Source organism: Procambarus clarkii, chromosome 11 (genome assembly GCF_040958095.1).
Source record: "Procambarus clarkii isolate CNS0578487 chromosome 11, FALCON_Pclarkii_2.0, whole genome shotgun sequence".
Lineage (NCBI taxonomy): Eukaryota > Metazoa > Arthropoda > Malacostraca > Decapoda > Cambaridae > Procambarus > Procambarus clarkii.
In genome coordinates, this window is record NC_091160.1 from 41992049 (window position 1) to 42136227 (window position 144179).

The 144179-nt window shown below is 44.0% G+C and overlaps 4 protein-coding genes across 6 annotated transcripts in view; 2 read left to right on the forward strand and 2 right to left on the reverse strand.

The window, feature by feature from the left end:
• LOC123758463 (retinoic acid receptor RXR-alpha-B) overlaps positions 1-37676 on the reverse strand; it is a 298618-nt gene extending 260942 nt beyond the window's left edge. For both annotated transcript variants that reach the window (XM_045742907.2, XM_069322697.1), the window contains exon 1: positions 37514-37676. The gene's annotated coding sequence lies outside the window, so the exon portion shown is untranslated. The remainder of the gene's footprint in view (positions 1-37513) is intronic.
• Positions 37677-43486: 5810 nt separating this feature from the next.
• Positions 43487-53925, forward strand: LOC123758465 (EEF1A lysine methyltransferase 2). The gene is made up of 5 exons (XM_045742918.2): positions 43487-43720; positions 45316-45499; positions 46612-46716; positions 50071-50296; positions 50983-53925. The coding sequence occupies exons 1-5, from the start codon at positions 43668-43670 to the stop codon at positions 51081-51083; spliced, it is 669 nt and encodes a 222-aa protein (XP_045598874.2). The 5' UTR covers positions 43487-43667; the 3' UTR covers positions 51084-53925.
• A 3886-nt stretch (positions 53926-57811) lies between these two features.
• On the reverse strand, positions 57812-81814 carry LOC123758466 (UBX domain-containing protein 7). Its single transcript, XM_069322713.1, is given in 11 exon segments — positions 57812-58217; positions 61136-61330; positions 61332-61532; positions 61534-61614; positions 66775-66825; positions 66827-66988; positions 67923-68069; positions 70582-70757; positions 71823-71970; positions 76976-77130; positions 81660-81814. Coding segments are annotated over 11 exon segments (1539 nt in total). The 5' UTR covers positions 81724-81814; the 3' UTR covers positions 57812-58058.
• A 7036-nt stretch (positions 81815-88850) lies between these two features.
• Positions 88851-104223, forward strand: LOC123758467 (RING finger protein 145). 2 transcript variants are annotated; one of them, XR_011228086.1, is made up of 6 exons: positions 88851-89008; positions 91707-91877; positions 92823-92998; positions 95983-96141; positions 100912-102677; positions 102778-104223. XR_011228086.1 is itself a non-coding variant. In XM_045742920.2 (5 exons), the coding sequence occupies exons 1-5, from the start codon at positions 88978-88980 to the stop codon at positions 102580-102582; spliced, it is 2208 nt and encodes a 735-aa protein (XP_045598876.1). In that variant the 5' UTR covers positions 88851-88977; the 3' UTR covers positions 102583-104223. The 2 variants fall into 2 exon arrangements, 1 of the variants encoding a protein (XP_045598876.1); XM_045742920.2 differs by having other exon boundaries at positions 100912-104223.
• Positions 104224-144179: the final 39956 nt, after the last annotated feature.

The window sequence follows — 144179 nt, forward strand, 5'->3', positions numbered from 1 at the left end:
CTTGAAACAATATGACCTCTGTCGAGAGGTTGAAAGGCTGGACTTGCAAGTCTGCAACATAGACCGAATAAGGGAGAAACCATAAATATGAATAAAGAATAAAACAAAGGAATATCTCATTATTCTGGCTCCAGGAAGGACAAAAGAAGAATTTCAGGAATGTTGTGGAAAAAGTCTTTCGCTCATGACAAGTGATGGTGGGTGTCCCAGGAGCCGCTGCCAGCCAAACACACACCGAAACTACGACGTTGGTACAACGTTCCAACAAGTTTTAACACCTCCTAACCAGTCATAACAACCAATATAGCAAGTTGTAACAACGTTCTAATACGTCATAAACACGTTAAGCCAAGATGTAACAACTTTATTACAAGTTGTAACTAGCGGAAAATAGAGAGAGTTTCGGTTTGTGTTTCCAGGGAGTAGCCGGTACTGCTGTGTCACACTGAGCTGCAACACTGCACACTGAGCTGCAACACTGCACACTGAGCTGCAACACTGCACACTGAGCTGCAACACTGCACACTGAGTTGCAACACTGCACACTGAGCTGCAACACTGCACACTGAGCTGCAACACTGCACAACGACGCCACCACCACACCAATCTTTGAACAATATGACACCAGGAATCCTCCAACACCACACACACTCACTATAATCTGCAGGAATATGTTGGAGCAAGATCACCCCATGTAATGTTGACAGTCAGGCTCTGTCCTGGTGTGTTGACCTGTCCTGGTGTGTTGACCTGTCCTGGTGTGTGTTGACCTGTCCTGGTGTGTGTTGACCTGTCCTGGTGTGTGTTGACCTGTCCTGGTGTGTTGACCTGTCCTGGTGTGTTGATCTGTCCTGTGACCTGTCCTGGTGTGTTGACCTGTCCTGGTGTGTTGACCTGTCCTGGTGTGTTGACCTGTCCTGTGACCTGTCCTGGTGTGTTGACCTGTCCTGGTGTGTTGACCTGTCCTGGTGTGTTGACCTGTCCTGGTGTGTTGACCTGTCCTGGTGTGTGTTGACCTGTCCTGGTGTGTGTTGACCTGTCCTGGTGTGTGTTGACCTGTCCTGGTGTGTGTTGACCTGTCCTGGTGTGTTGACCTGTCCTGGTGTGTTGACCTGTCCTGGTGTGTGTTGACCTGTCCTGGTGTGTGTTGACCTGTCCTGGTGTGTGTTGACCTGTCCTGGTGTGTCAGTGGTGTGGACACAAAGAGAACCACTCACACAGCAAATAATCATGTCTAGTACACAGAGACTGGACAACGGGCCAAGCACGACACACACTCAGCTATTGGGTAGCTATCTAGCCACTGAGTACCTTAAGCTCAATGGTGGTGGAGTGATATTCTGTGACTCTAAAAGTACTCTGCAGTCCTTAAATAACCCATCACCATGCATGTCTCAAGTAGCTTCTAATATTAAATGGAATGGAATTTTTGCCAATGATAGTAACTATTGTATAAAATGTGTGTGTGGATCCACAGGGCGCCTCAGAGCTGAGTGAACAGCGTTTCGGATTCGAAGTCCTGAGGTTCCGGGTTCGATTCCCGGCGGAAGCGGAGACAAATGGGCAAAAACTTCTAAGCTGCCTCACTTATGACCCCATCCCTGCCCTTGTGTGGCAGAGCCCAATAGAAAGTTGTTTTTCACATATACATTAAAACATTGATTGTAACCATGATATACATGTGCTTCAGCCTACAGTTTAGACCTATTGTCTTGTGTATGACCCTCTGTCCTGCGTGACAGTGAATACCACCATTATCCTCACTTTAATAAGACTTAATTGAAATCCTCAGATTAGGCAAAATTGTAATTAATTCTATCAATAAAGATGTTAATAATACTAACTGACGAAGCAGCGTCCACAACACAGTTGAACAAGTAATCCCATAATGCAGGCGACGAGTCACAATAACGTGGCTGAAATATGTTGACCAGACCACACACTAGAAGGTGAAGGGACGACGACGTCCCAATCCGTCCTGGACCATTCTCAAGTCGACTGTGAGAATGGTCCAGGACGGACCGAAACGTCGTCGTCCCTTCACCTTCTAGTGTGTGTTCTGGTCAACATACTTAACCCCATAATACGCCCAAGACCTTAACAACAAAGGTCAAGCAGTATGCTGAGTAATGTTTACATTCTCTGGATCAGCTGTGACATGTTTACATTCTCTGGATCAGCTGTGACATGTTTACATTCTCTGGATCAGCTGTGACATGTTTACATTCTCTGGATCAGCTGTGACATGTTTACATTCTCTGGATCAGCTGTGACATGTTTACATTCTCTGGATCAGCTGTGACATGTTTACATTCTCTGGATCAGCTGTGACATGTTTACATTCTCTGGATCAGCTGTGACATGTTTACATTCTCTGGATCAGCTGTGACATGTTTACATTCTCTGGATCAGCTGTGACATGTTTACATTCTCTGGATCAGCTGTGACATGTTTACATTCTCTGGATCAGCTGTGACATGTTTACATTCTCTGGATCAGCTGTGACATGTTTACATTCTCTGGATCAGCTGTGACATGTTTACATTCTCTGGATCAGCTGTGACAGGCCAACTGATGAGGGTGAGCCACGTTCAGAAGCCAGAGAACACACACTCTTTCCCATCACTGTTCTTCAGTTGATATAACAAAGAACATTCTCCAATTTTATTGCTCCACTATATCCATCACACTGACTGTGGCAGTCATGGAGCTGGGATACGAGGACAAGGAGCTGGGATACGAGGACAAGGAGCTGGGATACGAGGACAAGGAGCTGGGATACGAGGACAAGGAGCTGGGATACGAGGACAAGGAGCTAATCTTGCTCACCAGACCTTAGTTATAAGTTATAAACACGACCTCCTCTCACTTGACCGCCAGAGAGAACCCCAGCAACACTCCCACTCCCCCAGGCTCCCTCTCACTCCCCCAGGCTCCCTCTCACTCCCCCAGGCTCCCTCTCACTCCCCCAGCCTCCCTCTCACTTGACCCAGAGAGCAGGACGTGCCCTACGGTGCACCAAGCAAGCCTCAGAGAGCAAGTAACCACTACAATACTGCTGGCAGAGTACACGGTACCACAAGCCAGGCTGGGCTCAGGGTGGCCACCACACACAAATACCACCACACAACATTCTCCACAACATTCTCAACCATTCAACAACCTCAACCTCAAATGTCACTCAAATCATCAACTGCGATCCCACCAACACACACACACACAAATGGAATGCATTAGGCAGTGATGTGGTGGAGGCTGACTCCATACACAGTTTCAAGTGTAGATATGATAGAGCCCAATAGGCTCAGGAATCTGTACACCTGTTGATTGACAGTTGAGTGGCGGGACCAAAGAGCCAGAGCTCAACCCCCGCAAGCACAACTAGGTGAGTACACACACACACACACACACACACACACACACACACACACACACAAAATCCTCATTACACCAAATTTCCAAACCTTAGGCAATTATTGTATGTATTTCATGTCCACACACACACACACACACAGGGCACTGGTGGCTGAGTGGACAGCACGCTGAATACGTAGTCCTGTGGTCCGGGGTTCGATTCCCGGCGCCGGCGGAAACAAATGGGCAGTTACTTTCACCGTGACGCCCGTGTTCACTTAGCAGTAAATAGGTACTTGGGAGTTAGACAGCTGCTACGGGCTGCTTCCTGTGTGTGTGTGTGTGTGTTTACTAGTTGTGTTTTTTTTACTAGTTGTGTTTTTGCGGGGTTGAGCTTTGCTCTTTCGGCCCGCCTCTCAACTGTCAATCAACTGTTTACTAACTACTATTTTTTTTCCCCCACGCCACACACACACACACACCCCACGAAGCAGCCCGTGACAGCTGACTAACTCCCAGGTACCTATTTACTGCTAGGTAACAGGGGCACTTAGGGTGAAAGAAACTTTGCCCATTTGTTTCTGCCTCGTGCGGGAATCGAACCCGCGCCACAGAATTACGAGTCCTGCGCGCTATCCACCAGGCTACGAGGCCCCATGTGTGTGTGTGTGTGTGTGTAATTACCTAAGTGTAATTACCTAAGTGTAGTTACAGGATGAGAGCTACGCTCGTGGTGTCCCGTCTTCCCAGCACTCTGTCATATAACGCTTTGAAACTACTGACGGTCTTGGCCTCCACCACCTTCTCACTTAACTTGTTCCAACCGTCTACCACTCTATTTGCGAAGGTGAATTTTCTTATATTTCTTCGGCATCTGTGTTTAACTAGTTTAAATCTATGACCTCTTGTTCTTGAAGTTCCAGGTCTCAGGAAATCTTCCCTGTCGATTTTATCAATTCCTGTTACTATTTTGTATGTAGTGATCATATCACCTCTTTTTCTTCTGTCTTCTAGTTTTGGCATGTTTAATGCCTCTAACCTCTCCTCGTAGCTCTTGCTCGTAGCTCGTAGCTCTCCTCTTGTGTGTGTGTGTGTGTGTGTGTGTGTGTGTGTGTGTGTGTGTGTGTGTGTGTGTGTGTGTGTGTGTGTGTGTGTGTGTGTGTCTGTCTGTGTTAGCTAAATGTTTTTTTTTATTTATATATACAAGAGTTGTTACATGGTTGTAGAGCCACTAGTACGCGTAGCGTTTCGGGCAGGTCCCTGGAATACGATCCCCGCCGCGAAGAATCCTTGTTACAACCAAGTACACATTTTACTGTTGCGTTAAATAGAGGCTACAGTTAAGGAATTGCGCCCAGTAAATCCTCCCCGGCCAGGATACGAATCCATGACATAGCGCTCGCGGAACGCCACTTGTCTTACCACTGCGCCACGGAGACTGGTGTAGTAAACACAATAGAGTAAAAATAGATTAGTTAGAAAGGCGGGGTCCAAGAGCTAATAGCTTGATTCTGCAGGCACAAATAGTAAATACAATCACACGTGCAGCTAAAGAAACTGTTCCTGACGTATGTGAGACCAAAATTGGAATATGCAGCAGTTGTATGGTGCCCAAATCTCAAGAAGTACATAAAGAAACTGTAAAAGGCGCAACGGCATGCTACACAATGGCTTCCGGACCTGAGAAACAAGACTTACGAGGAGAGACTAGAGGCGTTAAACATGCCTAAACTAGATGATAAAAGAGAGGAGATATAATCACCACTTACAAAATACTAACAGGAATCGACCAAACTGACAAAGAGTAATTCCTGAAACCAGCAACTTCACCAACAAGACAGAGTCAAGCTAAGGAAACAAAGGTGCCGAAAAGACATTGTATAGAGATGAAAATCATAGGAGCGTCAGAGGCATTAGGTAATACACTGGTAAATATCACTGACACAGACATATAAAGACATATAAAGACACAGACCACTGGTGCTCTGTGGTCACCTAATTGTGCTTGCGGGGGTTGAGCTCTGGCTCTTTGGGTCCCGCCTCTCAACTGTCAAGCAACAGGTGTACAGGTTCCTGAGCCTCTTGGGCTCTGTGTGGTCACTTGCTGTTCATACACGGGCCTCCTGCAGTGTGTCTAATACTGCTAGTTGATGGGCTACAACTAAATACCACATACTCAATGGCCTCCCAAAAAATCCTTCTACAATTTCATTCTTATGTTCTAAATGCGTTTCTTTTAGCCAGAAATAATCTTTGAAAATGGGAAAAAAATATGAAAATGGGATTCAAACATTGGCAATGGGAATATGCCATCACAGAAAACGGACTTATTGGGGAAGATGAAACCTGGAAATCAGGGATGACTGGAGCTAAGCGTTAGGGAGGTAGCCAAACACGGCCGCACTACCAGCACCCACTGAACACTAAGTGATTGTTCCTAGTGCAGAGTTCCAGTAGCACTAAGCAGCTGAGGCCACGGGAGGCCAGACGTCATCCTTACTCTTTACACAAACCTTACCTATCCTAAACTACCCCAACCTAACGACAATACAGTTTTGTTTGACATGTAGCCGCAAGCTGAGTGACGTGAGGGTGACGTGAGGGTTGTAGTGGGTGGGGGAGGTTGTGGGTAGTACTGGGAGGAAGGTGGGGGGGGGGGGGGGGGAGAGGGGGAGTGTGTGGGGAGCAGGAAGTGTGTGCGTAGCGAGGTAATGAGGCTACACAAAGGCCACAACAAGCCCGCCATTAATGGCAACTACAACAACTCCTCAATCAATCCTTCCAACATCTCTTCCAGCCCCAACACCACAGCTGGAACGACTGCACCACCACCAAGGGACACACCACCACCACCACCACCACCACCAAGGGACACACCACTACCACCACCACCACCAAGAGACACACCACTACCACCACTACCAAGGGACACACCACTACCACCACTACCAAGGGACACACCACTACCACCACCACCACCACCACCAAGAGACACACCACTACCACCACTACCAAGGGACACACCACTACCACCACCACCAAGGGACACACCACTACCACCACCACCACCACCACCAAGAGACACACCACTACCACCACTACCAAGGGACACACCACCACCACCACTACCACCACCACCAAGAGACACACCACTACCACCACTACCAAGGGACACACCACTACCACCACCACCAAGGGACACACCACTACCACCACCACCAAGGGACACACCACTACCACCACTACCACCACCACCAAGAGACACACCACTACCACCACTACCAAGGGACACACCACTACCACCACTACCAAGGGACACACCACTACCACCACTACTAAGGGACACACCACTACCACCACCACCAAGAGACACACCACTACCACCACTACCAAGGGACACACCACTACCACCACCACCACCACCACCAAGGGACACACCACTACCACCACTACCAAGAGACACACCACCACCACCACCAACCATGAGACACACCACTACCACCACCACCACCACCACCAAGAGACACACCACTACCACCACTACCAAGGGACACACCACTACCACCACCACCACCACCACCAAGGGACACACCACTACCACCACTACCAAGAGACACACCACCACCACCACCACCATGAGACACACCACTACCACCACCACCACCACCACCAAGAGACACACCACTACCACCACTACCAAGGGACACACCGCTACCACCACCACCACCACGGGACACACCACTACCACCACTACCAAGGGACACACCACTACCACCACTACCAAGGGACACACCACCACCACCACCACCACGGGACACACCACTACCACCACTACCACCACCACCACCACCACCAAGAGACACACCACTACCACCACTACCAAGGGACACACCACCACCACCACCACCACTACCACCACCACCACCACCACCAAGGGACACACCACCACCACCACCACCACCAAGGGACACACCACCACCACCACCACCAAGGGACACACCACCACCACCACCACCACCAAGGGACACACCACCACCACCACCACCACCAAGGGACACACCACCACCACCACCACCACCAAGGGACACACCACCACCACCACCACCAAGGGACACACCACTACCACCACCACCACCACCACCAAGGGACACACCACCACCACCACCACCAAGGGACACACCACTACCACCACCACCACCACCACCAAGGGACACACCACCACCACCACCACCAAGGGACACACCACTACCACCACCACCAAGGGACACACCACCACCACCACCACCAAGGGACACACCACTACCACCACCACCACCACCACCAAGGGACACACCACCACCACCACCACCACCAAGGGACACACCACCACCACCACCACCACCAAGGGACACACCAACCCTCCTCACCACACTAATGACTCAACAACCACACAACAATGGGAGACAGCGTGTAGCCACGTTTCAGCCAGGGGGAACCAGAGAGTTAAAGAGTGTAGACTCTAAGACGATGATTTAACTCTGAAACAAGGAAATTGGCAGCAAATGGCTGCCATAAAATAGGGAAAATGGAGAAAGAAAATGAGAAGGGATGAATGAGAGGTAGTAGAATGGATGGGTAATATAGTAGAAGAGGAGTGGAAGGTGGTGTAAGAACAAATGGAAGGGGAAGAAAGGGAGAGATAAGAACATGTAAGAACATGTCCAGCTTTCTTTTAATTACACCACTGTTGATCCAGTAATATTACTTATACTCACTAGGAGGAGATGGAGCAGCCTTGGACCTGTGAGCTTTACAATGTTCTCTGCCTACTGGACCTCTACCCTTCATTGGCTGTAGTCTGCATTTCCTGCCGTATCATTCGTTTCACTGTGCACATTTATTCTACCAGTCTCCGTGGTGTAGTGGTAAGACACTCGCCTGGCGTTCCGCGAGCGCTATGTCATGGGTTCGTATCCTGGCCGGGGAGGATTTACTGGGCCGCAAATCCTTAACTGTAGCCTCTGTTTAACTCAACAGTAAAATGTGTACTTGGTTGTAACAACGATTCTTCGCGGCGGGGATCGTATTCCAGGGATCTGCCCGAAACCCTACGCGTACTAGTGGCTCTACAACCATGTAACAACCCTTGTATATATCTCAAAAAATGGGCCCTGGCCTTCCAGTAGCTTCCATGTATATATATTATGTGGTGCCTCTCTCGTCTTCTTGCCAGAGAATACACTTTGAGAGAGTTGAGATGGTGCCAATAATGTAGGTGCTTTATCGTGACTTAACACCGAACTGTCGGTGGGATAATTGCCAGTTACACCACCAGTCGTCTCAAGGTGACCTTACCTGTAATGAACACCGGATAAGAGGTACACAGGATAGACGTACTAATATACTGAATTAGTTACTTTTAGTGCAGTGTTTGACTTATTCAGCACACAACCAACTGACCGCATCAATCTTCCATACAGTGTAACAACAGTGGTTTTATGATATATAAATTAGAATTATTATATATTGCTGGTGTATGTTTTGTTAGGTCCAGGAGCTTGGGTTACTTGATTTACGGAGCGTTTATGGGCTGAAGCTATCTTGAGGTTATCTTGAGATGATTTCGGGGCTTTAGTGTCCCCGCGGCCCGGTCCTCGACCAGGCCTCAACCCCCAGGAAGCAGCCCGTGACAGCTGACTAACACCCAGGAACTTTTTCAGTGTCAGAGTAGTTAACAGGTGGAATGCATTAGACAGTGATGTGGTGGAGGCTGACTCCATACACAGTTTATAATGTAGATATGATAGAGCCCAATAGGCTCAGGAATCTGTACACCAGTTGATTGACGGTTGAGAGGCGGGACCAAAGAGCCAGAGCTCAACCCCCGCAAACACAACTAGGTGAGCATGTACAATAGTCGTGATAATGGGAACATTCCACAAAGAACTGCACGACTGTAAGTGGAACAATGCAATTTGGACAATAAGGAGGAGGGCGGCGCTCCATTAAATGTCCGTGTATGGCCGAGATGTAACGTTGCCGGAAGCCGTTTGGGCACTTGTCTATTACAGTAGTAAGAGGAAGGGAAGGAGATGTTACTTTAGAGTGCGCAGTTTGTTACTTGCACTCCTCACACCAGCGACCCCGCCAGCCAGCGGTCGCGGGTCTCCAAATAATGACCGCCTTTTTTGGAGGTAGGCCAAGTGCGGAGAGCCTCCCAGCCACGGTCCTCCACACCTCCATTTACGGCAGTACCAATATGGCGGCCAATTGGTACCAATATGGCGGCCAATTGGTACCAATATGGCGGCCAATTGGTACCAATATGGCGGCCAATTGGTACCAATATGGCAACCAATATGGCGGCCAACCATCCAAAACTCAACTGTCATTAAACCTCCTCCAGATTGAGCCAATGTTACGTTTTGACTACCACAAGATGGCTAAATGACTCCAGGGTCACGAGGGCACTGAGGCAGCCAACCATACTGAACCTTGACGCCCGGGAACCAGTTGACACAAGTGCATACAAGGCTTCACTTGGTCACTTTTGGCAGTAGCACTTTTGATGGATAATGCACAAAGTTGAGGAGTCAAGATGGCAGGAGTCTCTGGAGGCGGGCGGTACACACACAGGTGTGGTGAGGACACACACACAGGTGTGGTGAGGACACACACACACAGGTGTGGTGAGGACACACACAGGTGTGGTGAGGACACACACACACAGGTGTGGTGAGGACACACACACACAGGTGTGGTGAGGACACACACAGGTGTGGTGAGGACACACACACACAGGTGTGGTGAGGACACACACAGGTGTGGTGAGGACACACACAGGTGTGGTGAGGACACACACACACAGGTGTGGTGAAGACACACACAGGTGTGGTGAAGACACACACAGGTGTGGTGAGGACACACACACACAGGTGTGGTGAGGACACACACACACAGGTGTGGTGAGGACACACACACACAGGTGTGGTGAGGACACACACACACAGGTGTGGTGAGGACACACACACACAGGTGTGGTGAGGACACACACACACAGGTGTGGTGAGGACACACACAGGTGTGGTGAGGACACACACACACAGGTGTGGTGAAGACACACACAGGTGTGGTGAGGACACACACACACAGGTGTGGTGAGGACACACACACACAGGTGTGGTGAAGACACACACAGGTGTGGTGAGGACACACACACACAGGTGTGGTGAGGACACACACACACAGGTGTGGTGAAGACACACACAGGTGTGGTGAGGACACACACACACAGGTGTGGTGAGGACACACACACACAGGTGTGGTGAAGACACACACAGGTGTGGTGAGGACACACACACACAGGTGTGGTGAGGACACACACAGGTGTGGTGAGGACACACACAGGTGTGGTGAGGACACACACACACAGGTGTGGTGAGGACACACACACACAGGTGTGGTGAGGACACACACACACAGGTGTGGTGAGGACACACACACACAGGTGTGGTGAGGACACACACACACAGGTGTGGTGAGGACACACACAGGTGTGGTGAGGACACACACAGGTGTGGTGAGTGTTACGTACCCTTATAAGATACGTAAGTGAATATATTAATATGTACATTTATAATTGTATGTAAATTACAAGCATGTATATTATTATACGTATGTTCTATACAAATGCACATTCATGTTACAGTGTTGGCGTTAGGCCCAGCGTATCGTGGGAATGATTGTTTATTTCTTTGTGTGATCAGTTTTCCCACGGGAACTAATGATTTATATGTGATCATAAGTGGGTAACAGTGAAATAATAATTGAGTGAACTGTATCTGGCAAATTGTCGTGGGATCGTCCGTTGCTGGGGTGTGCATGCCATTATGCTATTCTGCATGCATATTTTAATTACTATGTAAAGAATAATTACCTTTTGTTTGTGTATATCAATATGTACTAATTATTCCTTAAGTTAGTTTAAGATTACTCTTGTCACAATGTAGTGCTCCATTGTTGAAATATTAATAATTGTAACTTTGGCAATTTATTCGCGGGGCGAGGCAATCTGTTTTGATTCTCGCGTGATCTTGTTTAGTAGCTGAGCAGAAGCCAGGGAGAGAACAACATTTTGGAGATAAGTCATTCTTTTGTTCTATAATAGCCATACTTATATATTATTAATTTAATGTCTGGAAGTACAGTGATATTTTTTAATGTGATATATATTGTGACCATATAATCATCTGTTTGCCTTTGAGATTTATTTAATATAATATTATATATGTATCTTAGTCTTTATTCTTCAGTCCTATGAAGATTCTATTTTATGCTCAGTACCTGTCAAGGGGTTATACTGGGGATTCGCTATTGAGAACAGCAGTTGTGTCGTATCCCTAGACTTATTAAAGTTGGCTGCTGTAGGATCACGAGCCTTAACGTACGATAGGTAACAAAGAGTTATGGGGGCCTGTCCGGGAGATATTGTCCCACTTTAACTTAACTATGCTAATCTAACCTTGCCTTCCTAGGTACCAGTGTCAAGTGTCTCTGTGTGTTTCTTAAGAACTATTCCATGTGCCAAGCAAGCCTTCCTGTGTGTCAAGTAACAACGTTTCACGATTTTGAGGTAAGTCATCCTATATATTTTGTTTGTGCAGTGAGGCCAAGCGAATTTTCAGTGTGGTGACAATTTTACAGTGAAGTGTAGTGCAGTGCCATTGTGTTTAATTATTGTTGTGAATTAAGTGCCAAGTGTTAGTAACGATGGAGGAGAAAGTTGCAGCGTTGGTGGCTCACCCAGACTTTGAAGGGATTCAGAACCTTAAAAAGACTGAGTTAATACAAATGGCAAATCATTTGGATTTGACCGCCAGCAATAGAATGGTTAAAGCCCAAATATTGAAAGTCATTGTGACGCATTTTGTTGAGAATGGGGATTTAGATGACGAAATTCTAGAGGAGTTAAGAGAGGAGTCGAGTGATCAGATGACGTTAAAGCGTCTTGAGTTAGAAGCTCGCCAATTAGAGCTTGAAGCTCAAAAAGAACAGAAAATATTAGAGGCTGAAGCTCAGGAAAGGGAGCTGGAGACTAGGCGTTTAGAAATTGCGGCACAAAACCAGAGAGGTTTAATTGAGTTGCAACTTGAAGCCACAAAGAAGCAACAAGCCGAGGAACAAACTAGGCAATTAGAGATTCAACAACAAATGGCTGACACTAACTTCAGGCTTGAATCACAGCGTATGGCAGCTGGGCATGGAAATACTAGTAATGTTTCAACAAATAGTGATAATAATCCCATCAGGATGAATAAGTATATAGAGTTGCCCAAGTTAAATGAGGAAGATCCTGAGGTTTTCTTTGCACATTTTAATAAAATTGCCATCAGTATGAACTGGCCAAGGGATCAGTGGGTAGCCATTATGCAGTCTCAATTCAAGGGGCGTAGTCAGGAGGTTTTCACATCCCTCCCTGACGCTCATAGTTTTGATTATGACTTTGTAAAGAAAAGCATCCTCAATGCATATCAGCTAAATCCAGAGGCACACAGGCAAAAGTTCAGGAACCTAAGGAGAATCAAGGATCAGACAATAGCCGATTTTACTCGTCAGAAGACGAATTTTTGCAACAGATGGTTAAAGTCACTTGCAGTCACTGATTTTGATGCTCTAAAGAATCTTCTCATAATGGAAGAAGTATTGTCCTGTCTTCCAGACCAGTTGTCTACTTTTATGGCGGAACAAAAGAATGTAACCGATATTGATGAGCTGTCAAAGCTCGCGGATGAGCATGAGTTGCTGACTAAGGCCCCGTTTATGGCCACTTCACCTAAGTCTAGTCGTAGAGTAAATTTCAATGCTCACCGTACTCCTTATCAGTATAAGTCTCCTCCTGGTGCGACAGTTACTCCCGTGAACTCTTCTCTTACTAACCCTAAGATGGTTACTCCATTGCCAGGATCATCTAAGCCTAGTAATGCTAATTCTAAACCGGCAGTTGGTTATACCAGTGTGTCCACTGTCAAACATTGTACCCATTGTAAGAGAAGGGGGCATGTGATTTCTTCATGTTTTAGTTTGCATCCTGAACTCCGACCAACTGGTCTTATTATGAGTAAAGGAGTGCAACCTATTAATTCTTCATGTATTACAGTCAGTCCCAATTGGATGGCTGAATTCAAACCCTATATGTCCACAGGTACCTTATTATGTACTAATGGTAGACATAAGACTGTTCAATTACTCCGTGATACTGGAGCTTCACAGTCTCTTATTACCCAGAAGGTACTTGATGATGTTGACACCCGAGATCTGGGTGAAGTTGTGCTTCTCCAGGGTATTGCCGGAAGTGTGCAACCAGTGTCCTTATTACAAGTTAACCTTGATTCTAAATATACTTCAGGATGGTGTAATGTTGGTGTAAGTAAACAACTGCCCATTCCTGGGGTAGACATTATTCTAGGTAATGATTTTGGCAACCAAATGGTTGTAGGGCCCAAGTGTCCCATCATGTTAACTAAACCCCATAATGTATTAGCTCAACCGGAAGCAGATGATGATATTATTTACCCTGCTTGTGTTGTTACTAGATCAATGGGAAAAACAGGTGAGAGTAACCCTGTCTTCACTAAGGTTGCTGATCCCAAGACCAGGACCCCTTCAGTAAAGGAGTGGGAGGTGGATCTTGAGGATTCTTTTATGACTCGACTGGATGATGAGAGTGAGGCCGTAGTAGAAGCCCCGCCGAACCTAAATCACAAGGAAAGTGAAGGTGAGGAGGCTGAACTATCTGTACCTTGCCCGCTTGTCTCCAGTGCGCCAGTTGTCGAGAGTGAGGCCGAAGTAGCTATGACTCCATTTTATTCCGATCAATCGGGAAAAGAGATCAAGCTACTAGGTTCTTGCCCGCTCGCTGCTGAGTCTGAGTCATTGCCCTTAAGTGTTGTACAGACTACTGATCCTAGTTTAAGTAAGTGTATTTCTGAGGCTCCTGATAATATTGATGCATTGGAGGAAGGGACGGGTTTCTTCTTCAAGGATCGACTTCTGATGAGAAGGTGGAGACCCAAGGGAACTCCCTCTTCAGAGGATTGTGAGATTAGAACCCAACTCGTTGTCCCCAATGATTATCGTAGGCAGGTCCTGCAGGCTGCACATGATGACCCCATGGGAGGTCATCAAGGTATCACGAATATGTACCATAAGATAAGTAAATATTTTTTCTGGCCAAAGTTAAAGAAAGACTTGGTCAGATATTGTCATAACTGTATACCCTGTCAAATTGTTGGTAAACCAAATCAATCTGTACCTAGAGCACCATTGCAACCTATTGTAGTTCCTGATGAACCATTTACTCATGTTGTAATTGATTGTGTGGGTCCTTTACCTAAGACTAAATCGGGTAACATGTTTTTGTTCACTCTCATGTGTATGACTACTAGATTTCCTGAAGCTTATGCTCTACGGAATACCAAGGCTCATAATCTCATCAAGTGTCTTGAAAGATTCTTTTCGTTGTTTGGAATGCCTAGAGTTATTCAGAGTGATAATGGGGGAAATTTTGTGTCTAAAGTTTTCAGAACTTTCTGCGAATCCCGAGGGATTCGGCACAAATTGTCCAGTCCATATCATCCACAAAGCCAAGGTGGACTTGAACGTTTCCACCAGACTTTGAAACAAATGCTAAAGACAACCGGAGAAACTCATCCACGTAATTGGGATGAGAATCTCCCCTTTGTGTTGTTTGCTGCTAGAGAAGGGCTACAAGAGTCATTGGGCTGTTCACCCTTTGAACTAGTGTTTGGTCACCAAGTAAGAGGTCCTCTTAAAATGCTACAAGAAAAGTTGTTGGGAGATGTCTCTGTTCATCAGAGCGGATTGTACTTGAGCGAGGTCAAGGCTAAGTTGTGTCGGGCTCGTGAGTTGGCGAAAGAACATCTGGGAAGGACTCAACAAGCCATGAAAGTACGATATGACAAGAAGTTCAAGGCTAAGCTAAGGTCGTTTGATGTCGGAGATTTGGTGTTGGTGTTGAAACCTCGTATGGGGACTTCCATGTCCCATAAGTTCGCAGGACCCTACCAAGTGGTAGACAAGGTGGGAGACCTAACTTATAAACTAATTAACCCTAATCTTTCAGAACCCCAAATGACTGTGCACATTAACAGATTAAAAGCTTATGTTGGACCTGGTGTAGTAGCTTGTTTTAGTCGGGAAGAGTTACCACCTGAGGATAATTGTAGTGAGGGACATGTTGTTAATATCCCACTTCTCAGTTCCAGTTCCAATGGCAGGGAGATGCTATGTCATTTACAGGAGGAACAACGTGATGAGTTCCAGGTTCTGCTGGACAACCATACATCTCTGTTTGGGGAGGTTCCTACCCAGACCCACCTCATCACACACGACATTCAGCTCCTGGACAGCACCCCCATTCGACAACATCCGTACCGAGTGAATCCCGAAAAGAGGAAAATTATGCAAGCAGAAGTGGAATATCTGCTCCAGCATGATTTCATTCGGCCAAGTCAAAGTACTTGGAGCTCTCCGTGTTTGTTAGTGCCAAAACCGGATGGAACCTGGAGATTGTGCGTGGATTACAGGAAACTGAACAAGAACACTACAGTGGACGTTTTTCCTTTACCCTTGTTGGAAGAATGTATAGAGTCCATAGGTCATGCCGAATATGTAAGTAAGCTTGATTTGTCAAAAGGGTATTATCAAATTCCATTAACAGAGTATGCTAGAGAGGTTACTGCTTTTGTTACACCTGATGGTGCGTATGAATTTAATGTCATGCCATTCGGTTTGAGAAATGCACCTGCTACTTTTCAAAGACTTATGAATTTCTTACTCAAGGATGTGCCAGATTGTAGGGCCTACCTTGATGACATTGTTTTGTACAGTAAGAATTGGGCCGATCATCTCTTAGGCCTTAAGAACTTGTTTACAGTGTTGGAAAACGCAAAGTTAACCATAAATATGAATAAGTGTAGTTGGGCAAAAGGTACGATAACTTATCTTGGCCACGAGGTAGGCCAAGGTAAGATTATCCCCTTACAAGATAAGATTCAAGCCATTGTGGACTACCCAGTGTTGACCAATAAGAAAGGAGTCCAACGGTTTATTGGTATGTGTGCATACTATAGGCGTTATTGTAGAAATTTTTCAACAGTAGCTGCTCCTTTGACAAACTTGTTACGCAAGCAAGTAAAGTTTCAGTGGACACAAGATTGTCAGAATGCTTTTCAGAACCTAAAGGGCATATTGTCCACCTCACCTATTCTTGCTAGTCCCCAATTTGATAAACCATTTATATTACACATTGATGCGTCAGATGTTGGGATAGGTGCTGTGCTTATTCAAGTTGGTTTAGACCAGATTGAGCATCCTGTGTATTACTATTCCAGAAAATTTAATGCAGCTCAGAGAAATTATTCCGTGGTAGAAAAGGAGGCGTTGGGTCTTATATTGTCAATCAAGAAGTTTGAGATTTACTTATCAGGAAATAAAGTGTTAGTATTTACAGACCACAACCCCCTTATCTTTATAAATATGATGAAAGTCAAGAACCAACGAATTCTGCGATGGTCATTGTTTTTGCAGGAATTTAATGTAGAAATCAAACATATTCCAGGCAGACAAAATGTTATTGCTGATGCTTTGTCAAGAAGTTTTGATGTACCATAAATGAAATGTTTCTTTTTACTTAACATTTTTACTTCTGAAAAAATGCCATTGATCTTCAATCCATTGCATTTTTTTTTCTTGGAGGTGGAAGTGTTACGTACCCTTATAAGATACGTAAGTGAATATATTAATATGTACATTTATAATTGTATGTAAATTACAAGCATGTATATTATTATACGTATGTTCTATACAAATGCACATTCATGTTACAGTGTTGGCGTTAGGCCCAGCGTATCGTGGGAATGATTGTTTATTTCTTTGTGTGATCAGTTTTCCCACGGGAACTAATGATTTATATGTGATCATAAGTGGGTAACAGTGAAATAATAATTGAGTGAACTGTATCTGGCAAATTGTCGTGGGATCGTCCGTTGCTGGGGTGTGCATGCCATTATGCTATTCTGCATGCATATTTTAATTACTATGTAAAGAATAATTACCTTTTGTTTGTGTATATCAATATGTACTAATTATTCCTTAAGTTAGTTTAAGATTACTCTTGTCACAATGTAGTGCTCCATTGTTGAAATATTAATAATTGTAACTTTGGCAATTTATTCGCGGGGCGAGGCAATCTGTTTTGATTCTCGCGTGATCTTGTTTAGTAGCTGAGCAGAAGCCAGGGAGAGAACAACATTTTGGAGATAAGTCATTCTTTTGTTCTATAATAGCCATACTTATATATTATTAATTTAATGTCTGGAAGTACAGTGATATTTTTTAATGTGATATATATTGTGACCATATAATCATCTGTTTGCCTTTGAGATTTATTTAATATAATATTATATATGTATCTTAGTCTTTATTCTTCAGTCCTATGAAGATTCTATTTTATGCTCAGTACCTGTCAAGGGGTTATACTGGGGATTCGCTATTGAGAACAGCAGTTGTGTCGTATCCCTAGACTTATTAAAGTTGGCTGCTGTAGGATCACGAGCCTTAACGTACGATAGGTAACAGTGAGGACACACACACACAGGTGTGGTGAAGACACACACAGGTGTGGTGAAGACACACACAGGTGTGGTGAGGACACACACACACAGGTGTGGTGAGGACACACACACACAGGTGTGGTGAAGACACACACAGGTGTGGTGAGGACACACACACACAGGTGTGGTGAGGACACACACACACAGGTGTGGTGAAGACACACACAGGTGTGGTGAGGACACACACACACAGGTGTGGTGAGGACACACACAGGTGTGGTGAGGACACACACAGGTGTGGTGAGGACACACACAGGTGTGGTGAGGACACACACACACAGGTGTGGTGAGGACACACACACACAGGTGTGGTGAGGACACACACACACAGGTGTGGTGAGGACACACACACACAGGTGTGGTGAGGACACACACACACAGGTGTGGTGAGGACACACACACACAGGTGTGGTGAGGACACACACACAGGTGTGGTGAGGACACACACACACAGGTGTGGTGAGGACACACACACACAGGTGTGGTGAGGACACACACACACAGGTGTGGTGAGGACACACACACAGGTGTGGTGAGGACACACACACACAGGTGTGGTGAGGACACACACACACAGGTGTGGTGAGGACACACACACACAGGTGTGGTGAGGACACACACACACAGGTGTGGTGAGGACACACACAGGTGTGGTGAGGACACACACAGGTGTGGTGAGGACACACACAGGTGTGGTGAGGACACACACACACAGGTGTGGTGAGGACACACACACACAGGTGTGGTGAGGACACACACACACAGGTGTGGTGAGGACACACACACACAGGTGTGGTGAGGACACACACACACAGGTGTGGTGAGGACACACACAGGTGTGGTGAGGACACACACACACAGGTGTGGTGAGGACACACACACACAGGTGTGGTGAGGACACACACACACAGGTGTGGTGAGGACACACACACACAGGTGTGGTGAGGACACACACACACAGGTGTGGTGAGGACACACACACACAGGTGTGGTGAGGACACACACACACAGGTGTGGTGAGGACACACACACACAGGTGTGGTGAGGACACACACACACAGGTGTGGTGAGGACACACACACACAGGTGTGGTGAGGACACACACACACAGGTGTGGTGAGGACACACACAGGTGTGGTGAGGACACACACACACAGGTGTGGTGAGGACACACACACACACAGGTGTGGTGAGGACACACACACACACAGGTGTGGTGAGGACACACACACACAGGTGTGGTGAGGACACACACACACAGGTGTGGTGAGGACACACACACACAGGTGTGGTGAGGACACACACAGGTGTGGTGAGGACACACACACACAGGTGTGGTGAGGACACACACACACAGGTGTGGTGAGGACACACACAGGTGTGGTGAGGACACACACACACAGGTGTGGTGAGGACACACACACACAGGTGTGGTGAGGACACACACAGGTGTGGTGAGGACACACACACACAGGTGTGGTGAGGACACACACACACAGGTGTGGTGAGGACACACACACACAGGTGTGGTGAGGACACACACACACAGGTGTGGTGAGGACACACACACACAGGTGTGGTGAGGACACACACACACAGGTGTGGTGAGGACACACACACACAGGTGTGGTGAGGACACACACACACAGGTGTGGTGAGGACACACACACACAGGTGTGGTGAGGACACACACACACAGGTGTGGTGAGGACACACACACACAGGTGTGGTGAGGACACACACACACAGGTGTGGTGAGGACACACACACACAGGTGTGGTGAGGACACACACACAGGTGTGGTGAGGACACACACACACAGGTGTGGTGAGGACACACACACACAGGTGTGGTGAGGACACACACACACAGGTGTGGTGAGGACACACACAGGTGTGGTGAGGACACACACAGGTGTGGTGAGGACACACACAGGTGTGGTGAGGACACACACACACAGGTGTGGTGAGGACACACACACACAGGTGTGGTGAGGACACACACACACAGGTGTGGTGAGGACACACACACACAGGTGTGGTGAGGACACACACAGGTGTGGTGAGGACACACACACACAGGTGTGGTGAGGACACACACACACAGGTGTGGTGAGGACACACACACACAGGTGTGGTGAGGACACACACACACAGGTGTGGTGAGCACACAACAGTAGCCGACACACACCCACCCGCCGCTCCCAAATACTCCTCCAATGTTAACCTACTCTTATCTTGAGATGATTTCGGGGCTTAGTGTCCCCGCGGCCCGGTCTTCGACCAGGCCTCCACCCCCAGGAAGCAGCCCGTGACAGCTGGCTAACACCCAGGTACCTTTTTACTGCTAGGTAACAGGGGCATCAGGGTAAAAGCAGTCTCCGTGGTGTAGTGGTAAGACACTCGCCTGGCGTTCCGCGAGCGCTATGTCATGGGTTCGTATCCTGGCCGGGGAGGATTTACTAGGCGCAATTCCTTAACTGTAGCCTCTGTTTAACGCAACAGTAAAATGTGTACTTGGATGAAAAAACGATTCTTCGCGGCGGGGGATCGTATTCCAGGGACCATAGGATTAAGGACTTGCCCGAAACGCTACGCGTACTAGTGGCTCTACAAGAATGTAACAACTCTTGTATATATCTCAAAACAAAACAAAAAAAGAAACTCTGCCCATTGTTTCTCGCCGGCGCCTGGGATTGAAGCCGGGACCACAGGATCACGCGTCCAGTGTTCTGTCCGCTCAGCCACCGGCTCCCCATCCCCCACTGTGCATTCTAAATCTATATTTTCTGAAATTATAATTAAATATTAGAATTAGTTTTATAGTTTTAGTCACATATTACTTGCTTAGCTTACTCTTATATTAGTAATCTTTAGGGGAATACCAGAGGCCTATTGTTGTTCATACACCTATATACTTGAGGTATGTGAATATATGGTACTTGAAGTCGTTAACGATCAATCGACCGGTAATTGCTGGAACACCTCCCATATCCCCCCCCCCTCGGTGAAGTGTCCCCAGCCAGTATTACCAGATGTGCATAGAAATAACTCCCTTATGTGTTGACCACATATTGTTATATATATTCTTATGTAACTTGAGGTTTTGTATATATTGTATTGTGTATATATGTAATTAGGTACAGTATGAAGTGTCTGTCAATATTTATGTTTGGAGGTTGTGTTAGGTTAAGGAGGAAGGTTGGAGTGACTTGTCAAGACAGTCGTCTTGGGCCGGCATGGTGGTTGGTGCCTCACTACTCTCCTCCTGTCCCACACACACGGACGTCACACCTCCACTCCGGCATGGTGGTTGGTGCCTCACTACTCTCCTCCTGTCCCACACACACGGACGTCACACCTCCACTCCGGCATGGTGGTTGGTGCCTCACTACTCTCCTCCTGTCCCACACACACGGACGTCACACCTCCACTTGTACTATATTGGGGTCTTAATTATTACCAAGGTATATATTATAAGGGTAATGCTCTTGTAACTGGCTAAGGCTCAGTTACATATATCAGTAGGTCAGATGGTTGGTAACTTGGGATAACTGAGGCTCATACATTATTATTATTATTGTATTGCAGTATTTTTTATTATTATTGTCTACCACAGACGTGGCCAGACATTTACAATGCTAACCAGGATATATACATTTTCTTCTGTAGTCCATGGACAGGGTTAGAGATGTGTTCAACATATAGTTTAGGGGTTTATTGAACACTGGACCAGAGAAGGTGTTGCAGTATGAGCCAGGTTCCTCACCTACTGTTCACACCTGCAGAGTTACTTGGGTCAGTGTACCACTGGCCACGGCTGCAGCCTCGTGTCAACTAGGCCTAAACATTGGCTGATATTTCATAGCTGTGTTTAACTTATTGAAATTTACTCATGTGACGAGTTGAGCTGCTGTGTGGACGCTCTGTGTTCTGATCAAAGTATCGGGTTGTATACACAGAATGTTTGTTCTCAGTGTTTTACGCTGACTTCTTTATGTCCCATTAAACTGGCGTTGTTTTAACCAGCCTTTTAAACTTGCCATAGATACTTATTGAAAATTGGCCAGGCTTTGGTTGGCCAGCGATGTTGTGAGGCATGACAGGCTCTAATGGGGATTGTTCGTAGTTTCAGTACGTGGGTGATGTATTTACACCAACCCGTCCTCGACTAGTCCATTCCATCCAGTGGACGACCCTACAAACATTCATAAATATTAACATGCTCTTCATTCAAAACAAGAATTGACTCAAATATAAATTAATAATATATTGGCATACTGTGCGTATATAGGCTTTGGTTAGGTGTTTAGGTTCTGTTAACGATTATTTGTAGTACGTGGGTGAAGCATTTACAGCGTTGGGGCTCGAACACAAGTCGTCAGTGAAGCACTTGTTCCGGAAGTGTTCGTACGTCATCAGTTGTGAGTCGCGTGTGAACTGTTTTTCATTCATAAACAGCTGGGGGTTGGTGGGTGGGTGGAATCACTTTTGGGCGTTTGGAGGACGAGCTGACACGCGACTCACAACTGATGACGTCCGAACATTTCCGGAACAAGTGCTTCACTGACGACTGGTGTTCGAACCACAACGCTGTAAATGCTTCACCCACGAACTACAAATAATCAACAGAATCTAAACACTTAACCTAACCAATGCCTAAATATGCACAGTATGCTAATGTATAACTATATTAATTTTATTTGGAAAAATTTCTCTTTGAATGAACAGCATGTTAAAACACGGACACTAAAGATAGTGATCAAGCTAGTCTCCATCTCTCGTACTGCAGACACAACTCGGCTGTCGCTGCTATACCTCTCTCTCATCTCCCACACCTGCACACCTACACACCTCTCCCACACCTGCACACCTACACACCTCTCCCACACCTGCACACCTCTCCCACACCTGCACACCTCTCCCACACCTGCACACCTCTCCCACACCTCTCCCACACCTGCACACCTCTCCCACACCTCTCCCACACCTGCACACCCTCACCTACACCTCTCCCACACCTGCACACCCTCGCCTACACCTCTCCCACACCTGCACACCCTCGCCCACACCTCTCCCACACCTGCACACCCTCGCCCACACCTCTCCCACACCTGCACACCCTCGCCCACACCTCTCCCACACCTGCACACCCTCGCCCACACCTGCACACCCTCGCCCACACCTCTCCCACACCTGCACACCCTCGCCCACACCTCTCCCACACCTGCACACCCTCGCCCACACCTCTCCCACACCTGCACACCCTCGCCCACACCTCTCCCACACCTGCACACCCTCGCCCACACCTCTCCCACGCCTGCACACCCTCGCCCACACCTCTCCCACGCCTGCACACCCTCGCCCACACCTCTCCCACGCCTGCACACCCTCGCCCACACCTCTCCCACGCCTGCACACCCTCGCCCACACCTCTCCCACGCCTGCACACCCTCGCCCACACCTCTCCCACGCCTGCACACCCTCGCCCACACCTCTCCCACGCCTGCACACCCTCGCCCACACCTCTCCCACGCCTGCACACCCTCGCCCACACCTCTCCCACGCCTGCACACCCTCGCCCACACCTCTCCCACGCCTGCACACCCTCGCCCACACCTCTCCCACGCCTGCACACCCTCGCCCACACCTCTCCCACGCCTGCACACCCTCGCCCACACCTCTCCCACGCCTGCACACCCTCGCCCACACCTCTCCCACGCCTGCACACCCTCGCCCACACCTCTCCCACGCCTGCACACCCTCGCCCACACCTCTCCCACGCCTGCACACCCTCGCCCACACCTCTCCCACGCCTGCACACCCTCGCCCACACCTCTCCCACGCCTGCACACCCTCGCCCACACCTCTCCCACGCCTGCACACCCTCGCCCACACCTCTCCCACGCCTGCACACCCTCGCCCACACCTCTCCCACGCCTGCACACCCTCGCCCACACCTCTCCCACGCCTGCACACCCTCGCCCACACCTCTCCCACGCCTGCACACCCTCGCCCACACCTCTCCCACGCCTGCACACCCTCGCCCACACCTCTCCCACGCCTGCACACCCTCGCCCACACCTCTCCCACGCCTGCACACCCTCGCCCACACCTCTCCCACGCCTGCACACCCTCGCCCACACCTCTCCCGCGCCTGCACACCCTCGCCCACACCTCTCCCGCGCCTGCACACCCTCGCCCACACCTCTCCCGCGCCTGCACACCCTCGCCCACACCTCTCCCGCGCCTGCACACCCTCGCCCACACCTCTCCCGCGCCTGCACACCCTCGCCCACACCTCTCCCGCGCCTGCACACCCTCGCCCACACCTCTCCCGCGCCTGCACACCCTCGCCCACACCTCTCCCGCGCCTGCACACCCTCGCCCACACCTCTCCCGCGCCTGCACACCCTCGCCCACACCTCTCCCGCGCCTGCACACCCTCGCCCACACCTCTCCCGCGCCTGCACACCCTCGCCCACACCTCTCCCGCGCCTGCACACCCTCGCCCACACCTCTCCCGCGCCTGCACACCCTCGCCCACACCTCTCCCGCGCCTGCACACCCTCGCCCACACCTCTCCCGCGCCTGCACACCCTCGCCCACACCTCTCCCGCGCCTGCACACCCTCGCCCACACCTCTCCCGCGCCTGCACACCCTCGCCCACACCTCTCCCGCGCCTGCACACCCTCGCCCACACCTCTCCCGCGCCTGCACACCCTCGCCCACACCTCTCCCGCGCCTGCACACCCTCGCCCACACCTCTCCCGCGCCTGCACACCCTCGCCCACACCTCTCCCGCGCCTGCACACCCTCGCCCACACCTCTCCCGCGCCTGCACACCCTCGCCCACACCTCTCCCGCGCCTGCACACCCTCGCCCACACCTCTCCCGCGCCTGCACACCCTCGCCCACACCTCTCCCACGCCTGCACACCCTCGCCCACACCTCTCCCACGCCTGCACACCCTCGCCCACACCTCTCCCACGCCTGCACACCCTCGCCCACACCTCTCCCACGCCTGCACACCCTCGCCCACACCTCTCCCACGCCTGCACACCCTCGCCCACACCTCTCCCACGCCTGCACACCCTCGCCCACACCTCTCCCACGCCTGCACACCCTCGCCCACACCTCTCCCACGCCTGCACACCCTCGCCCACACCTCTCCCACGCCTGCACACCCTCGCCCACACCTCTCCCACGCCTGCACACCCTCGCCCACACCTCTCCCACGCCTGCACACCCTCGCCCACACCTCTCCCACGCCTGCACACCCTCGCCCACACCTCTCCCACGCCTGCACACCCTCGCCCACACCTCTCCCACGCCTGCACACCCTCGCCCACACCTCTCCCACGCCTGCACACCCTCGCCCACACCTCTCCCACGCCTGCACACCCTCGCCCACACCTCTCCCACGCCTGCACACCCTCGCCCACACCTCTCCCACGCCTGCACACCCTCGCCCACACCTCTCCCACGCCTGCACACCCTCGCCCACACCTCTCCCACGCCTGCACACCCTCGCCCACACCTCTCCCACGCCTGCACACCCTCGCCCACACCTCTCCCACGCCTGCACACCCTCGCCCACACCTCTCCCACGCCTGCACACCCTCGCCCACACCTCTCCCACGCCTGCACACCCTCGCCCACACCTCTCCCACGCCTGCACACCCTCGCCCACACCTCTCCCACGCCTGCACACCACCTCCAGCCACTGACCAAGCCACCTGTCACCCTCAGTGGGCATTCACTGCGAGAAACAACCTGGCCTATATTATAAGGTCATATTACTAAACATGCACCATGTTATGAGATCCTGCGACCTTTACTGCCGAGGACAACTAGGGCGTGTCCCACACACCCCACCAGTGTCCCACACCACCCACCGGTGTCCCACACACACCACCACCCACCAGTGTCCCACACCACCCACCAGTGTCCCACACCACCCACCAGTGTCCCACACACCTCACCAGTGTCCCACACCACCCACCGGTGTCCCACACACACCACCACCCACCAGTGTCCCCCAATGTATCCCACACCACCCACCAGTGTCCCCCAATGTGTCCCCACACCACCCCAGCTCACAATACCCACAGTATTTAGACTACACCCCTCAAGATAAGATAAGGTAAGTTAACCAACCCGGTGAGGGAAACCTGGCGACGGACCAACATTCACTGCACTTACTATCCTTGTACACCTTTGTTAACAGTGTAAAGGTCCCACGTGGTTTACCATAGGAATCGTTCACAAATATAATGACTTCAGAAATATTATATTATGATCATGCCCATTACTATGAGAGGGTAGGTGGGTGGTGGTGTACCTGGGGGCAGGTGGGTGGCGGGGTGGTGGTGTACCTGGGGGCAGGTGGGTGGTGTACCTGGGGGCAGGTGGGTGGCGGGGTGGTGGTGTACCTGGGGGCAGGTGGGTGGCGGGGTGGTGGTGTACCTGGGGGCAGGTGGGTGGTGTACCTGGGGGCAGGTGGGTGGCGGGGTGGTGGTGTACCTGGGGGCAGGCTTCACGGCTGGCCGACCATGCCAACATAAATGAGAAGGTGGAGGAAGGGGCGGGTGACCGCTCCTTCCCGAGGTCGGGGAAACCTTGGACAATTACACCCATCCCGCCTTACACCTCACTTCTCCACTCTGCCTCCATACACCGCCCGCACGGCGTCTAGCGGCGCCCGCACGGCGTCTAGCGGCGCCCGCACGGCGTCTAGCGGCGCCCGCACGGCGTCTCGCAGGTGTTTCCCAGCGGCGTGTTGGAGTCCACACGTTGCGTGGCATAGCGCCCACCTTAGCGTGACGGAGACATACAGGACGTCAGTCAACCTGGGGTGTTTGCTTGTAGTGGTCCTAACCCATGTGACCCAAGCCTGCCTGCCTTCCTGCAGCTTGGGGGAAGGGGGGGGGGTGTGGCTGCTTGCCTCTCCCACCCTCCTCCAGAGGCATCTTGTGAATGTAGGTGGGTGTGGCTGTTTGCCTCTCCCAGCCACCAGAGGCACCTTGAACAAGTGGGTGGATGGGTGTGGCTGTTTGCCTCTCCCAGCAACCAGAGGCACCTTGTACAAGTAGGCCAGATAACTTCCCGACCGCTCCACTCTCCTAATTGGGTGCGTCATGTCTAACTTGACCTTCATTTCCTTTATTTAACACCTCTCTATTCACTCGTCAACACCCTCAGAGACAAGCAAAAGGCTACCACAACACTGATAATACGAGTACAGCCGAGATTTACTCTCATCACAGCACTCTTGAAGTCTGCCCTCATAACACGTCTCGTTTTCTCCATATGCCTCTATCTCACGGGATACTCGTATATTTCTTCCACAAACCATTAATAATAAAACAGTTGCAAGTTGCGAGGTAAATATCGTTGTTTAAGAATATTACCTTGGCGCATAAACAAAAGTTTTAGTCCTAGGCACTGTTATATAAAACTATCTCACGTTCACATTTTTATAATGTTTACTTCTTGGACAAAAGAATAACATCAGTAAAATCCACAACAGGATTAGGATAACTTGCAGCACCACCATGACCTCTCTTGCCTTACATTCTCTCTCTCTCTCCCACACACCACACTTCCTTGTCACGAGTTGATTGTGGTACAGTTGACTTCGTTCTTCACTCACAATTGGCGATCCTGGGTTCGACTCCCGAGCGAGACAGAAATGGTTGGGCATGTTTCCTTTCACCCAATGACTTTTTCACCTAGTAGTAAATAGGCACCCAGGAGTTAGGCAACTGTTGTAGAGTTGCATCCTGGTCAATAGTTCACCCTTAGGTGGGGGACCTCGATACAAGCCTATATATACAGGCATCCTGTCCCCTACAAAACAAATTAATAATTATAAGGTACCATAACAATGACGTTTGTATAGCACAAATATTCCTCTTACATTTGGGTCGAGAACAAAAATGTAACTTTACTGTGACCACTGAGCTCATCCTTCAGTACTGAGAGTATGCACTGTTTAAAACTGCTATTTGGTCAAGTGTGCACAAATGGGTTGTGGACCCATAAAATGTTCCTCTTCTGTATTATTAAATTAGCCAAAATGTCATTCAAAAAAAAATTGAAGATAACTAAAAACCTAAGCTAACCTGTCCAAGCAATCCAAGGCCGAATATTACACGCAAATCACAATAGCGTGATGCATCAAATGAACAAATCCACAAGGGCCATGACGAGGGTTCGAACCTACGTCCGAGAGGATCCCAGACACTGCCTTAATCGACTGAGCTACAACAGGGTCAAAATAATTGCTACCGGGAAATCATCCTGATTTAGCAACGGATCCTGTAGTCTCTCCGAGACACAAACCAGGGGTTTACACAATTGTGTAAAACCCTGTTTGTGCCTACATGGTGGCACCTTGTTAATGTGGAGGCAAGAAGCCGAGCTTCTCAAGAGATATGTGCTTGAATGCTAATTGCCATTTCAAAAATCTACATGTGATTCTGCATTAACCCTTACACTGCTACAGCATGGGCTGTAAATGGGTTATCTTGAGATGATTTCGGGGCTTTAGTGTTCCCACGGCCCGGTCCTCGACCAGGCCTCTACCCCCAAGAAGCAGCCCGTGACAGCTGACTAACACCCAGGTACCTATTTTACTGCTAGGTAACAGGGGGGTATAAGCTGGGGCTGGGTGAAAAAATATTTGAATAATGTGAAAATTAATATTAAATGTGAAACCAATCTCCAACTTAATGGCTTCAGTGTCGTGAAAGTTTCACCCAAGTATTTTCAGAAATGGATTTTAGACAAATTAAAAAGAAAAAAAAATTGTTGATAAGGAGAACAGCTCCTATTAACGGGAATTTAGGGATAATGCAGTAATAAGGAGATGCAAGTAATAATGCAGTAATAAGATGTCCGACGCACAAAGAAGAAGAATAGTACCGTAGTCAGACATGTCCACAAAGTGGATATGCAGCTGGTGCTTTTATAGCATTGCTGAGTAATACATAATAACACCAATAATAATGAGTATGTTATTAAGCCCTATTTTGTTATATATCATACAAATACATTGTCCACTTGTAATATCTTACTTTCACCAATGTCCACAATTTTTCTTTTTTTTAGGGGGAGATTTTTTTTGTTTTTTCTACTTTGTTTATTATCTGATTTTGTTGTACCCGCTACATCCTGGAGAATGCATACCCGTCCCTAACTATGTGAAAATAGATTTAAATTGGTAAAAAAATATATCGGTCATAACTGGCAGAACTTGGGACTTTGAATTTTTTTGGCTGATATTTTCACAAATTTCAAACTATTTTCATCATCTCTTTAGGTTGTTTTGATGATTAGGGACCAGATTAGGTCTTTTTCACTTATATAAAGTACAGTATACATCTTTATCCACTAAATAATTATAATTATCCCTATACTTTTTTATTTTTTTTTTTTTTGGGGGGGGGGGATTTTTTCCTTGACTTCATTCCAACACACATTGACCTACAACTTTCACATATTCGAGTACGAATGCCAAACAATGTTTATTAAAACATACAAGTAAATAAATTAATTAGAACTACATTGTCGATAACTTCAACATCAATTATCTCTAAAACTAGAGTTTCAACTTTGAGTCAGCTTAAAAAAATCCAGTTTCTCGCCGATTCTCACCATTTTTACATATAGTGTGCACAGCTGTCTGTTCTACAATTCTAATAGAATGGATTTTTCATAAACCCTAAACATTTGGAGTTATAAATTTTGCTGTCTGAATTTGGTGCATATTTCAAATGTCATATTGACGAATTTTTTTACAGTAAACTAAACTGAAAATCTATATTCTAAATCTATTAAAATGAAGATCATATACTATTCTGAGAGCATAACAACACTTAATGAACAACTGGTGATATTTAATGTTTTTGCAGCTGATCTGAAAATCTTAAATTTTCAATATTAAATTATATAATTATTTTTCATTTTCTTGTTTTTTAAGATATGTTGGTGATAATTTAGACGAAGTTGGAGTGTTTGCCTAGCAAATTATGCACAAAAAATTGGAAAGCGTTAGAAAAAGTTTAGGAAATTTAACTTATGGTACCATCGGGTCCTGTCGTGTATATATATATATGCCATGCGCAGCTTAATTAAGGGTTAATATCAGAGACCAATCCAGGTAGTCCTTCAAGTTTGCATGTTAAAGGAAGGTTTTAATGATGGAGTCTTATGGTTGAACAATCCTTCTAACTTTGAGAGTCCCAATCACTGTTCCTTATTGGTTTGCAACTATATAGTCATTCTAGTTTAGACTTCTACCTTATCTTACCTGGTTGGCAAGATTTTGCACTACTGTAAGGTTTCCATTTCAGGGCTTTCACAAAACACAGGATCAGTTGCCAGTTTCAACCATTCAATGCTCTTTTTAGGCTTATGTATATAAGTCTAAGTTTATCTATTTACATATTTACAGCACTTAAGTTCACAGGACTTTATCCCAGCAGCTTACAAGGAGCTTGGTTGGCTCTACAGCCTCTCATCACTTTGAAGGTTACTCCTCCAATAATGTACTCATTATTGCCCATTCCCAAATTCACAGAGTTCTTCAATTGGTTATTTCAAGTTTGGGAACATAATACCAAACACTACTTTGTTTTACTGTACAGCTTTGTTGGAGCATGTTATGCTCCGATGGGGCCAGACTTAGTGGACTTGATTTTGGAGCCATATCATTTCACTGGGAGATGGAGCACATCATCCCAATTCTACCCATGTTCACACCTAAACATACAGACCAACCATTTTAGGACAAAGAACAGTAAAGAAACAAATCAATATATGCTGCAAAACAACAGTCTGTCCAATTCTGGGCAGAGTTTAGTCCAGAGTGCGGTCATCATGACCCCCCTCTACTGACTATACAGGGGTAAAATACATCAATAGTTTCTTCCCCAAGCTACTACAGGAGTAATAAAAAGTTTGGGATCTGAGACATTTGTAAGTCTTTCATAAATACAGTATGTTAATTTGTGGACTAATCTTGCTCGATGATCCTTGTTTATTCTTAACATCAACATATTTCTGTCAAATGAAAACCTAGAGCATCTACCTTGAGGTTACCTTGAGGTGCTTCCGGGGCTTAGCATCCCCGTGGCCCAGTCGTCGACCAGGCCTCCTGGTTGCTGGACTGGTCAACCAGGCTGTTGGACGTGGCTGCTTTCAGCTTGACGCCAGATGAAATGAAAATCCCATTTTTGGGCATCACTTCCATAGCTCCTCTTAGTTTATGCACTGTCCATTACTAGACCACCAAGCGACGCCTTAATAGAAAATGGGGCCCCTTTGCCTCCTTTACAGGGCAAGAAGCACCAAAAAATGGTACACAAAACAATCGACCTCATTTACAAAAAGTTTTAACAAATGTAACACTATCAAAACAAAATGGCCAAAGGGGCATGGGGGCAAATAGACACTTGATGAGCCCATCTGCCCACCAAATTACTGAATTAATAAATGCACCAAACAAACAGCTCTCAACTAAGCCACCACTGGAGATGCTCCTTGATGACACCATAATTAACCTCAGGGAGCTACCAAGAGAAATCCCAGAAAAGTATTCAAAAAACTTAAATTTTGTTTATTAATCATAATTTCACAATAATTCTGTATACATACTGTACTACAGTACATATGCAAAAAGACTGAGTATATAAATTACGGGGAAAAAATACAAGTTTTAGATTGGAAGCTTAAACAAATGTGTGTAGGTGACAGCGAGGTGGCCCACATACCCCTATTCCCATCACATGATTAAAACATCACTAACATCATTGAATAATTCATTAATATCTTTGTCAAGTAGGCGCCGGGGTGGAGTCGTGACAACGCAGCAGGTGACATGTTCTCTCTCTAGTCTTGTGAGTACTGAGGGTTTAAATTATTTTTTTAACATTTCTATTATCCCAGAGACTTGCAAAGGTCGGAAGGAGTACCTTTCATCTAATGACATGTTTCTGTTTTCCACATCGTCTAACAGCCAGGGATGGCAGCTACTCACTACCCAGACTCCACAAAATAGCCAGGGATGGCAGCTATACATTACCCCAGACTCCAAAAAATAGCCAGGGATGGCAGCTATACACTACCCACACTCCACAAAACAGCCAGGATGGCAGCTATACACTACCCAGACTCCACAAAACAGCCAGGATGGCAGCTATACACTACCCAGACTCCACAAAACAGCCAGGATGGCAGATATACACTACCCAGACTCCACAAAACAGCCAGGATGGCAGCTATACACTACCCAGACTCCACAAAACAGCCAGGGATGGCAGTTACAGCAGAAGGCTAACAGTAATAAAAGTGGATGAGGTATATATTGGGAATTTGTAGGGATTTAAAAGTTACAGGGGGAACAATCCTAACAAATGACTAAAACTAATGACCAAAGTACATACTGCAAACTTGCAGTAATTTAGAAGTTAACAGAATTAATCAACACTAAATCACGTAATTAAAACATGTGGACATATTACAGTTACTATGTAGGCATGTATTTGCTTTTGAAATTAAGGTAATGGCTACTGTACATTAGTGCTAAGGCAAATGTAGTGAAGAGCAATTAAAATGATACAAGATTTATATTTTTATATAGCACAGTAGTAGGCAAAATAGTATCTTATCTTGAGGTTATCTTGAGATGATTTCGGGGCTTAACGTCCCTGCGGCCCGGTCCTCGACCAGGCCTCCTTTTTGTTACACACCCCCAGGAAGCAGCCCGCAGCAGCTGTCTGACTCCCAGTTACCTATTTACTGCTAGGTAACAGGGGCATCAGGGTGAAAGAAACTTTTTGCCCATTTGTCTCCGCCTTCACCGGAGATCGGACCCAAAACCTCAGGTCTATGAATCCGAAGTGTTGTCCACTCAGCTGTCAGGCGCCCGACATCATCTCAAACCGTAGTACAAGTTTCATGCATAAATCTGATTTAATAATGCAATTTGCATTTTTAAATTATATAAAATGGGGTACTAAGTCAATCTATGCATGACATAGCTTGAGGAAGAGTAGAGAGTGTATGAGTGGTCTATGTCAGGCGAGAGTGTAAGTGTGTTTCCTGCATCAGGCACCAACGTTTACATTAGATCATGACACGAAGTGTAGCCTGTGTTGCCTCCTTCCACCCTCCTCAGAGAGGTTGTACGCATGAGGTGAAATTGTTTCCGTCCCTGTTGTAGAGACGAGCAGCGAGCTGGTTTGATACTTGAACTTAAGACTGTAGCTTGGTGCATTGGTTGTTTTGACTTTCAATTCTGGGCAGGTGAAAAATGTTTCCATATTCTATATTTTGATTTCTTACATGCACTGAAAATATATGAAAATTCACACACACACACACACACACACACACACACATTTGTTTGTTTAAAAATGTCTTCAAAATAATTGTGTTGACTGCTCATTAATTTCAAGAAGTGTTAGATACTGAGTATCTATTTTAATTTACACATTTAGCATTTTTTTGCTGCATTACACTGCCTTACGATCAGAATTTCTTTGTAAAATTCAACTCGGTTGGCGACCTTCACCTCGCTTGGCAATAAGTTTGTTGATACACGTATGGGTTGACCAAGCGTGTGGTTCCTGGCAAAGGAAGTGTGCTTCTGTTTACCAGTGCCCCCCCCCCCACCTAGTGATGATCGTGCTTGAATTCTTTGTAAAGAATTTAATTGTTTTACTGCTTTTTTGGTTTTGAACATAAAAGTACTGTAAAGTAGTTATTATATACATCATGCCATGGGTCTCTGAAAGCATTTCCGAGGCCATCTTTTGTAAAAAGTAAGGCTAGTGCATAAAGATCTTGTAAAGAAAACCCCAGGAACGAGTGATGCAGATATGAAAGCATTTAAGGTGAGCAAGGGATGGTCTGAGAAATTCAGAAAAAGAATTGATATTCATAGTGTTGTGAGGCATGGGGGAAAAACAAATATCTTTAAGACAGATTCTTAGTAAGACAAGCAAGCAGTGAGCCAAAACCAGGTCCTAGTGGTATGCCTGCAAAACATAGGGAGGAGAGAGAGAGAGAGAGAGAGAGAGAGAGAGAGAGAGAGAGAGAGAGAGAGAGAGAGAGAGAGAGAGAGAGAGAGAGAGAGAGAGAGAGAGAGAGAGAGAGAGAGAGAGAGAGAGAGAGAGAGAGTGAGAGTGTGTGTGTGTGTGTGTGTGTGTGTGTGTGTGTGTGTGTGTGTGTGTGTGTGTGTGTGTGTGTGTGTGTGTGTGTGTGTGTGTGTGTGTGTGAGTGAGTGAGTGAGTGAGTGTGTACCCCAGAGAAGTCATCACTGCCTCATATTATAATGGAAGGGGACTCCCCTTCCAAACACTAACACCTCTTGTCCTCCACCTCTCCTCACCATCTTTCATACGCCAACAAGAGTCATCAATAAAGGTAAGATATAACTTGTACATACTGTAGTACAACATATTTGTAGTATTATGTATGAAATGTATTTTGTATTTTCCACACTCCCATTTTTGGGAGTGTGGAACGGATTAATTCAATTTACCTTATTACTTATGGGAAAATTAATTTCGGTTTGCAAATTTTTGGTTTACGACCCGTCTCCTGGAATGGATTAAATTTGTAAAAGAAGGTACCACTGTATATATACATATACACACACACATTTTGTTTTCCTTACAATACAATACATTGCAAAAACTACTCTTCCATTGCACTATTGAATACCTTGCATTTTACTTAAAGTTAACGCAAAGGCAAATATAGCCCACTGAAAGTACATAACCTTAGACACAAAAACACTGTAATATGCCGTGTTTGGGAACATCTCATGTCTCCTAATCCATGTGTTCACCTAGTATTAAAGAGGTACTGTATCCGGAATAGGGCAACTATTGTGTGTTGCATCCTAGGGATGGTCACAAATTGACCTAAGCAGTGTTCTCAACCTTTTAGGGAACAGTCCTACTTTTTGTAATATTCAAAAGTCCTCTAAGGGGGGTCACAACCCACCAGTTGGGAACTAGGGAAGAATTTATAGGCCTAAAAAGATTCATCTTCCCAACAACTTGGAACCAAATGTTCTATAAAGTGTAAAGTTTTTACAGTAGAATAAATTATGTAAATTCCTTTGCTTTTCCTAAATAAATAACAATATTATGGCATGTAAATCCTTTACAGAAGAAGTAATTACTGTATAAAAATTCCTTTGTTTCCCTAAATACAACAATATTTATCAAAATCAGAACAACCTTTAATAGAACATTAATAATATTTCACCCTCACTATACAGGTAAAGTATCTTGCACCATCCTGCAAAATAGCACACACACACACACACACACTGTGTTAATCTGATGTAAGATCAGCAAAGGTAATGTCAATTTAAATGTCAGATCAACTTCAATAACAAAGTCAGTTTACTTGCAATTCAACTTCGTAAACCTACTGTAGATTTAATCAGGTTTTGTGCTATCAACATAGTGTTATCTGCAGCAGAAATGTATTTATTCCATATAAATATGCTTATTTTTGTTCTTTTCTATAAGTGATGTTATCATTCATTGTAAGCAGTTCCCACATTGTAGACTCCATTATCAAATGTATATTAAACTAGAATTATTAATTTACTAACTGTATATCATACCTTTTATTAACAGAGTTAGATACTGCAAATAATAATACAGTAATAATAATTCATTTTGCTGAAGGACAGGAAGACTGTGTGAAATAAATATATATATTATACACCCGACCTCCGAAGAGCTGGACGAGGTCTTCGAACACTGATCGTTATATTGTTATATATATGTGTGTGTTCTCTGTAAACTGTAGCAATGCAATGCAATAAAATAAAACAAAATACAAAAAGAATAGGGGTGGTAGAAGAAAAGATTAAAGTGTTCAGTGAGAATCCACAAGGTCTTCTCTGAATACTCTTTATTTTCTTCTTCGAAACTGTGAGTCCCTACACTTGCACCCGAGGTGGTACTCCTATTATATATATTATATATATATAGCGCTTTGTCCTCGGTTCGTATCGTTGCCGGGGAAGATTTACTGGGTGAAAATCCTTAACTGTAGCCTCTGTTTAACTCAACAGTAAAATGGGTACCTGGTTGTTAAACGATTTATCAGGTCGTCTTCCGGGGAACATTAGGATTAAGGACTTGCCCAAAACGCTATGCGTGCTAGTGGCTGTACAAGAATGTAACAACTCTTGTATATATAAATATTATAGTATTATAATATAGTATTACATTATAAATAAATATAAATAAAACATAAATAATGAGCTATTTTCTACCATGTTCCCCTCTTTTTTATCTTTATTTCCTTTTAACACAATTTATACTTTAAGCTCAATTACTATTAAGGTTAGTCTAAGTGGTTTTTTTCCCCACCTCACCTTGCCCGAAATGCTATGCGTATTAGTGGCTTTAGGTATTGTATGTACTAACTCTATATATAAATCCAACATTATGTTTGTAACTAATTTTCTATGTACTTTTACCTGAATAAATATTTGCTTTGATTTGATTTGAGGTAAATAAAATAAAAATAAAAAAATATATTTTAGTTGTCTGGATCATCATCCTCCAAATTGTCAAGTATTTTAAGCGTTTGGAGGAGACGAGCCCCGCCATGTCTGGTGTGCAGCGTTGTCAGCCCCGGAGGCCCTCAACCGATGACCAGACCACACACTAGAAGGTGAAGGGACGACAACATTTCGGTCCGTCCTGGACCATTCTCAAGTCGATTCACACAATCGACTTGAGAATGGTCCAGGACGGACCGAAACGTCGTCGTCCCTTCACCTTCTAGTGTGTGGTCTGGTCAACATACTTCAGCCACGTTATTGTGACTCGTCGCCCTCAACCGTTCCTGGTAGTCGAGGCAGTTTAGTTCTGGAATGATTTTTGTCACTTAAGTGTTGTACTTTCTCCAAAGCAAGACCTGTCTTTCTGAAGACAAAGCCTCCATGCTTGGCTACAGTAGTCCAGATAACACAAGACTTACTACATAATACTGCACAGCTTCCAACTTACTCCTAAGTTAAAGTAACCTTACCTAACACATCCAGGGAATCTAAGACAAGTGGACAAAGACTATAGAAAGTAGGGCAAGCCTCGTGACATCAAGCCATCTGGCCAAGACGAGCACAATGTCTCCAAGAGTGTCACGAGAGGTGGCACCGTGTCAGGCAGTGCCACATGACACACAAATGACACCAATACAATTAATGACAATTTGTGGAGTTTAGTGTCAGGGTAACAAGGGTGTCCAGTCGTCCCTAATCTAAACATTAAATCTAACAACCCAAACACGTCAAATTGCTCCTATAACGAGGTGATGAGTTGTGTGTGGGGTCATGGTTGGGTTGTCAGGGGTCGTGGTGACCCCACACAGCTGACCCCGGGCCCGCCGCCCCCCTGCCCCACACTGTCACCACTCGCCCACCCATACCCACACCCACCTACCTTATTTTACTGCTGAGGAAGCGTTAGTGCCGGCTACCACGCCTTCGGGACCTCAGCTTGGACCAATATAACGTGAAGAAAGCCGCCAATACCGAAAAAGATTATTGACAAACACAGAATAAAAACATGGCCGACGGGCCTAAACGTTCGAGTCTCAACTAAATAATGACTGACCAACCACAACTAGCCATTACCATCCTGCTATTAATATCATTAATGAATTAATACATTTATATAAAATTATTAGTAACTGGAAAATACAGTTATTCTTCAAAATGATAATTCTCACGTCAGAAATCTATAATTAGCGGAGCGGGTCAGGGAGGCCGGGGAGGCCCTATATAGCCGCTCATAACTCATTGTAGTTTTATTATTGTATTATTGGCAAGCTTACGTGTACACTCGGCCTCCTTCTCTACTCTTACTCGGGGGATCCCGGGTTCCATCTCTGGCCGGGACAGATATGGTTGGGCCAGTTTCCTTTCACCTCATGCTTCTGTTTACCTGTTACTGCGAGTCAGCCAACTGTTGTTGTGGGCTGCAGCCTGGCCGAGGTCACGAGGTCGACCTTGTGGGGACCATCAATACAGGTCTAAAGCATAAACACACACACATACACACCAAAACTAGAAGACAGAAGAAAAAGAGGTGATATGATCACTACATACAAAATAGTAACAGGAATTGATAAAATCGATAGGGAAGATTCCCTGAGACCTGGAACTTTAAGAACAAGAAGTCATAGATTTAAACTAGCTAAACACAGATGCCGAAGATATATAAGAAAATTCCCTTTGGCAAACAGAGTGGTAGACGGTTGGAACAAGTTAGGTGAGAAGGTGGTGGAGGCCAAGACCGTCAGTAGTTTCAAAGCGTTATATGACAGAGTGCTGGGAAGACGGGACACTGCGAGCGTAGCTCTCATCCTGTAACTACACTTAGGTAATTACACACACACACACACACACATCACCTAAATAAATAAATAAATTTTTATTCACGTAAGGTACATACATACAAGGTAAGATACAAAGTGGATGGATTAATAGATAGAGCTAGTACATACAATGCCTAAAGCCACTATTACGCAAAGTGTTTCGGGCAGGAAAAACCTTAAAGACTAAAGCTTAATACTAATTAAGTTTAAAGTTTAAAATGTGTTGATAACAAATAAAAATAAGAAAGGGTGGAACATGGCTGAAAAAGCAGCACAAATACAATTAGGTCGACAAACAGCGTTGTTTAAGAAAACAGACATGGGTTGACAATAGAGGGGTAAGGTAGGTTACAGGGAATTTATTAGGTAGTGCTTCGTTTTTATCTTAAACTGGTTGAGAGAGGTACAGTCTTTAACATGGTTGGGAAGGTCATTCCACATTCTGGGTCCCTTAATTTGTAGAGCATTTCTAGTTTGATTAAGTCGTACTCTTGGAATATCAAAACTGTATTTATTTCTGGTGTGGTGCTCATGGGTTCTGTTACAACCTTCAATGAAGCTTTTGAGGTCAGGATTGGCATTACAGTTCAGCATTTTATATATGTATAATACACATGAGAGAATGTACAGTGACTTAATACCTAACATATTCAGAGATTTGAGCAGGGGTACCGAGTGATGTCTGGGGCCAGAGTTGGATATTGTCCTAATAGCAGCTTTGTGTTGAGTAATTAGACCTCTCAACCTGTTGATTGACGGTTGAGAGGCGGGACCAAAGAGCCAGAGCTCAACCCCCGCAAGTACAATTAGATGAGTACACATGCCCTATGCATGTGGATGTGCCCACATCACACATGCCCATCGTTTCTCGCCGGGCGCCGGCGTGAAACGATGGGCAGAGTTTCTTTCACCCTATGCCCCGGTTACCTAGCAGTAAATAGGTACCTGGGAGTCAGTCAGCTGTCACGGGCTGCTTCCTGGGGTGTGTGTGGTGTGGAAAAAAATAGTAATTAGTAACAGTTGAGAGGCGGGCCGAAAGAGCAGAGCTCAACCCCCGCAAGCACAACTAGGTGAATACAACTAAGTGAATACACACACACACACACATTTATTCTAGAAAGGAAGAGTCCGAAGGAGGAGAGAGCCAGGGCGACAGAGGCAAGAAGGAAGTGCAGGAAATGCAGGGAGAGAGGAGCAAACCAGGAGATCACAGCCCCCAACACAACAGTCCCAGAGACAAGAGGGGAACCCACAACCAGCATCCCAGCAACACCAGAAGGGAGGGCAACACTGCCACCCTCCTCTGCATAGAAACCCTCCCTTCCCCTCACCTTACCTGCCCCCACTCAAATGCTCACTCAACCCTCTCTCCTCCCCCCACCCCATTCCGACCCTGTCACCCCTCCCCCATTCCCACCATGTCCCCCCTCCCCCTTTCCCTCCCTGTCCCCCCTATCTCCTTACCCCATACCCTACCTGCCCCCCTTCCCGTGAACCCCCACCCTCCATCCCAGAATCCACTGTGACTCTGTTAACCACCTCACAGACCTTCACAGCCAGGGAACAGCTTCCTCCACCAGCAGAACGCTCACCAAAGAAGGTGACAAGAGAATGAACAGAAGAAAGTGAGCTTCAAGGCAATGGGTCATTCCATCTCAACTCACCAAAAAGTCACCTATGACTCCCACTCGACCCTCTCTAAATGCCATGACATTTTGTAGTAAGATAGCCCTAGACACCAAATGACACTTTGCAAAATATTAGAGCTCAATCTGCTTTGGTTCTTAAATAACAGGTCCATATTGAATGGGCTCTTGTCCCGTTAATGCGTAAATCCCACAAAAATTACCAACTTTGACCCTTTGTTAAATCACGACTAGTGCCCAGAGAGCTGTGTGAAATTTGGCACACTAGGGCATCTTTTGGTGCGGAATACAGCAGTGTAATAAAAAAAGTAGTTTGGGTAGCCATTCAGCTACTAATCCATGCTAATATCACTGCCAATATATCTCAATATGCGTCATTCCCAATTTGGTTTTGAATGACACCATTGGACAAAGCAGATTTTTCTGTACAAGAGTAACTTTTATTTACACTGAGCTGGCCAGTGTCCTTAACTTGTATACCATGCAAGGTGATGGAGAAGATCGTGAGAAAAAACCTAGTAACACATCTGGAGAGACGAGACTTCGTGACAACTCATCAACATGGGTTCAGGGAGGGTAAATCTTGCCTTACAGGCTTAATATTCCAAGAGTACGACTTAATCAAACTAGAAATGCTCTACAAATCAAGGGACCCAGAATGTGGAAGGACCTTCCCAATCATGTTAAAGACTGTACCTCTCTTAACCAGTTTAAGATAAAAACGAAGCACTACCTAATTAACTCCCTGTAACCTACCTTACCCCTATAATGTCAACCCATGTCTGCTATTTATTTAAACAATGCTGTTTGTCGACCAAATTGTATTTTTTGTTGTTTTTCTGCCATGCTCCCCCTTTTTTTATTTTTTTATTTTCTCAGCACATTTTATACTTTAATCTCAATTAGTATTAAGTTTTAGTCTTTAGTGTTTTTCCTGCCCGAAACGCTTAACCACGCCCTGCCCTGGTGACTCTCTATTACTCCCTTATCTATCCATATCTCAACTATGGTATTTGTGCTTGGGGCTCTACTACCCAAAATCACTTACGTCCTCTAATTACTCAACACAAAGCTGCTATTAGGACAATATCCAATTCTGGCCCCAGACATCACTCGGTACCCCTACTTAAATCTCTGAATATGTTAGACATTAAGTCACTGCACATTCTCTCATGTGTATTATACATATATAAAACGCTAAACTATAATGCCAATCCTGATCTCAAAAGCTTCATAGAAGGTTGTATCAGAACCCATGAGCATCACACCAGAAATAAATACAGTTTTGATATTCCTAGAGTACGACTTAATCAAACTAGAAATGCTCTACAAATCAAGGGGCCCAGAATGTGGAATGACCTTCCCAACCATGTTAAAGACTGTACCTCTCTCAACCAGTTTAAGTTAAAAGCGAAGCTATACCTAATAAATTCCCTGTAACCTACCTTACACGCTTTGCGTAATAGTGGATTTAGGCATTGTATGTACATAAATGTACACTTTGTACATTTATAGATAGAGCTAGCTCTATCTATAAATTCATCAATATTTGTATCACATCTTTTATGTATGTATTTTACTTGAATAAACATTTGAATTTGAATAATCGAATTCTACGATCAGGTGACAAAGATTAAGCAAGAAAGCGAAGGATGGGCGGACTGCATTTTTATTTAATTGTCGAAAAGCCTTTGACACAGTACCCCATAAAAGGCTGATGCATAAGCTGGAGAAACAGGCAGGAGTAACTAAAAAAAAAAGTGAATAAGGGAGTACCTAAGCAGTAGGAAGCAGAGAGTTACAGTGAGGGGTGAGACCTCAGATTGGCGTGAAGTCACCAGTGGAGTCCCACAGGGCTCTGTACTTGGACCTATACTGTTTCTGATATACATAAATGATCTCCCAGAGGGTATAGACTCATTCCTCTCAATGTTTGCTGACGACGCCAAAATTATGAGAAGGATTAAGACAGAGGAGGACAGCTTGAGGCAACTTGTCCAGGACAAGAAGACCTGGACAAGTTGCAGGAATGGTCGAACAAATGGTTGTTAGAGTTTAACCCAAGCAAATGTAATGTGATGAAGATAGGTATAGGGAGCAGGAGACCAGATATGGTCACTGCTTCGCAAGCGGGGATGTTTCTGGCGGGGGAGAAAGAAACAATTGCGCAGCGCGTCCCGCGGCGTTGCGCGGGCAGTTTGAGGCCGTATAAATACGGGCGCACAATGGGGCTCTGCCTCACTCCGCCTAAGAGGATAACATCAGCAGCATATGCCAGGTTGGCTAACATAAGAACGGCCTTTAGAAAATTGTGTAAGGAATCTTTCAGAACTTTGTATACCACATATGTCAGACCAATCCTGGAGTATGCGGCTCCAGCATGGAGTCCATATCTAGTCAAGCATAAGACTAAACTGGAAAAGGTTCAAAGGTTTGCCACCAGACTAGTACCAGAACTGAGAGGTATGAGCTACGAGGAGAGACTACGGAAATTAAACCTCATGTCACTGGGAGACAGAAGAGTTAGACTGGACATGATCACCACATACAAAATTCTCAGAGGAATTGATAGGGTAGATAAAGACAGGCTATTTAGCACAAGGGGCACACGCACTAGGGGGACACAGGTGGAAACTGAGTGCCCAAATGAGCCACAGAGATGTTAGAAAGAACTTTTTTAGTGTCAGAGTGGTTGACAAATGGAATGCATTAGGCAGTGATGTGGTGGAGGCTGACTCCATACACAGTTTCAAGTGTAGATATGATAGAGCCCAATAGGCTCAGAAACCTGTACACCAGTAGTCAGTAGTTTCAAAGCGTTATATGACAAAGTGTTGGGAAGACGGGACACCACGAGCGTAGCTCTCATCCTGTAACTACACTTAGGTAATTACCAGTTGATTGACAGTTGAGAGGCGGGACCAAAGAGCCAGAGCTCAACCCCCGCAAGCACAACTAGATGAGTACACACACACAGAGGGATGGGATGGGAGAGTTACGAGGGATGGGGTATGAAGAGCGCCTTTAGGAACTGAACCTTACGACACTAGGAAAACGAAGGAAGAAAGGGGGGGGGGGAGGATATGATAGGAACGTATAATATACTCAGGGCATCTGATAAAGTGGAAATAGATGAAATGTTCACACATAATATTAAGAGAAAGAGGGGACATGGGTGGAAGCTAGAAAGTCAGGACACGTTCCTCGCGCTTATAGTCAATATTGGCTTATTTAATAAGTGCATATGTGACATACTAATTGATTGTGAATATTTTAGTTTACCTTGAAAAGCTTCATAGAAAACACCGACCTCACCTAACCTTCTTAGTATGTTAAGATAAGCATCTTATTGCTTCTTAATTACAATTATTACTTAAGCTATACCATTGTGTGTCAATGGTCGTCAGCACCACAACACTAGTGGACCGTCAGACCTGCCGGACATGATGCACCTGACACTCGTCAGTCCTCTCTAGCCACCACCCTCACCGTGGGTGCTGACAGCTGTGGGTGCTGACAGCTGAGGGTGCTGACAGCTGAGGGTGCTGACGCAGCTGCTGACACCAGCAAGATGAGTGAGCAGGTGGAGGAGCTGCCGTCCTCGCCGCTGGGCACCAAAGAATAGTCAGTTCTCCTTCCCGTTCTCCCACACACTCGCACATTTGTCACAATTAGTCCACTAATGTCAATTATAATTTGTTCACATGTATCTGTTTCCGTTAAGAAAGTTTTAATTGAGTAACCAAATATCTAACTTGACACATATGCACTTTTTGAGTTGGTAGATTGTGGCCTAAGCTGGACGAGTCGCCCCGGTGCTGGCACTGTTGACGGGTTATTGGCCTAGGCTAAGCTAGGTTAGATGACCAGACCACACACTAGAATGTGAAGGGACGAGGACGTTTCGGTCCGTCCTGGACCATTCTCAAGTCGATTGTAAATCGACTTGAGATTGTTTAGTCACAATCGACTTGAGAATGGTCCAGGACAGACCGAAACGTTGTCTTCCATTCACATTCTTATGTGTGGTCTGGTCAACATACTTTAGCCACGTTATTATGACTCATCGCCTGCATAAGCTAGGTTAGGTTAGGCTAGGTTAGGTTAGGCTAGGTTAGGTTAGGCTAGGTTAGGCTAGGTTAGGCTAGGTTAGGTTAGGCTAGGTTAGGCTAGGCTAGGTTAGGTTTAGGTTAGGCTAGGCTAGGCTAGGCTAGGCCAGGCCAGGCCATGCCTAGTTACTCTACATGAGGAAAGGTATGTAATTTACACAAGGGTTGAGTTGAAATAAGGTAATTTGTCATTAAACTTATATTAGGGTTCAGGACAAATGGTGGGACGATAAGGAGAGGAAGCTGCCGGCTTCCTGTCCTCATTGAAGCCACTAGAGTGAGTGGCCTTCAGGTAAATTTAATTAATATATAGTACATATGTATACAGGTCATTTTGTCTATTATTTCACATTTATGCAGTCCCCGTGGTGTAGTGGTAAGACACTCGCCTGGCATTTCACGAGCGCTTTCTCCTGGGTTTGTATCCTGGCCGGGGAGGATTTACTTGGCATTAATCCTTAACTGTAGCCTCTGTTCACCCAACAGTAAAATGGGTACCTGGTTGTTAAACAGTTTGGCGGGCCGTATTCTAGGGAACATAGGATTAAGGACCTGCCTGAAATGCTACACGTGCTTGTGGCTGTACAAGAATGTAAGAACTCTTGTACTATATATATATATACAGTACTGTATATATAAAGAAAAATACAGTTTTACTTTCTTAAGCTTTCACTATGCAGTATGTTCCACAATGTATTTTTCAACTAATAGGATGGAATTGGTTAGGTATAAAAATCTCTTACCTGAATTTACCTTAAGGCCACTATCTCTCTAGTGGCCTTGATGTGGACAAGAAGCTGGCGGTTTGTCAAATGTTCCACCATTGTTCCCTGACGGACAGAAATGGTTCAGCACATTTCCTTTCACCTAATGCCGCTGTTCACATAGCAGTAAATAGGTACCAAGATTTAGGCAACTGTTGTGGGGTTGCATCCTCGGGAAGGTCAGTAGTTTGACCTTGGAAGGAACCTCAATACTTGCCTGACATACTGTATATACATACACAGGCTGCCTGTTCCCCCAACACAATGAATTATTATTATTATAGTATTATATTTGGGCAAATATGGTATTAATGTTACAAGTAATAATCAGTTATTTATATTTCAGTTGGGATTCTACATATGACACTGAATTATCAAACTATAAAAGTGATGGAAACATTGGGGATATCTGGTTTGGAGAAGAGAGCATCGAACGAGTATTAAATTGGATGCTGGAATCCGATATGGTGAATCTACAATCTTCTATCATTGATGTGGGCTGTGGTAATGGTGCTTTTCTTATATGTTTGGTAAGGAAATATTATATAATATATTTTTAAAATGTAAAGAGTATGCAGTTCTTGGTATTGTACAAGTACTGGTATTGTTGTTATTGTATAACAACCTCAGGGACAATAGCAATAGTATATGCAGGTAACCATAAGCCTTACGATAGCATAAGGAACCAATATAGCTACTATACTGACCCTCAAATGCCCATATGATTAATCAGAATTGAACAGCTGATTGATTCACCTAATCGTAATGAATCATCAGTTTAACATTAATCCCTTATCAAAGGATCAGTGTTAAATGTTAAACAATCACTGTGATATATTGCCCCATATCACACCACCTGGGAAGACTCAACTGCTGAAAGAAGGGAAACAGAAAATATGTTGGTCTCTGTGCTCGGCAAACATATGGATGGCATGAACCCATGATGAACAATTTAGTATGTCACCTACCAAAATGTTAGCTTCATAGGCCTTCCCCTCTCCTCTCTCCTTCCCTCCCTCTGGCTCTCTTTCTTGCTTCGCCTGCATTTCATACCCTGCTACGTCTTCCTCTCTCTTGCCCCTATTCTTTATGTATCCTAACCTCACCACCCTCCAGTGTTTCTCCATTGCCACCCCTACCCTCCTCTCATCTGCTTTTTCCCTTTTTCCTTCCTCTATATATCTGCCTTCTCTCTTGCTTATCTTCCCCATCCCCTCTCCTGCCCCACTTATCTTCCTATCTATTTTTCTCCTTCACTCTCTCTTTCTCTCCCCTCTTTCCTCCTATATTTTCTCCCCCAGCTTCCATTTTTGCCCAAACTTCTTTCCCTTCAGGAGGGAGGCTTGATCATCTGAACTGGGTTGGACCTGGATTTTACTCCTTGCATCTAATAAAACTTGGTTGCACAAGCCTAGCATACTAACTCGTGTATAGTGCATGTAAATCTCTATTCACACAATAACAATTTTAGTGCAAAATTCCAAACAATATGGCTGCAAATCTATATAAACCAAATTAGCACATATTGAGGATTGACTGTATTGGAGACATTTTGGGACAGTATTTAAAAACAATATTTACAGTACTGTATTGTTATTATGTCTTTCTGTATTTTGGAATGCTTACAGAACCTCTATTTCAGGCTGCTGAAGGTTTTACTAACCTTTTGGGAATTGACTACTCTCAAAATGCCATCGAGCTTGCACGGGCCATTGCTCTGGAGAAGAAACTTGACATCAAGTATGAGGTTAGTGTTAGTGTACTGATGCTCTTGAATGTACTATACTTGATCTGGAGTAATGATTATGTAAGAACTTTAACTGTATAGACAAAGTGATGTTACTGCACTGAGATACAGTGCTGTAGTTGGTTACTTCTTGATAGTAACTATACTTCTTAGCGCTAAATGCCAAACACTGCTGCTATTCAAGATCAAGCTCGATAAAGTCATCAGGGTAAATGGGGGAAGTTTTGATGAGCCGCTGGTTTCCTGTCCTCATTGATGCCACTAGAAAATAGTGGCCCTCGGGTAAATTCAAGTCAATAATTAACACTCATGTTTTAGTGACACATTAATGCATCGAGAGAAACAATTAGTTTGATGTTTCGAGGTAAAATTATTGCTTTATTGATCCAAAATATTCCCAAGTCACTTCATGAACTATTCATTATGTATGTATTGTGATGATATAACTTGTGCATCTGATAATACTTATCTATTTTATTATTTACTTAAGATCATTTATTGCCAAACATTTTGATACCAGAACTAGGCAAAATAATGTTCCAGTCATGTTAAACATTGCAGATTTGTAAACTGAAAATTTATTTTTTTATTACGGTATTGCACTGCCTAGTCTGGTTTCTTTCAAATATATTGATTAAACATTATTCAAGTAAATTTTTGCTCTTTTTACATTTATCAATCATTTGCATGCCATAAATAATTATGCTATGTAAATATGTTGATAAGGTTCATTAGCTCAGCCAGCCAGCCGGCCAGCCGGCCCATCCTCCTGTTGTGGTAGTGCTTCTGGTGACCATGAGGACCATAGTATATATACTCTACTGACGTTCAATGCAATTAAAAAGTAGAAATCGGACATAATAAATTTGGACAGACCGGAAAAGATTTTCTATTTATGTTGCAAAGATAAACTAAACTAACCAAACCTATCCTTCCTAGGCCTAATATAGTACATACGTGGGCTATACTAGGCTGAGGAATATTTATTCTGGAACATTTGTTTTAGAATATAATATCCTAATCAAAGATCTTGTTTGTTTATAAATAGACCTACAAACTGAAAATTAATTCAGAGATCGACTTGAGAATGGTCCAGGACGGACCTGAAGCGTCGTCGTCCCTTCACCTTCTAGTGTGTGGTCTGGTCAACATACTGTAGCCACGTTATTGTGACTCCTCGCCTGCACATGAATTCAGAGTTCCCGCCTTATGAACATTCATGCATACGAACGTTCTCCCAGGTCCCCATGTACACCCTTCATGCATAAAATTATTGTACTAACTCGCTGGAGCGTTCCTTTGAATTTCGTGGCAGTGCGTCAGAGCGGCAACCACATGGTGGTACAGTATTGTATGGGTGGTGGTGGTGGTGGTGTGTTTGTGTGTGTGTGTGGGGGGGGGGCTGGGTGTGTGTGTGTGATACACTCCCACCAATCGGTGGGGTGGGGGCCCTGGGCTGTTGATAGGAGGGTGGGGAGGTGTTTACTCAGGCCAATTACAAAATGGCGGACCACCAATACAGTGCACATGTATTTTCATTTATTTATTCATGTAACCTAAAACTTTGCTAACTGTTAAAGTACAGCTGGAAAAGATCATCAAGATAAATGAGGTAAACCTTCGACAAGCTGCCGGCTTCCACTAGTGTTAGGGGCTTCCAGGTGAACAGGTAAACTCAGGCAATTGTACCACTTCACTCTTCAAAAACAACTCACTTTGACAAGCACTATAACTCCATCATTCAAGGTAAATAATGTTTTTTTTCTATATCATATGTCCCAAAAACATTGGTTTTGTGGCGAGTTTTGGTGGCCTGGGAATGTACCTCACACTCATAGCATTGAGGCTGTGAAAATTCTCATCTGCGCTCCGAACAAATGCTTTACAAACGCAGTCTCAGAACGTAACTCGTTCATAATTGGGGAACTGTCAGTATATTGTATATAGCTTTTAATGAATTTATCTTATCAAAGCAACAATGTCTTGATGATGTATCACAGTTACATCCCTAAAAACAAATATTTAATGAATTTTAATAAAAATTGCATTGTTTGATAGTGCAAATATCACCAGGCAACACAAAGGTAGATATTTTGTATTTTGGGATCTCCTCCACAAATTTAAATACTGTACTGTACATATTTACAGTAGGTTTATAAGAAAAACTTTGAATTTGAATTTTTTGGGAATATTGTGTACTCAGTCTTGAACAGAATTTATTCCTTTGGAATGCCTGATTGGAACTAAACATTTTTCTTCCATTACAAAATAGGATGACTCTGGATGTATTATATATTTTTGTAAAATTTCCAGCCAAATCTGTACAGTATTAACTTTTGAGGACCGTAACTCGTCAACATTAGCGTCATTGACTGTAAAGTATACCCAAATACGTACATTGAAAATCAAACATTAAACATAATGGAAGGCGCATTTTTGGAGAGGTTGCCATAGCTGTGATACTGCTAAGTCTTGGTTGAACACAACAGACCTCTTGGACCCCTCCATCACCCACATGGGAGCCCCCACCCACTGGGAGCCCCCACCCACTGGGAGCTACCACCCACTGGGAGCCACCACCCACTGGGAGCCACCACCCACTGGGAGCCCCCACCCACTGGGAGCCCCCCCACCCACTGGGAGCCACCACCCACTGGGAGCCACCACCACAACTGGTTCACCTTGTGAGGCGAGGGAAGCCTTGGCATAATAGTGAACCAAGGCCAAGGACAAAACAAGCATAGGTGCAACAAAACAAACAACTGCTCTAAAGAAACTAGGCACAGCCAGGTAAACAAGGAAAACAATTGTTGATGTAGGGTAAAGACACTGTCACGTGCCCGACTGTTACAAGATAACATCCCAGGTCGTTCAGGGTTTTGGCTAGCCCGCGCCCCTCACTCTGGAGCCGCCCATACGAAACCCACACGGAGAACAAGGGAACGGTACAGGAATGGGAACTTATCGGGGACCTGCCAGAATGGCATTTCATTACATGTTCAAAAACTTTTCTTTGAACCACCGGTTACTCTGTCATGCCAGCCTGTTTATGTTTATTAGGAATTCATGTGAACTGGTGAGGAAACCACGAGGACACACACAGCCTCTTGAGTAATTCTATCAGTTTTTCCAAATTAAGTTTTTAGACATTTATGCCAACTGTTTTTCTGTGCATGTGTAATTAGATAATACAAATGGAGGAGGACATTAAATGAGTTGTATTTCTTCTTATTAGTTTGGATGTGAGTAAATGATCACTTTGAGTATAGCTATGAAAGGAATTATGTTTATAGTTATTTAATAATTAAAGACTATGTTGATAAGTTGTAACTAATTTGTTTTTCCTCTCTCAAGCCAGTTGACTTACTGAGTGAAGGTGGAAAGAATCTGATCGCTAATATATATGATATCTGCCATGATAAGGGAACCTATGATGCCATATCCCTTTGCCCTGAAGAGCCTCAGAACAAAAGGTTATCTTACATCAAGGCCATTCACAGCATTACCAAGGAAAATGGGCTCTTTATCATAACATCTTGCAACTGGACAAGTGAGGAACTGATAGGACATTTCAAAGGCTGTAAGTAACTATTCCATATTTTGTAATATATTTGTTATTTATTATGTATTCATTCTCTTAGTTTTTGGGGACTGTTGCATGGACTAAACTATACTTAAAAATGTCTCATACAGGCTTTTTCAAGTTAGATAAGTTATGCTGTAAGAAGTTCAGTTGTCTTATAAATATAAGACAATTTTTAAAAGCTAATAAATTCTCATAGAAAAGAAGTATTTTTCTACAGGAAACAAGAACCCATTGTTGCTAAGGAGGAAGATGTGTATTATAATTTCTTTTGTGTCAGTTGAGTCATTAAATCTGCACAAATGTTTTAAGCAATATAAATAGAAAACTAGAGCACTGAATGTATTCAGACACCACTGTCTGGATAGCCCTTCAGTAGCTAACATATACCTTGGCACCGAACCCTCGCAGAACACTGCCAGTCTGCCAGGCTTTGAACAACTCCGCACCCTAGATACAAATAATAAACCACTACAAGAACATCACAGTCTTGGTTAAGGAGGCAACTGAGTGGTACAGCTTTGAAATATTCATAAAATGGGGGGATCCATTATAAGCTTTTCTGAGTGTATGGTTTACAGGATGGTTGTGTGTGTGTATATCACAACTACATACTGCAGCACTGCTTTTAGCATTTTAATGTTAATATAATTTTAATACAAAAAAATTCTTTTATATTTCAGACTTCAGTGAAGTGCACACTATCCCAACTCCAACCTTCATGTTTGGAGGCAGAGTTGGTTCTCAGATAAGCTGTATTGTTTTCACAAAGGTCTCCAGGTAAATGTGCCAGCCATAATTTAGTAGATACTAGTTACTTTGCCTTAACACAAAGAAATGTTCAGGTAATACACTATAAAATGCTGTACCAGGTGCTGTCAACAATTGGTTACAAGACTACAGTATGCAAGACTGTACAGAGGAGAGTGTTTCATGAAAGCAAGACGAGACACTACAGTGCAACCCTGATTCAGCGAACTGTACGGGACCATCCTTGATTCCTTGGAGTAATGGATACGTTGCAACTAGAGATGTTTTCAGGAGGCATTTGTGAGACGTATTTTTAAGACAAGAAAAATACACTGCTTCACCTGTTTCTTTCTTCTACTGTTGCCTAAAACTATCATTAAAAATGTGATTGGAGCCATAATGAGAGTTGCTGTTAGTGCTTTTAAAATTTCCCATACTTTATGGGCTAATATCACCGAGTGAAATGTTTATTTCCACCATATGCTGGATATCTACCATGAGAACCTGTCTGTAGAGAGCCTTCACCTGCTTCTAGTTCATTTAATGGACTAGTTTACTGAACAAGTTGAAGAATGTTGATCTGGACAATTTCTTCAGGTCAGATGCAACACAAACCTGGAGTAACGGGTTCAAGCTCAACAAGCCACAATGTTGGACTGAGAACAGCAGATGCTTTTTCACCCACAGGGTTATTAATCTATGGAACCGCCTACCCGCCGAAGCCGTAAATGCCAAAACTGCTAAATTTCAAAATATACCTGGAAAAGATCATCAAGGCAAATGGGGGACCTTCGACAAGCTGCCGATTTCCTGTCCTCGTCGAGGCCACTAGGGTTAGTGGCCCTCAGGTAAATCAGGGTAAATTTTCCATTGCCCCAGCCTCAAAACTTCATTTTCAAAGGAAGAAGGGGCCATAATTAAGTGAATGAAATCTGCAGCAACTAGATATGAAAGCGAACCATAACATTTGGTTTTAATTTTTCTCATTGACTTTCTCAAAGCTCCAATTCTTCCTTACAATTTTGCTTCTTTCTACAAAAATGATTAAAAATGTGATTGGTGCCATATTAAGAGTTACAATTCATACCCTAAACAAGGTGGACAAAGACAAACTATTTAGCACGGGTGGAACACGAACAAGGGGACAAAGGTGGAAACTTAGTACCCAGATGAGCCAGAGAACGTTAGAAAGAATTCTTTCAGTGTCAGAGTAGTTAACAAATGGAATGCATTAGGCAGTGATGTGGTGGAGGCTGACTCCATACACAGTTTCAAATGTAGATATGATAGAGCCCAGTAGGCTCAGGAATCTGTACACCAGTTGATTGACGGTTGAGAGGCGGGACCAAAGAGCCAGAGCTCAACCCCCGCAAGCACAACTAGGCGAGTACTTCCTATGCTCTCTGGGCTAATTTCAATGAGCAAAATTTTAATGTCTAGCCTGTCATATAATGGCCAACTTTACCACCATGTGTTTGTTGCAATTGGAGATTCACCAAAACAAGATTAATTGTATCAAGGTTCCACTGTAATTATACCACAACAAATGAGATAAGAAAGTAGGAGAATCCTATTTAAAATAATTGGGTTGTTAAAATCAGTACACAACATAAGAGTTAATGTTTTCCAATTGGCACTTCAATAATGGTTTTATTACAATTGTTATTTATATTAGTTTTAACTACAAGCATTTTAATGTGTTTATGATAGTTGGGAAAACTGTGAACTACTGTACAAGGAAAAATCATTATTGATTGCAAATTTACGAGACATAAAACTGTTCACAAGTGGATACAGTATTTTTAAAGCTGACCTTCAATTAAAATCTTGACCTTTAAGATTTGAAACTGAATTCAAAGTACATTATTATTATTGTGTATTATAGATGAATGTCTATGCAAGGTGTACTAAAGTTGTTGTGTACTCAAATTACATAACATATAATACAAATTCCTAAAATTTGACTTTGGACCCATATCTGTGACCTGAAATCAGTACATTACTAGTCATAGCCAAAATATATGGACACTTGATATTGCATTGACTTGTATAAGTCAATATACAGTAGTGAAAAAGCTACACCAATTAGCACTTTGGAATTTGGTCCAGTCAAATTTTAGGAATTTGTATTATGTTTTGTTATGTAATTTGAGTACATGACAACTTTAGTACACCTTGCATAGATATAGTTGTTGATGTAGATTAATATAAATTGGGCCTTTGGCACAAGACAGTGAGCCTTGATGTTGGGTGCTCAGTATGTAATGCTGTGGACTCAACCACTAGTAACATGTGCTGTATTTTTCACAAATAAGTGTGTGAATACCAGACTGAAGGCAAGTCTGAGGTAAATAAATATAATAACTGAACATTGTTCGATTTGCTACTTATCAATTACATATTAGCTTTTGTATATTATTTTGCATTTTCACTACTATATTAATATTGTTATTAAGTACTGTACAGTAATTATAATTATAAAAATAGTAATATTACAGGTAATTTAGATATTGTGTAGAGATGATGGGTGTGAAGCTGTACAACTTGCCATAAGCCAAATAACTTGTTTATATGAGCAAGTTGGATGTGACTGACACAGGATTTGATAGTTACAAAATAGTGACAGTATTAAAAATTACATAAAGGGCACGAAATTAAACAACAATATTGTACTGTAGTATGAATTGGTGTAGCAAATAAAGTGTATACAATACAGTATGTAGTAAATTAGTAATGTAGATTTAAATGCATAGTACATTCCCAGTACTATATTTTATTTGAAAATAAGACGTGTGTAAATTATATTAGTGTTACCAGGGACTAACAGTGTACGCCGTCATGTGATGACGTAAGTAAATTATAAACCAGTAATAAAATTTGTATGGCACTCTTACCTTTTGAGCTGTCAATTAACATTACGTTCAACCCCAGTACAGTACCATAACTTATGGTCCAACCCATCAACACGTAACCATCCATAAACCTTATAGGCATCTTAAGATCCCACCGAGTGAGGCCTGAAATGTTCATACTTTTTTTTTTTACATTTTCTCAGTTTTGGATCACACATATTCTCTAATGAATTTGCTAGCATATAGATGCAACATATGACAGTATCTTACTGTACTGTAGTAGATGCAACTATTTTCATACACTTGGATGGCTATCCTTTTTTCCTCCTATATTGACATAATTTTGCTTTCATATTTGGCTTGAGATTCTATTGAGGACAGGAACCTCTTTAGGCTTATGAAGTAATTATCAAAAGAAGGCACCAAGCCGGGAAGACTGTGTAGCACCGTCTGTGTTGCAATATATCCAAGAGGCACAATATCACTACAATATTACTCAAGATGCCAAAACAAGAACAAAGGGACATTGAGCGAGTGACATCAAAGGATGTCACTCAAAAGACACAAAGGTACTCTGGACTAATCAGAGATATTACAATCTCAGATACTACATACTCAGACCATAAGCTCATTGAAGTGCAAACTAACCTCAATAATGGTAGTAGGTCCAAGAGAACCAACAAGCGAGAAAGGTCATTCAATCAATTCAATTTCAACAATAAGAGGATCGACTGGAAAAAATAAATATAGACCTTGAAAACATTCAATGGGAGATGGTCTAAGCGACAAAACTCCCACACAGGGAGCTCAACTGACAGCTGAAGCTTACAAGGTCTGCTTGAAGCACGTGCCTGTGAGGAGGGGTAGAAAGGGGACCACTCTAGAAAGAGAACGCAGATGACTACAAGAGAAGGAAAAAAATCACAGAAATGCTTTAGCAGATACGACTATCACAAGACAAGGAAAATAAATCTAAAGAGGGAAATCGACAAAATAGAGCAGATGCTGAAGTGATCATACAAGTCTGAGGAAATTAAATTGGAACAAAAAAGCTATACAAGAGATAAAGAAAAATCCAAAATATTTTTTCACATATGCAAAATCAAAATCCTCCACCAGTATTGGACCTTGAATTACAACCGAAGGTGTGTACACAGAGGACAACAAAGAAATTAATGGAATTCTGAAAGGCCAATATGAGGCCATATTTAACACCCCCAATAAACATGAAAGTTGAAGATCCAGACAGCTTCTTTACGATAGCTGCAGATATTATAACTGATATTAACACGAACTTGGAAGACTGAAAGAGAAATTGACAACATGCCCATGCACTCAGCCCCTGGTCCTGACTCATGGAATTCAATATTCATAAAGAAATGTAAAGTACCAGTAGTCCGAGCACTTAGCGTAATATGGAGAGAGAGCCTGGATACAGGGGAGATACCAGCAGCACTTAAATCAGCAGATATAGCTCCTCTGCACAAGGGAGGTAGTAAAGCTAAATTATAGATCAGTTGCACTATCAAACATAATACAAGTTTTTGAAAGTGATTATGAATCAAATTTCCAGTTTTCTGGGAAATAATAAACTTCACAAGCCAAAACAACATGGATTTAGAGCAGAAAGATCCTGTCCTACTTTGCGATGATTTCTGGACTCAACGTCCCTATGGCCCAGTCCTCGACCAGGCCTCCTGGTTGCTGGACTGGTCAACCAGGCTGTTGAACGTGGCTGCTCGCAGCCTGACATACAACTCACTGCCTGGTTGATCATGTATCCTTTGTAGGTGTTTATCAAGTTCTCTCTTGAACACTGTGAGGGGTCGGCCAGTTATGTCCCTTATGTGTAGTGGAAGCGTGTTGAACAGTCTCGGGCCTCTGATGTTGATAGAGTTCTCTCTCAGGGGTACCTATTGCACCTCTGCTTTTTAACAGGGGTATTCTGCACATCCTGCCATGCCTCCTAGTCTCATGTGGTGTTATTTCTGTGTGCAGGTTTTGGACCAGCCTCTCTACTATTTTCCATGTGTAAATTATTATGTATCACTTCCACCTGTGCTCAGGAGAATGCAGATTTAGGCATTTTATTCATTCCCAATAGTTCAGATGTTTTACCGAGTGGATTCTAGCAGTAAAGGATCTCTGCACGCTCTCCAGGTCAGCAATTTCTCCAGTTTAGAAAGGAGCTTTCACTGTGCAACAGTATTCCAGAGCAATGGAATACTTATTCCAGAGCAATGGAATACTTATTCCAGAGCACTGGAATACCTTTCACTGTTGCACAGTGAAAGGGGCTTTCACTGTGCAACAGCTAGAGAGCACTAGCGTCTTGAAAAGTATCATCATTGGTATAGCATCTCTAGTGCGAAAGGTCCTGATCTTTTAACAATGTCACAGTTACTCAACCACTATGACAAAATCACAGAAGCCTTAGAAGAAAAGCAAAATGCAGATGGTGTATAACACAGACTTTACAAAGGTATTCGATAAATGTGATCACGGATTGATAGCCCATACAATGATATCAAGAGGAATAACTGGTAAATTGGGGCAATTGGATTTTTAACTTTCTCAAACAGAATGCAGAGAGTGATGGTCAATCAAATAAGATCAAACCCAAGTGCAGTGAAAAGCTCTGTACCCCAGAGTAGAGTCCTTGTACCGCTACTATTTCTTATTCTTATCTCGGATATAGATAAATACTAGCCACAGCTTTGTGTCATCCTTTGCTGATGATACAAAAATCAGAATGAAAATTTCCTGTGTAGCAGACACTGAAAAACTGCAGGCAGCTATTAATAAAGTCTTCAATTGGGCAACTGAAAATAACATGATGTTTAATGGTTACAAGTTCCAGGTACTGAGGTATGGTGGAAACGAGGAAGTTAAATGAAACACGGTACAGGACACAATCATAGAAGGAAAGCAACATGTAAAAGATCTGGGAATTATGTGATGTCTGACGACTTGACATTTAATAAACATAACCGAGGAAAATGATAGGATGGATTATGAGAATGTTCAAATCCAGAGATCCCACAACAATGCTAATAACATAGGATAGCACCAGTGATTTTAATAGTACTGTCTTGAGTATTGCTCTGTACTCACTTTCCCCTTAATAGCAGGAGAAATTTTGGAATTAGATGAATACAGAGAACCTATACGGCACGCATAGAAACAATTAAACAGTCTAAATTATTAGGACCGTCTCGAAGCTCCCAAAATGTTACTTGCTGTAAATGAGATGAGAAAGGTATCAAATAATATACTGCATGGAAGATACTGGAAGGCCAGGTCTCAAATTTTCACAGTAGAATAACAACATACTTTAATGAAAGATATGAAAGGAAATGCAGAATAGAACCAGCGAGTAGAGGTGCCATAGGCAGAGATCATTGTCTTAACATTAGAGGTCCACTGCTGTTCAACACCCTCCCAGCAAGCATTAGAAATATTGCCGGAACAAAGGTGGATGTATTCAAGAGGCACTTAGACAAGTTCTTGCAAGATGTGCCGGACTAACCAGGTTGTAGTGGATATGTGAGCCTGTGGGCCGCTCCAAGCAACAGCCTGTTGGATCAAGCTATCACAAGTTGAGCCTGGCCTCAGGCTGAGCTAAGAGAGTAGAACTCCTGAAACCCTTTCCAGGTAAACTGGATTTTTCATAGCTTCTATCAAGAGACAAGTGAACCCTTGAGGGACAATAGGAAAGCAAAATGAACGACCTTGAAAACTGGGACAGTCTACAAGGAGGTGCTAGACTTGTCAAGCTACCCATAGCCAAGATCGAGACTGTCATAACAAGTTACTAGCCAGAACTAATGGTGTTTAACCTAATTCATCTACAAGTGTTTATATGTGCATTACACTACTAATTAAAAATAAGGTTAATGATGTCAATGAGTTTCAATTCTTCTTTTAATTGTTATTAAAATATCTAAGGGATTTATTTTACAAAAATAAAATGAACCCATCTTAGACCTGAGGATATATTCTGAATCAGAATATAAACTTATTTATACTTAAATTTATAAAGGTATCACTGGCATGAGTTTTTCAGAAAGCATTTTATTTTATAATCAATAATGTAAAAGTCAGCAATACCCAACTGTTGTTAAATATTAGTATATAATTTACTATGTATTAAAAGGTTATCTAGCTTGTATAAATATGGTTTCTTGAGGGAATAATCCAGCATCTCTTAAGGTTACATTAAAGTCCATGTAGGAAATTTCTCGCCGGGGAAAATTTGTAACCAATTCATACTGCTCGTTGCTGAAGCCCTTCGTACCTACATATTTCACCAAGGCCTGTAAAGAAGAGAATGTCAATAGTAATCAATTATGACATATACAGCTTTCACTCTTACTACAATGGAAATGATGCTATTAACTTACCAGTAATATTTTAAGTGGAACAAGATATATGTCATAGTACAGTATTAATGATGAAGCTTACTATAATACCGTAATGTTTGAATGAATGCACTGTTTACACCACCTTGATAAAGGGTGCAGGTTCATTTGAAAATTTGGTTTAATAATACACTTAAACAAGTCCTGGGTCTCTCCTTCACCTTTACTGTATTAATTTAATCTTATAAACAGAGAAAATTACAACACAAGCAGCTTGTAACTATCTCTTCTACTGTGATGTTTAAATAATTTTAATGCAAATCGTTCTCAAATTTGCACACAAATGCCTACACCCTTACAACCCACCAGGCACCAAAGCTTGTCAACAAAGACACTGCTCAGTACCATATGCTTCCAGCTACTGATGCCTAAAATTTACACACACACATGTAGAGGTATACACACAGAGGTATGCCACCAAACTAGTCCCAGAACTGAGAGGTATGAGCTATGAAGAAAGGCTAAGGGAGCTGAACCTCACGTCCTTGGAAAACAGAAGAGTAATGGGAGACATGATAACCACCTACAAATTTCTTGGGGAAATTGACGGGGTGGACAAAGACAAACTCTTTAGCACGGGTGGGACAAACAAGGGGACACAGGTGGAAACTTAGTACCCAGATGAGCCACAGAGATGTTAGAAAGAATGTCTTTCAGTGTCAGAGTAGTTAACAAATGGAATGCATTAAGTAGTGATGTGGTGGAGGCTGACTCCATACACAGTTTCAAATGTTGATATGATAGAGCCCAATAGGCTCGGGAATCTGTACACCAGTTGATTGACAGTTGAGACAGGACCAAGGAGCCAGAGCTTCACCCCGCAAGCACAACTAGGTGAGTACACACATTGACCAAAACACAGGTCATATTGCATATATTATATGCAATATGTCAATAACATATATTTTTTGCTTGAACAACCTAGATATTTAAATAAAAAAATCATATCTTCAGTCCAGCTTGACTCAATCTATGATCCTACAACCCTGCATCTTTGTCTTCCAATTCACTAAATTAATGAAGTGTTCTTAATTGTATGAATAACATTCATGTGTGCAGGCCAAAAAATACTTGACAATTAATAAAATTGCCTTCCAATAACCTAAGTAATTATCAAAAGAAGGTGCCATGCCTGGAAGACTAATTTATACCTAAAGTAAGTAATTATCAAAAAGAAGGCACCAAACCGGGAAGGCTATGTAGCACCATCAAATGTGCGGGATAATCAGAGGGCGCTAAATATCACCAAGGATGCCAATATGAGAACAGAAACGCATAAGGCAAACGATATAAAAAGTATCCGAGTCACCAAGAATACTATCAAGAGACAAGCGACCGCGGGGGACGGTCAAAAAACAAGACACACGCTCGTCCTGGAAGTCAGGACATTCAACAAGGATATACACAACCGTAAGAGGGACAATGCAATTAGGACAATAAGGAGCAGGGCAGTGCTCCATCAAGTGACCATAAGTTAAGCGAGTATGGCCAATACGCAACCTCGCCAGAGCCGTTTTCCCATTGCCGGTTATGGTGGTAGGACGGCCACGAGGACACACAACTTTTAAGAGAACGTAGTTTGTTACCAGTAACAGAACAACAAGCCTGCCAGCGGGTAAGGATGGAGGAATGGATAACCGGGTAAAAGTCGGACTAAGGAATACCTTTACGAGAGATGGGACAAGAGCAGGACAGCTTCCCTGGCTGGCAGCATCCGCACGCTCATTTAAAGAGACACCAATATGGCTGGGAACCCAACAAAACTCAACCGACTTAAATTTACTGTGAACAAGAAACAGCCAATACTGGATCTCGACAACCACTGGATGAACTGAATTAAAGGACCCAATTTGTACCTAAAATTTGCTTATTTAACTAGCTATACAGTAGAGTATCTATATATTTGATTTAAATTTCCATTCCACCTGCAATCAGAGTAAAATAGCTGCCACTTTCTTCCATTGAGAAACTGAAACATTAAAACAAAAATGAAAATCCACATGAACTCTGTCACGGTGTGACTGAAAGGGAAGAAAGTCCACGGTAACCATCTACTATACTTTAGCAGCAATACAATCATACAAGTCTAAGGTAGGGAGTACTGAAGAACCATCAACACAAACGAATATTAACTAGATAATTGCTCTGTAAATGGCACAAAGTGAACCGAATATTAGATAACTCTGATAATCTAGTCAGTTAAACGGCAGACTAGAATATGAACGGCAGACTAGACTAGAATATGACTAACCCTTGACATGTGGCAATCAATTTAGATGCATGTCCACTCATTGTGCAAAATATAAAATAAAATAAAATTAGTTTTCCTTATAGAATTGTCACTTATCTTGCCTTTTTTGGTCTTGTATTGGCATCTTGAGGGATAATGTAAGACATCAGATTAACTCCCCAATGCTGCTATGACATGGAAGGGACAGTTAAACATGTACTGCTCTGATGAAGACTTGATCTGCTCTCACTACACACACACACCTACTGATGAAGGTTCTTACCGTAAGCAGCAACCAAGCAAAAATCTCACTGATTTCAGTTTTCATATATAAAAAAGCCGCATTACAATTTAATCCATGAATTAAAATCCCACTCCAGGGCAAGAGGTCAGCTCTTTTTCTAGTTATTAAAAGGGGAGGGGGAGGGGTTAAATTGCATTTTCACCATGCAGGATGTTAAAAATGGGTAATAGTGTACCCCTATACAATATGCACAACTTCTAACAAGTGTATACCATTTGAAATACAGAACAGTATTATTAAGCCATTAATACAACTGCACAAGCTATAATAAGAGCTAACCATTAGTTTAGATGTCGACGGCATGGAGACAATATCTCTGGAACCATCTGGCAGTCTGAGAATTAGTTTAGATTCAGGGTCACCAGACGACCCGAGGTACATCTTCCACTCTTCTTCACTACTCGTGCTGCTCTCTTCAAAGTCTGACGACTTTTCTTCAACATGCAAATTATTACTTTCGGTCTTTTTATCTTCAGTCGGCACTTGTTAATTTTCTTCCGTTTAAAATTTTATCACCATTGAATGTTCTCTTCACAGATTCCTTCCCTGTAATTTTATTATCAAGAGAATAATCTATTTCCTCTGCATCAGAATCAAACGTCTCCAGTGTGTCCGAGTCATCTTTGCCATCGTCGTCGTCGTCATCATCGGCTGTTGTTGGACTCGACTTACTGCTCAGTGTCTTCGGCAAGAGAGGCTTTAATTGCAGCCTCTATCTGGGATTCCTCATCGGCTTCTATGATGCTCTCCTTCAATTCCTGAAACATACAACACTGCTTGTCAATAAATAATCATAAACCTCTAAAAATATAAACTTTTCAATTAAATTTATATCTTATTTCCACATGACTTAACCACGAATGTCCTTTAATGAATTCTAAACCGCATTAAAAACAAACATACAGATATGCAAAGGTTCCAGAAAGGATGTGTCCAATACCATAGTCCACCTACCAGGTTCGAAATACTTGTTCACGCGTTATGACCACTATATCTTTTGGACGCCCACTCTGGGATGAGCCACCAGAGAGACCAGCTTATTACTATACCGTACTGACCAAACAATGATCAACATACTTTACAACCTTCTTTTAAATTAAAATTTAAATGAGGGATCTGGATAAAGATGGTCCCACTGAATTATTCTATGATCCTCTTTTGTATAGGTAATTTTCAATGGCATGGTAGTCATTAGGCATTTCATTCATCACAGCAGCTTAGCATCATCTGCAAACTTAATCATTTAACTGTGTATCCCTGCAGGTGCATCCTTAATCTATACTATGAACACTACAGTACTCGCAAAAATACCTAGCCCAGCAAGACGTCGCTGATGGCATTCATCCACTAATTTACTGGTTCTATCCCAACCCTGATCTTTCAATCAGTTTGATTCTTTTCGAACTGATAGGAGTACATTACTCCTATGTACTCCAACTTCCAGAATGGTCTCTTAAACTGGATTTTATCAAATACCTTTCCTAGGTCCACATCGATGCACTCTGCCCAACTGTATCAGGTCAAATCTCAGTAATTGTCATAAAACTACGATAAATTGGAGATACATGTTCATTAATACACAGTTTGTCAAGATATTCTTCCCATTTAATTGCCGTTATATTTTTAAATCCTTATCCAAATGTCTCCCAGTTTTCCTGTTTACAAATTTCTTGGGAATGGAAGCCATGGTGAACATGAAGCATTGACAACATTTCTGTCTATCTTGGACCATTAATAAGTCATTACATGACTTGATAATTATCTCACACTTGCCATATGGATCCTCCTAGGCCACCACACTCGCCTTCCGAAACAAAAATAAAGGAATCAAGTGGCTGCCGGCGTCGGTGTTTTTCCAGGCTTACAGCGGACAGCCCAAGCATAGCCTGCATTCCACCAGGGAACGTACTTCCGTGTGCCCCGGGAGGTTAAGCGAGGAACACAGCAGAGTGCAGTATTAAATACGGAGTCTTGAAAAATTAGGAGGGCTCGAGCAAGAGCAGATCAGAGACGTTGGAAAGAGTAGTGTGGCGGGTGAAGCAGTTCCAGTCAACCTTGGCAAACTGCCACCTAGGGAAGGAGAGGGAAGAGCAAAAAGAGAACGTGACAAGGATGGGGAAATGGTCACTATAATGGAGGTCATCGAAAACCCACCACGTGAAATCTAAATAAAGCCAAGATGAACAGAGAGAAAGATGAAGACAAGAAAGGGTGTGAGAACAGGAGTCAACATGACTGGGTTCACCTGAATTCACCAAAAGACAGAACAGAGGACAAATGGTTCGAGAAGGAGGCCCCAGGTGTTTGTCAGCACATCACCCCAGAGGGTATGCCCACGGTTAAAATTACCCAAAAGGAGCACAGGCTCTGGAAAGAAGTCTAACAGGTGTTTAAGATCAGAAAGACAAAGCAGGGCATTATGGGGGAGATAAATGGAACAGACTATATACCATTTACTCACAAAGATATGGGCCACGGAACACTGAACGCGAGACTGAAAAAGTAGGGGGACAAAGGGAATATCAGAACGAATCAAGAGAGCAGTAGCGTTATGGGTCCCAGCAAAAGCTGGAGGGGAAAGGAGACAGGAATAACCATGGAAGTGACCAGGATGAGCGCCAAGCATCGGCTCCTGGAGACAGACACAAAGCGGTAAAAACTGCAAGATAAGAAGTTGGGAGTCATAGAAGTTGGCAGAAAAACCACAAATATTCCACTGAAGAACAGACATTATCAAAAATAGATAACAGAAACAGAGATAAGGGAGAAACAAAGGCAAAGAAGAACACAGTAGACTAAGTAAGATCAGGATCAGTGAAATCGGGGTTACGGGATATAGGTAAATCTAGCAAACATGATGGAGTCAAGGGAGCAGGAGGATGGACCAGAGACAGACTGACAGTCTGGAGCGGGAGGAGGCATCGGAGAGGGGCAGTCAGGGGAATCGGGGGGGGGAAGGAAGGAAGGAAGGATAGGAAAAGGGTAGTGCACTGGATCAAGGGCAGTATCTGTGAGAGAATCAAGGACCAAGGGAACCTTCATAGCTAGGATAGGGGACTCCACCACTGAAATGACAGGGAATGCAGGGATAGAGTCGGAGTTGGAAGGCGAAGAATATAGTGATGCCTTCATACCACCCGGGATGGAAGACGGAAAGGAGCCAGGTTTACATTTCTGACATAGTGAGACAGGACATACCAGCAGAAATGTACTGGCAGAGAGCCTCTACAGTCTCGACAGAAGGAGAATGGGAGCGGTCCGCACAAAGATTGCTGGGAGGAGGATGGACAATGGCCTGGACAGAGAGGCGTTGTGGAGGGGCAAAAGAGAGAGGAAGGCTGAGAAGCAGGATTAGGGCGAGAAGGGAAAGAGGGCCACAGGAGACGGGGGGAAAGACTGGGAAGGAAGGAAACACCAAGGCGGAGAACCAGGAGAAAGATCCTCTGGCCCAGAATGTTAAGGATCAGGTGAGGTGGTGGAGGTGTCAGGGTCCAAGGCCTGGAAACGGTTGCGAAATTGAGAAAGTGGTACAGGGCGAAGAAGTGGAACACAACACTTGAAGTATAAGACATGCCAGAGAAAGAGGGAAGATGGCAAACCTGGAATCTCGCCTCTGGAAAACATAAATGATTGCAATTTTAAAATTAATGATGTCTTCCTCAAATTTGTAGTGCACACACATGGAAGAAGACAGGGCCTGACAGCTAAGTGGACAGTGCTTCATAATCGTAGTCCTGAGGTTTCGGGTTCGATCCCCGGTGGAAGCGGAAACAAATGGGCAGAGTTTCTTTCACCCTTATGCCCCTGTTACCTAGCAGTATATAGGTACCTGGGAGTTAGACAGCTGCTACAGGCTGCTTCCTGGGGGTGTGTAATAAAAAAGGAGGCTTGGTTGAGGACCGGGCCACAGGGACGCTAAGCCCCGAAATCATCTCAAGATAACCTCTCTCAAGGGTGGATGTCACTGCAATTGATGCAGTGAGCTTGGGAAGAAGAGCACTCCATGTAAGACTGACCCAAGTCTCCACTCAAGAGGTATACACACACCTCACTTGTGCACTTGAAGGGACCATGCCCAAATCTCCAGCACCTATTGTAGAGGCAAGGAGAGGGAATATACTCCTGAACGAAGCATCTGGCACCTGCAAGAATGATAGATGAAGGGACCTACTATCAAAAATTATCTTCACTATGCCGTAAAGGCTGACGACGATGATGACCACAAGAAGGTCGAGTGAACTTATCAATCTGGAGGATAGAATGGCCTTGGGCCTCAAGTTTATATTTAATATCATCATGGCAGTCTTTAAGTTCCTTATCACCAGTCGCAACATGGTGCTGGAGAATAACTGTGCCAATACTGGCATTTAACCGGACAATTTTGGAGATCCGAATAGGAGTCTATCCTAATGCAGGACAACAAGGCTAAGCGGGCAGCCGCTTCTTGAGAAGGGGCTACAACGACGCGTGTACCAGTACGGGTGGGGTTAAAAGTGACAAAGGTATCCGCTGAAGCAAAATAGGTGTTTATGGATGAATAAATCATCAGGACAGTGTAGGATCAACATGACTGAGATCGAAATACTTGGTCCACTTAGCAGGACGAAACAAATCGTGTAATGTATTAGATCGGAAGAAATCATGCGTGCAAGTGCGGAGATGACGGCGCCGAGCACCCCAAGTAAAAGATGCAGTTGCTACAAGGGACAGAGCCACTCCAGGTGACAAGGTGGTCACCACTGGGGGCTTGAGGCTCAACCCTGTCACAGATGTGGGAGGAGAGCAGAGAGAGAGGCAGTCAGGAGAATCAAAGGCAGCTTAGTCTGGGCCCAATGTAGCGGGGACTACAGAGCCCGGCCTTCCATCACAGTCTGACTTGGGGGCCTGGTCGCCCATTCGAGTCCGAGAAGTTAATGAGGGATCAGATATCAACATAGAAACAAACAGGAATAAAATTTTGTTCATGATTAAGCCCCCCATACCCACCATGGAGCCACAATTAGAGGATAGGACACCCAACAAGATGGGACCTCCCTGAGCTGCATCACGGATATGCACCCTGCAATCGTCACCTTAAGAACAGTCAGTCAGTCCGTCCAGATCTTGCTCGACAATGAGGGCAAAGTTTAACAATAAAAGCGTTCCTCGTTCGACAAAGTCAGGTACCACAGTTCTACGGGCGAGTGTGTGCCTCCCCAAACACAGAAGAAAACTTCTTTAAAACAGAAGAAAACATCGGAAAGAATATTCAATAATGGCAAAAAAGTCAGCTGGAAGGAACAAACACTAAAGAGAAGTAGGAAGGAAAAATTAAAAATGAGGAGAAAAAAGCATCCAGCAAAATTAGTGAAGACAGCAGCAGGAGTATAAGGCTTCATATGACATAGAACAAGTTGTCCCCATGGAGCATCACACTCCGGCAGCCACCCACCAAGCTCCCTCACCATGGCAACGGGGCTCTCTAAGCAGTAGGTTATCTGACACTATCATACCAAGATCGTCTCACCTGGTCACTATGATGCCTCACTTTTTCATTCTCTGTCTTTTATTCCTTTTTAGGTCTTTTTTTTTTCTCATACTGAAGTATAGTACAGTAACTGGAATTTGATACAGTTGAACATTCCATTACATTTTGTTGCTTACTGTAAGACCTTCTTGATATGTGACTGTAATTTGTCTTCCACCGAGGCAATTGCCATACTGATTTTGATATCCGTTGAAACCTAACTGGACTTTACTAGACTGACATCTATACAAGTGCCTTAAAAAATCCAAAAAATAATATAAGTGATAAATACTACAAATAATATTACTTGCAATACAAGCTTTTTCTATTAAGTATTAGTGTCTGAAATAAATGATTAAAGCATACAATAGTTTCACAGAAACAAGTGTCTAGCAGTACAGTAGACACTAACCAATTTTTGTTTCTTTGGCAGTGGTGAACTCTCATCCAAGCCTGGGTGTGCAGGACAAGAACTCTGTGACCAGGTCACAAAATGTCACAGCATCTAGCTTGTGCCAGGTAACTAAGTTCTCCCCAGTTCTGGGGTCCAGAACTGCTACATGTGGCCACTCTCCCACTTGATAGAACATCATGTATCGCTGCCCTTCTTCACTATCATGATAAACCTGCAATATCAAGACTCATTGGTAAAGAAAACCCATTTGGAAAAGTAAATTATAAGTGAATGCCTTAAAATAACAGTAAATATGGTACAGTACTGTATTAAAAAATGGAGAAATATTCCATACTAAATTTCTATTTTAATGCAAATCTATTTAAGAATATTTTGTCATTATTTCCTTTTAACCGCTGTGCTGCACCAACCGAGAAATCTCGTTCCGAGAGTTGTACTATTTTTTTTTAATTAGGCTATATTTTAATGTTTTTTATTGTTTTCATCACTGTGTTTTGAAATGAAAATAGTTGAGTTTGGAAACATTTTGACATCAACTTTACCTGAACATTAAAAAAAAAAAATATGTAATTAACAATTGCACTATGAAGCTTTTGCCAAAAACAGGTGTGCTGTGCAGGGGTTGATAAAAATATTCATTTACAAAGCAGCATCTTTGTGGCTTGTTGACGAGTGAGTCCGGAGCTCATTATTGTCTTACTAGCTCCCCTTACTAAGTCTTCACACAACAGGTTTTTCAGCTGGTCTCAGTTTAAAAGTGTGCGAAAAGCAAATTGGCATTTCAGTCATCGTACTCTTAAATTCTCACTCTGTGCGTGTGGTAAATAGAACAGTGATGATTGTGATGATGACCCAGATCATCACCATAACATTTATACTAATGCTCCCTTTGTAGCCATGTCAAAACAAGAAACTGTGTCCAGTATCACAGTCTAACTAGATCCTGCTGATAGTGGCAAAACTAGTAGCTTTATTCCACATTTCCTATTAAATTTTAAGTGGTTTTTAATTTAGTGTAGCATTTTCTCTCTCCATCCCTCCCTCGCACACAAAAATCAGCCTATTGCTAACCAATGAAAGGGACCCTTAAAAATACAGCAGTATTGCTTGCTGGCAATTATTGATTGAACAAAACACAAATATACCTGCCAAAAAATGAAGTGCTCCTTAATTATGGTTTTCACTGCAGGATTGGACCACACATCTCTATTTAAAACTTGACATTGAAATTCACTGGAGTCTTGAATATTAACCATCAACCAGCGCTTTCTTGATACACCTGCATCTCGAGCCTATAAAGAGACACATTGGATCAGAACAATGGTTTGACATAATACAGCCTAACTACAGTACACGACACATTAAGTATACTGTTTACAACACATACATGAACAAAAATATGCATACATAAATGTTATGTAATACTAAAGCTAAAGACAGCAGAATGAAAAAAAAGATCTAGAATTCTCCTACAATTACTGCTGCTAATAATAAACCATTGTCATACGTTTTCTATACTTAAATCTTTAAGGTTCGTGCAACTTTTAAACTGGCGGTGGATGCTTTTGTGACCCAAGCAGCAGACATGGGGTAAACAACCTTCTGGGTGAAAGCGACGGGGAAAACACTGCAAAACAACCTTCGAGAAGTCAACCAAGAGCAAGAAAGGAGAACCCCAAATGCAAAATACAATTGTTAAACGAGAAAAATGTTGAAGAAAATAAGCCCAAGGCTTATCTTTCCAGCATACACCTGGCTTATTGTTCTATACCAAATTACCCGGGAAACTTAGCAAATCATCCTTAACCCCTGTGTTGCTTGGCTATTAATAGCCTTCAACACCGCCAGGCGCAATAAATAAAAAAATTCAATTTTTTTTTTCGGGTTATAAAAATGTTCATTTGTATTCCCTGATCACGGAAAAAATAACAACAAAATCATAGGCGACACATTTTGGCCACAATAGAGCGGGAATGTCTGGCAAACTTGAAGCGTTGTCAGACTAGGCATCCTATCTTGAGGTTATCTTGAGATGATTTCGAGGCTTAGTGTCCCCGCGGCCCAGTCCTCGACCAGGCCTCCTTTTTGCTACACACCCGCAGGAAGCAGCCCGTAGCAGCTCTCTAACTCCCAGGTACCTATTTACAGCTAGTTGAATAGGGCATCAGGGTGAAAGAAACATTTTGCCGATTTGTCTCCACCTCCACCAGGGATCGAACCCGGAACTTCAGGACTACGAATCCGAAGAGCTGTCCACTCGGCTATCAGGCGCCCTGTGGTGGTCTGCTCCACCCTTGCTGACAGGCGGGAGTTGTCACAAAGATATTATTACTATTTATTTCAATGTTTCCGACTGATTTTTTTTTTTTTGCAGTAATATTATTCAATAGTGTGTAGTGTGACACACATATATAATAAAAAGTGTGAACTAACTGTACAACTAAGCTGGTATGGCGAGTCAATACAATAATTGAAGTCACCACAGTCAGCTGATGCTTCCTCCCTCACTTGTCAACATTTCTCCTACTACTAGCTAGTGCTGTTTTATACACTATATATACACACACACATTATATCTAAGTATCTACATGTTATATTCACCATAACTGTACAACTAAGCTGGTATGGTGTCCAAACAACATAGTGGCCACAAAAAACTGCTCAACAAGTGGCAGCCGCTACCAGACAATGTCACCGCCCTCACAAAAAATGGTTCCTCCCAACATACTCCTTTTACTGTTATTACACACGCTACATACAAACAAGTACTGTATCTACATTTGTGTTCACCATAGCGAACCACTAAGTTGGTATAGTGAGTCCAGACAATAACAGGTGTATCCACAGAGGAAAACTCATTTTTCTCAATTAATATTACCGATATGGTTCTTATAATACAGTACATGAATCTCTGCCCACTTAGCTACAGCATAATTAACATATATTTTCCTTAGATTATTTATGTTTACTTCACTCAAAGTAAGAGCAAACTGGTAAGACCGCTTATGATCAATCCCTTAACTGCTCCAGATATTTCTCTACCATGTCTGTCATGTGCACAACAAAATTTGTTCTGAATTTGTTTTTCTTTTAACATTGTTAATTAGCATACAGGAAGCACAAAAATCCTCATAAAAAGTCTCTACCTATCATGGTTTAGCTACAGTGTCTCGTAAAAGCAGCATTTTTGGTATAAATGAGTCGAGGTGTTGCTTGGGAATAACTTCATTGATTTACTTTCATTGTTCCTCGTTTTGTTTATTTTGTTTTTTCAAGTGAACATGTTGTATTGATACGTCAATAGCGATGTTCATTATGTATAACTTTGAAAATATACATATATACAGACATGCATATAAATATATGCATATAACTGCACATAGTACACATTTTGCTTGTAAATATATACATGGTAATCGCTCATTTTATGTTAAAAGTTGAATGGTTCCTAGCATGGCTGCTCGGTACTCTGAAAAACTAGATGATGTACCAGACATGGTCTGCATAATTGTACTAAGGCCCTCAAAAGGAAATTATGGGGTACATGACTTTTTCCAAACATGGCACATGATCAACAGAGTTCTCTAATGTCAAGTGACATCCCCATAGACTGGGTGGATCTTTATATAAAAAAAAATGAGACACCTTTAATCATCTCCAGGGAATTGAAGCACATAGGCCAATTACCTTGAGATGATTGGAGTGGTTTTAGGGTTAATACCTGCGATGCTCTTACAAGACAAAATGATTAATAATGACATACTTCACACAAACAATATACAAAGCATTTGTATAATCACTAACAGCCTGGAATGTGCCTCGATATATGAGATCAATAGGTGGTCTGAAGAGGTCTTCTAAGGTCTTCATTTTTCGGCGACTTCGATGAGTGGGAAGAGCATTAGTGTTGCTTGTAGATGCTCCTGCTGCCACAGACTCCTCCCTTGCAGCACTTGCTAACAACTCCTCCTCTTGACGCTCTACAGATAATTTCAATATTTTGGAACGTTAACATTAATGGAAGATAACCGAGGAGCAAAATTCCTTAAATACACTTACCGGCACTGTATTTATATTTTAGTACAAGTACAGAGGAGAATTTATGTATATTGTGGTGCGTAATTAATCCTTTCGGGACGGCATTTGAGACACCCCCTTTACCTCCCAAGGACTCAGTTTTACACCCCCTTTACCTCCCAAGGACTCAGTTTTACACCCCTTTTACCTCCCAAGGACTCAGTTTTACAAAGTATATACAAAATAAGGTTAATGGTGTTTAACCACTGCCCTGCTCCAGGTGTCCTGCAGCAATTAGGCACATTGCTCCAACTGCTATCAGTCTTATTTTTTAACACTAAAGTGCAGGCCAGACAGCTATAACAGTAATACTCTAGGGGGCAATTTGTTTCATCAATGAGCCGAGTACTTTAAAAACATTAAATACAGTATAGCAGAGTATCGTCAACCACAATTACCTTAAATTTGTTGCTCATCATAAAGTACAAAGAAGTGAAATATTGGTTACATCTTTCTTCTGCCACTATTTAAAAGTTCATGTCCCCAGAATCCTATGAATTGTGTATTTTGATTTTATATATTGTACTGCCCTTTAATACTTATAAAGCGGTACAATAATTATGTTAATCTCTGAACAGCATAATACTATTATTTTATTAATTTAATTCACATGAATTCAACTCCTACCCTTTCTTAATAACACACTTTTTCTCTCTCTTTTCATCATTAACAGTTTGTATACATACTTTCTGAATAAAAATAAAAGACAATATTCTATATCTTTTAAGCTGGCTCTGTACTTTCTTGAGTGGGAAATTTATTCTGTGAAAATATACAATGATGTGATGTAAAATTGAACCCCATTCATTAGGGATGACAACAATCCGATGGCCACTGCCTTTTCAACCATAAAAACTAACTTACTATCTAGGGTTCCATCACCAGCAAAGACAAATAATGTCCACTACTCCAAATTATAATTTTTCCAAAGTTTTATCCCATTGCATACAAATTACAAAAACACTTACTTGTCTCTGCTTGGAAGTCCCGAAATTTATCAAAAACTGATCGTGCTACTCTGCGTCTGCCACGAAATGAGAAAGAGAGTTCATCTGGACCCTCAACCAGCACTTCCTGCCTTTGTGGGATGGGAGCACGCACTGCCTCATCCTCGCCCTTGAAAAGACCAAAATACAGAACACTTGTCATGATCCAGCTGGACAATGGTACTCTTTAATCTGCTTAAAATACACAAACATACTGAGCTAATGCATTGGTAAAGACTTTACTATGAAGCTTTAAATTATATTAACAAATTTTAAGAGTATTGAAAGGAAGAAAAACAAACACTGTACAGAGAATAGACAAAAAGAATGATGTAAAATACTGATAACAGATTATTTAAAGATAATGATACCATTGCCGGCTGACAGAAGAAACTATTGATTTTTTACTTCTCTGTTGATTTTCAGAGAATCTGGTCATATAAGATATGGAATTTACCTCTATCCCAAGTTCAGTACCATGATTAGGGTCACTTTTTGCAAAATCTAGAATAATCCTGCCAGGTTACTTGCAATAGTGAAAGGATTAAAGCAAGAGAGGACTCGTCAATCCCTCTGGTGAACAACAAGGAAGATGATCCCTGAGGGAGCCGAGGTAAGTTTGGAAGATCTTCGAGTCAGTACTGTATGATTCATAATCTGTCATTTGCAACTATGCTGGTTTGTCTTTCAGTACTCCCTGGCATCTTTCATGACAGCAGAGGACATTTGAGAAGTCCTTGTGGCACATTTATATCATCCCATTTGACAATTTTTCTGCCCAAAGACACAGCGGGATCTTACTTTAGTGAGCTACTGAAAACACAGAAGCTCATATAATGTGCTTATTCAGTATGATTTTTGGTACAAGACTGTGAGAGTACTGTGAAAACGTGCATAAGTATAGTGTGCATTCACAAGGAAATCATAATAGGGTAAGCCACGTGGCCGAGTTTCCCAGGTCACTCGTTCCATCCCCATACTGCTCCAATGACTCTCTACAGTATGCATGTTATCATTTTCACCCCCAGAACCAATTGATCTTGATACCAATATCTTGCACTGCTTAATTATTTATTAATTAATTAGGTTTATCAAAGGCAAGAAGCTATGTATATAAACTTTAAGCTTATACTGTATCAAGGTTCCCTCAAGGTGGAACTACTAACCCTCTCCAGGATGCAACCCAACAACAGCTGCATAACTCTCAAGTATTTTTTTACTGCAAGATGACCAGAGGCCCAACCATTTCTGTCCCACCTGGGAATCGAACCCACGGTACCTAAATATGTCAAGAATGAAGCCAACTGTACTATGAGACCCTCAACCTGTCCTCACCACAAAAAGGCCAAATGCTCGTTAATTCACCCACCAAATGGTGTTTATGAATGATAAATACTACACACATTTGGTATTTGTATTTGGCAGATTTGTAAACCTCATTCTGGAGACATTCTTGTATCAACATGTCACGAAGGCCACAAGAATGATGGAAGGAGATGTTCCATCAGTGCTGGGTCTAATATTCACCAGAAAAGAAAAAGATATATTTGACATCCAGTACCTTCTTCCCTTGGGAAAGTGATCGTGTCCTGTTGGACATTAAATATGCATTGCGATCTAATCTAGAAGAGAATGGGGACATTAAAACAGTATATAAACTATTTCAAGAGAGGACACTATGGGGGAACTTAAAAAAAAATTAACGAGTTTAATTGGACAGACGTGTTGCTAGGAAAGGAAGTAAATGAGATGCATGCCAAATTTTGCGAAATATACGATGAAGGCGCACAAACATTCATACCAAAACAGAGATGCAGAACCAGAAAACAGAACTGGTTCAACAGAAATTGTGCGAGGGCCAGACAGGAAAAAACAAGAAACTGGGTTCAGTGTTACAGTAATCTCTTACTTAGGCAAGGAGATCCTGCCTTTTCCTTTACTGCCTATTCAACAACAACAACATACCTGCATACTAAGTATAAGAAATCAATAACAACAACAATATGTACTTAGAAGCCTGTGTCTAGATAAGACACCACCCCCCCCCCTCCACCCTCAAGTACCCGAGACACCGAGACACCTGTCTGGGGCCAACGCCACTTGCCGGTCTACCAGCTGAACCGCTTGTTTAAGAATGCCGGCGATAGTTACCTGCACATCAGCGCCATCTACACTAAGCCTGACCCGCCTATATAAGCAGCTCACCACCGGCCAGACCTCAGAATACCTTTCATGCTCTCACAGCCGTAACATCTACTGTCGCCTTCCCAGGAACCAGTAGATGCGTACAGCTATGGTATATTGTGCTTTGCACCTCTCTTTGCCCTTAACGTAACTGTCACATGTTTATATTTCTTTTGCATTTTATACTGTGGTAATGCCAAGTAGAATATGGGAATTGTTTTATTTGTTGTTAAAAGTCATTTTTGTTATATTAAATATTTAAAGATTTTTTATTCTTTGGACTTTACCCATAGCTCTCACAGTAAAGAGGTCAGAAGCAGTCTTATTTACTTTATTTTTTTTTTTATTTTATGTGACTGACATATCACCTGCCGGATTAGCCACTGCTCTATTCTTTCACTTTTACGTCACAATAGGAAGAGGCCTAACCCATAAACATACCAGCACTACAAGCAAGCAAGCAAGCAAGCAAGAAACAATTACACAACAGAGAGGCAGAGAGGAACTTTGAAAAATGTATAACAGATAAATGTAAAACTGACCCAGGCCTTTTCTATAAATTCATTAAAAACAAGCTGCATGTAAAGGATAAAATCCAGTGATTGAGAACGGAGAACAGGACTACTGTACTGAGAATGAAAAATAAATGTGTGAAATGCTAAATGAACAGTTCCAAAGTATATTTGTTCAAAATAAGGATTTTATAGAACTGGACCTAATACTAATTCCAGAGCAAGCCATAGAATACATAGTGGATCTCAAGATCCCCTATGTATTAGCCAGGGAGCCGGTCAGCCGAGCGGACAGCACGCTGGACTTGTGATCCTGTGGTCCTGGGTTCGATCCCAGGCGCCGGCGAGAAACAATGGGCAGAGTTTCTTTCACCCTATGCCCCTGTTACCTAGCAGTAAAATAGGTACCTGGGTGTTATCAGCTGTCACGGACTGCTTCCTGGGGGTGGAGGCCTGGTCGAGGACCGGGCCGCGGGGACACTAAAGCCCCGAAATCATCTCAAGACAACCTCAAGATAACCTCAAGACTCAAATGGAAATCTCAAGTAGAATCAAGTAGAATCTCAAGACGAAGTGGAAAAATTACTCAAGAGGTTAGAAAGAAATAAAGCAGTTGGATCTGATGGAGTTTCATCTTGGGTGCTGCAAGAATGTGCAACTTCTGATATGGATGAAAAACTTTCTACATGACAGACAGATGAGGGCAGTAATCAGAGAATGTATCTGAGTGGAAGAGTGTTACTAGCGGAGTACCACAGGGTTTGGTTCTTGCACCAGTAATGTTTATCATCTACATAAACGATCTACCAGAAGGAATACCAGAAAGTGCTTAGAGTGTAAAGTGGCAAATGGAATTCAATGTGGATAAATGCCATGTTATGGCATGTGAAGTCGGAGAAAATAGATCTCACACAACTTACAAATTATGCGGAATGGAATTACAGAACTTTAATAAAGAACGAGACGTAGAGGTGGTTTTGAATAGTAAGCTGTCGCCAGAGGAACACACAAAGAACATTGTGAGAGGAGCGTATGCGTCGCTTTCCAACTTCAGATTTGCTTTTAATTATATGGATGGTGAAATACTAAAGAAATGACTTTCTTTAGTATTGACTAATAGTATTGACTATTTAGTATTGACTACTATTGAAATGACTTTAAAGAGTTCATGACTTTTCTGAGACCAAAACTGGAATATGCAGCAGTTGTATGGTACCCAAATCTCAAGAAGCACATAAATAAACTGGAAAAGGTGCAGCGGAATGCTACAAAATGGCTTCCAGATCTGAAAAAACAAGAGTTACAAAGAGAGACTATAGACATTAAACATGCCTAAACTAGAAGACAAACGAAAGAGAGGTGGTATGATCACCACATACAAAATTCTAACAGGAATCGCCCAAACTGACAAGGAGGAATTCCTGAACCCAGCAACATCATGAACAAGAGGACACTGCTTCAAGCTAAGGAAACAGAGGTGCCGAAAAAACATTAGAAAGTTTTCTTTTGCAAACAGAGTGGCAGATGGTTGAAACAAGCCAAGTGAGAAGGTGGTGGAGGCCAAAACCGTCAGTAGTTTCAAAGCGTTATATGACAAAGAACACTGGGATGACAGGACACCACGAGCTTAGCTGTCATCATGTAACTACACTTAGGTAATTACACAATTCACAATTGATGACGTAATTTTCTCAAACAGTGATTAGTTTGAGTTCTCTGCTTGAATCGTCCCTCTCTGAATGCTTCATCTACATACTGGAAATACCAATAATTGCCAACAGAACTTTACCACCTAGCCTAAATTAAGTTAGTCCTAACTATTCAATACACTCTAGTATGTAATAATATTAACTTATATTTGGGAAAATACAAATTTTGAATATGCAGTACATTAGAAATGATGAATGCATCTTTGGGGTCAACCACCTGTTGGACGAGCCCAGCCTGAGGACAGACTGGAGACCCTATAATATAGCAGCTCCAAGAAATGATGAATGGAGGAACAACAAAGAACACAAAATCTCCTGCTTTTACCGGAGCAGGAAAAACCTAGGAAAGTAAACATAAAACAATGTCTAAAAAGAACAACATGTTGATCACTTTCTACAAGATCAGCAATACAAGATTAACATTTTTGGTAAGAAAACAGAAAAAGGAAGAGATAAAGATGCCTTTTGATTATTTAACTATTACTTAACATTAATATATTGTTTAAATCTATCAATATACAGTATAACTTAAAATGTGCTCGATTGTGAATTAAAATAACTTTTGCATGTAAAGACTGGCCAAATCAGAGCCCATTATAGTATACACAGCATAAGGGCAGACAAAAATTAAGTATGTTGCTCAGAGACAACATTTAAATATAACCATATACAACTTGTTACAATGTGTACAAATTTATTCCCAAGTATGTTAAAAAAGGGGCTCACACACAGTGATGCCAAGTGGCCTCGACGCTGCGTTGCCCGGCCTGCCGGAGCTGGAGGAAGCTGCGGCATCATGCACACCTTCCATGTGCATGTTTATAGCCATCTCCAAGTTGTTTCCACAAGCTTCCAAGAGGTTGCTGGCAAGCCCTTTTTCTGCACCTGAAATGAAAAAGAAGTGTTTACTGTAATTTTGCACGGGCATGTGTTCAGCTTAATTATTAGAATGCTTGGTGGCTCTACCGATGTTGTCAATTAGCCACCATTTCAGTTAAATCTTCAGCTTCATCAGTCTTACTTGTTTGACATTATTAATCATAAGTGATCCAGTTACCAACAATGTCATGCTGATTCAATTACCCAAATAAATATATTTGAAGATTTTACAGTAACAGTGCTCTGCATAACTAAGAAATATCTGTATTCTTACTGAAACATATCTTTACAAGAATAACATGACAGTGCAAGAAATTATATACCTACTGGCCAAAATAAACATGTCATGTTAAAAACTAAACTTGCATGTGAATTGAATAGGAAAGAGGAATGTTAAACCAAATCTTACCCATACCACCACTACAAGCTAGTCAGAACCTTCACCAGTTTTGAGTGTCCTGACACGACAAAACACACAATGGAGTACAGTACAACCTTGAGTCAATGAACTACGTGGGACCAACCCCAATTCGGTGTAGTGAGGGATTCGTTGCAACCAGAGATGCCTCCAGGATGCTTTTCCCACACCCTATAGGCTAATTTCACTTAGCGAATTTTTCATTTCAATCAATAATATAACAACCAAAAATTGAGTGTCTGCAAAAAAAAAAAAAAAAAAAAAAATTAATCACATTTAGCTTCTACGTTTACCTGAGTGAATGAAAACTTAGTCATCTCAAAATGAAGATAGACCAAAGAATTTGGTATAAATATCCTGAAGAGCTTTACCAAGGTTCTATTTCTTGTGAACTTAGTCCATCTACAAAAATCATCAGAAATATGACTGGAGCCATATTAATTAAGTGTGTTACCATTCATACTCTTAATATTTTCCATGCTCCATTCTTTCACTAAGCGAATTTTTTTAGTTCAATCTGTCATATGAAGGGCAACTACCGAGACCCTGTCTTTAGCTTTAACTTACTTTAACTTAACTTTAACTTTAGTTACTTTACTTTAGTTTAGTTTAACTTAACTTTAACTTAACCTAACTTTACCAGATTTAACTGTACCTAGCATATCTCCCAAGTAAAGCCTTGAAATCTCATTTACAAAGAAAAATGGGTCCATATTTTACTGAATGAAAACCTCTGCAACAGGAAATGAAAACGGACCACAGAATTTGGTTTTAAATATTCTCATTGGCTTTCCCCAAGGCCCAAACTATTCCTCGTAATGTTGCCTTCATCTGTGAACTCAGTCCCAACCTCCTAAGCAAATCCACATCCCTGTGGCACAGTGGTAAGACACTCGCTCAGCGCTTCGCAAGGGCTTTGGCCTGGGTTCGTATCCTGGTCGGGGAGGATTGACTGGGCGCCAAGCCATAACTGTAGCCTCTGTTCGCCCAGCAGTGAATGGGTACCTGGGTTGTTAAGCTATTTGGCGGGTCGTATGCCGGGGAAAATTAGTCTATACAAAAATGTAAAAACTCTTGTATAGAATGTTAGTAAATGTAAATGTTTTACATGTTTAAAAAAAGACAGACATAGAAGCTTCATTTAAAGTCCTTAACCATGGACATACTTAAAGGTCAAATGGGAAGCCAACAACCCCCCACAGGAGCCACAACCACCAGCAGGAAGCCAACAACCCCCCACAGGAGCCACAACCACCAGCAGGAAGCCAACAACCCTCCACAGGTGCCACAACCACCAGCAGGAAGCCAACAACCCCCCACAGGTGCCACAACCACCAGCAGGAAGCCAACAACCCCCCACAGGTGCCATAACCACCAGCGGGAAGCCAACAACACCCCACAGGTGCCACAACCACCAGGGGGAAGCCAACAACCCCCCACAGGTGCCACAACCACCAGCAGGAAGCCAACAACACCCCACAGGTGCCACAACCACCAGCAGGAAGCCAACAACACCCCACAGGTGCCACAACCACCAGCAGGAAGCCAACAACACCCCACAGGTGCCACAACCACCAGGGGGAAGCCAACAACCCCCACAGGTGCCACAACCACCAGGGGGAAGCCAACAACCCCCCACAGGTGCCACAACCACCAGCGGGAAGCCAACAACCCCCCACAGGTGCCACAACCACCAGCAGGAAGCCAACAACACCCCACAGGTGCCACAACCACCAGCAGGAAGCCAACAACACCCCACAGGTGCCACAACCACCAGGGGGAAGCCAACAACCCCCCACAGGTGCCACAACCACCAGCAGGAAGCCAACAACACCCCACAGGTGCCACAACCACCAGCAGGAAGCCAACAACCCCCCACAGGAGCCACAACCACCAGTAGGAAGCCAACAACCCCCCACAGGTGCCACAACCACCAGCAGGAAGCCAACAACACCCCACAGGTGCCACAACCACCAGGGGGAAGCCAACAACCCCCCACAGGTGCCACAACCACCAGCAGGAAGCCAACAACACCCCACAGGTGCCACAACCACCAGCAGGAAGCCAACAACCCCCCACAGGAGCCACAACCACCAGTAGGAAGCCAACAACCCCCCACAGGTGCCACAACCACCAGCAGGAAGCCAACAACCCCCCACAGGAGCCACAACCACCAGTAGGAAGCCAACAACCCCCCACAGGTGCCACAACCACCAGCAGGAAGCCAACAATACCCCACAGGTGCCACAACCACCAGCAGGAAGCCAACAACACCCCACAGGTGCCACAACCACCAGGGGGAAGCCAACAACACCCCACAGGTGCCACAACCACCAGGGGGAAGCCAACAATCCCCCACAGGTGCCACAACCACCAGCAGGAAGCCAACAACCCCCCACAGGAGCCACAACCACCAGTAGGAAGCCAACAACCCCCCCCCACAGGTGCCACAACCACCAGTAGGAAGCCAACAACACCGCACAGGTGCCACAACCACCAGCAGGAAGCCAACAACACCCCACAGGTGCCACAACCACCAGGGGGAAGCCAACAACACCCCACAGGTACCACAACCACCAGTAGGAAGCCAACAACACCCCACAGGTGCCACAACCACCAGTAGGAAGCCAACAACACCCCACAGGTGCCACAACCACCAGTAGGAAGCCAACAACACCCCACAGGTGCCACAACCACCAGTAGGAAGCCAACAACCCTCCACAGGTGCCACAACCACCAGTAGGAAGCCAACAACCCTCCACAGGTGCCACAACCACCATGGGGAAGCCAACAACACCCCACAGGTGCCACAACCACCAGCAGGAAGCCAACAACACCCCACAGGTGCCACAACCACCAGTAGGAAGCCAACAACCCTCCACAGGTGCCACAACCACCAGTAGGAAGCCAACAACCCTCCACAGGTGCCACAACCACCATGGGGAAGCCAACAACACCCCACAGGTGCCACAACCACCAGCAGGAAGCCAACAACACCCCACAGGTGCCACAACCACCAGGGGGAAGCCAACAACACCCCACAGGTGCCACAACCACCAGTAGGAAGCCAACAACACCCCACAGGTGCCACAACCACCAGTAGGAAGCCAACAACCCTCCACAGGTGCCACAACCACCAGTAGGAAGCCAACAACCCTCCACAGGTGCCACAACCACCATGGGGAAGCCAACAACACCCCACAGGTGCCACAACCACCAGCAGGAAGCCAACAACACCCCACAGGTGCCACAACCACCAGGGGGAAGCCAACAACACCCCACAGGTGCCACAACCACCAGGGGGAAGCCAACAACACCCCACAGGTGCCACAACCACCAGGGGGAAGCCAACAACACCCCACAGGTGCCACAACCACCAGCAGGAAGCCAACAACACCCCACAGGTGCCACAACCACCAGCAGGAAGCCAACAACACCCCACAGGTGCCACAACCACCAGGGGGAAGCCAACAACACCCCACAGGTGCCACAACCACCAGGGGGAAGCCAACAACACCCCACAGGTGCCACAACCACCAGCAGGAAGCCAACAACACCCCACAGGTGCCACAACCACCAGCAGGAAGCCAACAACCCCCCACAGGTGCCACAACCACCAGCAGGAAGCCAACAACCCCCCACAGGTGCCACAACCACCAGCAGGAAGCCAACAACCACCCCACAGGTGCCACAACCACCAGGGGGAAGCCAACAACACCCCACAGGTGCCACAACCACCAGGGGGAAGCCAACAACCACCCCACAGGTGCCACAACCACCAGGGGGAAGCCAACAACACCCCACAGGTGCCACAACCACCAGCAGGAAGCCAACAACCACCCCACAGGTGCCACAACCACCAGCAGGAAGCCAACAACCCCCCACAGGAGCCACAACCACCAGCAGGAAGCCAACAACCCCCCACAGGTGCCACAACCACCAGCAGGAAGCCAACAACCACCCCACAGGTGCCACAACCACCAGGGGGAAGCCAACAACAAAGGCCGCCCCCAGAGTAGCGGCCGCCCCACACAAGCCCCCCAGAGGGCACCCTCGGGGGGGGGGGCCACGACCCCTGGGAGGGGGCGACGACCCCCAGGGGGGTGCCAGGATTTACCTGTAATGGAGCAGAACTGGTCTATAAGGGAGGTGGCGGCCCTGGAGGCCTTAGTGGGAGCCATCACTACTGCTCCACCCGCCACCCGCCAGCCCTCCACACACACTAAATCAATCCTCCTTCACTAGCCCCATATATCCTCTCCTATATCATCTATATCCTCCTCGTTATCTACTCGTATATGATAGAATATATGCTATGGGTACTCGCTGGGGAGTGGTATATTAAGTGTAGGTAAAGGTATTTCTTGATATTACTCTTGTAGGTGTTGGGTCTTGCCATTTGTTTAAGGGTTTATATTTTGTGTAATGATATATTAGTGTGTGTGGCTTGTGTTATAGTGTCATTAAGAGCGGCATATGTCATAGTCATTAATGATTTTTTTTATATTTCGCTGGAAGACATTGGAAGAAAGATAAGGCAAATAATAAGAATTGTCTTGGATGGCAACTACTCTTCCTGTTGTAGTATACAATACAATACATCTCAAGATGTATATACTGTATATCGCGCCAGTATGCCACTATTAACATTAATATACATTTTATATTAATAAACTTTTATTTATTATGTCCTTCAAAACTATTGGTATGAGATATTAGGTTACATAGGGGTCCTGTAGCGCAGTAGACTACGTCACAGGCTTGCAACTGTGGATCCCGGATTCGATTCCCGGGCAGAGGATGTCATAATTTATGCCCACGCTCATGCCCTTCCCGTGCATTAAACCAAATGAACCAAAACTGTAAATGTACTGTTAAACTACATTATAACATTTGAAACTATAGCTGATCAAAGCTAACTTAATTATAACTGCCATTGAGAATAGGCGCTGCCCAATAAGCTCGCCCCTCGGGGCAAAATTTAAAAAAACAAAAACAAAAAAAACATTATTAGATTTAGTTCCCATCTGAGCCCATATTCTGTGTGTCTGTGACGTTTCCACGCCCCTCACAGCATGGGTATAGGTACCCACAGGATGGGTATGAGTACACTATCATTCACAGGATGGGTATAGGTACCCACAGGATGGGTATGGGTACACTATCATTCACGGGATGGGTATAGGTACCCACAGGATGGGTATGAGTACACTATTATTCACAGGATGGGTATAGGTACCCACAGGATGGGTATGGGTACACTATCATTCACAGCATGGGTATAGGTACCCACAGGATGGGTATGGGTACACTATCATTCACAGGATGGGTATAGGTACCCACAGGATGGGTATGAGTACACTATCATTCACAGGATGGTTATAGGTACCCACAGGATGGGTATGGGTACACTATCATTCACAGGATGGGTATAGGTACCCACAGGATGGGTATGAGTACACTATCATTCACAGCATGGGTATAGGTACCCACAGGATATGTATGGGTACACTATCATTCACAAGATGGGTATAGGTACCCACAGCATGGGTATGAGTACACTATCATTCACAGGATGGGTATAGGTACCCACAGGATGGGTATGGGTACACTATCATTCACAGGATGGGTATAGGTACCCACAGGATGGGTATGAGTACACTATCATTCACAGCATGGGTATGGGTACACTATCACTCACAGGATGGGTATATTATCACTCACAGCATGGGTATGGGTACACTATCACTCACAGAATGGGTATGGGTACACTATCACTCACAGGATGGGTATATTATCATTCACAGGATGGGTATGGGTACACTATCACTCACAGAATGGGTATGGGTACACTATCACTCACAGGATGGGTATATTATCACTCACAGGATGGGTATGGGTATACTATCACTCACAGGATGGGTATATTATCACTCACAGGATGGGTATGGGTACACAATCATTCATAGGATGGGTATGGGTACACTATCACTCACAGGATGGGTATGGGTACATTATCACTCACAGGATGGGTATGGGTACACAATCATTCATAGGATGGGTATGGGTACACTATCACTCACAGGATGGGTATGGGTACATTATCACTCACAGGATGGGTATGGGTACACTATCACTCACAGGATGGGTACGGGTACACTATCACTCACAGGATGGGTATGGGTACACTATCACTCACAGGATGGGTATGGGTACACTATCACTCACAGGATGGGTATAGGTACATCATCACTCACAGGATGGGTATGGGTACACTATCACTCACAGGATGCGTATGGGTACACTATCACTCACAGGATGGGTATGGGTACACTATCACTCACAGGATGGGTATGGGTACACTATCACTCACAGGATGGGTATGGCACTGAACTACAGGCCAGTTTCCCTAACTTGTATACCATGAAAGGTGATGGAGAAGATCGTGAGGAAAAGGCTCGTAGAGCATCTGAAGGGAAACAGCTTTGTAACGCACCACCAACATGGGTTCAGGGATGGTAAAACGTGCGTTACAGGCTTAATAGAATTCTATGACCAAGCAACACAAATTAAGCAAGAAAGAGAAGGGTGGGCAGACTGCATTTTCTTGGACTGTCAGAAAGCCTTTGACACAGTACCCCATAAAAGCCTGTTACAAAAGTTGGAGCAACAGGCGGGAGTGAAAGGAGAGCTGCTCCAGTGGATAAGGGAGTGTCTAGGAAACAGCGAGTAACTGTGAGGAGGGACATCAGGGTGGTGAGATGTCACCAGCGGAGTCTCACAGGGCTCAGTACGTGGACCCATCCTGTTTCTAATGTAACGTACGTTTATGTTACGTTGTTGGGTTGATTAGATACACAGTGTTTAGTGAGTTTCATATTTATTTAGTAGTCCTGGATACAGCAGTGTCGTAGACGTTGAGACGAAGCCTGGAGCAGAGCAGAGAGCTGAGTGTGGCCGGAGTCGCGGAGCTCTATGTGGGAGAGCGTGGCGGAGCTCTATGTGGGAGAGCGTGGCGGCTCAATTGGGAATTGCGAGTGTCTGAACTCGGGGAGCGAGAGCGTTGTAGCTGGATGCGGTCGTAGTCTGCTGTCTGCTCTGTGTCGAAGCTGTAGCGTCTTAGGTCGATTAGAACTGCCCACGCCGAGTACTACATTCTTGACTGGAGATTGTACTGTCCGCTATTGATTAATTGATGAAGATTAAGCCACCCAAAAGGTGGCACGGGCATGAATAGCCCGTAAGTGGTGGCCCTTTTGAGCCATTACCAGTATCAAGAGCTGATACTGGAGATCTGTGGAGGTGCGACTGCACCCTGCGTGACGGGAGATGTCTCCCGAGTGAATGTGTTAAGATGAAGATTAAGCCACCCAAAAGGTGGCACGGGCATGAATAGCCCGTAAGTGGTGGCCCTTTTGAGCCATCACCAGTATCAATAGATGATACTGGAGATCTGTGGAGGTGCGACTGCACCCTGCGTGACGGGAGATGTCTCCCGTGTGTCCGCTATTCATCAAATCGCTCGTTTATATGGTGACTACACCTCAGCTCCCTCCAACAAGATGAGAAGAGTATTACCTGTAATTGGGGAAAGGATTGTAGCTTGGGACCAAAGAGCCAGAGCTCAACCCCCGCAAGCACGACTAGGCGAGCACAACTAGATGAAGATGAGTATGGGTACACTATCACTCACAGGCCGAGACAGGGTAACACACAGATATGACATTAACATGATATACAGTATATCAATGAAAATATCCACTGGGACAATGAAGTGGGTGCCAACCTAAGACTCTGGCATTGGCAAGGTGCATACTCTACCACTAGACCACCGCTGACTAGTGAAAATCATACAACTGGATTTGTACTGAAATCACAGGAAGTTTGGGGAACTCCATGCTAAGGCCAGTCCAAGTTTTTACGTCTGACCCACAAACACTCCTGTGGAAGGGCAGACTGGTCCTACACTACGCCCCAACTTCAGAAGTGGGTACGCTATCACTCACAGAATGGGTATGCTGTCACTCACAGGATGGATATGGGTACACTATTACTCATAGGATGGGTAAGGGTACACTATCACTCCTAGGATGGGTATGGGTACACTATCACTCACAGGATGGGTATGGGTACACTATCACTCCTAGGATGGGTATGGGTACACTATCACTCACAGGATGGGTATGGGTACACTATCACTCCTAGGATGGGTACGGGTACACTATCACTCCTAGGATGGGTACGGGTATACTATCACTCCTAGGATGGGTATGGGTACACTATCACTGACAGGATGGGTATGGGAGCAATATATGCACTCCTATGATAGGTATGGGATCCACCACCGTTTAACATGGGGTATACGGGAGTACTACCACTCAGATAAGTATGGTGTAATGATAAAATAAATAAAGATCTCAAACGTTTACAAGAGCATGATGAAGGGACAAATTTCCTGAGCGGTGGATGGAGGCAGTAACACCAGACACAACACTTGTAGAACAACTCTGCTCTCTCACCACACAACACAATGTTGATCCTTAATCAACAACAACAACACAGTCGAGTAGTTTTTTATTAATCCTGACGGCCACTGTATCCTATATAGTGACCTTGGGGGGGGGGGGGGAGGAGGAGCAGGAAGCTTGTCCCTTGTGTATAAGTGCCGCTATATATAATAATAATAATAATAATAATAATAATAATAATAATAATTTTTATTTAGGTAAGGTACATACATAAAGAGATTTTACAAAGTTTGTTGGCTTTATAGATAGAGCTAGTACATACAATGCCTAAAGCCACTATTACGCAAAGCGTTTCGGGCAGAATATATATATATATATATATATATACATATATATATATATATATATATATATATATATATATATATATATATATATATATATATATATATATATATATATATATATATATATATATATATACAGAATATATATATATATATATACAGAATATATATATATATATACACTATTTTGTTTCATGCTTTTGTCTATTTATTCAAGTGCTATATATGATTACATACAATTCTATATGTGTATATATATATATATTGATATGTATTATAATATCTTGAATGAGTATTTCCTGTTTAGCACTTTGATACCCCCTGCAGCTGTGTGATCCCAGGAAAGTTGCTTTTCGTGGCCAAATTAAACAAATGTAAATGGAGATATTAGATGAACTTACAGCTGGCTCTTGAGCTATGGTCTACTCCCTAATGTAGACACAATCGACTTGAGAATGGTTCAGGACGGACCAAAACGTCGTCGTCCCTTGACCTTGTAGTGTGTGGTCTGGTCAACTCCCTAATGTAGAGTAGGGTAGCAGCTAGCACGCTGCTCTTCCTGTACCCAAGCTTATGTTAATACAAAATAGACCAGTTACTTGGCAATAAGCAGGAGAGAGGAGTCGTCATATATGTACTGTGCTATATAAATGTCATTTAACTTTATCATCTTGATTTATAATTGTTGTTATTGCGTATACTGGCCACAGCTAACATTGAACAACCAACTATAGTATATATATACCGCTCATGTGTTCATATATAGGGAGTATGTGGGTGCAACTGTTAATTACACCCTGTGGAGAGTCAGTATAGTTGACCCTGGGGGGTGGGGGAACTTCCATAAGTGTAAGTGCAGGCTTCCTGTCCCCGCCAATGCCGTTTAGGAAAATTAAAACCAGCACAATATTGACGCATCATAGACCTAATGAGGCTCCGGCAGGTTAGGCAGGAAGCCTAATTTCTGAGGCTTCTGGTTAGGCAAAACCGCTCTAGTTTTGACAGTAGTAATTGTGAGAGCGTACTTGTGTATTGTCCTTACTATATAATAATTCCCGTTGTTAGAGACATTAAGCTTTTATTTGTATACGCTTATCAAGGCCACGTTATAAGACCTATAGGCCAATTATACTGACTTTTCCCAGAAAAGTCACAGGATGCTTCCCAGAAAGCATCCCATTATAGTAGCCACACTGCCAGACTACCCATTGTGCCTAGGTAGTGAATTCCACTCTTCACCCATTGCTAGGTGAACAGAGGCATTAGGTGAAAGGAAACGTGCCCAACCATTTCTATCCCGTCCGGAAATTCATCATGGGATCCCCAGTTGAGAGCGTAGACTATTGCACTACGGGACCATTATTATATTGTCTCTCTATGTGACCTCGTTCACTATAGCATAATTATTACTGTATATCAATGACCGATCCGCCAGGCTCTAGCTCCTGGCCTCCCCCAAAACTGAGTTTTATAGGCTATGATGTCCTAATGTACTAGACCTTTATGTTTATAATATTATATATTGATATATATGTATATAAATGATTCCGTCAGTACCCGAATTTTGTAGATTTAGTTGTATTGTGTTCATCAGTGTTCAAATGTATAAGATAGAGCTACACAGGAGGTATATTTATAAGTATAATTAAGGAGTTACCCTTGATGTGTGGGCAGCTTCCTGGCCTCATTCAGGCACACATTATGAGGTCACTTCCCTCTCTGGCTCACTTCATGCTCAATAATAATATTAATTATGACCTACCATGTATACACTCTAATCACATCCTATGTAATTGTTAGAAATAATTATTATTACTGCTGTCGTTTAACTATATTTTTTCGAAATTTAATATATATTGCTATCATCTAATGCGTTTGTTCACCTAGCAGTCAGTAGGTAGTGAGGAGTGACCTTGTTGTGGGGTCACATCCTGGGCGAGGTCACCAGTTGACCTTGGGGGGGGACCTTAATATAGACCTAATGTGAAAAAACTAGCTATAAGTTGATGTAATGTCTCCATGTGAGAGGATGGTTAGTGACACAGGGAACTAGGGGGGGGGGGGAGAAACACCTCTCTCACTACGAAAAGAAACTAACTGTGAAATTCACATTGAAACAAGTTTATTGAGGTAAAATACACACAAAGGGAATGAGGCAGCCCCCAAGCTGTTCTCATCCCGGTTAGTACAACGTGTTCATACATACATATACACACACATCACAAACAATAAACATATTGCCCAATATGTGAGTGATAAACATATATATATTTCCTTTACACAAGTAATATGTTACGAGACATACACACACACACTTGTATGACTCGGTATACAGACAGTTTGCAATAGTCATTGAGACAATTTGACAAAATGTTACAATGTTGGTGTCAAATTGTGGCATCTGTGGAGAGTATGATCAATGTTGGCCTTGTGGGTGCCGGAGGAGGTGCCGGGGCTCGAACCCGGAAGGCTGTGTGACAAGGCGGCGAGTGTGACGTCACGGCCAGTCTCCCGCTGAGGCTGAGGAAGAAGGAGCAGCGGCGGCGGCGTGTAGTAGTAGTGGTGATGATGAGTGTGGTGACTCAGTGATGAGTTAGTGCTGGTGCTGCTGCTGCTCATCATGGACTACAGTCTCAGGCGACGTATACGGGGTGAGACCTCCTCCTCCACCACACTCTAATGGCCTTGTTAACTCCTCTCAACCTCTTGAGACGCTCCACACTCTCACTCCTCACACTTCTCACACACAGGCAATGGTTTTGTGGCTCAAATGATGATGTATGGAAATGCTTATCCTTATTTGAGGAGCTTTTAGTCCAGGCCGAGGCTCTCATCACCCTTCCATATACTGGCCACACTCACCAGTGGTTAACCTGACTGACCGTGTGTGACCCCCACACCAGGTGCTGACCTGGGCACCCTGGGCGGGGCACAGGGGCTCACTAGGGGGCACAGGGGCACCGTGGTCACTGGTACACCCTGGGGGGGGGGGGGGTGTTAAAAGGTACACACCATCTTGAGGTTATCTTGAGATGATTTCGGGGCTTTAGTGTCCCCGCGGCCCGGTCCTCGACCAGGCTTCCACCCCCAGGAAGCAGCCCGTGACAGCTGACTAACACCCAGGTACCTATTTTACTGCTAGGTAACAGGGGCATAGGGTGAAAGAAACTCTGCCCATTGTCTCTCGCCGGCGCCTGGGATCGAACCCAGGATCACAAGTCCAGCATGCTGTCCGCTCGGCCGACCAGCTCCCCTATATAGTATACACACGGGCTTCCTGTCGTCGTTAACAGGAATTATTAATATAAAAATGTAAGAATTCCAGGTGGGTGGTGGAGGCCGAGCACCGTGACGCCGGCAATGCTGTGCTTGACAAAATGCAACGGTTTAACGAAATATTAAAAAATTAATATTTTTTTAATGATTTTTGGCATCAAGTAATATAGTCATGTAGGCCTAGTGGTCTCTCTTTATCCTTATCTGTTCTGCTGTAATGATGAACTCTGAGAATGTGGAGGGAGGTGTGGTAGAACGTGAGAGTTTTATAAGGTCAACATTCTGAAACTTAGAGTTTTCCGACATCCTAACCCAGAATTTCTCGACTGGGTTTCGTTGAACCCCCAAGGTATCTAGGAGCTTTACATGAAATAATGATAAATAGGCTAATTTTAATAATATGCAAATGTATTTTTGAGTCTTTTTGTTATTTTTTTTTTTCATTTAACCAGTATCAAGAGCAAAGACAAATTGTCTCCTTTCAGTTGACAATGATATCCATGTGTGTTTATGTAAGGTCTAACCAGGAATTATTCAAGCGTACAAAGGTTGAGAAACGCTGTGACCCATGACATTGGTAGGAATGTGCATGGTGTACGATCCACCAAGATTAATCTTAAGTTGGATAACAGCTTCAACATTCGCCAACAACAATGTAATGTTCTTACTACTGCACCAGTCTCCGTGGTGCAGCGGTAAGACACTCCCCTAGCGTTCCGCGAGCGCTTTGTCATGGGTTCATATCCTGGCCGGGGAGGATTTACTGGGCGCAAATCCTTAACTGTAGCCTCTGTTTAACTCAACAGTAAAATGTGTACTTGGTTGTAACAACGATTCTTCGCGGCGGGGATCGTATTCCAGGGACCTGCCCGAAACGCTACGTGTACTAGTGGCTGTATAAGAATGTAACAACTTTTATATGCATCTCAAAAAAAAAAAAGCTACTGTACTTGACTTGCTCAGTTCCTACCCCTCACGTATTGGGGTGCTATCCTTAGATAAAAATTTGGTTGTCGCAAAGGAAATGGGAAGCAGATAGTATAGTATATTATATTTTCACTATACTTTTTTCCAGATTTATCTTAATAATAGTCTAGGATGGACAGAAATGTTATTGCATTTTTACAGTTGTATTGTGTGGATTTAGTGCACTGTTTAGTTTATATATTAACTAATAAGAACTCATTTATAAATACAGTATAGCTTAACAGTTTAATAAATTATGATACCAATATCATATCATTTATTAACTTAAATGATACTTGGGGTATTGTGTATTATTGTAATACTGTACTGTACAGTAATGTGCTCTAGCTGTAAAATAATAATTTATAAAATTCTCAGTGGTAACCACTTGGGCTGGACGGTAGAGCGATGGTCTCGTTTCATGCAGGTCGGCGTTCAGTCCCCGACCGTCCACAGGTGGTTGGGCACCATTCCCCCCCCAGAACCCTCCCCCCCCCCCCCGTCCCATCCCTAAACCTTGTCCTGACCCCATTCCAAGTGCTACATACTGTAGTTGTAATGGCTTAGCACTTTCTCCTGATAGTTCCCTTGCCTTGAGTGGTAACTAACCATTTGGACTTTGCCATGTGAGTTTTGCAGCAGAATTTAGAAATCCATGTCAGTAAGATTTTGAATTTAATGAAGATAGATGCCATCTGTTGTAACTTGTGGTATTAAGGTTTGATAGTACAGTACTGTATGACTCGCTACCAATTTCAGAAATACAGTACTGTACTATTGCCACTTGTTATTCAGATTGGCTAGACCAGGTAATGTGATGCAACATCTATCATCAAGAACAGTAACAATCTTGTTGATTACCAGATATTCTCTTAATATCTACAGTATCATACTTGAACATACTAATCTTGGAGGTTTTGCAAAGATTTTGATACTTTAACTTATAAAATTAAGTAAAAACCAGAAAATGGGTGTAATGCATATTTAGTAAAATGATTTTACATTTTTTTTCCTACACATTTGTATTAGCTTTAAATTGCAAACTGTGTACAGTATTTTAAGTCGAGATGATACGTATTCAAATGATATGACGGTGGATTTTTTCAGGGTTCAGAGGATGGAAGTTGAAAGGTGAACAGTTTGAAGCCATAGCAACTGTAATATTAAGAGTACCAGGGTATTTAATTCTGGATTACTGGTACCAAAATGATGTCCGCAACTGCATTCCTCGGTCCTTAGCATGGGCAGATGTTGTGTCATCGGGCTTTGCAATATTTGGTGAGTATTATTGTTCTGCCGTACATTGGATGCCTGGTCAAATGGAGATTGTTTCCCTTGCAAATGGGATATAATGAAGTTGGAGTACAGGAATCATATAGTGCAAAACACTATGCTTTCTTGGGTACAACACACCATTATTGTATGTTTGACCAATAGTTACTGTAGGTACAATCATGTTTCGATGATGGGCTGTATCACAACTACACCACCACCATATTACTGCCACCACCAAGTACTGTACTACCATCACTGAATGCACAGTTAGCTACATTCTCAGCTTACAATCCTTGTCATTTTCACCACCATTACATCCACTCATATTTTCACCATCAGTGTTCAAAGGAAAAGGTTTGCAACCACCTTCATTTGCAGCTGCAAGGGCAAATATTGAAAAATGAATAATATTAATTTATATGATATAAATATTTCATAGAATCTGATTTTTTATATTCTTTTTACATTTTGTATAAAGCCACTAATGATACTAAGAAGTAGTGTCGAAAGAGCTAGTGCTCACTGGCCATAGACAGTGAGAGGTAAACATTACAGCACCACTACATTACACCACACTGCCATTGCTCCACCATCATGCTGTAAAATTCAGCTCTCTGTAATCATTACAGTTCCCCATGTTCATTGCCTCAACAATACTTATTATGCCACTTTCTTCCAGTCATGACATCTGCCTCCATGGCGATACATCTCTTGATCACCTACAGTCATAGAATATCTAGTCTTAGATTAGATATAATCCTGCCGAAACGCTTTGCGTAATAGTGGCTTTAGGCATTGTATGTACTAGCTTTATCTATAAATCTATCAAATTGTGGAAAATCTCTTGTATGTATGTACCTTACCTGAATAAACTTTTTTTTTTTTTATAATGTTCAATTTAGTTCAAACAAATATTTGTAACTTACAAATGTTTTTGTTGGTTGACAGCTGTGATCCAAGGTGTTCTGGTGCTGCTGCTGCCCCTGGAGCAGCTAGTGAGCCTTTACATGCACTACCTCACTATTGCTGTGCTGGCTGCTGCAGACACTTTCTCCAACTATTATATTGAAGGGGAAAAGCACCTTGTTAATCAGTGGCCAGATTATGGCACTGTCAGCTTCCAGGTATTGTAGTCTTAATTTATATATGACTTTCTCATGCTTCTCTTAATGATACTTTTAAGAGAATGATTGTATAATCTGAGAATATTTTTAAGAGAATGATTGTATAATCAGAGGATATTTTTAAGAGAATGATTGTATAATCTGAGGAGTTTATTCTCTGAGACTAATGAAGTCTTGGAATTAAACACTAATCTCAAGATTTTTTCATTTGCTGTAGATGTTAGAGCATGTAAGTTTTAAACATAGCTCAAGTAATGGTTTATCTGTTAGTTCCTTGCACCTGTGGGATAACTCTATATTTCAGTACACAGCCCGTCTCAAGTTTTCTGCAAGTTCATAGTTATGTCGTTGCTGTATGGCATAGAATTCAAGTAGCAGCAAAAATAAAGCTTTATCACCAGAGAATCACCAAGCAAGTTCTGAAGACTATTTGATTACTCAATACACAGACTACCCTTACTGCTAAGAGGCAAGGTTACCACCCTACCAACTAGAGCAGTGATTTTCAACCTTTTACATCTCGCAGCACAGTGAACCAGGCACTAAAATGGTCAAGGCACTCCATCAGTTGTTTAATAATAAGCCTAATAAACCCTGAAAAAAGAAATGACTGAATATTTAAGAAAAACAAAATAACTAAAACAAGATAAATAAAAAATGCATTATCTTGAGTAACAAATGTTAACCAAATCACACACTAGAAAGTGAAGAGACGACGACGTTTCGCAATTGACTTGATAATGGTCTAGGACGGACTGAAACGTCGTCGTCTGTTCATTTTCTAGTGTGTGGTTTGGTCAACATTTTTCAGCCACGTTATTGTGACTCCTCATCTGCATTGACAAATATTTTATCCATAGTGGGAACACAGTCCCATGGTCATTGTTTAGGGGAGGATCGACCCTCTTCAAAATTCCCACGGCACATCTACAGATGCTTCACAGTGGTTGATAATTGCTAAACTAGAGGGTCAGAGGAGTAGGTCACCTCACTTTTGAGTTTGAGTAACTCTACCTTATACAGGGAACACCTGACTCTAGTTTCAGGCTAGTTCCATTAGTGGTTCTCCTTGCTCACCCTATACTACAGTGAAGGTATAATAGCATAAGAAATATAAATGGAGTAACTTGTCTGTGAGAGGTGAGGCAGAGAGGGGACCTGGACTGGGCAGAACATCCAGAGAGAACATAAAGAAAAATGATGGTAGAGCAGTAAACTACTGCATTGTAAGTCATGTGCATGAAGGATAAAATGAAGCTGACATTATTTATCCCCAGTAAAATGACTGGGAATGGCATCACACAGAGAGAGAGAGAGAAGAATTATGCGAGGATTAAGAACTATGCATGAAAATGTGAAAAAAGCTATTTATTGAAGAATACGATGTCCACTTAGTTACACAGATGATGCCTCCAGCAACAAAGGCCCCGACAGAATGTTGAAGACTTGGAAATAGACAGGATGGCCAAGGAAATGTATGACGGAAGCAATTTCCAAGCCCAAAGCACCCAAAATGAGGAAGGAGAGAATGGTCTAGAGTGAGATAAAGGGAGCAAGGCTTCTCAAGAGGAATACGAGACAAATACATATTAAGAGTGCTAGAGCATGTTTACATTAGAGGTGCACACACTAAACCCAAGGAGAGCAGGCTTGGCTAAAGCTGGCAAAAAAAAAAAAAAAATGCAAAAGATGCAATACAGTTTCAAGATAGCTAAAAACACAAGTCTAACAGAGCAGAAATTACTGGAAAGTTACTGGAAATAAACCACCTGATATTGGTGCCCCAAAAAGGCTAGTAAGAAGATAAATTAAATTAAGAAATCTGCCTACTATTTTCCATACTGGGGACAGCAAATCCATTCAAGAAAAAACACTAATAGAGATCAGCAGAGAGCCAAGATCCATCCGTGTATGCCCCAGAAGGAAAAACAAATTTGGGCAGAAAGGCCATGTACCATATCCACCGAACCATTGGTGAAACCACCTTCCCCAGGCCTCAACACCAAGTAAGGCTTATGGGAGAGGACCAGAACCACAAGGGAAATACACCACCTGGAAGTTGGCCTTCAGAGAGACCCTTGGGGGGTGAGTTAATAAATGAGGAATATGGTCAGCTGGACCCCTAAAAATGCCTGCCATGAGAAAAAGGGAAAACCTCAGTGCCCCCTCCAACCCAAGAAGCAGATCGGGCAAAAGGGTGACTTGTCAAGGGTGGCTTGTCTAACTTGTCAAGAAAGAAAGATCCCAATATGAAGTCAAGTGGTGACTATAAACAACCTTCATATCACACAACCAGCTTGAAACCAAAATGACATTGGAAGGTGAGGAGGACCTACCAAGCCAGGAATGAGATCCCAGTGTGACAGAGTGAACATTGACAAACAAGATACCCCCGAGTGCTAATGCCCACCTCTTGGGTACTGCTGAGCACTGAGCAAGAGAAGCAACAGCCACAGAATCTTGGGGAAAATGAAATGTGTTTTGGAAATCTGTTGTTCCTCGAGTTTATTCATACATGTCCTTCATATACACAAAAGTAATCACACTCTAAAATTACTGTATTCTCAGAAATTCATAATATTTCTCCAAATGCTTAATTGATTTGTACATATTGGAGATTATGGAAAAATAGTTTGCTACTTGAATAAATATATACTAAATGCTACATTGGACTAGGGATGATTATTGATTAAAATATGTACATTAATTCAAATGGTAATAAGTACTTGTTGATTATACTGATGTAGTAATTTTTTAAGTTTAAATCGGCTGTGTAAACAATTTCAGAGGGTACATAGTACTGTATGGTAGTAATTGGAATGAAAAGAAAATTTGAGCATAGCAAGTACTGTAGTAGGTGGTGTTTCACTTCCTTAATATTGGATCAAAAGGCAAGATGATAATTTTTGATATTTACAAAATGTTTTGTAGTAAGTACATAGTGTAGAGTTGTTTCCCTTTACAAAGAATAAATGTTTTTTCAGGGCTTCTCCAATATGCTGATGTTGCAGAAGTCATTGTTTGATCCACATAATGATATGGAAACGTTGTACCTGAGGCAGCAAGTTGCAGCTATTGTGTTTCACACGCTTGTCGCCACATTTGTAACGTTCTTCCTTGACTTAGAGTGCAATAAAGATAAGGTAATGATATTTTTAAAGGTTCCTTTTCTGCTAATAGCTAGCATTTCGAGTTTATTGCAAGATCGTACTTTTCTGTGGGGAGTCCCTTCGGCTCCCTGGAGCTATCGGGCTAATGTATGATATATTAGATCAGGGCATTAGTCTAAGGAGTTCAACCTACCAGGGACCACGAACCAGAACCTGGCCCCATCAGAGAGGTTGCAGGGAGCAGTGGCCGTGGAAAAAATCCTGTGGTTGGGGTTTTCCTTACGTCATCAACGGGGGTTAGGCACCCAAAAAGGTAGGAATAACAAAACAAATCCCACGTGGTAAGAAAAGTACAACAAAAAAGCAAATAGAAAGGTAGAACGCCCTCAATCTCAAACAAACAAGCAAATGTCACTCCCCACTGCCGCGCTGCTGGTCCGCGCAGCCCTTCCCTCCCCGCACCGGCTACCCAGCACTCCAGTTCGTTAGCTAATGTGGTTCGGGGCGGATGTCTTCTCTGGCCTCGATTTCCATAGGTGGGATTTTGCCATCATGGCGACCTCTGCAGTGTTGTTGTGTGTGTGGCGGCCAGGTGTCCTTATCAGTGCCGGGCTGCATGTGCTTAGGGGCACCCTTCCCTAGGTGCCCTGTGAGTACTGCCCTTGCTAGTTAGGGTTCCCTTCCCTGATGCGTTTGGGAAACTATTTCTGTAGGGGTTTTTGCTGCTCGGCATTTATCCCGCACTTGGGGTCAGCTGGGGTTTTGTGGCCCTTGTTTAGCCTTGGGTAGGGAATGATATTGTGCTGGTTGGGACATCGAGGTGTTGTGCAGCCTGCCTACCTATGTGGTAGCCGGTTGGGGACGTTGCACTTTTTTTTTTTTTCTTGCCAGAGTCTGCCTGGTGTGGCTATACAGTAGTTCCAATTTTATTATTTTGGTGGCCCTCTACTAGGCCCCCATGCTTGTAAACATCGCATGGATTTCAGTGTTTTGATATTCCCCCTTATAAGCTTTGGGTATTAACCAGTTAGAAACAACTTGCCCGAGCTTCCCATCGCAATCGGGTTACAGGCCTGGTAAACCCTGTTGGGGCTCAGTGGACCTATGGATGCGTCTTCAGAGTTCCAGCCTGCCTCTTGTGCAAGTTCGAAGGTTGCTGTGTGCCCTTGTCTCAGGGTAACAGTCACTTCTTTTGCCTCGGTCATGCTGCCTGTTGGGTCAACGACACCTTTAACCCAGAGTCTTGCGAGTCATGTTCTCTGCTTGTTCTCCAGTATTATTCTGATGACATTGCTGTTAGGGTACAGGCAGCATCCACGTTGCATGCTAGGTTCAGGTTGTTGCAATGCGCTAGGTTGGTTTCCCACCCGGATGCCCCGCTTTAGTTATAAGGACCCGGACCTGGGGGCGTTAATTGCTTCGACTTTGATTCAGTCTGCGCTCCCTAGTCCTTCCTCTTTTGTTCACCCTGCTTATCGGTCCCCCCCCTCCCCTCCTTCCGGCTTCCAAACATCTGAGGGTTTTGGAGTAGAGACAGGGTTTAGTTGGTAATGAGACTCTGGCAGCTTCTGGGGCTGCCCCATTTGGGTTGGGGACAAAGGCATTAGAGCTGGTTTCCCTTGCCGAGGCTTCTGGGTCCCACCAGTAGGCCCTCTTCTTTTTAGCCTTTTCTTCATGGGTAGAGGGTATGGAGAACTGCTCTGCCCCGGGTCCTGTCTTGGGGGATCCCGGGGCTGGGGAGGAGTCGACCTGGGGGCTTTGGGCCCCCCTTCGACACTGCTTAGGTGTTAGTGCCCTCTTCGTGGGGCTTGTTGTTGGAGGGGGAGGGTTTTTCTTAACCCCCCCCCCTTCCCTGTATGATTTGGGGTCGGCCCCTCCCCAGATTTGGTTCCGGGCTCCCTTGGGTTCCTCGACCCCGTCCTTCCAGAGGTTTTCTGCCTCGTATCTCCCCTCGAAGAGGTTCGGGAGGCTCTTGCTGCATACCTCTGTGAGACCCAGGTTCCACCTCCGTGATGGATCTGTCTTTATTTGTGTTTGGTTCGTCTTCCCCATATTGGGTGCGTTTAGAGGTTCCAGAGTCTTCCTGGCTGGCAGTCTGTCCATTTTTTTGTTGGGGGCGTGGCATAGGTTTTGTTGGTCCCGCACGCTTGAGTGGCGAGAAACTTCTACAGTTCTGCAGGTTTACCTGGGGGCAAGTTGGAGCATCTTAATGCTTGCTTGTTCACCCCTGTGCTTTCTCGGGACATTGGCCTTGTGCAGCTGCACGTGCAGGTTCCTACCCTTTCGGCATCCTTGGTAGCTGAGGATTTGCGCACCCATGGGCATTTGGCTTTGGTCATGCACTTCTTTCCCTTATTGAGCTGTCTTCTCCCTGGCTTGAGGAAGATGTGGAGGCATTGAGAGCCTGGCCTTCATCTGGGGTGCTGTCCTCAGTGGCTCGAGCATCGGCCGCACTGTTGAAGCTGTTTGTGCCTATCCTGAAGGAGGCAGTGTCTCTGTTCTTTGCTTCTCGCCTCATGTGCTGACAGGCTGTGCTCGCTCTCTCTTTTTGGAATCCGCTTGGGCCCTGGCTCTTAGGTTTTCATTACAGTTTTGTCTGTTGCTGTTTGCGGAGTCTGCTGTCACACAGTTTCTGCTGGCGGCTTCGTCCAGTTGTCGTCTTATGTCGGACTTGTTGGTTCTCTGGGGCGACCGGTCTCGGTCTTCTCAGAAGGGTCGTGCCAGGGTTCGTGAGTTCTGCTGGTCAAGGTAGGCTTTGGTGCCAGCTTCTGAGCCAACGATGCCTTCGAAGCCAGCGTCGTCTGGCCGGTACAATTATCGCTCTGTTCATTGGCCAGCTTCTCGTAAGGAGTGTTGACCCTTTCGCAATTTGCCCTGTTAACAGGGCGATGGGGGCGAGGCTCACTCTGTTTGCTCGCACTTGATCCCACGATTTGTGGGTGTTTTCAGTTGTGACATCCGGCCTGTGGTGGCGTTGGGTGGCGGCTCTTCCTTCGGGGGGTTCGGGGCTGACGGGGCAGGCGTCTTCCCGTGTGCTTCATCAGGTTATCTTGGAGTGGGTGCGCTTGAGCGTGGTCGAAATGACCCCATCCCCTCAGGTGGGTTTCTCGCCTGTTCCCAGTGCCGAAACGAGACTGTGTGGATCTGCGGTTCATTTTGGACTTGTCCCGTCTGAACCCCTGGATTCCTTGCCTCTCCTTTTGGATGACCACTCTGTCTCGGGTCCAGCTTCTTTTGGAGCCGGGTGCTTGGATGATGTCTCTGGATCTCAAGGATGCTTATTGGCACATCCCTATTCATTCGGGGTTCAGGGACTGGCTAGGTTTCGTGGTGGGGTATCAGGCTTACTGTTTTCGTTGCCTTCCTTTTAGCTTGCATCTGGCACCTTGCGTATTCACATTTCTTAGCCGGGTCGTGGTGACCCGTTTGCGTCTGCTAGGAATTTGGGTCCTGGCCGACCTCAATGACTGGCTGACGTGGGCTTCCAGCTGGTCCACTTGTCTGCTCACCAGGAGTGTGGTTCTTTCCAAGCTTGTCGGGTTCGGGTTATTGGTGAACTGTGGAAAATCCCATCTGGTTCCGTTCCAGGTTCAGTCCTGGCTGGGTCTTGTTTGGGACACTTCCATGTCTCTCCCTCTAGAGGCATTGCTGAGGCTGTAGTCTTGCCTTCATCTGTTTCTGAGGGGGGTGGCTGCTCAAGCAGTTGTGTGGGAGTTTAAACTTTGCCGTGCTGGTCTACCCACTGGGTCGGATTTGGCTTCGCCGTGTGTTCAGGTTCCTTCGGGGACCTTCCGCTTCTCTCGTGATTGCTAGGTTCGTCCTTCAGGGGCCTTGTGTTGGTTGCTGCGTTGCGAGCTTCCTCTTCAGGGTTTTTGGGGTTCAGTGCCTTGGCGCCTATCCGAGCCCCTCACTCGATGTGTTCAGGGACATGTCGTCCCTCGGCTGGGGCTTTGTGACCAGTGCTCACCAGGCTGGCCAGGGGCGATGGGGTCTGCTTTTCCGTCGGGCTCACAGCACAGTGCTGGAGTTCGTGGTGGTTTGGCTGTTCGGAAGGTTTAGGTCACTTGGGATTCGACCATCCAGTTCCATTCGGACTGTTCTCTGGTGGTTCATTGCCTGAACTGCGGTTCTCTTTGGGGCTGGTCGGCTTGTCTGCTGCCTTCTCGGGATTTGGCTCTGTGGGGTTCATATCTGAAGAGTGTCCAGCATCCTGGCAGATGGCCTGTCTCTGTTCATTTCCCTGTCCACAGAATGGATGGTCGACGATTGTTTGAGGCTTAGCCTCCAAACTTGAGTCTTGGATAGCCGGCAAGGGGAGGGAAGGCCTGCTCGGACAAGCAGCACGGCAGTGGAGTGTGACGTTTGCTTGTTTCCTTGGGATTGGAGGGAGTTCTACCTCTCTTTGGTTTTTTGTTGTACTTTTCTTACCATGTGGGGTTTGTTTTGTTATGCCTACCTTTCTGGGTGCCTAACCCCGGTCGATGGCAGATAAGGAAAACCCCCAACCACTGGGAGGTTTTCCAGGGCTATTGCTCCCTGCAACCTCTGAGGGGGCCAGGTTCTGGTTCATGGTCCCCGGTAGGTCGAACTTGATTGACAAATGCCCCTGTCTAATATATCGCACATTACCCCGATAGCTCCAGGGAGCCTCCGGGGCTCGCCCAGTAAATGGCATTTCATTACATTCAACGTTGGTTTCTTTAACGCTGAAAATATTACGTATTGATAAAACTGGCATTAATGTTATATAGGACTTGAAGAATTTACATAAACTTATAAATTAATATTTTTTCATCATTTCAGATTCTGCTATTAGTGTATCTGGTGCCTGTGTTTGCTCGCCTGGCTGGCTTCCCAGTACTGGAGCTTCACCTCACTCATAATTTTGCTTCCTGTTTTGTTATATTCTTGACTGTTCAGTACATATTTCTGTGTGTTCCTCATGTGTTTAAATTTTTGAAGCACATTTACAGCACTCTTGTAGAAATGGTTGAACTATATGGACCTCTAGGAGTTATAATTACTCTGTGGAGTCGTCTGTTTGTTCCCATACAGTTGCTTATTTTCTGGTTAATTCTTTTCATTACTCAGCTATATAACCATTATTTACCTTCTCATAATACAGCTGTAGCACCTAAGCCAGGTACAGCTTTAACATCACCTGGTGGTGCTCTGGTTGGTGTGACTGCAGCAGTAACGGGTGGGGCAACAGCTGGGTCGGCGAGTACGGCATCTATAGCGAGTTCGGCTCCGAGTGAGATGTGGTATTTGGTAATAGTGCAGAGTGCTGCCGAGGTTTGCTACACGCCTCTCATGTTGGCCGGCACCTGCGTCGCCGTCTCGTACGCTTCTCGGATTATTTTATCCATTACTAGAACTTACACGGCTGGTCCTGGAGCAGCACCGCTGCCAGATGATCTTGTTCACTCGGGCTGGACGGAGGGTGTCACAATGGCTCTTCTGGCAGTGCAGACTTCACTCTTAAATATGGCAATGCCTGAACGCTTGGCAGTTTTGTCCATAATCTTGCTTATCGTTGTCTCGTCACTGGTTCAAAGTATGTATGAAATTGTTGAGCCAGTAGTTTTAGCCCTCAGTGCTCAGGGTGTAGCATCTATATCCAGGCATGCTCGTGCTGTGAGTGCGTGCTTACTGTTGCTGTTGCTTCCACTATACATGGTTTATATGTTCACACTGATATTTGAGCAAGACTTTTGGCTACTGCTTGTTGTATCCACAAGCATCATGACTTCTGTGCAAGTGTTGGGTTTATTGGCAACATATGTGCTTCTCACATGGGATGCAGTTTGTGCACAGCCATGGCCAGGATTAGATGATTTGGTTTATTATACTCGAGCTACTACAAGGGTGTTTGAGTTCATTGTTGCTGTGTTTGTTGTGGGTGCTGGGGTGAAGGAGTCTATAACAGGTCAGTGGTCATGGATCAATGCTGTTGTGTTGCTGATTCACTGTTACTTTAATGTCTGGCAACGTTTACAGCAAGGCTGGAAGAGTTTCTTGCTAAGATTAGAGGCAGCTAAAAAGATATCTGCCTTACCAGAAGCTTCTCAAGAACAGCTGCAAGCCCACAATGATGTCTGTGCCATTTGTTACGCAGAAATGACTTCAGCTCGAACTACACACTGCAATCACTTATTCCATGGCCCATGCTTACGCAAATGGCTGTATGTTCAAGATAAATGTCCCATGTGTCATGCTCCCATCACACTTAAGGATACAGATTATCCTGAAAATGCTGAGCAAGATGCCACTGATGCCCATCCACCACCACCTGAGTCTATTGAGACAGAACTGGGGGCAAATATTCCCTTGCCCGATGGCGAGAATGAAGATTTAAGTCTTTTGAACACTGACGAGGAAGATGGTGAAGAGTTACAAGATGGGTATGCATTGCACGAACCAATGATAGGGATTGAGGCGGGGGAAGCACATGTTAGTCATATTCTAGAGTAAGAAGACAACTCTTGTTATTAGTAAGCTGACAAAGTTTGAGAAGCTGAGCTTAAAGCCGTCATTAAAATTCTATTCCTTACACTTTGTTTTACGAGGTGAGTGCAGGAGCAGACTACTTCTGACTCCTGTTAGCAGGCTGAGAGCTTTTCCCTACCATAGCTCATGGTAAGCCTTACCCACTAGTTTTACACACAGGTGGGTACAGGAGCAGACTACTTCTGACTCCTGTTAGCAGGCTGAGAGCTTTTCCCTACCATAGCTCATGGTGAGCCTTACCCCACTAGTTTTACACTGGAACACAACCTGCCCACTGGTTAACAGCCAGGTACCCAGTTACTGCTCGGTGAACAGAGAAAGAGTTAAGGATTGATGTCCAGACAGTCCTCCCTGGCCAGGACTTGAACCTCGAGAAATCCCTCATCGGGGGGAGTGTGGTAGTACCACTACACCGCTAGGGAAGAGTTGTGTAAAATCTTTTGCCTACTGTATTGCAACTATTTGTCCTTGGATCAGATATCGGCAGAGGTGGGCAGACCCTAGTTCAGCAGGGACTGAATTCCTGGAACTTGATCCATTGTGAGGATTGTGACTGGGAAAGTCAGTTTTTTCTAGGCATGACTGAAGTATGAACTGATGGTCCATTTTACAGGAATTCTGGACAATGTAACTTTTTTTCAATGTTAAAAACTAGAAGAGAAATGTGTGTTATGTACCAATACAAAAATGTCTCTTTCAAATTTGATATATGAATAAATTATACATCAAATATATATTTTAAATCAGGGTCAGTTGTGCACAATCTATGCAGAAAAATGTCATGTAGAATTGTATGGCAAGTGAGCTCAGCATTGAAGGACTTGGTCAAGTTCAATACAACTCTCCCCCTCAAGTGCCATCGTGGAGAGGCTCTTCTCTCTGGGGAAATACATCATCGGGGGGTTTCACTGACACCCATTTTGACATGCTAGTCTTGAAGGAAAACTGGAACATTCAAGCTATTATATTTTGTGCTAGTTATAAGTACTGTACAGTAGTAATTGACCGTAACCTTCAGTTCCTTTTGAGGAATGGGTGACCATCTTTGGATAGCTGTTACTTCCGAATGTACATAGTTACTTGGTGGTCTGTTGACTAAAATGTTTGTTTAAACTGCTTTCTGAAGAACGGCTAAATATCTATATCTATATTTTATCTTAATTACAATTTTCCTTTAAAGTTTCCTCTCGTGTGTGTGATACTTCGGTGATGTTTTACCCCATAAATTGTTTCTCAAGTACCGTATTACTATATTCTTGTGAATTGTGTAATGAAAATGTTCTGATAAGACTACAGAAATTTTCAGCAGACATTCCATTATATCTGACCACCAGTGTGGGTGTTTTTCTTGTGAGAATTACCCAAAATTAAGGGTGACAGCTTTTCTAATGTGATAAATGTCACTTTATGATCAGTGTTTATTAATTCATTGTTAATCATAATGTTCAAATGGTGCAAGTTCCATTTTCATAAAATATTCATTCTTGTTAATTACAAACATACTGTATTTGGCTTCAATCAAAAGTTCCTTGTAAAGCTTGAATGTGAAGCACTTAATAACACTATTGTTGATATTAACATTGAGTAAAGAAAATATTGAAGAAAGTTTGTATGTCGTGACTTAACACTGCTGCAGTAACCCAATATGGCCCCGCATGTTGCACACTCTAGGGACTTATATCATTCTTTGACTGTTTGTTTTGACTCATAAATTGGCCATTGTAGATTCACATGGAGCACACTTTCCACCTTATTGTAGCAAATTGTAGATAATTTATTGAAAATATGATGTATTCATAATGCACACAATTTAAAAAAAAATTGAGAGGTCGTATATGAGGAATCCATAAGAAAGGCACAAGTTCTGTAAGTTTAAACCTTGAGCTGGGGGATATGGCATGTCTGTTATTGCTAGACATTTGTTTTGAAGAAGGTTTAGATGTAGTTAACATATTCAAAAAAGAATTTTGTGAAGACAAACAGCTTCATAGACTAAGCTGTCACCAAGGCTGGTTGAGCCCAGGCCAGACTGTGATAGAACAGCTGTCAAAATCGTTTACAGGTAATGGCATCATTATATGTACAAGCTGGTACAGTATATTGTATGATGTATTTGAGAGTGAATCTTAAAGTAAACTGAAGCCAGGAGGTGATAGATAAAAGCACCATTGTTGTACTGTACGAACCACATGTGAAAATAATGCTACATAGTCTCTCTGGCTTGGCACCTTCATTTGATAATTACAGTGGCACCTCGACTTAAGACTGCCCCTATTTACGGCTTTTTTGGGTTACGACCCCAATTTCGTCTAAAAATGCGACTCGACTTACAAGCTTTGCCTCGACTTGCGGCTTTGTTGATACATGTATGGGTCGACTGAGCCCATGGTTCCTGGTAGCACGGTGACCCCACCTCGATTTACCAGAGCTGCCCGCTTAGTGACGATTGCGCCTGTAAAGAATTTCATTATTTTTGTGCTTATTTCTTTTTTGAACATAAAAGTAATTATTATATATGATGCCATGGGCCCAAGAAAATCAGTGATAAGGATCAACCCAAGAAAACGCTTGTGAGGATGACCATAGAGGAAAAACAAGAGATCATTTGTAAACATGAAGATGGTGTGCGGGTTGTTGATCTAGCTAGGTAGTACAACAAATCTATGTCGACGATATCCACTGTGCTTGCCAAGAAAAATGACATTGAGTGCTAAAGTGGCAAAAGGCATATCAATATTCACGAAACACAGAACACAAGAGCACAATCGACTTGGGAATTGTCCAGGACGGACCGAAACGTCGTTGTCCCTTCACTTTCTAGTGTGTGGTCTGGTCAACACAGAACGCAAACACTTGAGGATGTTGAGAAGTTATTATTAATTTGGATACACAAGAAGGAGTTAGCGGGTGATAGTTTCAGAGGCCATCATTTGTGAAAAAGCAAGACTATTGCATGAAGAACCTCTGGAACGAGTGATGCAGATACAAAAGATTTCAAGACTGGCAGGGGAAAGAAATGGCATTCACAGTGCTGAGAGAGTTGTGTTGTGAGTTGTTGGAGGAACACAGCGAAGAACTGACCACCGAAGAACTCCTAGCCCTTCAAGGAGCAGCAACAAGAGACAGTTGAGGAAATTTCTTCAGGGGAGGAGGAGGCAGTACAGAATGTCCTTTCCTCAACAGTTAAGAAATGGTGTGCAGTATGGAAAGAAATGCAAAGTTTTGTTGAAATGACTTGCCCAGATCAAGTTGCAGTAGGCCATTGCCTTAACCTTTTCAGTGACACTGTGATGCCTCACTACAGACAAGTGTTCAGACGTATGGAAAAATGAGTCTCTGTGGAAAGATTCTTAGCGAGATAAACAAGCAGTGAACCACAACCAGGTCCTAGTGGTATGCAGGCAAAACATAGGAGAGAGAGTACCCCAGAGAAGTCATCACTGCCTGATGTTATAATGGAAGGGGACTCCCCTTCCAAACACTAACACCTCTCCTCTTTCCCCCCCCCCCCCCCCCTCCTCACCATCTTCCATACACCAACAAGAGTCCTTAATAAAGTTAAGATATACATACTGTATTGTAGCTAGTATAAAAAGTGCTATTTGGTATAAAATGTATTTTTAAGTTAATCCGTTCCACACCCCCAAAAATATTAAATCAGTTTACGTTATTACTTATGGGGAAAATCTGTTTTGCTTACAAATTTTTTTACTTAGGACCTGTCTCTATTAACGGATTAAATTCGTAAGTGGAGGTACCACTGTACAGTACTTGCTTAAATCAGAAAATAAAGAGATTGAGGACGTTTTGGGCCATCCTGTACTGTAACTTTGTCACTTTATTTTCAGATGTTTGTGTTTGGTGTCTAAATTTTAGCGACATTATTGTGACTTGTTGTGTTTCACCTTATATGAGAAGGCTCAAATATGGGAATCATATAGTAGTGACAGATGAGAAGTATATTGGGAGGGAAGTGTGGAACATTATATGAAATAAAGGTTGGGGAGGGGGAAACTTGAAAGGGTGAAATGTTTGTGTGGTGATAACTTCCTGTAGAAGCTTGTACTGTGCCGTCCACCTCCTAATGGGAAGCTGCTTGGAAGGAGTAAGGCATCAAGGCTGTTCATGGATATGGCAGTAGAAAAAGGAATAGAATGAAGGAGACAGTAAGTCGAGAGAGAATTGCTTAATGGTAAGAATGCATTTGTATACTAAATGATGCTGCAAACAGGTGAAAATGGAAACAGATTGACATGTTCGCAATGCAATTTTTTGCATTTTTCAATATCACACAATACTGCAAAGATTACAAGTATTTAGATCAATATTATTGAATATAAAGAAACTAGTAATTTCAGAATACTGTATTTGTGTTTGGAAATATTTATATTTTTGGTTGAAACCAAACATTTCTTGACATTTTAGCTTTAAAGAAAACATTTCTGCATATTTATTTTGTATGGGTGGTTGTCAATTGAACAGTTCACAGCAGGTTATTTGGTCGAAAACATTTTTGGTGTCTGATGTTGGATTCAAATAAACAAAAAGATGCAAATAGTATTAACCCCAACTACTACAAGACTGCTTTGGCAGTATGTTTTTTTGGGTTTACTCTAGATACGAAGCCTTGAGCATTTGTATGATGTGTGTGCAGACGGTAAGTCACAATAATGGGGCTGAAAATTAGACACCCAGCTCACAGATCTGAAAACAACGGAGTTGACTAATAAAGTCAACTCCTTTGTTTTCAGATGTGTGGGTTGGTATCTAATAGAGTATATTTTTGTCATGAATAATTGACATAGTTTTGATTGGTTTCTGTGCAGCTATTTGAATAATTTTAGGTTTCTGATTCCACCTTATAAACATAATTATTGTTGTCTACCAACAAGTATTGTTGGTAGAGAGAGAAATCTCACAACAAACATTCAAAATTACTCTTCAGAATTTTGAGTAAAACTTTAAATGTGTTGGGCTGTTTGGAAAATAAAAAAAGTTATGAGAAGTTTTTGAATCGACAGAGCACTTGCATCGTGTGTCTTAAATACTCACCACATCACAAACACTGAAGTCTTCAAATGTTGTGTCACTGGTTTAAACAAATTTTAAAACAGTATATAAATGGTTGTGGAAATCATGTATTACTACATGTTTTCGATATAGTTTTTTCACCAGAATTGTGATTTTGGGACGGTTGTTACTTGTACATTATGCTTCCGTAACAAATTAGACTTGACCTTGTGTTGGTTCCAAGGCTCAGTGTCCTCTGGTTGTTTGGTTTAACCAAGCTGTTAGACGCAGCTGTTCTCGGCCCGACATGTGAATTACAGCCCAATAATCAGGTATCCTTTGAAGATGTTTATTAGCTTCTTATTAGAACACTGTGAGGGGTCAGGGCAAGTGGTCAGCTACTGTGTAGAATAGCCTGCTTTTTGGAAATGCTGAATTTGTTGTTTTATTGCTGGTTTTACAGGAAAATATATTTTGTGCCAAAGTGTAAGTCTTGGATATTGCTTTAACTACTGTATATGATGCAGTGTCGTGTACTGTATATCTATAGCCAAAAATATAATGTGTATATAATTTCATTCCTTGTGGTTTGTCATGTATGGTAAAATCTTACTCGAATGGAATGACTGGTTCTGCATACTTCCGTTGCATCCATTTGTTGATGATTTTATTAATGCTAGAGAACTTTTTTTAAATAGTCAAAATGTTTTGTAATTATTTTTCATGTTTATTGACAATGCAAACCTGCATTAGCAGGATGATCAAATATTAGCTGGGCTGGAACTTTCCAGACGAGCCTAATTTTCCACTGTCTTCTTTCTGAGTGCGAGATGTTCGTTATTTTTTGTATTCTACTCGGAATAACAAGGTACAGTAATGTAAGTTGGGTATTTAAGCAATTTATGCTAAGATCTCTGATTTCCATGTACAGTACAGTATTGTAGTTCATCATATTAAATTAGTCTAATTTGCTTTGTACTGTACCTTCCATTTTGTGCTGCTACTGCAGTTAAGGCATCAGTATGGCCACTACCCTACTGAAGGCAACCTACCTTGTGGTGGTTCCTAGGATCAATGTGCCCATGGCCCAGTCTCTGACCAGGCTTCCTGGGCTTCATATGATGGACAGTTTTTCATAGACTAAAACTTTTCCATTGGTCATAGAATTAATTAAACTTGATGGCTGTGATAAGATGAATGTTATTGATGGCCGTCACTGGGTGGTTGGTAATTGTGTAAATGAGGAGTTCCTTGACTGCTTCGCATTTATCAGTAATACTATACTGTACTAAACAAAATCCCATTTTGATAAAATAGAATAGTTTCAGTGCCCCCTAGTACACTCCAGTTGAAATTTTATATCCTATCATCTTAAATCTGTCTATACTATTTGTAATTAGAATCTTTTAAATGTTCATTTATGTTGTACATTGATACAGGGAGTAATTACTGTGTATCAATGCAGAATACAAACGAGGAAAAAATTGCCTTAATAATTTTGCACTAATTTTAGACTTTTCCCACATACCAAGGTTTTCTATAAGACTGATAGTTTGTTGAGAATGCAGTTTATGAGTCTACATGCAGTATTTTCAGTGTAATTACTAAGGAAGTACTGTAGGATAGCATTGTCATATTACTTGAGAGAAGGAGTATGTTGGCTACAATACCTCACCACACTATCAGAGTACAGTATTAACATGGTTTAGTATTTGGGACCGGGGCATACCAAGATGTTATACAGATTTCTTTGTATAAATGCTCAAAAAATGTTTTAATATATACATTTAGAGTGAGAAATAAAAAAAGTAAGAAAAATAATGTTTTATTGCAAACCAATTTTTGTATTGAAAGGTACAGTATGTATACAAATATATGGACATGAGCTAATTAACAAATCTGTGCTGTTGTTACAAGAGAAGGTCTGGGTCGTATCCCTAAAAATTACCATCCTACCCGGTTTCGAAACCTGGGAATTAGGATCCCTTATTGAGAGTGGAGAATGTAGTCACTGTGCTATAGGACCCTTCCATATTATTTGTTCTGGTATTAGCATCCTTATTAAGTTAAGGATCTTGATTATTGTTCTATGACGGTGCTGAATAGTCTTCCCAGGCTCGGTAATTGAAAGCCGAGAGCTGCGCACTCTAAGGGTTAATGAACAGACCGTGCTCTCTTTAGCTACTAAACGAATTTTCCTATTCTACTTATTATTTAACTACTTATTTCCTATTCCTTCCCTCGATCCTCCGCCTCCCTGTCTGTCTGCTCAACTGCATTATCAACCCACAAATTCAACAGCTTTCAAGTTTTTGTTTATATATAATTATAACTACTGTCACATTCTGTTAAAAAATCATGGCCAGGATTCAACAAGCATTTATGCATCTATTATAAACAGCCTTCGGAGCTCAAACTGTTTAATAAATGTAAACAAAGCTGCCGAAGATTGAGAATTTTTTTTTTTTTTTTTACCTGAGGTCCACTAACCCGAGTGGCCTCGACGAGGACAAGAAACAGGTGGCTTGTTGAAGGTCCCTCATTGCCTTGATCTTTTCCAGGTAGATTCTGAAACAACACAGTTTTGACATTTACAGCTTTGGCGGGTAGGCAGTTCCATGGGTTACTCTCGACTCAACCGTACGGTGGGCCCTCAACCGTTCCAATCGGGAACGGTTGAGGGCCACAAGGTTAACACCACAGCAAACCAGACATGACAGGGCGGATCTCATTGAAAATACTGAACAATTTTGGATGATGCCAATCCGGACTAATTCTTCAAAAGGTCAGATGTAACAAACAAGGCGCAACAGTTTGAGGTCAACAAGCCTTAATGTAGCATCTCCTGTTCTGTCGTACATTAAGGCTTGTTGACCTCAAACTGTTGCTACTTGTTTGTTACATCTGACCTTTTGAAGAATTAGTCCGGATTGGCATCCTCCAAATTGTTCAGTATTATAAAAGTTTCAGTGAGATCAACCCTGTGATGCCTGGTGTGCAGTATCAGCCCTGTGGCCCTCAACCGTTCCTGATACGAGAGTTAACTTAGCTCTGGAATTACTTTTGTTGCCCGGTGTTGCACCTTCTCCAGAGCAGCTGTGTTGTGAGATATTTCTATTTCTATTGACTAGTTACTGAAGTCAGAAAGAACTGCACAAGCCAACACGTTACGTGCCAGATGTGAGATTATACTTTAAAACTGAAAATATAAGGCGAGAGCAGCCGTCGGAGTCCAACTCCTTGAACCTCCTATCCACTAGTAGGTCGTTTAGCTCCTTAATTGCTTAGGGCAATGTTAGGGGTAACTATTGGGATCTCTCGCCAAATTTGTTTTGGTGTGTGTGGCTATGAATCAGGTTCGAATCCAGAAGCAAGTCACTACACTACACACAGAAATCATAATTGCGTGATGCATCAAATGAACAAATCCACAAGGGCCGTGACGAGGATTCGAACCTGCGTCCGAGAGCATTCCAGACAATGCCTTATTTGTTCTAATAAGTTGTTCAGAAGCAAGTCTTCATTAAATGCAAGAAATAGTCTAGTTTATAGCAGCATTAAGTTAGAGCAATAGTATTGCAAGGTGGTAAACAAAGACACTTGGCAACAAATAAACATTAATTAACAAACTTAAATTAAAAGCAAGGCACAACAAATTTAACGTTACGTTAATTATCCTAAGTGACACTATGATAGCTAATCAACTTGAAGTATGTTTATTGAGACAAGAAAGAAATACATCTCAAAGGGATAGAGTGGCTTAGGCTATTTCTACCCCGCTAAATAACTAATCAAAGCCAGTATAGTTGAACTCCTGTCCTTACTGCTCTCGGCTGGTCACACTGGTGCTAACTGAACAACGGCTGCTCACTTGGCCTCAAGATGAAAATCAGAATAATTTAAGTCAAACAATATAACCAAACCAAACGGCACAAGACTAGTCACTGAGAGAGATGTATACGCCGAGATGTATAAACATCTCAGTAATGTTTATACGCGTCTCTATGGACGACAATCATAACAATAACTACCTTTCATCACAAACAAGAACAATTGATTACAAACAATCTAATCAAAATAATAAAATAATTACGCTAATTACTGTCAAGACAGTCAATCAAAGGTAATTTACAATCTGTCACTACAAACAGATTATCAACCAAATGATAATTCACACTAATTACTCTGCCACAAAGACGATTAAACAATCAGTGAGTAATTACATTAATTACTGCCACACGGACAACTAATTAATCAAGACGAATAACATTAACTAAAGTATGTTGACCAGACCACACACTAGAAAGTGAAGGGACGACGACGTTTCGGTCCGTCCTGGACCATTCTCACAATCGACTTGAGAATGGTCCAGGACGGACCGAAACGTCGTCGTCCCTTCAACTTCTAGTGTGTGGTCTGGTCAACATACTTCAGCCACGTTATTGTGACTCATCGCCTGCAACATTAACTAAACACTATCACTTAAGACAGCTTGCCAAAAGAGAAATTAGTCACTACGGCACTAATTACGTTAAATATGTAGGGAGTAGATTATGGCAATAATATACTCGCTTCAAACTCATTAGCTTCATGAGAGTAGCACAACTCTCATTAGCACTAATAACGAGGCTCTAATCTTTTCCTTAATTACAGTTAACGTTGTTGTTGTTGTTGTTATAGATTCAGCTACTCGGAACAAGTTCCAAGTAGCACGGGCTATGGTGAGCCCGTAGTGGACTTACCTGGCACAGGAGCGGGGCAAGTAGTACGGGCTATGGTGAGCCCGTAGTGAACTTACCTGGCACAGGAGCGGGGCAAGTAGCACGGGCTATGGTGAGCCCGTAGTGGACTTACCTGGCACAGGAGCGGGGCAAGTAGCACGGGCTATGGTGAGCCCGTAGTGAACTTACCTGGCACAGGAGCGGGGCAAGTAGCACGGGCTATGGTGAGCCCGTAGTGGACTTACCTGGCACAGGAGCGGGGCAAGTAGCACGGACTATGGTGAGCCCGTAGTGAACTTACCTGGCACAGGAGCGGGGCAAGTAGCACGGGCTATGGTGAACCCGTAGTGGACTTACCTGGCACAGGAGCGGGACAAGTAGCACGGGCTATGGTGAGCCCGTAGTGGACTTACCTGGCACAGGAGCGGGGCAAGTAGCACGGGCTATGGTGAGCCCGTAACTTACCTGGCACAGGAGCGGGGCAAGTAGCACGGGCTATGGTGAGCCCGTAACTTACCTGGCACAGGAGCGGGGCAAGTAGCACGGGCTATGGTGAGCCCGTAACTTACCTGGCACAGGAGCGGGGCAAGTAGCACGGGCTATGGTGAGCCCGTAACTTACCTGGCACAGGAGCGGGGCAAGTAGCACGGGCTATGGTGAGCCCGTAGTGGACTTACCTGGCACAGGAGCGGGGCAAGTAGCACGGGCTATGGTGAGCCCGTAGTGGACTTACCTGGCACAAGAACGGTGTCGTACAGTTAACATTCCTTGCAACCTTTAGAGAAGGAGGAGGTAAGGTCTGATTATATTGAGCAATGGAGAAGTGAGTAATTATCATACGGGTTATTCATGCCCGTGCCACCTCTTGGGTAGCTTAATCTTCATCAATCAATCAATCGAGTACTGTTTACGGGCTCACCATAGCCCGTGCTACTTGGAACTTGTTCCGAGTAGCTGAATCTATAACAACAACTCTATAAATGGATAGTTCACCCCTTGGAGTTAACTAATGTAATACCAATAGTTTCGCCAGAGCGACGGTTTCACGTCATGCAGGTCGGCGTTCAATCCCCGACCGTCCACAAGTGGTTGGGCACCATTCCTTCCCTCCGTCCCATCCCTAATCCTGATCCCTTCCCAGTGCTATATAGTCGTAATGGCTTGCCACTTTCCCCTGATTATACTATTAATATTGCATGATAGTATGATGATAGATAAAATTACTGGTGACGATATCACTTTACCTCAGATGTACAAGATTGTGTTAAGTGTTGTATCATATAATTTATGTATGTATAATACCACACTTTCTTGCCCGAAACGCTATGCGTACTAGTGGCTTTAGGTATTGTATGTACTAGCTCTATCTATAATTCCAACATTATGTTTGTAAATCAACTATGAAACTACTTTCAACTATGAAATCAACCACTTTCCTGAAAAAAAAGACCTTACAACGTCACACAATGAGGTGACGTAGATATGATAGAGCCCAGTAGGCTCAGGAACCTGTACACCTGTTAACTGACGGTTGAGAGGCGGGACCAAAGAGCCAGAGCTCAACCTCCGTCAGCACAACTAGGTGAGTACACCGCCCCACGCGGTACACCAACTATGAATGTACTTTAGTTTACACTTGTTACCATGACAACCAGCGGGCTACTGTCCTTCTCAATACTTTGTTCCTATTTAATTACCATATTTAGATATAATTATACGCATCAGTAGCACTTCTATATCTTTAATTATTATATAGACTTTATAAGGATACGATTGTTTTTTGGTATATGTATATGTATATATGGATGTGGGGGAAGAATATATAGAGGAGGAAGCAACAGTTGGCAAGTATGGAGGGAGGCGGGTCAGTCTGGCCGTGGACGCCGCGCCGTACAGACGGGCAGGTGAGCGCTCCCGCTCTCTCTCTCTCTCTCTCTCTGGCCACGACTCGCTGCGTAACTTTGGAAAGTTGGCCTCAAGTGTCTGAAAAGTTGCAAGGGGAAAGTTTTCTGGCCCGCGAAGATTTGACTTTTATTATAATAGAGAACTTGGGCACTTTAGAGTAACTTTAGTTCATCATGGAACAGTAATTTGTAACATTTATGTTTGGTCACGTGGCGGAGAATGTTGAATGTTGTTGTTATGTTATAGTGGAGAGATGTTGTTGAAGTGTTGTAGAGCCGTTGTTAATGTTACTAGTTGTGACACGTCTTGTTAGTGAGGAGTGGTAGATGACCCCCACACCAGGCGACTGGTGACAGGTAATGACAGGCTGCTCCAGCACTTGTAACATGACACACCTGCCTCTAGTACACCTTCCATACCTGGCTGTGACACACCTGCCTCTGCTGCACCTTCCATACCTGGCTGTGACACACCTGCCTCTGCTGCACCTCCCATACCTGGCTGTGACACACCTGCCTCTGCTGCACCTTCCATACCTGGCTGTGACACACCTGCCTCTGCTGCACCTCCCATACCTGGCTGTGACACACCTGCCTCTGCTGCACCTCCCATACCTGGCTGTGACACACCTGCCTCTAGTACACCTCCCATACCTAGCTGTGACACACCTGCCTCTGCTGCACCTCCCATACCTGGCTGTGACACACCTGCCTCTGCTGCACCTCTCGTACCTGGCTGTGACACACCTGCCTCTGCTGCACCTCCCATACCTGGCTGTGACACACCTGCCTCTGCTGCACCTCCCATACCTGGCTGTGACACACCTGCCTCTGCTGCACCTCCCATACCTGGCTGTGACACACCTGCCTCTACTGCACCTTCCATACCTGGCTGTGATACATCTTCCATACCTGGCTGTGACACACCTGCCTTCCTGCCTCTACTGCACCTTCCATACCTGGCTGTGATACACCTTCCATACCTGGCTGTGACACACCTGCCTCTGGTACACTTCCCATACCTGGCTGTGACACACCTGCCTCTAGTACACCTCCCATACCTGGCTGTGACACACCTGCCTCTAGTACACTTCCCATACTTGGCTGTGACACACCTCCCATACCTGGCTGTGACACACCTGACTAGTACACCTGCCATACCTGGCTGTGACACCTGCCTCTACTACACCTGTCCATGAAGCGACTGTCACCACACCTGTGATGTCTCTGCCTGACATATCTGAACTCGGTTTTCCACAGGTGTTTATCTTGAGATGATTTCGGGGCTTATCGTCCCCGCGGCCCGGTCCTCGACCAGGCCTCCTAATGTACTGTATATACAATATTTCAGTTGTTGACACATGTTGACACACGTGGCTCGGGTACACAGGTATGACACAGGTATATTACATCTGGTCCTCGGTTCTCATAACGTCTTGACACTTGTTTGAGCACGAGGGGTCAATAATTGGTCTTGGTACTGCTGGGTCAATAATTGGTCTTGGCACTACTGGTCAGTAATTGGTCTTGGCACTACTGGTCAATAATTTGTCTTGGCACTACTGGTCAGTAATTGGTCTTGGCACTACTGGTCAATAATTGGTCTTGGCACTACTGGTCAGTAATTGGTCTTGGCACTACTGGTCAATAATTGGTCTTGGCACTACTGGTCAATAATTGGTCTTGGCACTACTAGTCAGTAATTGGTCTTGGCACTACTGGTCAATAATTGGTCTTGGCACTACTGGTCAATAATTGGTCTTGGCACTACTGGTCAATAATTGGTCTTGGCACTACTGGTCAATAATGGGTCTTGGCACTACTGGTCAGTAATTGGTCTTGGCACTACTGGTCAGTAATTGGTCTTGGTACTGCTGGGTCAATAATTGGTCTTGGTACTGCTGGGTCAATAATTGGTCTTGGTACTACTGGTCAATAATTGGGGGCCAGAGGTAGATGTCATTTTCAGAAATATGTTTATGGTGATAAATAGCTACTGACTGGGCATGTGTTAGGGGCCTCTCTTAGCCAGTAACATATGTACTTTCACTTACATATGTACAATTTCTCTACACATTCTATAGAGCCTCGGGGCCTCTTACCAGAACCAACCCCAAGTGAGGGTTAAGGTATTGAGGACTTAGCAGTAATAGGCAAGACAGAGGGTAGAGGGGGAGTGTAGTCAACACTAACTCATCACCATGTGTACTACAAACTAATGGAAAACTATATACACCTACCACATATACAGCACACATAACACTGTGTGGGTCACTCTCACACAGGACACTACAAGACACTTTGAGAGGTATGAAAGCAGGCGGCGGGCTGTCCGCCTTCTGTGAGACTTTCCTCTGAGGTACTCAGGCCGGCGAGTCCACTTTTCTCAGTAATTCACGAAGAAGAAGAAACTATCAGGGGGAAAGCGCCAAGTCATTACGACTATATATCACTGGGAAGGGGTCAGGATAAGGATTTGGGATGGGACGGGGGGAAGGAATGGTGCCCAACCACTTGTGGACGGTCGGGGATTGAACGCCGACCTGCATGAGGCGAGACCGTCCCCCACAGTATGATCAGTAAACACTCTGTGAACCCCCAGCAACACGCTGGCCGGCGTCCTCTAAAGCCTTCATCTCTAACAAGTCTTACATTAGAGGACGGATGGATGCTAGTCCCATCTACTACCACAACTGGGCTACCCCGGGACACGTCGTTCCGGCCATCAATTGCTGGCTGGGTAATTCACAGTCTCCAACGATCATTCCCCCTACTTGTTCCCACGGAAACACGCCATGTGTTCAAGATCGCCCTTCCTGGCCACTCCCAACTTCTACCTTGAGGTTACCTTGAGATGACTTCGAGGCTTAGCGTCCTCACGGCCCGGTCCTCCATCAGTCCTCCTCGTTGCTGGACTGGTCAACTAGGCTGTTGGACGCGGCTGCTCGCAGCCTGAAGTATGAGTCACAGCCTGGTTGATCTTGTAAGGAACAACTATGGTACACTAAGAAGGTAACTACACAAGTGTCAGATCACAGCCGTCCACCCGGGCACAGAGAATGGGGTCAGGTGCAGGCAACAGATGGCGCCACACACACACACACATACACACACACACACACACACACACACACACACACACACACACACACACACACACACAATAGCGTGATATAGCAAATGAACCAATCCACAAGTGTTATATGACAAAGAGTGCTGGGAAGACGGGACACCTCGAGCGTAGCTCTCATCCTGTAACTACACTTAGGTAATTACAAGCGTGTGGGATCATCCCGGACGTAGGTTCGAACCGTCATCAGGGCCGCCTTTGTGTATTTGACCATAAGCTGCACATTACCCCTAGAGAGTGTGGCCAGTGAGTACTGGCTGGGTACTGTACACGCCGCGACCAGCACCACACTCCTCTCTTACACTAAGCTGCCAAACCTATTTATCTTTCTTTAATGATGACCAACTTTGCATTTATTAAACAGTTTATAATCTTGGAGACTTTACAACCCAAGGTTGTTGTTGTTATAAACAACTTCGTTGTGTTTCAATGTACTGGTTAATGAATGTAAACAATGATGCTTGAGGAAAGATGTACAGGCTTCGTAAGTGGTTGTGTAAATGATAACTATTGGGCCGCCTTGACATGACCAACCTGGCTGTACACACCTGACAGCTAAAGTTAACACCTGTCATACCTGGCTTTGTGCTCTAGTGGAACACTATACACCAGACGATCATCACTACTGGCTTAATACTCCCCATACAAGGTACTCTTAACCCTTAATGTCTGGCACCCTGGACTCTGTACCCTGGACTCTGTACCCTGGACTCTACACCCTGGACTCTGCACCCCGGACTCTGCACCCCGGACTCTGCACCCTGGACTCTACACCCCGGACTCTGCACCCCGGACTCTGCACCCCGGACTCTACACCCTGGACTCTACACCCCGGACTCTACACCCCGGACTCTACACCCTGGACTCTACACCCCGGACTCTACACCCCGGACTCTGCACCCCGGACTCTGCAGCCCGGACTCTACACCCTGGACTCTACACCCCGGACTCTACACCCCGGACTCTACACCCTGGACTCTACACCCTGGACTCTACACCCCGGACTCTGTACCCTGGACTCTGTACCCTGGACTCTACACCTCGGACTCTACACCTCGGACTCTGTACCCTGGACTCTGTACCCTGGACTCTACACCCCGGACTCTGTACCCTGGACTCTGTACCCTGGACTCTACACCCCGGACTCTGTACCCTGGACTCTGTACCCTGGACTCTACACCCCGGACTCTGTACCCTGGACTCTGTACCCTGGACTCTACACCCCGGACTCTGTATCCTGGACTCTGTACCCTGGACTCTACACCCCGGACTCTGTACCCTGGACTCTGTACCCTGGACTCTACACCCCGGACTCTGTACCCTGGACCCTGGACTCTGTACCCTGGACTCTACACCCCGGACTCTGTACCCTGGACTCTGTACCCTGGACTCTGTATCCTGGACTCTGTACCCTGGACTCTACACCCCGGACTCTGTACCCCGGACTCTACACCCCGGACTCTGTACCCTGGACTCTACACCCCGGACTCTGTACCCTGGACTCTGTACCCTGGACTCTACACCCCGGACTCTGTACCCTGGACTCTACACCCTGGACTCTACACCCCGGGCTCTGTACCCTGGACTCTGTACCCTGGACTCTACACCCCGGACTCTGTACCCTGGACTCTGTACCCTGGACTCTACACCCCGGACTCTGTACCCTGGACTCTGTACCCTGGACTCTACACCCCGGACTCTGTACCCTGGACTCTGTACCCTGGACTCTGTACCCTGGACTCTACACCCCGGACTCTACACCCCGGACTCTGTACCCTGGACTCTACACCCCGGACTCTGTACCCTGGACTCTACACCCCGGACTCTACACCCTGGACTCTACACCTTGGACTCTGCAACCCGGACTCTGCACCCCGGACTCTACACCGCGGACTCTACACCCTGGACTCTACACCCTGGACTTTACACCCCGGACTCTACACCCTGGACTCTACACCCGACACTAACTCACCAATTCTCAACAAATAATTAATTAAGAGATACGGAGAGACGGTGTGGAGCCTAAGGAAACATGGCCGCCGGGGACAGGGAGCCAGCGGTCTTGGAAGACGAGGTAGGAGGGGGGGGGGAGTCTGCAGAGGAGGTAGGAGATAGAGAGTGGAGAGATAAGGAAATATCCACGGGGGAATGTGTGAAACAGGCGCAAGAAATGAAACTGATTTAACAGGTGTGTGAAACAGGTGTGTGTAATTAGGAATATGAGAGGCGTGAGAAGGTGGGAGGGGGTGGGGGGGGGGAGAGGTGTGGAACAGGTGTGGAATGGACAGGAGAAACATATTGGAAAAATAGTCACAGATAAAACTTTTAGCCGGGGAGCCGGTCGGCCGAGCGGACAGCACGCTGGACTTGTGATCCTGTGGTCCTGGGTTCGATCCCAGGCGCCGGCGAGAAACAATGGGCAGAGTTTCTTTCACCCTATGCCCCTGTTACCTAGCAGTAAAATAGGTACCTGGGTGTTAGTCAGCTGTCACGGGCTGCTTCCTGGGGGGTGGAGGCCTGGTCGAGGACCGGGCCGCGGGGACACTAAAGCCCCGAAATCACTTTTGATTTTGAAGGATTTGGGATGGGACGGGGGGAAAGGAATAGTACCCAACCACTTGTGTGGACGGTCGGGGGATTGAACGCCGACCTGCATGAAGCGAGACCGTCCCGAGAACTATAATCCGAGTGTTATCTTTGGTCTAAATAACCAAAGGAAAGTAATGGCGGATGTTATCCTACAGTCCCCGGCCCCAGCGTCTGGTCGGTGAGTGATAGCAGGAAAATTACACCTGAACTCTACTGCCATTTCAGTCAACATAGTCGCCAACAGGAAGCCTGTTAGGCTTATCGACGGCCAAATACAGTAGTGCCACTTCCCCCTAACTCTAGGGAACCACCGGTTTAACTGCTAGGTGAACAGGGGAATCAGGGGGAACGAAACCTAAACACTTTAACTACCTCGGAAACGGAATTCTGGACATTTTGGTAAATGCAGACTGCTCTCCTAACAAGATTCACGAAACAGTTACGCAAGCACTTACGAACGTGTACAACTGTAGATATGATAGAGCCCAGTAGGCTCAGGAACCTGTACACCACTTGATTGACGGTTGAGAGGCGGGACCAAAGAGCCAGAGCTCAACCCCCGCAAGCACAACTAGATGAGTACATCTTACCTCAATCTTTGATTGACGGGTGTGTGATAACAAGTTGGCAGCCCTGTCACCAGTAGCCTAGTGCACTAGGCCCAACAATATGATCACAATCTCTTGCTCACAATTAATGCAAGGATGTGTCGTCAGTCAATTTACAGTAGAAACTGTCCTCGCGTCCTGAGGCTTGGCTAGTCCAGGCTATGGCCGACTCTGTTGATAAGGACGGGTTGGGGTGAGGACTTCACAACTCCACTGCCAGGTATTGACCAGTCCGGACACTGCCAGGTTTTGACCAGTCCGGACACTACCAGGTTTTGACCAGTCCGAACACTACCAGGTTTTGACCAGTCCGGACACTTGGGCGTGGTAGCCCCAAGGAACACTGAAAATGTGTACATGACTCTATGGTTCTGTCCAGTGTTAGTTATGTTACCAATGTTTTATATGAGTGAACGTACATAGTGTTCTATAACATCTTGATGTTACAATATATGTGGTCCTCTACTAACTGCTAATGTTTTCAACTAATATTGTGTATTACATTCTCTGTGCCTCTCCCCAGGCCTAGCCTCTCCCCAGCCCTAGCCTCTCCCCAGCCCTAGCCTCTCCTCAGCCCTAGCCTCACCCCAGCCCTAGCCTCTCCCCAGGCCTAGCCTCTCCCCAGGCCTAGCCTCTCCCCAGCCCTAGCCTCACCCCAGCCCTAGCCTCTCCTCAGCCCTAGCCTCTCCCCAGGCCTAGCCTCTCCCCAGCCCTAGTCTCTCCCCAGCCCTAGTCTCTCCCCAGCCCCAGCCTCTCCCCAGCCCTAGCCTCTCCCCAGGCCTAGCCTCTCCCCAGGCCTAGCCTCTCCCCAACCCTAGCCTCACCCCAGCCCTAGCCTCTCCTCAGCCCTAGCCTCTCCCCAGGCCTAGCCTCTCCCCAGCCCTAGTCTCTCCCCAGCCCTAGCCTCTCCCCAGCCCAGCGCCCTCTACCTCTCCGTGTACTGTAGCCTCATATAGAGAACATCGATAGTGACAGTTTCCAAATTAATTTTGTTTATCTTTCCTATAGCCTAAGAGTGATAAGAATACTATGAGTTGTCTTCATAAATTAATAAACTGTAACTTTTACTTACGATTGGACATTAGTGATAACATTATCGTTTCTCAAAATACTTATTGTTATTCGGTTGAGAATCGTTTCAAGGATTGCTGTATATTTTGAAATTTAGAAGACCTGTAACTTTATTGGGTTAAAATAATCACCTTTTTCTGTAAGGTGATTCTGAGTTGGTTGCCGTTGTGCACACACACACACACACACACACACACACACACACACACACACACACACACACACACACACACACACACACACACACACACATACACACACACACCAGTGGGGCAACAGGCCAATATTGACAGGCGCAGGAAATGACACACATGTGGTGAGGTTCCTGGTGTGTGTGTGTGTGGGGGGGGGGGGGGCGCTCACCTATATGTCTTTACCTAGATTGAATTACAATTTGGAGCTCTGGCCTTGAACCTTCTTGTGTCGGAAAATCCGACACCATTTAATAATAATATCATACAGACAGATAAGAGCTGTGTTGTATAAACAAGTTACCCATAGAAAACGTAACTTGTAGTGGAATTACCGTCTATAGAAAACGGGATATCATCACCACATACTATTATAAATCACCACCTATTATGGTGGGAATTATTCTTAAATACATTAGTCTTTGGACTTTACCATCATAAAACATCTTATATAAATTAACTTAATTATCAATATTAAAGTAGAGTAAATGTGACCCTTCTATCACTTTCTGACATGTGGACAATGTAAGCCAGGCGTCAGTGGGGAAGGAGGGCAGCCATTGTTTATATTGAGACCAGAGGCTCACACGGGAGCAAATTCGGCTCCTGTTAATTTTACTTGGACGTAGTGTTATGGAAACCAAAGGTGTACCATTATCACACGCTGTCAACAAATTCAAGTTAAGTGTTCTTTCCGAAACCCATGTATCTTTCATTTATGGCCATTAATGTCATTATATAGGGTGACCCGGTTAGAGCACGACATAGCCTCAAATTAAAAGGTAATTAAGCCAGGTCTTTATTGTTCCATGTATAGTGTTTTCTCTGATATAACTTGTCATATATAGGATTCTGGCTTCACAGTTAGCGCCCTTTTGACAGGTCAAGACGAGGAAGAGTTTGTGCACCAGTTACTGGGTGATATGGAAGCTACCTCAAAGAGGATAATTTGGTGTCTACACCCTAGTTATACCTGGTGGACTAGCCTGCTGTACTATAAGATAAGGAACCTCTTCAATGTTTAATAATGTATGTAGTTAATTCTGTAGTTTGATTGGCTGCATATATATAAACTAATAAACCCCCCCTAATGTGTAGAGGATCGATTTGTGAGATTATGAGATTATTGCAGAAATACAGTCCACTTAACATTATACAAATTGCTATCGAAGTATATAAATTAACGTAAATATAAATTCATATAAATTAAATAAATATAAATCTCACAGGTCGGTTCCCACATCTTGGTTCAAACTCTTATCTTATTTAAATTTAGAATCGAAGGTATTAGGCTTAACCAGTGAGTGGAATTTGTATGAATGTGTCTCGTGTCCTCTGCTTGTCTGTGTGTCGTTATGATACACGTGTTTAGGAGAGGACCCTGACACATGAAACATCTGTTCTGCCTACCAATGTGCAGCTGTAGTACAGACGAATACCTCCACACACCGTTTTCACTGTTACATGCATACATACATACATATACATACAGATTTGCCTTCAAATATGCTGATTAACCTTAGAAAACCCCATTGAATTACATGATGCCATTTGGTTGGTCGAATTTTATGTAGGACAGAGAAGAATTGATACGCTGCTATGGAGGAGGTGAGGTGGCGCTAGATAACTGCTATAAGGCAGCTAGGTGAACGACGTATTGTGTCCTTGTAAAATTCAATTACACAAAGTCGAACTTGAGGTGAGAACAATAGAAGGTTTCATGTTGTTTCAGAAGTGGAGGAAACGTGTTTACCTCACGTGAAAGTGAGACGGGGATTGATGTTTCAGATTCAGCTACTCAGAACGAAGTGTCCATGTAGCACGGGCTATGGTGAGCCCGTAATGAGGTTGATGAGAGCGCTAGGTTTAAAGCTGTGACAAGGTGTAGTGCACAACCGTTATGCGTTGCTGCCGCATGCCCACCTCTGTATCGAGGGTTCGCCGAGTTTGGCTGGAAATGTCGTTGTGGGGACATTTATTGGCGTAAATGTCATCCGGTGTAGGACGGAACACGTGGGAGAGTACCCCTCCCACAGTCCCCTCCCATCCTGTGGACGGGTGTTCTGTATACACCCACCCGTCCACCATCCGTGGACGGGTGGGTGTAATTACCTAAGTGTAGTTACAGGATGAGAGCTACGCTCGTGGTGTCCCGTCTTCCCATGTTGTTGTTATAGATTCAGCTACTCGGAACAAGTTCCAAGTAGCACGGGCTATGGTGAGCCCGTAACTTACCTGGCACAGGAGCGGGGCAAGCAGCACAGGCTATGGTGAGCCAGTAGTGGACTTACCTAGCACAGGAGCCCCGTCTTCCCAGCGCTCTTTGTCATATAACTGTGTACACTTTCCCGCGTCGTACCTGTGAATGTGTACATTCACCCCCACACATCCTGTAGCTTGTGCTATATGAGTGTCCTGTGTACATCGCCCAGCCCTCACCAGTGGGCGAGTGAACATCCTGTGAACAGTTATACATATCGGGTTAGTTTTGCCTCCTACATGTACTTGCATAACCTTCTTAGCATAAAATGTTTAATTAAATGTTTATTCACAGGAATAAAATAAAGTGTATGAGCTGAAAATCCTATGAACTCTCGAGTGTATTATTGATCATGAAAACAGTTTTTGAAAATAATCCTAAATTTAGGTTTGAGTTATATCTCCGGTGAATTGAAAAAAAGATTAATTTAACACAAAATATACAAGATAAAATTGTGGTGTTGGATGTGAATTCAGTGAATACAGTAGAAGTATAGTACATGAAGTGTTGAAAATCTCCATAGAAAAGTTTCATATATTAGGTGTTGATTGTGGTCGAGGAATGTGTAGTGAGCGTTGAGACGGTGCAATATGGTGCTTGGATAGTGCACCTCACCATCATCACTACTTGCCTCCTCCCAACCTCTCCAGGCTCCACAACCTCCACTAACACAAGGTAAGCCAACGTTATTGTATGTCACAATGCTGTTCTTGCGGGCCGGTGTTCGATCCCCAGTGGCCTTATGTCCCAGCTCTTAGTCTTATCATGTAATTAATAAGTAAATTAGGTTATATTGGCACCTTCTCCAGATTACACAAAGCTTATTACCTTACGTTTGAATGCGTCTGATCTGTTTGTTGAACTGTGTGACGTGGTTTATTCAATACAGTGCATGCATAGCCGACAAAAAAACCAAATATAAAGTACCTACGGGCTCACCATAGCCCGTGCTACTTGGAACTGTTTGTTCCAAGTAGCGAATCTTTAACAACAACAACAACAGCTGACAAACAAGTCTAATTATAATAAGCGAACTGCTGAAGGCTTATTGAGCCACGTAAACAGCTCTATATCAATCCTGATGCTACTGGTAACTTGTGCCACACATCTCTAAGCCCTATTGTATAAACCTCTTCATATTAAAAATCTCGACATAAAAGTTTGAATTGAATTGTTTAGTCCTATTTGTTGTAAAGGTTGAAGCCTAGTTACATCCCCGTATCCATTCTTCATCCATCCATTGGCTTACGCAAGGCAAAGTAATTTTTTTGTTAGAATGTTGAAAAATATATATTTTGGTATGCAGACGACGAGTCATAATAATGTGGCAATAACACACACCTCACAAGATTGAGAAACTACGTCGTTTGGGTCCGTCCTGAACCATTCTCAAGTCGATTTTGCTATATTCTGTGCTATATGTAGCATTCCACACAAGGCTACTATGCAACATGCCATCTGTGCTATATATATGCCTTAAACATCGTCGTTTTTCTACTGTCTACATAACTTTGGCCTACTTTAAATTAGTTCAATATTACCTATACTTAAATTGTGACGTCTCGCCGGTCTAATAGTACGCTACACTTTTTCCATAATTATCTTTCAAATTGTAAGCTAAATGTTACTTTACGCAAAAAAATGTAAAATTAATTTAGGCTGCTGTGCACCTGTTTAATCCAACCATTATTGCAATAATTTGTATAAGTTGTTACGAATAGTTTGTAATTCTAAAGTGTAAAAATGACGTTAATGATGATAATCCTTTGTTAACTATGATGTTACTCAAACATTTTGTCCTCCACGTATAATGAAAAGTTAGTCATTTGTTATTTCATTTATAATGCAATTCATACCCATCCCGTGGGCGGTGGTGAACAGGGTTACAGAGGCACATAATGAGTTCAGGAACTGAACCCCATAGTTCGTTTAGATAAGTGACAATCAAGTGTTTCACTATTGTTAATTTTACATACATAAGAATTGAAACAGGAATTTTCTTAAGTACTTTTGTATATTAATATATCTTCAGAAGGACTGAAGATGTATTCATTGTATTTAAAAACTGTATTATTCATGAAGATGTATTAATACATCTTCATTCCTTCTGAAGATGTATTAATATACGAAAGTACTTAAGGAAATTCCTGTTTCAATTTTCCTCCGTGGTCTGACACTGTCACATTTTTCATCACGTGTTTATTTTCGTGATTTACACATTTACACACACACACACACACACACACACACACACACACACACACACACACACACACACACACACACACACACATAGAGCCCAGTAGGCTCAGGAATAGAGCCCAGTAGGCTCAGGAATCTGTACACCTGTTGATTGACAGTTGAGAGGCGGGACCAAAGAGCCAGAGCTCAACCCCCGCAAGCACAATTAGGTGAGTACACACACACACACACACACACACACACACACACACACACACACACACACACACACACATATATATTCATATCAATAATCTTTTTATATCCCAAGTAATTTAACAAGAGGCTCACAACAGTTTCTACAAGGCAGTTTAAATCTATGGTGAGTCACACAGTTTCTGCCAAATATCCACCCAACTGGGCGGCAGCTTTACAGTCATGTGCTCCACACCCACCCAACTGGGCGGCAGCTTTACAGTCATGTGCTCCACACCCACCCTACTGGGCGACAGCTTTACAGTCATGTGCTCCACACCCACCCTACTGGGCGACAGCTTTACAGTCATGTGCTCCACACCCACCCTACTGGGCGACAGCTTTACAGTCATGTGCAGCACACCCACCCAACTGGGCGGCAGCTTTACAGTCATGTGCTCCACACCCACCCAACTGGGCGGCAGCTTTACAGTCATGTGCTCCACACCCACCCAACTGGGCGGCAGCTTTACAGTCATGTGCTCCACACCCACCCAACTGGGCGGCAGCTTTACAGTCATATGCAGCATTACCTTCCGTAAGCAAATGTTGGATACTTGGCTAAGATTCCTGGCAGTACATCATTGAATGAAAAAGTTGGTCATATTGGAAAACGCGCAGCGCTTTCCTGTCAGGGTGTCGTTGAACGAGGAATAATAAATCCTAACCTAAGGATTGTGGATATTAATTGTGGATTGTGGAATCGACTTGAGAATGGTCCAGGACGGACCAAAACGTCGTCGTCCCTTCACCTTCTAGTGTGTGGTCTGGTCAACATACTTCAGCCTCGTTATTGTGACTCATCGCCTGCATTGTGGATATTAGATAAGATAATTATACAGGCAAAGATACATACATTTAAAATGAGTTAAAAACATAATGTCGAATTACTAGATGGATATAATTGGATACAATATTAAATGGATTTTTTATATCTTAAGCCTACGAGGCACGACAGAAATAGAGGAGATATTGGTGACTAATCTACATTATGGTAATTAGGCATCCTGGAGTCATGCCTCTAAATAGTACACAGCCTATTCAGTATTCTAAATAGTACACAGCCTATTCAGTATTCTAAATAGTACACAGCCCCATAGGCCTATATCAGACATCCACAATCTTTACAGTTAATGTAATCTAAGTACACAGTACACTTTGTTACCGAGACAATTTAGGAAAACTTTTAAGTACTCCATTTGAATACTATTCGCTGCTTCCAAAACTACGTGATACCGAGTTTCTCTGTTTCTCAGTCTATTTTCTCCTCGTTTTCTCGGTTTACCATCAAACTACTCACTACCGACTTGTGTAAACCACTTAAACTGATATGAAGGTGGAATCCCTAAATCTTCACTAACACGGGAGCGGCAGGAGCCATTTGTCACCGTGTTCAGTGATGACTATCTGAGTGCCAGGCTGCGGCCCCGTCGCCAGGTGCCGCCTCAGGCACGCCACAACTTTTCTCACGCCAGACAGGTTTGGTGGAGGAGTTGCAGGTGTGTGTGTGTGGGGGTGTGGGGTGTGGGGGGGAGAGCAGGGGTGATGTATATGTGTGTGTGGGGCGGGGGAGGAGGGGGCATGAGGGGGAGGTCTCTATGTGATCACATAAATGTAGTTACAGGATGAGAGCTACACTACTGGTGTCCCGTCTTCCCAGTACTCTTTGTCATATGTTGCTTTGTAGAGTGTGGTGAGGGGGGGAGTCGAGGGTGTTATGAAACAAGCTATAATGAATGAGTTACCCTTTAGTATAATGAATATCAGAAATGTATTTAATATTTATCTGTAGCCTCATAATTTCCGAGGTAAAGTGGATGTTTGTGAAGTTGAATGTAGTTAACACTTAGTAACGTCACCCTCCCCCCTCACTGGGGGGGGGGGCGGGGGAGTTCCAAAATAATTTATTGTGTCGGGGGACAGGCAGCCAGTTTATATATACAGTAAATGTGAGGTTTACATCCACGTCCCCCCCGCTACTCCCCAGGATGTAACCCCATAACACGCTGACTAACTCCTGGGTACCTATCTACTACTAGGTGAACAGGTACATTAGGTGATAAGAAACGAGCCCAACCATTTCTGTCCAGCCCAGGATTCGAACCTGGAATTCTCGATTATGTAGTAGAGAAGGAACCAGATTACTCACAGGACCCCCTTCTTTTTTAAGCACCCTTTTCTTGCATGATGTGGCAAGTCAAGAGAAGAGGTTGTGTATATAGAGAAGCGGCCACACGTGTCGGTGTATATATCTCTAGAAAATAGATGTTGGCATGGTGTAGAGTTAAGTGGCACTGGTGTACACCAGCCTACACCCGCGCGTCCAAACATGCCGGTGTAGCCTAACCTCCGGAACACGTTGAAAAACTGGTAATATGATCATAATTTTGTTTGTACCTCGAGGAGATGATGTAAGGGAAGATCAACACTTAAAATATCACCTTTGATATCTCAGTAAAATGAGATCTCTAGAAGTTAAAATTTGTAATTAAGAATCTCGAGTAGTTTTATTTATATATACAAGAATTCTTAGATTCTTGTACAGCCATCAGTACGCGTAGAGTTTCGGGCAGGTCCTTAATCCTAGTTTTACCCCGAATATGACCCGCCAAATCGTTTAATAACCAGGTACCCATTCACTACTGGGTGAACAGAGGCTACAGTTAAGGTTTGGCGCCAAGTAAATCCTCCCCGGCCAGGATACGAACCCAGGCCAAAGTGCTTGCAAAGCGGTGAGCGAGTGTTCTACCACTAGGCCACGGGGACGTGCCAGTGGTGAAGAACTTTTTAGTATGCTGTCAGAGCTGTTGGTAAATTGGCCGTTTAATTCGTGGACTAACCTGTCTGACAGGAAAGTTTGCATGTGTACAGAATTCTTAAGTAGTCATTTTGTGATGATATCAGAGTTGCAGATCAACAGCAAACTGCTGTAAATGGTACGGCCGAGATGGTTCTGGCACCTTGTTCCTTGTTCATCAATGTCAGCTGTGTCACACACATGAACTGCGGCCTGATACATGCCACGCTGTGAATGTGTATGTTTCCTCAAGTAGTGACCAACTACTTGGCCTCGACGGTAGAGGTCTCGCTACATGCAGGCCGGCGATCAATCCCCCCGACCGTCCACAAGTGGTTGGGCACCATTCCTTTCCCCCGTCCCATCCCAAATCCTTATCCTGACCCCTTCCCAGTGCTATATAGTCGTAATGGCTTGGCGCTTTCCCCGGACAATTCTCTCCCTAAAGACCACACAAGACATACTTTAGATCCACAGCGGAAGTGAGGTGTATGTAAGAGGACTGAAAGTGGTCAGTGATTTGCAGTTAAAGTCTTCATTGTGCAAGAGGGTGAATGACATGACTAAAACTGTACTGAGCCCTTGTTTCTCTGACCTTTGGAGTTTTCATAACTACCAAAAGGCTTGTCAGAGATTGTTCGTAAATGTTAACTTGACATAGTGCCCTCTAATTCTCCACAACATACACACAACTGATCAAGAGGAACATTTTAAAAGTGTCTGGAACGTGGCAGAGAACTTGGTCAACGTCTGAGGACTGTGACCAGTCATCCAAAGGTGAATTTTTCTTGTGAACGAAATGGTGAACGTCACTGTTTGTTCAGCTTCTTTTCTGACCTTGTGTACACCGGTGCTAGAGTCTGACATTACAACAGCGCCGCCATAACACTCCTCAATACTCGGTTTTATATATTGTCAAATTATTTTGTACGGGTTTTGTACGCAAAGTGTGGTGATACATGTGGAAACTGAGGAGCCATACACCGTTGCACAGACACAAAGAATTTATTTGCCATGGTCAACAAACTGAATGCATTAGGAAGTGATGTGGTGGAGGCTGACTCCATACACAGTTTCAAGTGTAGATATGATAGAGTTCAATAGGCTCAGGAACCTGTACACCTGTTGATTGACAGTAGAGAGGCGGGACCAAAGAGCCAGAGCTCAACCCCCGCAAGCACAACTAGGCAAGAACGTGCTCTAGCTATGTTACAGATTGAGGCACTAACTTGGTTCCTAACTTTGAGAGTGTGATATTCTCTCTCTCTCTCTCTCTCTCTCTCTCTCTCTAGGAGAGAGAGAGAGAGAGAGAGAGAGAGAGAGAGAGAGAGAGAGAGAGAGAGAGAGAGAGAGAGAGAGAGAGAGAGAGAGAGAGAGAGAGAGAGACAGACAACACCCAGACAAACCATCTGTCACTCAGTAGCTGAGGAGTGGAGACACTAACATCTTCATTACACGGGTCTGGTAGCTAAGCAGCAAGCGCGCAGCACTCGTAATTCTGTGCCTTGGGTTCGATTCCCGGACAAGGCAGAAACAAATGGGCAAAGTTTCTCTCACCCTGATGCCCCTATTATGGGTGTAAATACAAGTAACTGTATTAAGACCTCCACTAACTCGAGGAGTAGACACAGGCTGTTAATAAGTGAATACCAGCATTATCCTCACTTTAATAAGGCTATCAAAATCCTCAGATTAGGCAAAATTGTAATTAATTTTGTCAATAAAGATGTTAATAATAATAATGTTAATAAGTGTAAGGTAGTACAGCAATACAGCGGTGTCATGTACACCACAGTAACAGCGACACAATATATTTCAAACAGTATTTTAAAACCTAAATCAGGACTTTCAAAAGGATCTGTAGAGCGTATGGAAGCACAGAGTACGCATCACCAGCCTGGAATCCACACCTCCCAGGCAAAAAGCAGCAAAAATAAAGTACATTGATCTGCAACAAGATTAGGGCCAGAACCAATTGGATTCTATCCAATTGTTCTAGGATAGGCTATAGGCTATCCAATTGTATCCAGGATAGGCTAAAGTTCCTATAGCCTATCCTACGAGGATAGGCTAAAGGAACTAAGTCTCACAACAATAGAGAAAAAACAAAGGGAGATATATGATCACAATAAAGAAGATACTGAAACAGCCAAGAGCAGTTTTATTTAATTGAGAGAAAGTAGGACAAAAGTGGAAACTGGAAACGCAAGCGAGACCAGTCTCCGTGGTGTAGTGGTAAGACACTCGCCTGGCGTTCCGCGAGCGCTGTCATGGGTTCGTATCCTGGCCGGGGAGGATTTACTGGGCGCAAATCCTTAACTGTAGCCTCTATTTAACGCAACAGTAAAATGTGTACTTGGTTGTAACAACGATTCTTCGCGGCGGGGATCGTATTCCAGGGACTTGCCCGAAACGCTACGACGTACTAGTGGCTCTACAACCATGTAACAACTCTTGTACTGTATATATCTAAAAAAAATGAAAGGAAATACATCCACGTGTATAGGGTGTATTCGCACCCTGTACACGTGGTCAAGAAGTGAAATGAATTGAAATAAGTTGTGTAACACGCCTCCATCCAGAAATTTACGGCCAGATTTGACAAAGCATTCCGGAAAGTAAACTTATAACACAACAGGTACGGCAAGGTTAGTAAGGAGAGCATAAAGAGTTAGCAATGTCTCCCCCGTAGAGGAAGCCTCACCCACCTGCCCACCACATGGGGGACCCACACCCCCGTAGTAACTGTAGTGGGCCCCCAGGGGCACCTGGGGATACCGGGTGTGGAGCGGGTTTGACTCCACCTCCTGGTGGCCCTATGTGTAATATAGCGTCTTGGCTCCATCTTTCCAATTAGCATATTCAGTTTCACCAGTTAGGACGGGCGGACGCAGTAGGATTTTACGAGAAGCATTTCCTTCACGTTTGACCAGACCACACACTAGAAGGTGCAGGGGACGACGACGTTTCGGTCCGTCCTGGACCATTCTCAAGTCGATTGTCGACTTGAGAATGGTCCAGGACGGACCGAAACGTCGTCGTCCCTTCACTTTCTAGTGTGTGGTCTGGTCAAACTACTTCAGCCACGTTATTCTAACTCATTGCCTGCATTTCCTTCACGTGTCTTGGTGGAATAATTCTTCACGAAATGGGATTCTAATCACGATAGCTTTTTATTGTAAATAATCAAGTTAGGCAAATCCCGAAACTAAACTAACCGATGAATTACCTAAAGTTACTGTAAGGTAGGCAAGGGTAAGTGTGGTTGGTCATGTATTTTGTTCAGTTAGCAAATTGATGGGTAAGAGGCTAGAGGCTGGGTAAAGCCTAACAGGGTGCTCGCCCGCAGACAATAACTGCACTCTGCTCCCATTTTACATAGTCCAGCTTACCCGAGAGTTCGATCCGCTACTCGGTCTATATCGGTAATATTTTGGGTGTTGAGCTTAAGGCCTAGCAACCTCTGGAGGGTTATTAAGGCCAACACAATACCTTGCTGACTAACCAACAAGTAGACTTTAGACTTGAACAAAGTCCAGGGCCTAGATTCACGAAGCAGTTACACAAGTACTTACGAACCTGTCCATCTTTCCTCAATCTTTGACGGCTTTGGTTACATTTATTAAGCAGTTTACAAGCATGAAAACTTGCCAATCAACTGTTGTTATTGTTATAAACAGCCTCCTGGTGCTTCGGAGCTCATTAACTGTTTAAAGTTTGTAAACAAAGCCGCCAAAGATGGAGAAAAGATGTACAGGTTCGTAAGTGCTTGCGTAAATGCTTCGTGAATCTGTCCCCTGGACTATGGTAAACAGTGTACATACACCAAGAAGTAGTGTCGAGGGCAGCTCTCATATCCCATGAATTCCTGACCAGGTGGAGAACAAGTGACGTTGGGGGTCGGCGGAAGTAGTGAAGATGTTAGTGACAGAAGACGGTGTGTAGTGAAGATGGTGTGTAGTGAAGATGGTGTGTAGTGAAGATGGTGTTACAATGATGGAGAGTGTGGTGTGTATAGTGAAGATGTGGTTCTTGGTCCTCACCGGGGCACCGTCCGGTGACGGCTGGTAAAACAATAATGACTAAAATTACCCCAAAATGTACTGCTTAAATCAACTAAGTTATGTACATAAGTTGCTTACAGTAATTTAGTGTAGTGAATAGCTTCATACGTTAAAAATAAAACAATTATGTAGTGGTAATGTACATAAAGTTGTTGCAACCACACTTGAGAATTGTGAGGCACTTAAATTGACTTTTAAGTGTGAGCTAAAGTAGGCTACTGCGAGAGAACATGTTGGAACCTTCGGCTTGTTGATCGTTTACGAAGATAGAGACTTCTAAAATGGAAGAATATTGCGAGTTGAGTCGAGGACACGAGGGCTTGTAAGATTACATCAATCTCAGGTGATGCTGGGCATTTTCTCTCGTTTTTCTTGCCAATGTATTTTTTTTTTTAAACCTTTACACTTACAGTAAACTAGAAAAATATATTGGAAAGGAGGGACGGAACAGTGTGGCCCGTAATGTTTCTTGAAGTTGTGTTAGGTCTGGAGTATTTGTGTTGTATAGTGTGATGTGTGTGTGTCGGGAGGTGGGGTTGACAGGCAGTTGTCATGTCGATAATGGAGGTATGTACGACTGACAAATTTAATTTTGTCATAATTAAGGTTGACGGTTAAAAATGTGAGCGCGCGCACCATGTGTAGCCTGTGCTTGCGGCCACTAAGATGAGGCTTCCAGCTGTGGTGTTCACTGGTAACCACACGCACACACACACACACACACACACACACACACACACACACACACACACACACACACACACACACACACACACACACACACACACACACACACACACACGCGCGCGCACACACGAGGGATGGGACATGAAGAGCGGCTGAAGGAACTGAACCTTACGACACTAGAGAAAAGAAGGGAGAGAGGAGATATGATAGGGACATATAAAATACTCAGGGGAATTGACAAAGTGGAAATAGATGAAATGTTCACACGTAATAATAACAGAACGAGGGGACATGGGTGGAAACTGGAAACTCAGATGAGTCACAGAGATGTTAGGAAGTTTTCTTTTAGCGTGAGAGTAGTAGAAAAATGGAATGCACTTGGGGAACAGGTTGTGGAAGCAAATACTATTCATACTTTTAAAACTAGGTATGATAGGGAAATGGGACAGGAGTCATTGCTGTAAACAACCGATAGCTAGAAAGGCGGGATCCAAGAGTCAATGCTCGATCCTGCAAGCACATATAGGTGAGTACATATAGGTGAGTACACACACTCACACACACACACACACACACACACACACACACACACACACACACACACACACACACACACTCACACACACACACACACACTCACACACACACACACACACACACACACACACACACACACACACACACACACTCACACACACTCACACACACACACACACACACACACACACACACACACACACACTCACACACACACACACACACACACACACACACTCACACACACACACACACACACACACACACACACACACACACACACACACACACTCACACACACACACACACACACACACACACACACACACACACACGCGCAAGGACTGTTCCTGAGCAAATAGCCTGGATGTGTCACAAAGGAAAGGTTGATGATATTCTTGAGAGATATAAGAATTTTGCACCAAGACTGTAATATTTTGTTGAATTATCCGTATAACTAGGTCATAAAAGTATTTGTGTACGTCTGATACCATACTACTTGTGAAGGAGGAAATGTACATGTTTATCTCTCAGAATGTTTGGTAACAGGTTTATTGTTTGTGATGTGTGTCTATGTATGTACTAACACGTTGTACTGAACGGGGTGAGAATAGCTTGAGCTACCTCATCCCTTTGTGTGTATTTTACCTCAATAAACTTATTTCAATTTCAATTTCAATTTCACACACGCACGCACACACACACACACACACACACACACACACACACACACACACACACACACACACACACACACACACACACACACACACACACGCGCACACACACACACACACACTCACACTCACACACACACACACACACACACACACACACACACACACACACACACACACACACACACACACACACACACACACACACACACACACACACACACACACACACACGCGCACACACACACACACACACCACACACTTTGTTTAGTTTACTGTTAGTGTAAAAGTTGAAAAAAGACAGAGACTACAGGACGACCTCGACAAACTGGAGGAATGGTCTAGAAAGTGGATACTAAAGTTCAACTCATTAAAGTGTAAAGTAATGAAATTAGGCGAAGGGAGCAGAAGGCTGAACACAAGGTACCATCTGGGAGGTGAAATCCTGCGAGAGTCAAATAGAGAGAAAGATTTGGGGGTCGATATCACACCAAACCTGTCCCCAGAGGCCCATATCAAAAGGATATCATCAGCGGCATATGCTAGACTGGCCAACATAAGAACTGCCTTTAGAAACTTGTGTAAGGAATCGTTCAGGACCCTGTATACCACTTATGTCAGACCAATCCTGGAGTATGCAGCTCCAGCCTGGAGTCCATACCTAGTTAAACACAAGACAAAGTTAGAGAAGATTCAGAGGTATGCCACCAGGCTCGTCCCGGAACTGAGAGGATTGAGCTACGAGGACAGGCTAAGGGAGCTGAACTTCACATCCCTGGAAAACAGAAGAGTAAGGGGAGACATGATAACCACCTACAAAATTCTCAGGGGAATTGACAGGGTGGACAAAGACAAACTCTTCAGCACGGGTGGTACACGAACAAGGGGACACAGGTGGAAACTGAGTACTCACATGAGCCACAGAGACGTTAGTAAAAACTTTTTCAGTGTCAGAGTAGTTAACAGATGGAATGCATTAGGCAGTGATGTGGTGGAGGCTGAGTCCATACACAGTTTCAAGTGTAGATATGATAGAGCCCAGTAGGCTCAGGAACCTGTACACCAGTTGAGAGGCGGGACCAAAGAGCCAGAGCTCAACCCCCGCAAACACAACTAGATGAGTACACCCCCCCCCTCCCTCTACCACCACCCATAAATGCAGCAGCGAGCAAGAAGACATAGTTGTACACCGCTCCTGTGCCAGGTAAGTCCACTACGGGCTCACCATAGCCCGTGCTACTTAAAGCTTGTCCCGAGTAGCTGAATCTATAACAAGAACATAGTTGTACATTGTGGGGCACATAGTTGAGCGTGAGGGTACAGCCACATCACCACTAACGAGGCCACTCACACGCTGGGTGAGTGAGAACACACTTTAGGTGTGTTAGGTTAGAGGCATTAAATATGCCCAAACTAGAAGACAAGAAAAAGAGGTGATATGATCACTACATACAAAATAGTAACAGGAATTGATAAAATCGATAGGGAAGATTTCCTGAGACCTGGAACTTCAAGAACAAGAGGTCATAGATTTAAACTAGCTAAACACAGATGCCGAAGAAATATAAGAAAATTCACTTTGGCAAACAGAGTGGTAGACGGTTGGAACAAGTTAGGTGAGAAGGTGGTGGAGGCCAAGACCGTCAGTAGTTTCAAAGCGTTATATGACAGAGTGCTGGGAAGACGGGACACTGCGAGCGTAGCTCTCATCCTGTAACTACACTTAGGTAATTACACACAGTGTAGTCGTGAGGTGTGCCTGCGCACACCATCGCTTCTTGTCACAACATTGCGCAGGTTCATCCGTCACTCATTGAACAAATCCACAAGGGCCGTGACGAGGATTCGAACCTGCGTCCGGGAGCATCCCAGACATTGCCTTAATCGACTGAGCTACGACAGGGTTCATCCCTCACTCATTATTATACATGTTTATAAACAACAAGTTCCTTGTGAGACAGTATTGATCACTCTCAAGTAAACTTAGAACTATGTTAGTATTAACTTTTTAGTCTTTAATGTTTTTCCTGCCCGAAACGCTTTACATAATAGTGGGTTTAGGCATTGTATGTACTAGCTCTATCTATAAATCCATCAATGTTTGTATAACCTCTTGTATGTATGTACTTTACCTGAATAAACATTTGATTTTTTTTTTAAATTGAATGTTAACATGTGAACTTAGTACTTTATAAAATATGCAAATTATAAATTTATAAAATATTATATACTTTATAAAAAAGCGTAAATATGAAACTATATAAAAACACATAATATTGAAACTATATAAAATAACGTAATTTAAAGCTATATAAAAACACGTCAATTTAAATCTATATAAAAACACATAAAATAACAAACATTTAAATATAAAATACATAAAAAAAAGGATGAAAATGTAAAACTACATAAGAACATGTAAATTATGAAGTGTACAAAAAGTGGTGGTGAAGCCAGGACTAAGACCTCTCCTGAGGGGGAGTGAGGAGAGAGCTGACTTGCTCCGACCCTCTAGTTACTCCTGCAAACTGAACCTATTCACTTAAGATTAAGGCAGCGTCAGGAATGCTCTCGGACGCAGGTTTGAATCCTCATCACGGCCCTTGTGGATTTGTTCATTTGATGCATCACGCAATTGTGATTTCTGTGTGTAACTGAAGCTATTGTTAGCAACCAGGTGACGTGAAATATCTTCTTAACTCGTACAGTTCGATGTGTATTGTGCAACACCTTGAGGGCATCAGTAGGAGGAGCCTTGAGGGGGGACTCGAACCCGGTACGCCAAGCTAGCGCCTTAGAGCAATCTACCTGTGACCATGGTGGATATGGCGGCCAAACCGCACACTCAGAAAATGGAGAAACGTCGTCGTTTCCCCATTTTCTGATGTATGGTTTAGTCATATTTAGCCTCGTGGCTGAGTGGATAGCTCTTGGGAATCGTGGTCCTAATGACCCGAGTTCGATTCCCGGTGGAGGCGGAAACAAACAAAGGTCCCTTCACCTTCTAGTGTGTGGTCTGGTCAACATGGGCAGAGTTTCTTTCACCCCTGATGCCACTATTAACCTAGCAGTAAATAGGTACCTGGGAGTTAGACAGCTGCTACGGGCTGCTTCCTGGGGGTGTATGTGGGTATGTGTGTAAGAGAGAAAAATATGTAGTAGATATAACAGAGTAAAAAAGAGATTGGTTAGAAAGGCGGGGTCCAAGAGCTAATAGCTCGACTCTGCAGACAGATTAAGTATTGTATAAGATTTATAAACCACAATTTATTGTCTTGTATATTTATATACAGTATACACTTTATAATAGAATGTTTATAATTTATAAATTATATATGAGTGAATTTATATTTCAATATAAAGTGATTGATATTTAATTGATAAAAGTTAAATTTTATATAAGTTTATAAGAGTGAAATGAAAGATAAGAAAGTGAGATGATAGGTGAGCATGCTAAAGATAAGGAGCAAGATAAGAAGTAAAGGAATAGGTGTAGAAAGGGATGATGTATGGGAATAAGATAAAGTATAGGAATAGGTTTGTAGTATGGGAATGAGATAGAAATTAAAAGAATAAATTCTCTCTCTCTCTCTCTCTCTCTCTCTCTCTCTCTCTCTCTCTCTCTCTCTCTCTCTCTCTCTCTCTCTCTCTCTCTCTCTCTCTCTCTCCCTCTCTCTCCCTCTCCCTCCTCCGCTGTCATAACAACAACATTACATTGTTGACAGTGAGGTATAATAGTTTGATTAGGTCCCCAATAAGCCACATATCCTGGGCCCAGAGACTAAGTCACAACAACCTGGCTGATGAAGCTATCAGTGCTTAACCACATCACAACTTTGTTATGATAGGCTACTCTTCAATATTATAATAATAATAATAATAATATGTTTCCTAGTGCTGGTCAAAACTGGTATATAGGTTCATGTCTGTTATATATATATATATATATATATATATATATATATATATATATATATATATATATATATATATTATTAGGGGGAGGGGGTCTACCTCTGGTTGTGTTTGTAGGGACCCTGACCTCGGAGAAGACGATATGCAGCATCAGGAAAAGCCTTGTGGGAGGCACCCATGTTCACTTACACATTTTCTCCTTCCACCCCCTCCTATATTTTCTGTAATTTGTCATTTTATTATATTATATTATATATATTATATATTATGTGCTTTACCTCCCTCCTGTGGACCTGTTCACTTTCATCACCTTCTTTTCTCTGGGTATAAATTTAAATTTTTGTGAGAGGAATTAGTTTTTTGTTGGCGAAATTTTATTTTTTTTTCTTGGCAGATTTGGATTTTTTTTGTGTGTGTGGGATTGATTTTTTTTGCGGATTAGGATTTCGTTTTGGTAGCAGTTTTGGATTTTTTTTGGGGGGGGGACAGGGGGGATTAGGATTATTTTTTTGTATTTGAATTTTTTGTTGTTGGCGGATTTGGATAATTTTGTTCGCAGATTTGACATGTTTTGTTGGCGGATTTATTTTTATTTTTTTTGGCAGGCAAATTAAAATAGGGATTTTGTTGTTGGAAGATTTGGATTTTTGTTGGTGGTGGATTAGGATTTTTTTGTGGGTGAATTTAGAACTGTTTTTGTTGGCGGGGGGCGGGGGGGGGGGGGGAACTCGATACAAGTCTGAAGTATATATATACACACAGGCTTGCACCCAACTACTTGGGCTGGACGGTAGAGCGACGGTCTCGCTTCATGCGGGTCGGCGTTCAATCCCCCGACCGTCCACAAGTGGTTGGGGCACCATTCCTTCCCTGCCCCGTCCCATCCCCAATCCCTTATCCTGACCCCTTCCCAGTGCTATATAGTCGTAATGGCTTGGCACTTTCTCCTCAAAGTTCCTTTCCGTGTCCCCGATAGCGGGGATTATATGTAAGAGAGTCATTTAAGTATTATATATAGCTGTAATGGTATGCGGAGTGCCATAGTGCCAGATGTGAGTGAGTATGAGCAGGAAGCTCAGGTGTGTGCACAGGTGCAGATGTAGTGCCAGGTGTGCCGAGGGATGTTTGGCACCACCGCTCTGTGCTTCACACACCTGACAACACTGGCTGCACTACTAAACTCTTAACTATGGAGTTTCTCTTTTTTTTTCCCATGTTTTACTTTTTTTCCAATTTTCTGGCGTCCCATCTTCCTGCTTTACTCTGATAAACTTGCTTTCTCTTCATATGATGTTTTTATCCGCGCGCGCACACTGCTGGGCCTTCCCCTCACATTGCTCTATATACCTTTCACCTTCACTCAACTCGAAAATTATAGTTACTTTCCAGCCAATTTGACAATTCTTGTAACGTTATCGTCCGTTCTCTCTCACACATTGTGCCAACCACAACAAATGGTTCGTATGCAGGCGAGGAGTCACAATAACGTGGCTGAAGTAGTTTGGCCAGACCACACACTAGGAAGTGAAGGGACGACGACGTTTTGATCCGTCCTGGACCATTCTCAAGTTGATTGTGGTCCAGGACGGACCGAAACGTCGTCGTCCCTTCACTTTCTAGTGTGTGGTCTGGTCAAAAAGAGTTTGGTAGTATGGTAGGGAGAGCTATAAGAGGCGCAGCATGACGACCTGATCAACCAGGCTGTGCTTCATACGTCAGGCTGCGACCAGCCGCGTCAAACAGCTTGGTTGACCAGACCAACAACGAGGACACCTGGTCGATGACCGGGCCGCGGGGACGTTAAGCTCCGGAACAACTTGAAGGTAACGGTTACAACACAACTGGTGCAGCATCACCATAGGTGCAGGTGTGTGTGGCAGATATTACACCAGGAAGAGAGAATAAGAAGAATACTGACACAGGAGCCATGGAATGGTGCCATCCACCAGGCGTCGCGGAACAGTGCCATCGTCAGTAGACAGGAGCTTCTCTTGCCAGAAACCAGGTGGAGCCGGTCGGCCGAGCGGACAGCACGCTGGACATGCGATCCTGTGATCCTGGGTTCGATCCCAGGCGCCGGCGAGAAACAATGGGCAGAGTTTCTTTCACCGTATGCCCCTGTTACCTAGCAGTAAAATAGATACCTGGGTGTTAGTCAGCTGTCACGGGCTGCTTCCTGGGGGTGGAGGCCTGGTCGAGGACCGGGCCGCGGGGACACTAAAGCCCCGAAATCATCTCAAGATAACCTCAAGATATCGAGGTACTGACCGTGGGAGCAACACACCTGGACTCTGTCATGGAGAGTGGAAGAGAGACCGTGGGAGCGTCACGCTTGGACTCCGTCATGTGACTGGTAACACAAGGATGACTAATAATAAAGGCAGCAGACCAGAGTAATTAATATGGATGGCAAGGAGGGAGTCATGCTGCCTGCACGGGGTATTGAACGTGGTGTCGCAGCCTGCATCTCCCAATTCTGAGCACTCCACGTGCAAACTCTGTGAGCAGGAACTGCGGCATGATCTCCCACACTACATCACTGAATGCCCAGTTATTACACCTTTCAGACCCGTTGGCATGAGGTACCTGGAGCTTTGCAATTACTTTATTCACTCTCGTGTTCTTGAAGATATCCTCATCCGGCTACTGAACACATGGCCCTGTATGACTAACCATCCTGCGAGATGGGGACTTTTAGTACCACTGCTATCTTATTCCCTCTTGTGTTGATGATATCCTCATAATGCTCCCAGAGTCTGTCAGTGCAGACTGCTTATCACGTACTTTTACCTAAATCAAAATTTGAATTTGAATTATGAAGCAAGAGTAGTCGGCACGTGGACACTCTCCGTCACTATGACCTCTATATATACGCTATCCTATTTTCCTAACATCTGAGGACTGTTTCAAGTCATTATAATTGAGGATAATTATGTAGTCCATGGAAGCCACGGGGGATATAGTGTTGATTGTGAATATTGTGAAGCATTATGGATAATGTTGTGTTGCAGGGGGGGAAGAGGAGTCAGTACGGAGGGGGGCTGGAGGCAGCTGGTGATTGGTGGAGGCTTGGCAGGTTCCCGCCTGACGTCATCAACTTATGGCAGGCAAGAGTATGATAATTATTACTTCCTACTGTCGCCATACTGATAAACATACACTCAAGGACGGTGTATGAGGCACCAGGCTCGCTCTTTTACCCCTATAACTGTATATTGGTGTATGACAGGACCCCGTGTACTGTCACAGGACCCGTGTACTGGCACAGGTCCTGTACAAGTGACGGTGGGTAGTGGCAACACCTTCCCGCCCTCTCGTCTATACCGTCGCCTTTTGTACGTTAAGGTCATCAACGTTACAAATGCATCCTACTATGACAAGTAACGATTCCAATAGTTACTTTTTCTTTGGAATTGGACGCGATAGGTTAGGTAGGTTGGTTGGGTAAGTAGGCTCCTGGTTAGGTTGGTAGGTTGGTAGGGTTACAGAGCCGGTGAAGGGGGTCCTACCTTTTACACACCTGTCCTCCACAACTGACAGTGCCTATGACTTACACACCTGTCCTCCACAACTGACAGTGCCTATGACTTACACACCTGTCCTCCACAACTGACAGTGCCTATGACTTACACACCTGTCCTCCACAACTGACAGTGCCTATGACTTACACACCTGTCCTCCACAACTGACAGTGCCTATGACTTACACACCTGTCCTCCACAACTAACAGTGCCTATGACTTACACACCTGTCCACAACTGACAGTGCCTATGACTTACACACCTGTCCTCCACAACTGACAGTGCCTATGACTTACACACCTGTCCTCCACAACTGACAGTGCCTATGACTTACACACCTGTCCTCCACAACTGACAGTGCCTATGACTTACACACCTGTCCTCCATAACTGACAGTGCCTATGACTTACATACCTGTCCTCCACAACTGACAGCACCTATGACTTACATACCTGTCCTCCACAACTGACAGTGCCTATGACTTACACACCTGTCCTCCACAACTGACAGTGCCTATGACTTACACACCTGTCCTCCACAACAGACAGCGCCGATGACTTACACACCTGTCCTGCAGGTGTGTAATCTCGACTCGTTCTCCTGATCAGCAATTCATTCTCTTACGAATAACGTCGCTTTTCGCCCGTATGCGCTACGGCCAAAAATTGCCGTACTAGAAAACTGAAATTCATTTTAGACCCAAAGCAGTTAAGGGTCGTCTGGTAGGTTAGGAGGGCAGGAAGTTCTCCTAAGGTTTCAAAACGTCATGAAAAACGTTAATTGAAAGTTTCCTCTCCTAACCTAACCGAGTAAGCCGGAGGACTCTAAACAGAAAACGGGACAGGGCGTTTAGTTTCGTTAGCCGATTTCATTGTCTAGTACGTCAGTTTTTACCCGTAGTGCGCATACGATCGAAAAGCGAATTTGTAAGAGGACGCGTTGCAGGACATCGTATTTGATGTATAAATCGAACAACCCAGCGGGTTTTCTTCCTATTGGGGAGTGTTGTACATGCTGCTATGGCGGTGTGTCCACTCACAGGATGAGTGGCACTGCCCAATAAACTCTCCCCTCGGGGCAAAATTTAAAAAATTTAACCAACACCTCATGGCCTCCTCATCATAGCGGCTCGCTAAAGTGACCCAATGTCTCATTTTCTATTCGTAGGTCCTGGGTTAGGTTAGGTTAAGCTGAGTACATTTAGTGAGGTTATGAAGGCAGGGGAGGACGAGGTGAAGTATGAGTTCTGGTGATATGTTGTGCGAGGCTAGATAGCACAACCACAAGCCTACTCCAGTGTTGACAAGTGTTATCTTGGCCCAAAACGCTGTGCCTGTTAGTGGCTTTAGGCATAGTGTGTACTAGCTCTATCTACACATACAACCTTCTGTTTGTAACTCATTTTGTATGTATGTACTTTTACATGAATAAACTTATTATTA

Bases quoted from the DNA above. Each gene is read 5' to 3' on its own strand.
- LOC123758465 (XM_045742918.2), top strand. From the start codon at position 43,668: ATGAGTGAGCAGGTGGAGGAGCTGCCGTCCTCGCCGCTGGGCACCAAA. The intron at 46,717-50,070 runs GTTAGTGTTAGT...TCCTCTCTCAAG, and splicing joins AACTTGACATCAAGTATGAG to CCAGTTGACTTACTGAGTGA. The intron at 50,297-50,982 runs GTAAGTAACTAT...TTTATATTTCAG, and splicing joins GATAGGACATTTCAAAGGCT to ACTTCAGTGAAGTGCACACT.
- LOC123758467 (XM_045742920.2), top strand. From the start codon at position 88,978: ATGGACTACAGTCTCAGGCGACGTATACGGG. The intron at 89,009-91,706 runs GTGAGACCTCCT...GGATTTTTTCAG, and splicing joins TCTCAGGCGACGTATACGGG to GGTTCAGAGGATGGAAGTTG. The intron at 92,999-95,982 runs GTATTGTAGTCT...ATGTTTTTTCAG, and splicing joins ATGGCACTGTCAGCTTCCAG to GGCTTCTCCAATATGCTGAT.